This window comes from Ovis aries, chromosome 6 (genome assembly GCF_016772045.2).
Source record: "Ovis aries strain OAR_USU_Benz2616 breed Rambouillet chromosome 6, ARS-UI_Ramb_v3.0, whole genome shotgun sequence".
Taxonomy (NCBI): Eukaryota; Metazoa; Chordata; class Mammalia; order Artiodactyla; family Bovidae; genus Ovis; species Ovis aries.
This window is the reverse complement of record NC_056059.1, coordinates 68,509,687-68,653,865: the sequence shown is the minus strand read 5'-3', so window position 1 is coordinate 68,653,865 and position 144,179 is coordinate 68,509,687. Positions and strand designations below refer to the sequence as shown.

Below are 144,179 nucleotides of genomic sequence, written 5' to 3'. Positions count from 1 at the left end.
TGTTTCATGCCCGAATCCATATGAAAATGATTGGTTAACTATTGCTAATCTTATTAAATGAAAAAAGAAAGGATATTGAAAGCACCACACATAAAAACATAAATTATTAAATCTCATTCATAGTACAATGGAATCTACACAATTCAGCTGAAAAACATTTGCCAATGGATGGCTGCCTCATTGTGAGCAGATGTTGTTGCCTTCAAAGAATTTTTGACAACAATGGGTCAAGAGCTTTCCAAATATCATTTAAATGTATGTATCTATATTTATATATTACCCAACAGTCCAGTGGCATAGATCCATTTTTTATCTGAGATTCAATTTCTTTTTGATTGCCTTGACCTGTCTAATAAGTTTCAAGTAATTGTGACCTTCCTCATATCCCCAAACTGAAAGGATTTGGCAAGAAATAAATAAAACTGATTTTTCTCTTCATTCCCTCATCAGGGTTATTATGTGCTATTTGTTTGATTCTTTATTTCTTTGGCTCAAAATCTGTTTTATTGGAAAGACATGTGTGATGTAGAGAAACTTAGGCCAGGATTACTTCCTGGCAATCAACAACCAAAAATGAATACTAAACTTGTCGGTTGTTGAAGCCTTGAAGAGTATTTGGAGAAAAGAGTATTTCTTTCTCTGTCTTCATTTGCAATGGAAAATCAAAAGTGGATTCTAGAGGAATCATCTCCTATTGACATTTACGTTTTTATTTTCTCTGTACATTTCAGCAGAGATCGACAATACACTGAGTTTTATAAAGCGAAAATTTCTAGTTTATTTTCTTAAGTGGGTTTATACTTCATAAACAGCCCCCTCTTTTCTTTTAAGAAAACTAATATTGTTGGCTTTTCCAGATGTAAGATATCGTACAAGTTTATTTTGTACATGAGTTGTTTCTAAAACCTAGTTTCTCTAACTTGGTTCCAGAGCCAGCTTCATGGGTGTGTGATCTGTCCAATTACACAGGCCCCTCCCCTTGAAGGGCCCCATACTTGAAATAATGGTCTGCTATCGCCATCTTAGAACTCAATAATTAGGACAAGGGAACTACATTTTCATCTTGAACTGAATCCCTCCAAATTTCATAGCAGACCTGCTCAGTTCATGTAAGCAACCATCAAAGTCCTAGTGAAAGAGTCTCCTGGGCCTTATGGAATATAATAGAGGACATTTATTGAGCATTAGAGGCTGTTGTAAGAACTTTATGGGTATTAATTAATTGAAGCCTTAAAAAAACCTCTACAAGGTAAGTGTGATCATTAACCTCATTTTACAGATGCAGAAATTGAAGCACAGAGGTTAATGAAACGAATCACTCGCTCAGCAAATTGAGGGGCCAGAATTAGATCCCAGACAGCCTGACTCCAGAGCCTGCTATGTTAAAAGTAGCGAGGGCAGTTAAAGATCATTTCAGAATCACGTGGCTCACCCCCAGAAACCTGGAGATCCAATCTTGTTTTGTGCCTCTATGTCCCATTTCCCTTGTTTTAGACTTTGTCTGGGTAACTGGTATACTGTAGATATTTGGTTTAGCGGAATTTATAGGCTGCCCCCATTGCTTTGATCGGTGAAGTGTCTCACCTGCAAGCACCTCCACAGACCTAAGGATCACATTCTAACTCTTCTGGAAACATCCATATCATCTTCAATGCATCTGGGGTGTGTAAAGCTGACTTCCTAATTTATATATTTGCTAACCCAGAAGATATTCTTACTTTTTAACTTATTTAAGGCAGACTCAGTTCTTTGGCTGAACTAAAAATGCATTTGCCCCATAAAACTTGATTCAGCAGGCTTCTAATTAGTTTGCCTTCTGTCACAATGGGAAACCAGCTTCTGGATGCTAATATTTTTCAGTCAAGGAAGGTAATAAAATCTGGCAGTGAGCAACTATGAATAAAAACAAAGAAGGCAGAAATGAATTCCCATTTTGTGAGACATGGCAACTCAAGGCCAAAACATCTATGTAGTCAGTGATTTATTTAAAAACATTTGATGGTGAAGAACATGGAAGCCTGACGTGCTGCAATCCATGGGGTCACAAAGAGTCGCACATGACTGAGTGACTGAACTGAACTGATTTTTAAACAAAGAATAACATAAATACCGTACTGGAGGGAACATGACTGAAAGTGATTTTAAGGATTGCCAACATATGCCCAGAGAAGACAGTAAAAAGAATTTAGCTTGGTGGCTACGAGCTCTATAGCTTGAAGACCTGGCTTTAAATCCTGCCTCTAGCACTTAAATCCTACGCATCCCAGTGGCTCAGAAGATAAAGAATCTATTCGCAATACAAGAGACCCAGGTTCGATCCCTGGATCAGGAAGATCCTCTGGTGAAGGGAATGGCACCCACTCCAGTATTCTTACCTGGGGAATCCCATGGACAGAGGAGCCTGGTGGGCTGCAGTCCATGGGGTTGCAAAGAGTTGGACATGACTGAGCAAACTTCCACTCTACTTCTACTACTACTTAATAGAAAGTGAGATCTTGAGCAAGGTCTTCTTATATGTAAAACAAACACCTACTATGTGCCAAGTATTGTGCTAGATTCTGCATACATAGAACATAGAAATGTTGGGGGAAAACCAACAGCAACATGGAGCCTGCTTTTAAGCCACCTATATCTAGAGCGATACTTCTGATAATACAATGATACTACTGATAATAGTAGAATACTACTATTGCACCTTTATACAATGAGTGTAGAAGACAGTGCTTTCCAGCATCACTCAATTTTCCACCTCTCTGAGGACCTGGTTATAACCTTACCAAAGGCCAATAGAATGATTTACAGTAGGATATCCATTTCTAACTTCTGAGTCTTCACTTCCAATTACAGATAGAGTACACTCTTTCCATAAGCATTTCTCAGGAAAGGAGACTCTGCTTCTTTCCAATATGCTCTGCAAAATATTGACTGTAGCTCCCTGGTGCTGCAACTCAATGTTCCTCTAATCTGGCTGTTATTGTGTCTGGCTCCCTCTTCAGGGAGCAGCTCCGGCATCCTGCAAAGATGGGAAGGTGCATCCTTCACTGGCAAGAGTCACTTTCCACTGAGTCCAAGCTAAAGACAATGCTGCATTGTGAAAACATGCATCGCTCTTCATCAGTGCCTAAAACATCCCCCAATATATACACACCATCCCTTAGCAACTGTGTATTCTCATTGTTGTTTAGTTACTAAGTCGTGTCCAGCTCTTTTGCAACCCCATGGACTGTATCCCTCCATGGCTGCAGGGGATCTTCTCAACCTAAGGATCCAACTCATGTCTCCTGCATTGGCAGTAGTATTCTTTACCACTGAGCCAACGGGGAAGCCAGCAATTGCATATATGATACCTGATATGAGGTAGGTGCATACTCCCCAGAAATTTAAGACACAGCATGAACACATGAAATCTTGGAAAGGCATCTCCCTGAAACATCTATTCACTCAAAGATCTGGGAGGGAAACATACATTTGGTATTTTTATATTCTTATGTATATGAATTTGAGTTATCAAAATCTGACATAAAGAGAGTAGAGAAATTAACAGATGTCAGACTTCCCTAGTAGCTCAGCTGGTAAAGAACCTACCTGCAATGCAGGAGACACTCGACTCCTAGGTCAGGAAGACCCCCTGGAGATGGGATAGCTACTCACTCATGTATTCTTGGGCTTCCCTGGTGGCTCAGATGGTAAAGAATCCACCTGCAATGCAGGAGACCTGGGTTTGATTCCTGGGTTGGGAAGATCCCCTGGAGGAGGGAAAGTCTACCCACTCCCGTGTTCTTGCCTGGAGAATCCTCATGAACAGAGGAGCCTGAGGAGCTACAGTCCGTGAGGTCTCAAGACCTGGACATGACTGAGCAACCAAGCACGGCACAACACAGCAACCCGATGGGTGAGCTTCCCTGGCGGCTCAGCACCAGGGAGAAGGAAATGGCCATTCACTTTAGCATTGTTGCCCGGGAAATCCCATGGACGGAAGAGACTGGCAGGCTACAGTCCACGGGGTCACAGACGAGACAGACACAACTTCGCGACTAAACAACAACACCTTGATGTATAGTGTTGGTTCTCTTCTGTTCAATCCAGTTTTCCAAATTTATAGACTTAATATAAGACATCATCCACTGACCAGAAGGACAGGTAAGAATTGTTCTGTGGCCCCTAAGGTAAACCTGGAGCTCTCAAATTTTTCTACTTTCAGCTACCTTTCCAGACTAGGCAAGCTTGATAGGGTAGGATCTCATGTTAATTCTTTCTTGTTATTACATTTCCATGAAAAATGTGAGGAAAACACTGCTCCAGGTTATCCTATCCACTTTGAGTATTATTGATTCTCATAATACCAAATAAGTTAAAAACTAAATTTTAATCTAAAGGAAACTCCAGGAGCCATCCCATCTTGGGGTTTTCAAGCTCTACTTAGGGGTCACAGCAGAGGTTAAGGTGAGACCAAGAGGGAATAGCTTGGCCTCCCCACTCAGCTCCTCTGCCAAAAACCTTTTCCCCCATCAGTAGGATCCCTTTTGATCCTATTTTTATTTGCCTAGGATTTCCAAATAGGCTTTCAGGGACTTTCCTGGCAGTCCAGTACACGGGGTGTGGGTTTAAACCCTAGTTGGGAAACTAAGATCCCATATGCTGTGCATTGCAGCCAAAATATTTAAAAAAAATAAATGACTAAAATGTGAAACAGAGATTAAGGGGGAAAAAAAAAAAGAACAATCAGCTCCAAGTAGGATTTCATTTGAAGAAAATTTCCTAGAAAAAAAAGGAGCTGAAAGTAGTTAATGTGATTCAACGTTCTTATTTTTTTAATATTATCAAATTCATATTATACCCCAACTCAGTCCCACCTACTCTGGCCTGAAGCCATGCCTGCTAAGTCACTTCAGTCATGTCCGACTCTTTGTGACCCCATGTAGCCCGCCAGGCTCCTCTGTCCATAGGATTCTCCAGGCAAGAATACTGGAGTGGGTTGCCATGCCCTTCTCCAGGGGATCTTCCTGACCCGGGGATTGAACCCATGTCTCTTATATCTCCTGCATTGGCAAGCAGGTTCTTTACTATTAGTGCCACGTGGAAAGCCCCAACCTCAAGCCAGTGAGCCTCTAAGCACAGGAACCCAGAGCAAATCCTGATTCAGAGTGGTAGGCAAGAATTTCTAGTCTCATTTACAGAACTATCACCAGGATTCTTCAACCAAGCATTATGGCTTACTAGCAAATTGAGTGAATTTAAGAAAATACTGATTCCTATTTATTTGTTTCCATTCATGTGTGACTTTCCAGCATTAGGAAACAGTAGATGTGGGCCTTTTTCCCTATACGGAGCAGGCAACACCTTCTTACTCTTTCACTTAGACTCAGAGGAAATAAGATAAATGGATGTTTCCTGAAACTCCAGTCATTCATATACCATTTTTATGATTTTCATGATATCTGCATACAAATTGCTCTTTCATTTACATAATATTTTTCTTTACATCAGCTCACATGTTAATGTTCAGTTCAGTTCAGTTCATTTCAGTTCAGTTCAGTCGCTCAGTCGTGTCCGACTCTTTGTGACCCCATGAATCACAGCATGCCAGGCCTCCCTGTCCATCACCAACTCCCGGAGTTCACTCAGACTCACGTCCATCGAGTCAGTGATGCCATCCAGCCATCTCATCTGCTGCCGTCCCCTTCTCCTCCTGCCCCCAATCCCTCCCAGCATCAGAGTCTTTTCCAATAAGTCAACTCTTCACATGAGGTGGCCAGAGTACTGGAGTTTCAGCTTTAGCATCATTCCTTCCAAAGAAATCCCAGGGCTGATCTCCTTTAGGATGGACTGGTTGGATCTCCTTGCAGTCCAAGGGACTCTCAAGAGTCTTCTCCAACACAACAGTTCAAAAGCATCAATTCTTCAGCGCTCAGCCTTCTTCACAGTCCAACTGTCACATCCATACATGACCACAGGAAAAACCATAGCTTTGACTAGATGGACCTTAGTCGGCAAAGTAATGTCTCTGCTTTTGAATATACTATCTAGGTTGGTCATAACTTTTCTTCCAAGGAGTAAGCGTCTTTTAATTTCATGGCTGCAATCACCATCTGCAGTGATTTTGGAGCTCCAAAAAATAAAGTCTGACACTGTTTCCACTGTTTCCCCATCTATTTCCCATGGAGTGATGGGACCGGATGCCATGATCTTCGTTTTCTGAATATTGAGCTTTAAGCCAACTTTTTCACTCTCTTCTTTTACTTTCATCAAGAGGCTTTTTAGTTCTTCTTCACTTTCTGCCATAAGGGTGGTGTCATCTGCATATCTGAGGTTATTGATATTTCTCCTGGCAATCTTGATTCCAGCTTGTGTTTCTTCCAGTCCAGCGTTTCTCATGATGTACTCTGCATAGAAGTTAAATAAGCAGGGTGACAATATACAGCCTTGACGTACTCCTTTTCCTATTTGGAACCAGTCTGTTGTTCCATGTCCAGTTCTAATCGTTGCTTCCTGATCTGCACTCAGATTTCTCAAGAGGCAGGTCAGGTGGTCTGGTATTCCCATCTCTTTCAGAATTTTCCACAGTTTATTGTGATCCACACAGCCAAAGGCTTTGGCATAGTCAGTAAAGCAGAACTAGATGTTTTTCTGGAACTCTCTTGCTTTTCCATGATCCAGCGGATGTTAGCAATTTGATCTCTGGTTCCTTTGCCTTTTCTAATGTTAGCCATGCTTAATCAATGACATCCATTAAATCATGAAAAGTCTTTTTACTAATACGCGTTGAAATAAACACAAAATCATTAAAATAAAAAAATGCATCTGGGCCAAATCATCTTATGTTATGGGGGTTTTGTTGTTGTTTGGAAAGCACTGATCTAATTCAGCCATTCAGCGGATAGCTACTGAATCCCCCACTCTCTTCCATATACTGTGCTAGGTGTTAGGAAACATACATCTTTGAAGGGAATATGGTTTGTGTAATTTCTCAAAATTATCCAACCAGGGAACACTTTCTTGAGAATCAGTTCATCTAACTGTCCTATGGAATATGCTTTGGAAAACATTGTTCTACAAATACCCTGCAGTGTCATAGTAGTCAGGATTGAAACTCTTTGGAGGGGGTGGAGAGGCAGCAGCTTTGGCACTTCACCTTGGCCTCTGGCTGGCAGAAAACCTTCCTACAGTTGGCTCCTGAGCACTGGAGAAATAAGACTGCATTGAGAGTTATCACCTCTCGGGCAGAATTTAAGAAGTGAGGTAAGATAAACAGAAAAGTGCAGGAGTATTCAACACAACCAGAGCACCCTAAGAGATGGAAGGAGCTTCTGCTCACTCCAAGGAGTCTCCCACCAATGGGGGTCAAGAAAGGACAGATGGCACAGGGTTGCCAGCTACACAGTGGTGCAGTGGGAGACCCAACACTTAGGTTCAGCAGCTAATGTTAGGCTTCTTCTCTTGGAGCATTTGAAATACTGAGTCCATGAAGATGATGCTAAATATTTTCTTAGGGCTAAGGCTATAAATTTAATTGTAAAACTGGAACATTTTCAACCTTATTTCTCCATAATGTGGGTGTTTGGGGTTTTTTTTTTTTAAGTACTTTTCCAGTAAATTGCACACTGCTTGCCCACAGAAGTAAACAGCAGCCCAAGGGCAGATGATGAACACTATAGCTTTCGGTGCCTAAGTTGTAAGAACATTTCTCCCTCAAATATCACTGAATTTCCACAGCCAAGTTGAGCACCATATGTGTGCCATATTGATTCCCTGGGCTGCTGTTATTCTTATCCGTTCCCCCCGCCCCCCCAACAAATGTTATGAGTCATGTATGGGTGACTCGGGGATTCATAAATTATGGTAAATGAAATCAAATTTTCTTTTTTCCTATGTGATTGAGCAACAAAAGCCACTGCTCTTGATAACACCAGATGAGAGCTGTTAACATATGTTCACAGGGCCTGAGGTAGGCTTATAGGTCCCTTTCAGAACATCTCCCACATTTTAAGGTCCACATTTCTCCACTGCAAACTCGGGTACCAGACTTGAGAGATTTTTGTATTCCCTTGGTCTCTCTGAATTAAAATCTTAGGCTCTGGTCAAGCTTAATTTTCCAATCCAAACCTCTAGTTAGATAAAAGAAAAGACCAAGCTATATCTTTGACCAAGATATAGCCAACCAAATCTGGGGAAAGGGTCTTAGGATGGATGAAGGGTGATGTCATTGAGATGAGTGAGGAGAAAATTTCCATGATCATCAATTTGGTGGACTGAATGGAAACAAAACAGTTGTGGTTATTCTTCTTCAGGCATCCAGGCCCTTGGCAATGCAATGCTGAGGCTCCTACCATCAAGAGATGCAGCCTGTTTCTCCATCAGTGGATGTGGGTTGGCTTTGTAACTCGCTTTGGCCAACAGAAGTGGAGGAAGTAACAGCGTGCAAGGACTTGCACTCTCCCCGTCTCCTTGACCTTGGCTCCACCATGTGAACAAACGTGGAAAAGCTTGCTAGAGAATGAAAGACCACATGATGGTCCATGGTCAGTTGACTGGACTGTATCAGCTGTGATCCCTGCTGGCACCTATAATACACGTGGTAGCTGATCCAAGAGCCCCATGTTACAAAGTTTCACCAAGATGAGCTCTTAAAAAAAGAAAAAAAATTAGTAGTTACTTATTTGGCTTCATTGGGTCTTAGTTGCATCGCATAGGATCTTCACTGCAGCATGCAGGACCTTTTATTGTGGCACAAGGACTCTCTAGTTATGACATAAGAGCTCAGTTACCCCTCAGAATGTGGGATCTTAGATCACCAATCAAGGATTGAACCTGCATCCCTTGCATTGGAGAGCGAAATCTTAACCACTGGACCCAGGGAAGTCCCCAGGAAGAGTTTGTTGATTTGCCGCTGACTGTAAGGGCATGAGCCACCCTGGTCCAAATCATCAGAACCACAAACTGCCCCATTAACTTGTGAGCAATAATATATAGTTATTGCCTTAAACCATGAAATTGGGGGAGTGGCTTGATATACAGTAGCAACTACTAGTATAAACATACAGACCATATTATCTTCATCATCAATAATCATCATTCATTTTGACATTTTTTCCCCATATACCTTCTCATCTCATCCCCAGTTTCCCCTTATTATTAACATCTGACATTAGTGTGGTGCATTTGTTACAGCTGATGTGCTAATATTTAGTTCAGTTTAGTTCAGTCACTCAGTTGTGTCTGACTCTTTGTGACCCCATGAACCGCACACAGCACACCTGGCCTCCCTGTCCATCACCAACTCCCAGAGTTCACCCAAACCCATCTCCATTGAGTCGGTGATACCATCCAACCATCTCATTCTCTGTCATCCCCTTCTCCTCCTGCCCTCAATCTTTCCCAGCATCAGGGTCTTTTCAAATGAGTCAGCTTTTTGCATCAGGTGGCCAAAGTATTGGAGTTTCAGCTTCAGCATCAGTCCTTCCAATGAATATTCAGGACTGACTTCCTTTAAGAGCTAATATTAATACATTATCATTAATTAAAATCCATAGTTACATTAAGATTCACTGTATTATACCTTCTACTAGTTTTGACAACTGTATGATGACATGTATTTCCCATTATAGTATCAAACAGAATAGTTTCACTGCCCTAAAAAGTCCCTGTGCTCCAGTTCATTCCTCCTTTCCCCTCCTTGGTCTCTGGCAACCACTGACTTTCTACAGTCTCCATACTTTTGTCTTTTCCAGAATGTCATGTAGTTAGAATCATACAGTATGTAGCCTTTTCAGATGGACTCATTTTAGCATTTTCTATTTGTTTGCAATGTGCTACTTTTCCTAAATGATCTCATTTAACCCCATAGTGCTATCACTATGCTTAGTTTACAGAGGAGAGAACTGAATTCCTAAAAGATGTTAATTGGCCCAAAGACACACAGCTAATGAGTGCTAAGTCTTGAGAAACTCTGGCCTTTCTAATTTTAGAGTCCAAGCTCTTAATTATTACAGGAAAAGTTGCAAAGTGGTGATCCAGAGGTTGCATTCAGCCTGCAGTTTTGTTTCATTTGGCTCACCTGCTGTTTTAAATACCAGAAAATTTAAGCTTTTCTTTTAAAAATTGTAGGGTGTGGCAGTTTAAGTTCTCACATTGTGGTTGTCTTAGTCAACTTGGCTGTTATAACAAAATAGCAGGGACTGGGTGGTTTAAACAATGTTTATTTCTCACTGTTCTGGAGGCTAGAAGTCTGAGATCAAGGTGTTGATAAACTAAGAAGCAAGGGTTTGCCTTCTTGAAAGGAGGATGGACTGGCTGAAGGAGTGATACTCTTACTCAGTGAAAAACACCATGATGGATTCTGATCCTGAGAAAGTGGGTCTGGAGGCGCATTGAGAATAAGGGCTAAAGAGAACAAAGCTAGAGGAGTGTGGAGTCCTGATAGGCAACTCAGGCCTTATGGGAGTCAAGGAAGAGAGGGGAGATTAAGAGAGAAGAAGAGCTAGCAAAGTAGCATGAAGCCTGGACATTATACGGTGTGACAGGCTAGTGAGATATGCTGGTGGTGATAGGTGTCTTAAAACATCCAAGTGTTGGCAAGGATGGGGAGAAATTAAAACCTTTGCACACTTTAATGGGAACTCAGAATGCTGAAGTTACTATAGAAAGCAATATGGAAGTTCTCAAAAATATATAGAGACAACCCTAATGGCCAGATGAATATATAAAGAAAATGTGAGATACATATTTGTGTATATATATATATATATATATATATATATATATATGTGGGGGAGGGGTGGTGACTTCCCAGGCAGCACTAGTGGTAAAGAGCCCACCTGCCAAGACAGGAGACATAAGAGATGTGGGTTCAATCCCTGAGTCAGGAAGATCCCCTGGAAGAGGGCACGGCAACCCAGTCCAATATTCTTATCTGGAGAATCCCATGGACAGAGGAGCCTGGTGGGCTACAGTTCATAGGGTCGCAAAGAGTTGAACATGACTAAAGAGACAGAGAATACAAGATATTATTCAGCCTTTTAAAAAGGAGGAAATGCCATCATTTGTGACAACATGGATGAAACTAGAGGACATTCCATTAAGTAAAATAAGGCAATCATAGGAAAAATGTGCACACCACCTAAATGAAAAGTGTTAGTCGCTCAGTCGTGTCTGACTCTTTGTGACCCTGTGGACCGTAGCCCACCTGGCTCCTCCATTCATAGGATTCTCCAGACAAGAATACTTAGAGTGGGTAGCCTATTCCTTCTTCAGGAGATCTTCCCAAGCCAGGAACCAAACGGGTCTCCTGCATTGCAGGCAGATTCTTACCAGCTGAGCTACCAGGGAAGTCCCACCTTAGTGAGGTATTTAAGAATAGTCAGACTTGTAAGTCAACTATACTCCAAGAAAAAAGTTTTTAAAATAAGAATATAAAATGGTCAAACATCGAAATCAAGAATAAGATGGTTGTTGTCAGGGGCTAGGGAAGAGGAAAATGGGGAATTGTTTTTCAAAAGGCATAAAGTTTCTGTTACACAAGATGAATATGTTCTAGAGATCTGCTGTATAATACAGTACCTATAGCTAACAACACGGTACCATGTACTTCAAAATATGTTAATAGGATAGATCTCATGAAGTGTTCCTACTGGAAAAAAACAAAATGCAAAATGAACATAGGAAATTTTGGGAGGTAAGGTATATGTTTAGTACCTTGGAATGATATTACAGGTGTATGCATGTGTCGAAAGTCATCAAGATATAGATGTTAAATGTATATAATTTTTGTGTATCAATTTATCTCAATAAAAAAGAATAAAACTATTTGATATGCAGTTGTACACTGATTACTGTGTTGTGTGCTGTTGTGCATCTCTCACATACTAATTCATAGACCTTTAGTAAAAGTTCTACTACAGGACTTCCCTGAAGGGACAATGGATAAGAATCTGCCTGCCAGTTCAGGGGACATGGTTCAATCCCTGGTCCAGGAAGAGTTCACATGCCTCAGGAAACTAAAGCTTGTGTACCACAACTCCTGAGCCCCTAAACCTTTTATTATAGTTCACAGTTGTGTATTCACAAGCATTTGCGAGAGCGCAATCAAGAAGATTCTAAGTTTGGAGTAGTATGGGGCAGAGAAAATGGAAACACCACCAAGATTCAGAATGTAAAACAAGACCTCAGAGGACACAGGAAATGGCAATGAATTTCAGAATATTGAGTGGACACTGAACTTAACTTGAGGTCTTTATTTGTAGGTTAGGCCACTCCTGTCTAGATCATAAGGGCTCAGGAGACCTCAGATGATATCTGAGTTACACAACCATTGTGTTTAATCAAGAATTTTCCACTGAAACCTTCCAGCTGGTTCCATTTGCCCTGCCCCAGGCAAACGCAAACCACAGGTATTTGACGCTAGTTGGGGAACAGGGTGTCCAGACAGAATGAATGTGTGGGCCTTGAGAATGTATTTTCCCAACAACCTCTGCAATTAAAGGAATTTGTCATTCAAGATTTGAGTAAGTAGTTGTATGAGATAAGATGGAATCTGTTTGAGGTTTCTAGATGAAGTATAAATAACACAAATCCTTAAATTGCACTAAACTTTTTACGTTTAAAAAATTATGTCTTCAGAGAACAGGGTATTTTGCCATCTTGACCTGGTGGAAATTTTTATCTCAAGCTCTTGATATTAAGGACTATTTCTCTATATGATTTAATCAGGATGATATAAATATTGATAAATTTCCATAAACCATGTTTCAGAAAACATAATTGAGCCAACATAACAGAAATTATATTCAGCAGTGAGTAAACAGATACCTGGAAAAAAATAGTATATTGATCACACAATGAATTCTACTGTGTAAAAGAAATCTAGAGTCAGGCCCTTCAGGTGTCATACTGTGAGGCAGAGTTTATCACTTCCATATAAACACAGGAGCTTGCTTTGCATATCAGATTAGGAAGAGGCCCTTTGTGACTTCAGTGGAACTGCCGAACACTTGAATAATCTAAGGGTCCAAGTGTCCTGCTTCCTTCCATAGTTGCTGTCTCATGTGAGTCTCACTCAAGGTAGTTCTGGAGACATTATCACCTCCTTTGCACATATCTGGAAAGGTGGAAGATGTGGGTCATAAACCAGGAAGTGGCAGTTCTCTTTCCACTGAGCAAATAAATATGAAAAGCTCCAGATCCACCACCAAAGACTGAAAAAAAAAAGCTTTTCTGGGACAATGGTCTCTTTCCATGGGCACTGCTCTATAGACACACTTGAGGTTTCTCACTTCGACCAAAGAGTAAGTCTCTGGGCAGGAACCCTACCATCACCATCACCAAGCAAGGTCTGGGACAAACAACACAGCTGCCCTGTGTTTCAGGGATCTGTTTCCCCCTAAGCCTCCACAACTCTATTAAAACTCCAGACTCCACTTCTCATTTCATTGTGTGCCAAGAACAATTTATTTGCAGCCTTCTCAACTCCCACAAGGTCTCACTGGAGCTCTGTTCATCTGATTTAATTGAAAAGTCTTGAAAAAACTCATATACAGTACTTGATCTATAACAATATTCATTGTTCTCTCTAAGTTGCTGGAAAACCCTTCGTAAACCCGGTGAACTCAACAGACTGCAGATCTAACCATATGACCATCCAAAAATTCATTTCTCATTTCCTAAACTAGCTCTATAGCCAGGTTCAGGGTCACAGGAAACCCCTAAGATCTCATGCAACCCAGGGCCCAAAGATGTGAGCCGTGTCTCCTTTAAGATGGACTGGAAACCTAGCCTGGAAATGATGTTTCTAAATCAGATTCTCTCAGTCTGTGGGATGCAGCTGCTCGGATTTCAAGAGGATGACTTCTCGGGGCCTTCAGATCTTATTTCACATCAAGCGAAGTCTGGTCTTGATTAACTTTGCAGCGAGGAAAGCATATGGCAGTCAGAGAGGCAGAGGCTGGGTAATCAGCCCCTGCAGGTTCACACTGCAGAAAGTAAGAGGCATAAAAACTGTCTGCCGTTCGCTGAAGCTGGGCTCCAAATGAAACACGAGCTCGCACTTTCCCCATGTTTATATATTTGAGTTAATTGAGTTTTTAATTAGAAGAGTGAGTCGAGCCAGGAGAGGGATTTAGTGAGCTCAGTATTAAAATAACACATTGCTGAGGCCCATTTTCTCCAACTCTGACAGAATAACTGTGGGGACTCTTTGCTGTCATATATCTTAATAGAAAAGATGAGGGGTGGCGGGTGGAGGGGGTGGGTGCTGGAGCTGAGACCGTTCACAAGTTACTAAGCTTTTGCATCTGCAGAGTGGAAGGAATGATGCCTTCAGCTCTCAAATTCCGTTAGGACTAGACAAAACACTGCTTCTAGGGAGCACTGCAAGAACTAGCCATACCAAGAGGAAATGGAGCCTCTCTTCCTTTCATCAAAGCTCCAGACCAGACCAGAAATTACACTGGTTACTTCTACAGACATAGCATGGAGAGAGCCTTTGCACAGAGGTCTCATTACAGAAGGAATCAGTTCACAGGTCTTGTCCTAAATGCTCAGACTTCTTTACGCTGCAGGAGAAAACCTTGGTGGGTAAAGTTCCCCAGCGTCATAAATTCTTTGCTTTGTATTATAATGGTGTAGAATATGTCGATGTAGTACAATAGGATTGCAGCGGGGTGCTCCTGTTATTTAAGATGTCTTGTTTTCTCCTCCTAAAACAATGTGCTCTTCAGTCCCCTCTCTTATGCGCAATACTGAACTGCTATTTCTCAAAAATATTAAATCTTTCTAAAGAAACTGCAGTGATGTGTTTCCACCAAAGCTGGTAGGAGAACCAGGTCTGACCTGACCATCTATACACCCTACAGTGGGTTTTCCTTGGCTCCGTGTCCTGTCTTCACTGACAGCTTCTCACAAGTAAAGTCCCAGGATTCCTAGGAGTGCCCCTGCCTGGGACCTGAAAACTAGAAAACTCAGAACCTGGGAATCAGGGGAAAGGGCCACAGCACTGAGGAGGAAGGGACGGGGCTGGAGCAAGGTATGAGGAGACAGGAAGCTGAGCATCGTCAGCAAGAGACGGCTTAACTTTTCCAGCTGTTTCTTCAATGTTCTGTGGAGACTGGGGTTCTCAACACATTTCTCTAGTACCTGTTCTGCTTTGTTTCAAATTTAGTTCTTATAAACCTCCCATTTTATCCATCAAAGTGAGTCTCTGGGAAGTTAAATGAATTGCCCAAGTTCACAAAGGAAACCACAGGCAGAGTAGGAATTCTCAGCCCCAAAGACCTGAAGCCTGGGCAGTAGTTCCACAGATCAAACAGCCTGCTCAGAGGGTCAAGGGTTGGTTCAGGGCTCAGGCAGTTCTGGGGGACAAGGGGAAGGGGAGGAGACAAGAAGGAATGGACAGTTTGGCTGCCGCCTGAGAGAGACCAGCGAATGGTGAGACTTCCAGACCCACCCAGTAATCTGCCACTTCTCTCAGCCATGATTTTTACCCTACAGTTTCATCCCTGTCCTGTGCACCCCACCCCCCGCCCCCTTCAAATACATCTCTTTTATCCACTCAAAGCGCTCTCTCCCTCATCCTGGATCCCAAAGGGAACTCCCACCTGCTGGTTGGAAAGCCTTGTTGCAACAAAAGATTCTTCTTAGTTAGGCTGAAATCCCAGGAGAGAGAGAAGAGGGAAGAGGGGAGAGGAGAGAAGATAAGGAACTCAGACTGATGCCATATTTCTTCAAGATGGTGCCTCAACAGGGGCTACCATCTGGGGGTAACTTCTTGTCTTCCTTCTGTACCTTCTTGTTCCTGCTAGCTCTCCCTCCAAGGCCCTGCGTTCCTCAACAGAAACCCAGCCCTGCAGAGTCCTGGGTAGTGTCTGTCCTGCAGCCCCAACATAAATGGAGGAGCAGCCACCTTGAGGATGAGACCATTCCTCTAACCCAGGGACATGCCCTGTGGGCCAATGGTGGAAGCTCTCACCCACCCAGTGTCTCCAGGGTGGAGACTCACAGCCTTGGGGAAAAGTCTCCCACTTCCCTGAGACATGGGGTTGAAAGTTAGAATACTCTCAAGCTCTTCGCTTGACTTCAAGGGGGAAAACACCTAAGATTTTTTTTCCTGTCACAGGCATCTTTGTATCCCACTTCTGAAGTTCTGGACTGAGAATTATTTTAAAGCTGGCATCAGCTCAATTCTCATGCTACTCTACTTGAAAGCAAATATTTTCCTTCATGAGGCGTAAGTGATTGTTTTTTCAAAGACTCATCCTGGAAAGAGTCTCCCTGGACCCTTGCTCTCTGAGCAGGGTCCCAGCAGGCTGACTTTACATATTCAGAAGAAAGTTGCCCACAGCCAGGTCTCCAGCCTTCATCAGCATGTCTTTGCATGTGGTACAGAATGTGTGTCCGTGTGCTTGTGTGCAATACAGACTCTCTCACTTGGGCTGGTTCTGGAATGCCCATCTGTTGGTTATATACTCGCAGAGAAAGGAGGCTAGTGCAAAAAAAAAATCAGCGTCTACATGTCAGTCGCACCCCCCAACCCCCTCGGTAAACTCCAGCCCTGAATTTTGCGCAGAGCGTCAGGAGTCTGCCTTGCTCAAAGCTGAGCCAGAGGGAAAGTGAGGCAGGAGATAACCCAGCTCTTTTCTCTCGGTAAAACCCAGAGAAGTGTTCTGTTAATGGGAACAGTGCCACACCAGTCCCAGTTAGTGTCCACATCGGTGGGTGTGGCTTCTTTACACTCAAAGACGCCCTAAAGGAGCCACCTCTGTGGTTAAAATGCCCTCATCAGACAACTGCTGTGGAGTTGGGGCGGGCACTAAAGTTAGGGCTCTGCCGGGAGTCCTGTGAAAAGCGTTTCCACCGGTGGAGGGAATCATCACACCTGCAATAAGGAGCAGGAGCAAAGGGAATCCTCCAGACATGAAGGACCTCTTTTCTAGTCAGAGTTTCTGGTAATAAAAGCAACCCCCTCATCAGGCGAGCTGGCTGACCATCTTCTCTAAAACTCTCAGCTGACAGTCTGGCTTTGCGTTTTGCACCTGTATGTGAGTTACTTTGCCTTCAAAGACCTTAAACTTGAATAAATTATAATGCAACCCCCCTCACCCTCATATAATTCAATATTTTTCACAGTCTAAAAGCTTAAGGAACTCTAACAAAATTCTGATTTTTTTCCCCTAAAGCTAGTTATAGTATTTTTTGAGAATGACAGACACTAAATAGTTTTATTTGGGGGGTGACCTTGCTTTGCTGATACACCCTAGTTCATGTTCAGTGTGACTGGCAGCAGCCCAGGGTTGGTCCTGGTCCTCTGTGTCAAGTTTAAAAATCATAACAGAACATTGCCCCTGGGCCTCAGGGTTATAAGCATACATAGTTCTGCAGGTTCTTGGGAAGAAGGAAAAAATCAGCTTTCTTTTGTTTTCAATAACTCAATTGTCACAATTAAGAATATTTAGAAGTTAACGAGTTCAGTTAAGCATATTTCTGGCTCTTAGGAATGAGGTTTCCAAGAGAGAGGCTCAGTGGGGCGTCAGTATTACCTCCAAAGTGGACTTTCCAGTTGCTTTCTAAAGTTCTCATTGTTCTTCAAGGCAGAGATCACTCAAGTGCTGGTGTACACTGCCCCATCCTGCAAATGCTGGAGGGCCATCTCTTCTCAAGGCAGCTCTCCAGCACACAGAGACTAAAGTCAAATGAAATGCATTTATCAGAATGCCCCATCAAAGACCCAACAAGGGAATTGCATCCAGTAATCAACAAACACCCCCGGCTGTGACTTCCCCAAAGAAACGTCTCTCGTCTTGACACAAGACGGTGAATATCAGAGATTCTGTTTTGCTCAAATAAAACTGTTCCGCTGTTATTGAATCTCTTTGCATTTTTATTCACAGTACCCTTGATTAGAAATGTCTTTCAGGTCCACCAGTACAGAAGGCCACACATCAGATGGCGCTTCCATCCGATTGTCCGTGTTGGTCTGAAACAGTCCTAGAAATCAAAAGGAAGCTGATTGATCAGACCTGTGTAACACAGTTCACATGATCAGAAACCAAAGATGGGCAAATCCTTGTTATTTCTTAGATTTAGCATTTTTTTGTTTTTGTGGCTACAAAGGAAAGTTGCTGATAAATGGAGTTTCATATGATACAAGAAACTTGCTACTTTGGGTCTTGTTTTGTTCCCAATCTGATTCATTGTAAAGAAACAGATCACAATGAGATTTTCTCATCAAAGTCCAGAGATACTAGCCATGTTGAATTAATTTGCAGACACTTCAGACAATTCAAATCATAGATTCAGAACCCAAAAAAATGTATTATCAATATCATCCAGTCTTTATTTAAAAGGCAAACACTTTGTTCGTCGTGGATTTTTTCCCTTAACTTTGACTTTTTTTAAATATTGCATTAAAATATTTTATTACTGAATTTTTGGTATTTATTAATTATACAACTGCTATCACTTGCCTCACGCTAGTCCAGACCCTAGTTCATGCTTTTCCTAAGAATCTCAGAAGGAAGACAGAAACCTTGTTTGAAGAATATGGTTTATATAAGGTTTATATCCTCCTCAATAGGGAAATAGCAAAAATGGTTCTGAGAATCTCCCCTTAAATGAGACCTTCCAAGACTTCGCAGATGCCACTAAACCAATACTAAAGCCACCTTCTCTCATGCAAGTTTACTGTAAGTTTCACTTTTGAGCAATGCACAGTTCTAGGGGACACCGTTCGGTTTTTGTTTTGGCTACGCTGGGTCCTCGTTGCTACATTCCAGTTTCCCTAGTTGCGGTAAGCAGGGGCTTCTCATTGCGGTGGCTTCTTTTGCTGCAGAGAACAGCAGCTCTGCAGCGTGCAGGATCTTTCTGGACCAGAAATCAAACCCACGTGCCCTGCATTGACAGGTGGATTCCTAAGCACTGGACCACCAAGGAAGCCCAGGTGCCACAGCTCTCATCTAGTCTAATCAGTGCTGCTCAGGACTACTGTCAGTTCACAAACTACTGACTTCAGGTCCATCATTAAATAACGAGCTTGCATCAAAATTTAAATCAACTGTGTCCCTAACCATGCTGTTTAGTGCAGCTTTTCGGTTTGTTTTTTCCCTTAGCAAGACTTTCTCAGTGAAGCAAGCAGTGCATCGATTTATATTCTGATCCCAGCTCCTTGTCAGCTTGCACTTTGAATAGCAGTTATTCAAATGAGAGGGGCTCCCTGTGGATGCAAAAAGCAAAATCTCCGCAACTGAACATGGGCACTGTGTGTTCACCTCTCCTTGCCTTAATAGACATAGTTCTGGTAGCAAAACTAGGAACAAAGAGATGTCTTTGAAAACAGCCCCCCTTTCAACCCTTCTTTAATCCTCGCCCCTTTTCCTTACATCTTTAACATTCAAAATTTTCCCTTTCCCTTTCTAGGGCAAAGGTTCTATTACACTATTTTGGTTTAAGAGTGATAGGTACCTTTCCCACAATGACTTCTGCCCTCCTGGCACACAATGTCTATTTATTAAAAATTAAATACGGAGTAGACAGATGCTCTATTGTTAAAACTAAATACAGATAAGCTCTAGGCTTGCTGCTGCTGCTGCTGCTGCTGCTAAGTCGCTTCAGTCATGTCTGATTCTGTGCAACCCCACAGACGGCAGCCCACCAGGCTTCCCTGTCCCTGGGATTCTCCAGGCAATTAATAGCATCTTTGTTATTGATAAGAAACCCACAGCAAGGAAGAGTTTCTTTCCCCAGCCATCAGCGACAATATCCTAAAACCGCTATGTCTCTGAGGATACTGGAAAAACAGGGGATTGGCCACTCTGCCCAAAAGTCTGATCCAGGTGACACAGAGCCAAAAGAACCGGACTGAAGGCTCATAAAGGAAGAGGAAGTAGAAAATCTGTCATCAAATTTTGCTTGGAGACTAGAATTTTAATTTAAACTTAGATGTGTGGCCATTGACAGAAGGGACAGTTCCCATAGTGAGACTTTCATTGACTGTATTCACTGACTGTACAGATGTAAATTTTAAAATCAATGTTCTCTGAAAAATTGTTTAAAAATAAAGTAGAAAAAAAAAAAAAACAAAAAAAAACCAGAGTAGGTCTGCTGCTGCTGCTGCTGCTAAGTCGCTTCAGTCATGTCTGATTCTGTGCAACCCCATAGACGGGCAGCCCACCAGGCTTCCCTGTCCCTGGGATTCTCCAGGCAAGAACACTGGAGTGGGTTGCCATTTCCTTCTCCAATGCATGAAAGTGAAAAGTGAAAGTGAAGTCGCTCAGTCGTGTCCGATTCTTCGCGACCCCATGGACTGCAGCCCACCAGGCTGCTCCGTCCATGGGAATTTCCAGGCAAGAGTACTGGAGTGGAGTGCCATTGCCTTCTCCAAGAGTAGGTCTAGAGAAGCCAAAATGGAAGTCTACATTTTTTAAATTGAAATATAGTTAATTTACAATGTTGTGTTAGTTTCAAGCGTATAGCGTAGTGCTTCGGATATACATATATATATATATATATATATATATATATATATATACACACACCACACACACACGTATTTTCAGATTCTTCTCCATTATAAATTATTACAAGATAATGAATATAGTTCCCCATGCTGTAAGTAGGTCTTTGTTGTTTATCTATCTTATATATAGTAGTGTGTATATTTTAATCTGAAACTCCTAATTTATCTCCTTGCCCCTCAGCCTGGAACTATACATTTTTGACAGGAAATATTTCTGCTTCTGCAAAGATTTATTTTTTAATAAAGTTCTAATTAATGCTATAAAATTTTCTTCCTTTCATTGGGGACTTTTTCAAATGCTCACAATATTATCCTGGTGAGTTCCTGTAATTTTGTAGACAGTTTCTCAGCAATATTATTCTATCTTCCAGGTGAAAACTGAATTGTTTGGAATAATCCTAAGGGTTTCTGAAACTGACCTCCCTGCTCAGGATTGACCTAGGGAGTTTGGACCATGGGAAAAGCTAACAGTCTGAGAAACCTTAGAGATCTTAAAGGATTATTAAACCTTCAGTTTCTCCCACTCCATGTTTAAGGGCAAAGAGCTATATGCTACATATAGTATAGCAAAGAGCTGTATTATATAAATATAATGAAAATATTTATTAAGGAATTGAATTATGTTTTAGTAAGAGCTCCAAATTAACAAGATGATGGTGTTAGGTTGCATAAAGAAATTTTAAAGTCAACACAGAGAAAGCTTTGTTCTAGCACAGGAATTGCTTCTTGAGCCTTGGGGGATCAAACACATAAATCCTTCATTAGGTATAATGATAGCTATATAACACCTCACGTTTTCTATCACACTCTTTGTATTTTATGCCTGGCCACTCTCCATCAATTTAAGTTGTTCTCCAAATTTATGGAGAGCAGTAAAACTAGTAACTAAATTACAGATTTTACCTAAGGAAAAGATTTTACTATTCTCTAGCGAGTCTTTGTGACTTAGCAGCAGCAGCAGCAGCAGCAAGTCTTAGTACCAGGACTAATAGCCTCTCATTTCTTAAGCAATGTTGCCATCTGGTGGTTACCTCTATACATATCCCAAACCTAAGTGAGCCAAGGAGACCTTGAGGTTGGAATTGATTTATAGTGCAGAATTTCTTTTAATTGTGAATGAAATTGGTTAAGGAGGAGGAGATTATCTCTCCTCCCCACTTTTACATTGATTATTGTTTCCAATAATCAATGTTGTTTTGTCTTTTGGCCACTTTTGGCTATTCAGTGAAGAAAAGCTAAACCAAACAACGAAAACATTAAGATAGAAATTAATCATTATTTCCACCAAAGCACCATGTATTTCAAATATTGGCACATTCAATTTGTCTCCTCTATATCCATATTTTTTCCTGGAGCTTTTCAGAACTTTCTTTTCAACACTAAGACACTGTACTGATGAGAGATGATATTGGGGCGTGAAAACAGAAAAAGTGCTTTAGTCTTTATGAATATAAACTGAGACAGGTTCATTTCCAATTTTCTCTTTGGGACATTTGGTGAGTAAACAGAAAAGGCCAAATTTGTCTCCTCTATTTAACTTTGGGAAAATTCCAGTTGAGGTGGGCCACCTGTGAGGTCTAATGCTTGGATGTCAGTTTCACTCTATTTTAGATTTTCTCTAGAGACTCATATGAATAATCATAAAGCTGTTCCTAAGTCTGACTCATCCAGGTGACTAGCTCCATTTGGCAGACAACCACGACTAGGCGAACTGTGGCCGACAGAGACCCGTTATTCTGTGACTCTCTCATAATACACAGTGAACACGGGGTGGAAGGGAATGACTTATGAAATACACATTCTGACAGCTCAACAAAGAAGCTATCCAAACAAGAAATGCAAGAGAGGACATTTTTAACCTCTAGGAAGAAAAGTAAAATTTCTCTTCTCTTTTGTTCTCTTTTATTGAAAATCTAATTATACAGCAACATTTTTATATGTATGCACACAAATGAAGAGTGCATATACTAAATTGTCAGTAGGGCTTCCCTGGCGGCTCAGGGGTTAAAGCGTCTGCCTGCAATGCGGGAGACCTGGGTTCGATCCCTGGGTTGGGAAGATCCCCTGGAGAAGGAAGTGGCAACCCACTCTAGTATTCTTGCCTGGAGGATCCCATGGACAGAGGAGCCTGGTGGGCTACAGTCCACGGGGTCGCAAAGAGTCAGACACGACTGAGCATCTTCACTCACTCACTCACTACCTATTATTGGAGCACAGAAAATCATTTAATATTCTCAGAGGCTTTTAAATTAATTTATTATTTTCCATTTAGAAAGTAAAGGACAGCATAATACATGCAATAAATTATTTCTGTAATATTCTGCTTGTAAGTCATTAAAGCCAGACCTAGACCAGTTTTTCAAACTTGTCTGCTGATGTTAAAATACAGATGCCCCTGGAGATTCTGATTCAGTGAGTATGGAGTGGCATCCAAGAATCTCTCTTTGATAAGTTTACCAAGTGATTTTCATCATCAAACAAATTTGGGAAGTATTAGTCAACATTTTTACTGAAGTGACTAAAGATGTAAGTATAATCACTACTCAGACTTATTGGAAGTTAAGTATAATTTAAGAATCATCATTTTTAACAACCCAAATATTCAAAACTTTAGAAAATAATTATTTAAAAGTTTTTACAAAATGCATGCTTTATATGAATCAGGATGCAAATTCATCTTTATAAGGTATGCAATTTGGTGTGTTCTAATTTTGAATAATATCCATTTGTCTCTTTCACTGATTCATAATTACATTAAAGTTTAGGTGCCTGTTTATAAGAAGTGTAAATGGATTTTCGCTAGAGAGATTAACTTGGAAAACAAAACCCTGAAAACGAAAACAGAAGAGAATAAGAGAGAGAAAATAGAAGTGAAAGTCAAGGTATAACATGCAAGGGATTAAAGGAGAAATATGGAATGCTGGACAAGCAACATTGACATAAACGCTGAGTTCAAGGGCATCTTATTTTATGATACAATTGATAGAAGGGTGAAAAAAAACAAGAGGAAAAGCTAAGCAAAAGCATAAAGATATAGACATAAATAAGAGATTTCCATTCTGAGCCTTTTATTCCATAGTAAATTTATTGGGTGAAAAGTCTGTTTATCTGTGACAGAGTCAGAATTCTTCCCTCCCTCGTAAAAGCTGATAAAACCTAACTCCCAATGGTCATGGCATCTGTGATTCTAGAAAACAGTAGGTCTTAGGAAGCATTTCCTGAAATAGGTCTTCCAGAATAGCACCTCTTCAAGGATTCCATGAAGAAAAAGGCTTCCATAGAAAAATAAATTTGGAGAATCTACAGGACATTCTCCTTGAAGTTCCCCACAAAGAGTAGAACAGTCAAGGCTCTGAAGAATCCCAAAGAGACGATTTGTGTGAAGACCAGGGAACACGTTGTGGGGCTGGGTTCCCTGGTCTAAGAAGATGGAAGCAGCCCCAGCACTCCAACACCAGAAGTCAGCTGCCGAAGGGTCCACTTCATCCGGCGGCACGCAAGACCTGACAGTTAACCACCTTTTCCAAATACACTTCACATCACATTGCAAGACATTATTTTGGTTGTTTCACTAAAATTATGGCTTAAACTAGACTAAAATGAAGCTATAGCATACACATTTATCATATTTTCTGTTGCTCACCTAATAGGAGATGGAGTTAGCTGCCTGGCTGACATACTAATTGCCAGTGATATTATGGAAAGTATGATGTTCATTCTGGCAACCTTAGGAGAAAAATTTTGAGCATGAAATTACCCAATCACATTGCATTTGAAAGAAGAAAATTCATTCCTGCTTCATTTTCAAGGCCTCTATTCACTCACTGCATTAAGGCTTCACCGCTTTGGTATTTAAATGGCATATATTGAATGTCACTTATTCATATGGCCCCTGGACTCATATTTCAATGACCTAATGCAGTTTGGAATACTAGTTTCTTAGAATCTCCATAACGCATTACCCATAATTGTAGGTATGATATTATTTAAAGTCACACTACTAAGAAGTCTTTCATTTGACTCAAAATTTATAGAATGCTATTGGCAGCAATCTGCCTCATGAAGGATCCTCAGGGTGCCTAAAACTGAATTATAATGGTCTGCAACTTGCCTCGTTGTTTAGGATCATAGTAGGTGGAACACAAAGTAGGGTAACAAGAAGTGTTAGATGGATCTCTGAGCCCCTCCCCCCACACTCATTTTATTGTTCATGATGATCTTAGGATTATAGTTTCAATGGACACCTGTTAAAAGACTGACTAATTCATCTGTGGATGACATAACTGAGTTACATTCTCTCATGAAGTTCACCATACTTCTCCTATTGTCTGGCATAACTTTCTTATATATAGGTATTTGTCCTCAAATTAATTCAATTGATATATAGCTCTCTTTTAAATTTACTCTACTGATGTATTTTTCTCTTTCTTCCATTTGTGCTTTCACAACTGAACATGACATTAAGCTCAGAAGACCCAAGACCTTGTCTATCAGTGTATCCCTAGCAGTGTATACTGTATCTATCACCCAGGAGAAGCTCATTGAACTTGCGAGTGTATGAATGAAGGAACAAAAAAACAAAGCAATAAACAAAAGAAATGGTGCAGTAGGCCATCGAGGAGCAAGAGAAAACATGGTGGACTATTATTTTGAAATAGAAAGCCTTGAAGGAAGACTGTATGGTGTACTCAATGAACAGTTTCCTTACCTTTTTTACACTGTGTGGACCACAACAAACTGTGCACAATTCTGAAAGAGATGGGAATACCAGACCACCTGACCTGCCCCCTGAGAAATCTGTATACAGGTCAAGAAGCAACAGTTAGGACTGGACATGGGACAACAGACTGGTTCCAAATCGGGAAAGGAGTACATCAAGGCTGTATATTGTCACCCCGCTTATTTAACTTCTATGCAGAGTACATCATGAGAAATGCAAGGCTGGATAAAGCACAAGTTGGAATCAAGATTGCTGGGAGAAATATCAATAACCTCAGATATGCAGATGACAGAAAGCGAAGAGGAACTAAAGAGCCTTTCGATGAAAGTAAAAGAGGTGAGTGAAAAAGTAGGCTTAAAACTCAACTTTCAGAAAACTAAGATCATGGCATCCAGTCTCATCACTTCATGGCAAATAGATGGGGAAACAATGGAAGCCTTGTCAGATTTTATTTTGGGGGGCTCCAAAATCACTGCAGATGGTGACTGCAGCCATGAAATTAAAAGATGCTTGCTCCTTGGAAGGAAAGTTATGACCAACCTAGACAGCATATTAAACAGCAGAACAAAGACCCGTCAAATCTACGGTTTTTCCAGTAGTCATGTATGGATGTGAGTTGGACCATAAAGAAAGCTGAGCGCCGAAGAACTGATGCTTTTGAACTGTGGTGTTGGAGAAGACTCTTGAGAGTCCCTTCGGCTGCAAGGAGATCCAACCAGTCCATCCTAAAGGAAATTGGTGCTGAAAATTCATTGGAAGGACTGATGCTGAAGCTGAAACTCCAATACTTTGGCCACCGGATGCGAAGAACTGACTCGTTGGAAAAGACCCTGATGCTGGGGAAGATTGAAGGTGGGAGGAGAAGGGGTCAACAGGATGAGATGGTTGGATAGCATCACTGACTCAATGGACATGAGTTTAAGTAAGCCCCGGGAGTTGGTGATGGACAGGGAAGCCTGGCGTGCTGCAGTCCATGGGGTTGCAGAGACAGACACCACTGAGAGACTGAACTGAACTGAACTGAACTGACACCTGGATTCCTCGTGGGGAGCAACTGAAATCATGTGCGTGAAAACTATAAAACAGTATAGAACTACTCAGGAAGTGTGTCTTGAATATGAAGACAATGAATTGTGAATAAACTGAAGCTGGCAATTAAGCTACAGCAGGGAACATCACAGCATCACAGAGTCAACCCCAGAGCAGAGGTGCTGTTGATATTTTTTTAGGGCATTTGCAGCCATGGTTCAGGCCTCACAGAAGGGAGGTAGATGAAGGGAATCTGCAAGGAGAGCATATCATTGCAAAGAACTTATAGGTACAGAAGAATTTTTTTCTTGATTTTATTATTAGAGGTTAAACTGATAATACAATAACCAACATTTACCCAGGTTACAATAAAAGTTTATCACTTTTCAAAGTCACCAAGGTTAAGGTGCATGCCTTGAGGAAATGAATATAGGTCAGCCGCCTTCTGTTTTTGGACCCTTTCCACAAATTATTCTAGACTAACTGCCAGGCCCCGAGCAGTTACAGTTCAAATCAAAGACTTGGGAAATGGCAAGTGGCCTGACAGGATACAGAGCAAATAAACTGAGTACACACAGCATTTTTCCCAACCAGGTGCATTCCCACATTTCAGTCCTAAAAACAATTCTGATATGTAAGCATTCTTATTACTTAGTGAGATTTTAGAAAAGACCTTTTAGCCCATAACACAAAGTAATTGATTTATGGTTTTAATATACACCAGCTTTTCCAGGCATGCATTTACTATGCAAATCAAGGCACTGCTGTAAGTTATTATTCAAAACTTCACCAAGAGTTGTTCACCATTTCCGAAAACCCCTGGCATCAGTGTTTCTGACGTCACCAATACAATGCACACTGATCTGCATTTGTAGCTGGTAATTCTACATACAGGTGCAAGTGTCTGATGACTTCACTGTATCTTCTAGGATCATTATACCCAAGCCTTTTTGTTGAAATATATTCTTTTATTAAAAGACATTGTTTAAATGTATTAAATACATTTATTGAAATACATTGTTTTATTAAAAATTTCCTTTTTTTCTGTTTATAGTCCAGTTTGAGTACTGTATCCACTGTTTAAAAGCATATATGCCTATAATCACACTAATTTTGAACTTCATTTCAGAATAGCCAGAATACATATCATGAAAGGAGGCACTGAGTCTGGGAGGGTTGACAGAACTACTGATCCCATCCACCTGCCTCACTCTTCAGAAGACTGAAGCTCAGAGAGGTGCAGTAACTTGCTTCAGGCCATCAAGCAAGCTGAGGACCAAGTCAAAACTGAGCTCTTCTATCAGCACTCGGCCCTGCCTCAAAATGATGACTACACAAATGTAGAGGGGAGAACAATTAAGCTTGCACTTCAGAATAAGTTGGTGGCTCAGACTGTAAAGAATCTGCAGGCAACATGGGAGACCCAGGTTTGATCCCTGGGTCGGGAAGATCCCCTGGAGAAGGGCATGGCAACCCACTCCAGTGTTTTTGCCTGGAGAATCCATGGACAGAGGAGCCTGGTGAGCTACAGTCCATGGGGTCACAAAGAGTCGGACACAACTGAGTGACTAACACTTCCAGTTTCACTTTCATAATAAATTGGTGACCATTAAACCAAGGGTCTGTCTAGTCAAGGCTATTTCCAGTAGTCATGTATGGATGTGAGAGTTGGACTGTGAAGAAAGCTGAACACCAAAGAATTGAAGCTTTTGAACTGTGGTGTTGGAGAAGACTCCTAAGAGTCCCTTGGACTGCAAGGAGATCCAACCAGTCCATTCTAAAGGAGATCAGTCCTGGGATTTCTTTGGGAGGAATGATGCTGAAGCTGAAAGTCCAGTACTTTGGCCACCTCATGCGAAGAGTTGACTCATTGGAAGACTCTGATGCTGGGAGGGATTGGGGACAGGAGGAAACGGGGATGACAGAGGATAAGATGGCTGGATGGCATCACTGACTCGATGGACGTGAGTCTGAGTGAACTCTGGGAGTTGGTGATGGACAGGGAGGCCTGGCGTGCTGCAATTCATGGGGTCGCAAAGAATCAGACACGACTGAGCAACTGAACTGAACTGAACTGAGACCAAGGGGTGGAGGCTAGAGAGGTCTCCCGCTTGCCTGTGTCCCAGCACAAGAGACAGAGGCTTTAGAGAAGTTTTTCCTTTTTGTTACCTGAGGGGGTTTTGTTTTGTTTTTATTTGTTTTCACCTAAACAGCCCCAGCTGCTGGTTCTGGTGCTGAACTTATGCAAACTGAGCTGTGGCCAGTTCGGAGCTTCTCTCTAAAAGGCCCACGACAAAAGTTGTCATTTGTGAAGCTTGCCTTTAAAGACGGCATTAAAATGGACACAAAAAAAGCAAAAACAACACTACTTATTCCATCAAGAGCTTGAACTTTTTCAACAGTACTTCACAGTGAAGAAATCAAGGGACAGACATGCTATTTAAAATCTACAAATGGTTCCCTTAGCTTTTAGGCTTGAGTTTCAGAGTTTCAGTCAGAGGGAGATCGTTTTTTATTTTTAAGATTTAAAAAAAAAATTTCTTCTTTAGTAAATTTTTCTATTTTTTTTCTAAATTGAATTTTTCACAAAGCAAAAATCAAAAGCAATTAGTGCTATTTTATCTTTTAATTGTTTAGCATAGCTAAATGTCATTTATTGATCAGCTATTCAATGAGAACTCTTCTGCATTCCAGGCATGTCCCTTTTTTTTTTTTTTCATGGAAACACATTTCATTTAAAATACAGCAGTGTGTACAAGTCAATCCCAAACTCCTAATCTATCCCTTCCCCTCCCCACCCTTCTCCTAGTGTAACCATAAATCTGCTCTGTAAGTCTGGTGAGTCTGTTTCTGTTTTGTAAATAAGTTCATTTGTATAATTTTTTAGGTTCCATGTGTAAGCAATATCATACAATACTTCTCTTTCTGTCTGACTTACTTCACTTAGCATGGTGATCTCCAGGTCCACCCATGTTGCTACAAATGGCATTAGTTCATTCATTTAATGGCTGAGTAGTATTCCATTGAATATATGTACCAATCTTCTTTATCCATTCATCTGTTGATGTATACTAAGGTTGCTTCCATGTCTTGGCTGTTGTAAGTAGTGCTGCTATGAACACTGGGGTGCATGTGTCCTTTCAAATTCATGTTTTTCTCTGGATATATGCCTATTAGTGGGATTGCTGGGTTATATCGGTAGCTCTATTTTTACTTTCTTAAGGAACCTCCATACTGTTCTCCATAGTAACTACATCAGTCTACATTCCCACCATCAGTGTCAGATGGAGTTCTTAGGAGATCTGAGTTTATAACCAACTAAGCAGAATAGGTAAAAGATGTCAAGATATCAGGTAGCTTTTATATTTAACATGTACATTAAAACTTCATTCAGAAACATTCCCAGGAGATAAACACAAGGTACCTAACATATAGTCACCAAGTTAGCTTCTACCCAAATCACCACTCCACTTTTTTGAAGCAAGAGAACTCTCTCAAGTAGGTAGCTTCAACCAACCATGCTCAACTAAACCAAACTGGGCACTTCATAGCAGGAAAATAGGAGCCAACCAATGAACTCTATTTTCCTAAATCATCATCATGTATGTGTAGCCTGAAGTCCCTGTTATGCTATAAGTTCCCCAATTTGAGACTGGGGCTGTCTTCCAAGTCCCCAAAGAAAATTAAAACACCCCAGATTGTTTTCCAGCTAAATCTAAACCCAGCAATTATAATATTTATGATCAGTCTGCAAATTGAAATGACTCTTCTTGTCTTTTGGACATAGCACAGTAAAAGTTTTTCACTTTAGTTGTTATAAAAGAGCCTTATGTTTCAGGTTGAGAATCCTGAACCTGTATAATGGACTTAGCTTCAAATGAATATGATCCTAAACACCTAGGCAATAGTTTTTATCAAATTAATGGAATCTGTATCTATAAAAATAGAATAAAATGCAATATATCTGCAGTTACAAATGCGCTAAGCCAAAACATTTAACTCTCTGTGTGAAGTGATACACAGAATTGCCTTGTCACATTAGCTTAAGTGAGGTCTGAGGCAACACAGCAGGCAGGTGGAAGTGCTGGGTAAGCTGGCCATTGTAGGTGTCCTGAGCAGAGGAACATGGCTGGTGGTTTTAAAACCCTAGGGAGAAAAATAAAGGGCTCATTATTATGGTTGCTTTTTTAGACTTTCTTTTGAAAAGACCTAAACAAAAGATTGTCACCCTGCTTACTTAACTTATATGCAGAGTACATCATGAGAAATGCTGGGCTGGAAGAAGCACAAGCTGGAATCAAGATTGCCAGGAGAAATATCAATAACCTCAGATATGCAGATGACACCACCCTTATGGCAGAAAGTGAAGAGGAACTAAAAAGCCTCTTGAAGAGAGTGAAAGAAGAGAGTGAAAAAGTTGGCTTAAAGCTCAACATTCAGAAAATGAAGATCATGGCATCCGATCCCATCACTTCATGGGAAATAGATGGGGAAACAGTGGAAACAGTGTCAGACTTTATTTTGGGAGGCTCTGAAATCACTGCAGATGGTGATTGCAGCCATAAAATGAAAAGATGCTTACTCCTTGGAAGGAAAGTTATGACCAACCTAGATAGCATATTCAAAAGCAGAGACATTACTTTGCTGACTAAGGTCCGTCTAGTCAAGGCTTTGGTTTTTCCAGTGGTCAGGTATGGATGTGAGAGTTGGACTGTGAAGAAGGCTGAGCGCTGAAGAATTAATGCTTTTGAACTGTGATGTTGGAGAAGACTCCTAAGAGTCCCTTGGACTGCAAGGAGATCCAACCAGTCCATTCTGAAGGAGATCAGTCCTGGGTGTTCTTTGGAAGGAATGATGCTAAAGCTGAAACTCCAGTACTTTGGCCACCTCATGCGAAGAGTTGACTCACTGGAAAAGATTCTGATGTTGGGAGGGATTGGGGGCAGGAGGAGAAGGGAACAATGGACAATGAGATGGCTGATGGCATCACTGACTCGATGGACATTAGTTTGGGTGAACTCCGGGAGTTGGTGATAGACAGGGAGGCCTGGTGTGCTGCAGTTCATGGGGTCACAAAGAGTCAGACACGACTGAGCGACTGACCTGAACTGAACTGAAACAAAAGATGGGTGGTTAATCCAAGTTTGAAAGTGAAAATGTTAGTCGCTCAGTCGTGTCCAACTCATTGTTGCCCTATGGACCCTATGGACTGTAGCCTGCCATTCTCCAGGAAGCAAAACATTCATATTGCTGCTCCATGCTGAGTACTAAGAGAAGCATTAAAAAACAGAAACCTTGCTCCACCTAGACAATCCCACTTACTTGGCAATCCACATCTTATTGGAGAAGGACTCCGGCTTCGAGATATCTGGAAAATATAAAAGTGTAATGCAAATTACACAGTAGATGAAGCTCAAACAATGAATCCTTTTGATGTTTTTTCCCTAAATCCAGCTAAACAGTTGCTCTGAAGCAGTTTAGAGCAATGGTGGCTTTGCCCTGAAGTTTTTGCCCTATGATTCCTTTTATACTTCCCAAAGTGCATGTATACTCAACTTAGCTTAAATTATTTATTATTAATTAAAAGTTGGGCTCAGTGGCCTGGGTTTTGTTGGCTTTTGTGGTGGTGGTTGTTAACAGTTGCTAAACATTTTTTGAGGTTGGATGCTCACTGGCCATACTGAATTCCATGACTTCCAGAAGATATTATTATAATTATGAAGAGTAATTAAGGCTAAAATTATCAAATACTCTCTGGCACATCCTTTATATGAATTATCTCATGTGTTCAAAATGCTGCCTATTAAAGGGAGTCCCTGGGAAGCCAGAAAAGACCCACATGTCAAATCTCATCTTTGCTTTCACTGAGCAAAAGCCAGCTATCCCGGTTACCTACAAGCCTGACATGGCTCAGAAATAATTGACTGCAGGCATCATTCTTACTCTGAGCTTTCACTTTAAATAGACACTAGCAAAGATAGAGGCTGTTCTGCCTATGAAATCTCAAACAAGTCAACCAGATTAACCAAAAATATTTGTACCAGTCTTGTTATAAGAAGATGATCGTAGAAAGGGACAGAATTTTGGCAATAGTTCCACCTTTAAGAATACATTTTATTCTTATCAAATGTTTTAAGTTTGTTTACCCAGGGGACAAAAGAAAGAGAGAGGAGGGGCTCAAACATGTATAGGTACTTATCACAGAGGGACGCTGCCCATTGATAAATCTTCCAGTGAGTGTCCAGAGTTAAAATGTGTTGTGGCTGTAACAAGTGGCTAATATTGTTCTTGCTTCTGATATAACACTTCCTCTTAGGAAAAGGAGAATTTTTATTCTTCCAGTATAAATGTCATAAGATGTCTCTTTATCAGCCCATTAAGTGTACAATCCTTTAGCTTTTACCTATGGTGAATACTTATTTGGCAATAAGGACAATTAAGTTATATTAAAATCTGCAAGTGCAAAAGAGCCATGTCTGACACACGCCTTTGCATTCCCAGGCCATTTTGCTCCTATGGTTAGTCTTCCCCAACCCATAAAAACTCGGTAAGATCACATACCACCTCCCCCATGAACCAAATCCAGAGGAATCACTGCCTCCTCTGACAGCTTTAGTACATGGTGCCTCTTTTATGGACTCTATCATATACCACATTCAGTTACTTTGTTTAAATCATACTGATCTTCCTATATTGAAACCCATTCAGGAAAGAGAACATATTTTAATCATTTGTGTGTTGCCCCTCTCCTCCTAGTCTAGCATCCACACGGTACAGAAGAAATGTTTGATTGGAACTTTATTAAACATGTTTTGCTGAGAGAGGTTTAGAAGTGTAGAAGTTGCATCACTAGAGATAATTTCAGAGAAATGGAGCCTTGACAAATGCGATCCTCCTTCTTCACCACTCTCCCCAAAACTAGGTTGAACAAATATTTAAAGAATTTTTATTTGAAGGAAAAGCAAATTGTTAGCCTATCTGGTATCCACATGTCTTGGTCCAGACATGTATTCAAAAGGCATTAACTAAATATTATGATTGAATCAATGAACAGTGGTGATTCATAATAATGTCAGGTTTTAGGGATTTTATCGCCACAGTCTTCAGAGGTGTTTTGCTTTTTTTTTTTTTCTTTGACAGACTTATTAGTAATCCTAAGAACAAATATGCAGAGACTAATCTTAATTCTTCCTACTTTGAAATTTGGAGGAAAATCAATACCTGCAGTGCCCTTTATACAGTATTGAAATCCAGATCATTTGAGCAACTTCTCCAAGCTCATGCTCATACAAGAAGTTCTAGAGGAACCAGGGACTGGTGTGTACAGAGATCAGTTGACTAAGATGTCCCATTCTCTGTTCAGAAAACTAATTAATAACTAATAGCCCATTTTCATTTAAAGATAAAAATAAAGCAATGAAATACTTAATAAAGAAAAAAAACTACCTCTATTTCCTTCTGTCTAGAATGATAAATTCCTTAGCCCAAGGTCAGATAGAAATTAATCTAAGGTGACTACAGCAGGTTCTCTTTCTACCTCCAGACTTGCCATCACCTTTGTTATAGGTAACTGTGGATGAAAAAATACATAAGATGATTTTGTGTAAAAACAATGAGACAGATACGTACCATGCCTAAACCAATACGGGTACGAGGGCAGATGGGGCTTAAACTCCTGCTTCGACATCGACTTACAGATCGCACTGAATTCCACTGGAAAAAAAAAAAGAAAGAGAAAAATAGTCAATGGTTTGTAAGAGCCCAGTGGCTTAAAACAATACTTATATCCCATAGAATGAACAAGAAATTTTCTGACATGATTACACTTGCCTCTTACTGGTCATCAGCATGAGGTACACTAATTTCTTATAGCTGCCCAATATTTGACAATAATTCTAGCATATTTCTCAATAAAATCTCCTTACAATGAACTTTGGGATATTCAAATTCTTGGTGCTAATGGGACTGTTGCAGGAAGGGGGACCCCTTCCAGGGCCTGAAACTGGGCTTTCGTCTAACACTCAGAAATGAATTGTCCGAGGAGACCCGTGTGTTGACAAAGCAAGAGATTTTATTGGGAAAGGGCACCCGGGTGGAGAGCAGTAGGGTAAGGGAACCCAGGAGAACAGCTTTGCCACGTGGCTCACAGTCTCGGGTTTTATGGTGATAGGATTAGTTTACGGGTTGTCTTTAGCCAATCATTCTGACTCAGAGTCCTTCCTGGTGGTGCAAGCCTTGTTCAGCCAAGATGGATGCCAGAAAGAAGGATTCTGGGAGGTGGTTGGACATGTGATGTCTCCTTTTGACCTTTCCCGAACTCTTCCATTTGGTGGTGGCTTATTAGTTCCATGTTCCTTATGAGGACCTCCTATCATAAAACAACTCATGCAAATGGTTACTATGGTGCCTGGCCAGGGTGGGTGGTTTCATTCAGTGTGCTTCCCCTAACAGCTCTCCCCTGAGAGACTTCATACTCAAGGCACTTCTTGAGAATTGGGGCGGAGGTCTCTTTCTTCTATAACTTCTTCCTGCTGTGCATGGGCATAGGCCTGCCTAGCAGACCAGGAGTATCTCTCCACCTGATCTAAGTCAAGATATTTTTTGGCTAAAACCAGCATTCACCCTTGTAATAAGAGCAATTTAGTTCGAAACTGTTGGCTCCTCTCAGAAATGAAATAGACAGGGGCCAAACAGAAGACCTAACTGGATGGTCATTACCGGTCCCCAGAAATATTTGGGGTGAAGGCTGCAGGGTTTGTGACTTTTTTTTTTGATTGGTTGGTGGTGAGGCAACAGAGCTATGCTCCAGGAATCTTGTGTTTAGTCTGAAGTTACCATCCTCCACCTGGGTCAGGGCTCCAGTTCGCACCTTAAAATGATGCTCAAACAGAGGAGAAACTACACGACGACATCAGAGGTAGACAGTCTGCCCAAGATGCTGGACTGGATTCTTATGATCATTTATAAAGTTTTCTTGACTTCTTAGACCTTTGCATATAAATCAAATGCTTTTCTATTATAGGCCTGATCCTATGCTAGTTTTATAAATCAATCCAATTGTTGGGTTTGTGGCCAATTACCTGTGTTTAGTTCTGGGTTACCTTGGTAAATTTCTCTACTACAAGGCTCTAACTGGTTGGCCCTGAGAAAATTTACTTTAAAAAAATTATAGTCATATTCGGGTCACTGTGATATTACTAGATGGGATCCCCTCACTGGGCCAATTAATAATGCCTGCTCTGACTCTCACCATAAATTTGAGTTTTCTTCTATTACTCAGGCTCAATAAAAGCAACAAGCACATCAACCAATCAAAAAGAAAAAAAAAAGTCACAAACCCTGCAATCCTCAACCCAAATGTTTCTGGGGACCAGTAATGACCATCCTGTTAGGTCTCCTGTTTGGCCCCTGTCTATTTCATCTCTGAGAGGAGCCAACAGTTTCGAACTAAATTGTTCTTATTACAAGGGTGAATGCTGGTTTTAGCCAAAAAATACCTTGACTTAGATCAGGTGGAGAGAGACTTCTGCTCTGCTAGGCAGGCCTATGCCCATGCACAGCAGGAAAAAGTTATAGAAGAAAGAGACCTCCGCCCCAATTCTCAAGAAGTGCCTTGAGTATGAAGTCTCTCAGGGGAGAGCTGTTAGGGGAAGCACACTGAATGAAACCACCCACCCTGGCCAGGCACCATAGTAACCATTTGCATGAGTTGTTTTATGATAGGAGGTCCTCATAAGGAACATGGAACTAATAAGCCACCACCAAATGGAAGAGTTCGGGAAAGGTCAAAAGGAGACATCACATGTCCAACCACCTCCCAGAATCCTTCTTTCTGGCATCCATCTTGGCTGAACAAGGCTTGCACCACCAGGAAGGACTCTGAGTCAGAATGATTGGCTAAAGACAACCCGTAAACTAATCCTATCACCATAAAACCCGAGACTGTGAGCCACGTGGCAGAGCTGTTCTCCTGGGTTCCCTTACCCTACTGCTCTCCACCCGGGTGCCCTTTCCCAATAAAATCTCTTGCTTTGTCAACACACGGGTCTCCTCGGACAATTCATTTCTGAGTGTTAGACGAAAGCCCGGTTTCAGGCCCTGGAAGGGGTCCCCCTTCCTGCAACAGAACTTTGTGTTGATGCAGAAGCTGTTAGAAATTACATTCAAGTTTCCAAGTGATGGAGAATGAAAGCTCCATGTAGGCACTCCACAGAGTGCTTGGGTCATAAATAACTACCAAATAAAATGAATTAATGAATGAGAGCATGAGTGAATCACCACTGTGGACCTTCTACTCTCTAACTAAATAAATCAAGGCTCAGAAAAGAAAACTCTATTTCCTATAATGAGATTTTACTAGCCAAAGTCTTCTTATCAGATCCTTTCATTCAACCTTTTCCTTTTCTGCTTTTGATTTTAGGGTATTTTCTTTAAGTTTGGGAGTTTCAACTTGGGTAAATACTGATGGTGCACTTAAGAAGAGAGACAAAGGAAGTTAAAAGGCAATTGCTATTTGATGTAGAACATAGAAATAGTGACTATTTCCTTTCCTCCCCTTCCAAACTATACTGCAGACAGTCTACATTAAGAGTTTCTTAACAGAGGGTGATTGTTTAAAGGGCTAAAGCACATTTTACGATCTCACTTCATGTGAGCATGTGCAGTTCTCAAGTCAATACAACCAACTTCTACAGCCTCAGCTTTCATAGCACAGAAGAGTTCACTGAGATACTATTTGTTCTAGCGAGATGTTTAAGCTGCAAAAACCCTTAAGTTCTTTTAAAATATACTACTATGCTTCTCACACTCTGCATGTGACAAGCTGCCATGAAACACTTCCTGTCTTCTCCAAGTCAAAGAGAACAGGAACTGAGACCACTCAGATGGTGGCTTTGCTCTGGACCCAGGAGCTTCTCTCCAGAATTCACTTACCTCCTTCTAGGAAGGGCAGGGTAAAACTCCATAATGGGAAACGTGCAGAATATCCAAGCATCCACCGCAACCAGTTCCAACACCCAATCCCCACCTTAACACACACATGTTCACACACTTGCATACCTAAGATTCCACTTTGAAGGCTTTCCAATTATTTGACATGTCCAAAGCATTCTACAACTGATGTGTATAGGAAACTGATTGACTACTCTCTCCCCACCTCCTCTGCCCTCTTTTTCTCCATCCCTCCCCTCCTTACACATCATACGAAGGAGAGAAAAACAGGATACATTCCAAACAGGACATAGTTCCAAACAGAGAGCTATCAATAAAAATTTGACCATGTTCTGAAAGTTAATCAATCACTTTTAAATGCTTAGAATTATAGAAAGCCTCCAACAGGTGAGCTCAAAGGCTTTGCCTTTATAATAGCATAGTATTTATAAGATGAAGAAGGCAACTAGGACCAATTCTATATTATAAAGAGGCTTCCCAGGTGGCTCAGTGGTAAAGAATGACTTGCCAAGGCAGGAAACGTGGGTTCAGTCCCTGGGTCGGGAAGATCCCCTGGAGGAGGAAATGGCAACCACTCCAGTATTCTTGCCTGGGATGTCCCAGAGGAGCCTGGTGGGCCATGGGGTGGTAAAGAGTCAGACACAACTTAGCAACTAAACCACCTCCATCTTACAAATAAAGCAATAGACAAAGAAATGACTGCCAGGAAATTCTGAAGACTCATGAGTTAAAGAAAAGAATCTGTTTTCACAACCAGTCCCATTCCTCTCCTTTGTATGAAATCTTCTCAAACAACCCTTATGAACTTCTTTTATACAATCTTTGGGTTTATAAATGTTCTCGAACTTGTGAATCAAACACTTGGGATGAATTGTCACTATACAAGGCCACCGTACAAAAGCCCCTCTCCTGGTGACAGCTTCTCCTTTCATGATGACACAGTCATTCTCCATGAGAGCAGGCCACACATGATAGAAGACCAAGGGAGCCGTGAAGTCAGAGTCATAGCTTCGACGGTACCTGTTATGAAGACATAAAAGAACAAGAAAGAGAGGTTAAGCAGTTACGTAACCTAACGGGAGGGACGGATCATCAGTGCAAAATTTTCATCTTTTATTCTGCTCAAACCTGGATAAATATAGATCCTAATTCTATTATTAAAGAGACAGTTGTGGGCTCCTAGAATAGGAACCAGTTATAATAAGGACCCAACACGAGCTCACCAAGAAAAAGTCATGTCATAGAGAACAGACTGGGGTTGCCATGAGGGAGGAGGTTGGGGGAGGGGTGGACCGGGAGGCTGCTGTTAGCAGATGCAAACTCGTATATTTAGATGGATAAACAAGGTGTCCTACTGTATAGCACAAGGAACTATATTCAACACCCTATGATAAACCATCTGGAAAAGAATATTTTTTTAAAATGTATATATATGTATAACTGAATCACTGTGCTGTACAGCAGAAATTAACACAACATTGTGGAAGTCCAATGTGCCATCCATTGAACAATGGAGCAACCCTAACACAACATTGCAAATCAACTATATTTCAATTTTTAAAAATTAACAATAACAACAAAAAGCTCAAGTCATGTCAGACTAATCTTGTTCCTTCTCAGGATTACAAGAATTGTAATTCAGGGAAATGCTAGAGATGGAGAGTGTCTGAAGTCCCATACGTCACCTACAAGATTTCTCGTGTTATCTTTGTGGACAAAACAAGAAAAATATAGGTGGATGATTAACTTAAGTAGGTGGATTAGACACTGGTTCAATAATCATATCCAAAATGGGTAGTTAATGAGTCAATGAGAATGAAGGTGCCCAGGGCTCGCTCGCTCTCTCTCTCTCTCTTTCAATCCTGGGGTAAGTCAATATGTTCATCAATGACTCCCATGAAATACAGGAAAAATGTTCAAAGGTGGGGAGTGGGTAGGGAAAAAGAAACAGATGACTGTATCAAAAAAAAACAGTTCAAGAGGTTGGAACTATAATAAGTTAAATCTACTAAGATAACAACATAATGTGGACACATATGAGGTCCTGCAGTTGAGTCTAAAAAGCATGTAACTGGATTCAGGAGGGGAGGGGACATATGTATACCTACGACTGAATCATGTTGATGTATGGCAGAAACCAACACAATATTGTAAAGCAATTATCCTCCAATTAAAAATAAATAAATTTTTAACAAATAAAAAGCATGTAACTGCACAGATGATTGGCTCAATCACAGTAAAAGTAAAAAAAAAAAAAAATAATAATAATGTTTTAGTTGAACTCAAAATGAGCCAACAGTGTTCTATGGCTGGAAAAAAAGAAAAGAAAAGCTACTATAAATTAGAGGACTTAATAGAGGATAAAAATGGTGCTAGCCCCTCTAGTCTGATCAGTTCAAACTTGGGGTTTACATTCAATGTGGACACTTTTTAAAATTTGCATTTACTTTTAATTGAAGGATAATTGCTTTACTATATTGGTTTGATTTCTGCCATCAACATGAATTAGCCATGGGTGTACATATGTCCCCTCTCTCTTGAGTCTCCCTCCTACCTCCCACCCCTTCCCACCCCTCTAGGTTGTTACAGAGCCCCAGTTTGAGCCTTATTTTCCTTGAGTCATACGGCAAATTTCCACTGGCTCTCTATTTTCCATATGGTAGTACATATGCTTCCATGCTACTCTCTCCACCCATCTCATCCGCTCCTTCCTCCCCCCGCTCTTGTCCGTAAGTCTGTCCTTTATGTCTGCATCTCCACTGCTGCCCTGCAAATAGTTTCATCAGCGCCACCTTTCTAGATTCCATATACATGCCTTAGTGTATGGTGCTTGCTTTTCTTTTTCTGACTTACTTCACTGTATAACAGGCTCTAGATTCATCCACCTCTTTAGAACTGACTCAAATGCGTTCCTTTTTATGACTGAGCAATATTCCATTGTATATATGTAAGCGTGGACACTTTTTTTTTTTAAGGAATACTCAGACAAGTATTGACAAGTATGGAGCACAGACCAAGAGAACCAGTCTAAATGTGAGGTCTCAAAAATCCCTTCAAATGAAAAAAATCTAAAACCATGAGGCTGGAGAAGGATGAGTAATTAATTTCAAATGTGTGAAAGGCTATCAAGGTAAGAATAAAAAGAAATAAACAAGAAAAGGTTTAGTCTTGTTCTGTAAAACCCTAGGGTACAACCAAATAAATTCAGTCATTATTAGGAACTCCAATTTGAGCTCACAGCCATCCAGGAGAACAGGCCAGAGTGCCCCAAGAGACAGCATGTTACAGCAGGTATGTACGTAAGCAGCAGGCCTACCAGAAGTCTGTGAAATGAGCAGATTCCATAGACTGAAATGGGTGAATACTCTCAGTAGTTAGTTAGGCAGAGGATCTGAATGGACAGTTTTCTGAAGAAGATACACAGATGGCCAACAGATATATGGGAAGATGTTCAACACCATTAATCACAGAGAAATCAAAATCACAATGAGCTATCACCTCACACCTGTTAGAAGAGTTGTTATCAAAAAGATAAGAAGTGCTGGCAAGGATGTGGGAAAAAAGGGAACCCTTGTGCCCTATTGATGGGAATGTAAATTGGTATAGCCATTACGAAAAACTGGATGGAGGTTTCTCAAAAAATTAAAAACAATTACCATATGATCCAGGAATTCCACTTCTAGATATTTATCCAAAGAAAACTAAACTCTAACTTGAAAAGATACATGCATCCCCATGTTCACTGCAGCATTATTTACAAAAGCCAAGATGGACACTTAAGTGTTCATTGATGGATTAATGGTTAAAGAAGTTGGCGTATATATACAATGGTATACTATTTAGCTATAAAAAAAATAATGAAATCTCGCCAATTGAGACAACATGGATGGACCTAGAAGGCACTATGAAATAAGTCAGACAGAGAAAGACAAATATCATGCAATCTTACTTATATGTGGAATCTAAAACAAACAAATAAAAACCAAGCTCACAGATACAAAGAACAGATTAGTGGTTGTCAGAGGTGGGGGGTGTACAAAATGGGTTAGAGACGTCAAAAGGTACAAACTTTCAGTTACAAAATGAGTCATGCAGATGTATAATTGTTAACAATATAATCATACTGTACTGCAAATTTGAAAGTTGCTTAGAGAATAGATCTTAAACAAACTTTTGTAACTATGTATGGTGACAGATGTTAAGTAGACTTTTCATGGTAATCATTTCACAACATATACAAATATAGAATCATGTTGTAGACATGAAACTAATATAACATTAAATGTCAATTATACCCAAAATTTTTAGACAATAAAAAGTAATTCATGTTTGTATTTATATAGCACTTTTCTTTTAAAGTGTTCCAGAGTCCAGTCCTTAGTTCTCCCCAAAACCAATATACTCAATGGAAATCATAAGGTCTCCTCTGAATCACATTTGACTGAGAAGGAAAATGACCCCAGGAGAGGGGCCCACTCTGTAGTACAGAGAAGTATATGGCAGGGCTTGGAAATCAGGCAATGTCTGTTGATTTCCCCACCCAGAGTTCTTTTCCCTAAATTGTTCCCAGGAAATAAAGACAATATCATTTATTTATAGAGAATCCCTTAGCTTCTGCTTCTATGTCTCTTACTTGCAATCATTAAAAATTTCTCCATCGGCCCCAAATGCAATATCTAGGGGTGGTTCTAAAGTCTGCATTGCAAAGGCGATGCAACATATCTCCTGGATGAAGTTACTGAGGAGGCAAAAGTCAACTTCAGGAGGGAATGAAATCTTGGGATTGACGTTCATGGCTCGGATCACATCCTGAAAAACAAAAAGGTGGCATCATCTTGTTACCAGCCTGTGAACGATGCACTGACAGTCCCTAAGGGCGTTATGACTGATGGGAGGTGGGAAAGGGGCACATGAGTGAGAACAAGGAAAACTAGAAAAGGAGTGCAGGTGCTGAAAGGAGGAAGACTCCTTAGAGGAGGAGGAGAGATGACAGAGGACAAATGGCATACTAAAGGCCAAGGAAGTCTTCCCAGAAAACTAAAGTAAAAACTCTTAATAGCTTTTGTTTATTATTTCCTATTATTTTTCTATTCTGGGCAAGTTATATGACTACCAGCACAAAACTCTGCCTTGTTCATAATCTGTAATAATACCAAGTATAATCATTCAGGCTCAGTCGTGTCCGACTCTTTGTGACCCCGTGGACTGTAGCCTACCAGGCTCCTCTGTCCATGAGACTCTCCAGGCAAGAATACTGGAGTGGGTTGCCGTTTCCTTCTCCAGGGGATCTTCCCGACCCAGGGATCGAACCCAGGTCTCCTGTATTGGAGTCAGACACTTTAACCTCTGAGCCACCAGGGAAGCCCCTTGTTCATAATCTATAATAATACCAATTATAATCATTCAGGCTCAGTCACTCAGTCATGTCTGACTCTTTGAGACCCATGGATTGTGGCCTGCCATGGGATTTTTCAGGCAAGAATACTGGAGTGGGTTCCCATTTCCTCCTCCAGGGGAACTTCCTGACCCAGGGATAAAACCCACAACTCCCGCATTGGCAGGCAGAGTCTGCCGCTGAGCCACCTGGGAAGCCCAACACTTATAATCTTGCTCTTACTGAGAGTTTTTTTTTTTTTTTGCTAAGAAAATTACCTGCTTCCTTTTATTTAATCCTCTCACAAACTCTGTGGGGTCATGACCATTGTTGTCCCCATTTAAGGATTAGAAAATCTAAGTACAGAAAAGTTAAGTAAATGTGCAAGGTCACACAGCTAGTAAGTGGCAGAGCCAAGATGCAAATCCATAACTATCTTTCCCAAAATCATTGTTCTTAAGTACTACGATATTCTGTCTCCCAACCTTAAGGGCTTGTCTGAAGAACAGAACTACAAAGCTCAAAACAGTTTCCCCATAAAATGTCCAAGAAAGAAACAGCCAATAATGACTGGTTCTATAAAGTACATTGGATGCTGCTCATTCCTGCTCTTTCATTACGTAGAAGTGAGAGAGTCAATCCTTAGGCAGGTTGATAAAAAGTCTGGGGCTCCCGAGGAAGGAACAAAGGTTCTAAGGCTCTCAAGGAGGAGAAAAGGACAAACAATTTTTTCTACATTGCTTTGTCTTAGTCAATATAACAATGTGTCTTGCTCAAGGATATGTTTCTTCTTAACAAGAACCTTCTGACTAATCTTGTTATAAAACTTGTATACTGTGGGAGTGGGTCTGGTTCAGTTCAGTTCAGTTCAATCGCTCAGTCGTGTCCGACTCCTTGCGACTCAATGGACTGCAGCACGCCAGGCTTCCCTGTCCATCAACAACTCCTGGAGCTTACTCAAACTCATGTCCATTGAGTCAGTGATGCCATCCAACCATCTCATCCTCTATCATCCCCTTCTTCTCCTGCCCTCAATCTTTCCCAGCATCAGGGTCTTTTCAAATGAGTCAGTTTTTCTCATCAGGTGGCCAAAGTATTGGAGTTTCAGCTTCAGAATTAGTCCTTCCAATGAATATTCAGGACTGATTTCCTTTAGGATGGACTGGTTGGTCTCTGTAGTCCAAGGGACTCTCAAGAGTCTTTCTTCTCCAACACCACAGTTCAAAAGCATCAATTCTTCGGCACTCAGCTTTCTTTATAGTCCAACTCTCACATCCATACATAACAACTGGAAAACCCAATTTAAGATGTATGTTGTGGGAGTGGGTCTGATAAAAGTATATAAGGCCTCTCTAAGACTAGGGAGGAGGGCACTCTCCATCCCCCTCTGACGTCTATGTCAGAAGCTTTCTCTGTCCATTTTCATACCTTAATAAAACTCTGCTACACAAAAGTTCTTGAGTGATCAAGCCTGGTCCCTGGTCCTGAAGTTAAATCTTCTTCAGAGATCACAAATCGGACATTATTCACCATAAGCTATCAGACGTGATAGTAGGCACTGGATGGATTTCTGAGTTATTAGTATTCAATGCAGCAGCTGTAGCAAACCAGTCCCAAAAAAAGACCCAACACTTACATTAACACTGCTTTGGGAATCATATAGATCAAGATGACAGATGATATAATCCGAGACAGCATCCTCAAAGTCATTTGACCCTGCACAAGATGGTGTCAGTGATTTCCTCACACGGATCTTGAAGTGTCTGAATGCCATTTTGGCCACATGGAACGCCTCCTGCACATAAAATACAGCCAATGTATTTGGTGGGAGGAGAGGAGTAAAGAGGTCCAAAGCAAGGAACAAGGAAAGAATACCCCCCAAAAAATTCAGCATCATATTGGACTTCTGAAAACTAAACCCAGCAGTCAAAAGTATTTTTAATCTGGGGAAAAATACACAACTAAATTTTGGAAAGTGTATAAATACAGGTTCTATCCATCATCTATTAGATTACCTATATTCACTAATTTTAGGACAGTTGACCATTGTTCTGATAACCCTGATTTCAAGAAGCAGGACAAGGCAAGCATTCAAGGAAATAAAATCACCTGTGGTTACATAAATACTTGAAGTATGCCAGTTGATGCTTTGTCCCCACAGCATGATCATATTACTTGTCAAGAAATAAGAGAAAATTATCAACCTAGTGGTCATGTCATACATAGATACATATTGAGCATCTGGCATGTTTCCTGGCAGATATTAATTCAAAAAATATTTATTTAATATCTGTTATATAGCAGGCATAGGAAAACCTCAATCATGCATGAAAGATATGGCCTCTACAATTATAGAACTTTAACAAATCAGTATGTGATTTTTAACTATCTAACCCAGGGGTTGGCAAACTTTTTTCTGTAAGAAGCCAGATGGTAGGCATTTTAGGCTTTGTGAGTCCAAATGTTTTTGTCACTACTTTTTTTTAAACAATCCTTTAAAATGTAAGAGTATTCTTGTATAAGAGCTCCTGGGTGGTATTTCTCTTAAAATTACAGGCCAGAACCAGATACGGCCCAGGGGTCATAGTTTGCTGACTCCTAATATATAATAAACATAGGATAAAATTCAAAAGATTCTGATAATTCTTCCCTTACATCAATATTTTGTTTTGTAATATTTAATTGTTCTCATAACAGGCTCTTAGTATCTCAATATGGTACCCATAGAACTGAAGATTATATAAGCACTCCTTAATTTTCCATATTCAAATAGCTGTTATATTAGCAATTTCAGTAACTGCTCTTCATTAAATAAACAAGAGTTAACATATTCAGAGCCTTTTGATTTTTCTAAGAATGGAAGATAACCAATCAAATGTTTGTTCTTGTTTAGCCACGAAGTTGTGTCCAACTCTTTTGCGACCCCATGGGCTGTAGCCCTCCAGGCTCCTCTGTGCATGGGATTTCCCAGGCGAGAATACTGGAGCGGGCTGCCATTCCCTTCTCCAGGGGATCCTCCCCTACCCAGAGACTGAACCTGCATTGGCAGGTTTACCAGTGAACCACCAGGGAAGCCCATAAGAAAAGGTTCTTAGTGTGAAAAATAATCCATTGCAAATGTTTGTAATAGGTGCATGGAAGGAAAGTAAGTAGGAAGGAGAGAAAAAGAAAGAACAGGAGAAGAGAGGAAAGAGGAAAGAAGGGAGGGAGGAAACAGAAGCCCACTCTCCTTCAGTGACCTCAGGCCCTACGAGTCTTCGTGCGTGTCCTGTTGAGGTTACCCAGGTTTTCCCGCCCCCTTTGCCCAGGAACCACGGAAGCGCAGCGACCGGTCGCGAGCCTCACGTACCACAGTCGCGATGTAGATGATCCGCTGCACCGTCTCGGCTTTGTCGATGCAGCGCCGCAGCAGGCACTGCGCATCCAGGCGGCCCTGGGAATAAGCATCACTGAACCGGGACAGCAGGGCGGCTTTGCGCGCCACGCTGGACAGTTTGGCGCGATTCGGAGACGGGGTCCTAGCCTTGGCAGAGGAGGGGCTGGCGGATCTGCTTCGGCTGTGACTGTGGCTGCGGCTGTGGCTGCGGCTGTGGCTGCGGCTGTGGCTGTGGCTGCGGCTGTGGCTGTGGCTGCGGCTGCAAGGGGCAGGACTAGGAGATCGGCTCCTGGCGGACCTGTGGGTGAGCAAGAATCAGGCAGGGAAGTGCTCCGATTTCCTCCTCCCTTCTGTTCCTACACTCCAGCTGCTTCTCTCCCCATAAACCAGAAGCCACCAGCGGCAGAGGCAAGGAGAGCAGCTCCCTGTGAGAGGCACTGTGTCTCCTCAAAGGAAAAACAGTACTCTATATTTACCTGATGCATTAGAATTTATAACTCACTTTCACTCACTCAGCACATCAGTTTACCCTCCAAACAGCCAGGTAAGGTCAGCATTGATTGCTGGCCATTTTACAGATGAGGAGGTTTGAGGCTCATAAATGCTAGGAGGGCTGTCCTAGAGAAACACAGCTAGCAAAAGCCAGAGTTAAAGAAGTCAAATTTCTTACCCCGACCTTGGGCGACTGACACATCACGGATCTTTCTGGTATAAAATGAGATAAACAGACTGAACAATGGGAAAGAAAATGTGCTCTCCTTCTATAACAATGAAACCATTTGCAGTCATGTCTCCTCTCCAGATCCTCCATTTTCACCTACATAATCTGTGCCCTATTTTAGGTTGGTGGTGGGGGTTGGAAGAATATGGGGAGGTACTTGGGGAATCGAAAAGCATTGTGTCAGTGAAAGGTATTATATATTGCTACCAAGTACATAATAAATGATCAGACTAGCTAATCCTAAGGGAAAGTTTTATAGAAGCAACTATGGGGCAAAAGGTAGTGCAAAGCAGCCTCTCTGAAGGTGGAAGGTGGAGGTGGGGGGGGGGAACCCTCATTTATAGTGTTTGCCAATTTCCATAGTGCAACAAGCACTCTCACCATAGGCAATTTCAAACTATTCATGTGATGTCACTGAACCTGGAGTTAGGTAGAAATGCACAGAATCGGTCCCCAGGAGCTAGTACAAGCTGGTACCTGCACCACACTGATGGAGCGATTCCCAAAAATGAAAGATTAAGGTGACATTTAAGGAAATGGAGGGCTGGAGTAGGCGTGGCTTTGATGTTAGCCTGAATCTGGGCACACTGTGGGGCTGGCAGGGAAGAGGGAAGTGTTAGAGAGCACAAGAAAAGGCAGAGAAACATGCTGCTTTGACCTCACTTAACGCTGAATGTCCTGTCTTAACACTTTATCCATCAGTAGAAGGCAATTTCACATTCCCTTACCTACACACTCCATCTGACAAAGTGAGATGTAAAAAGGAAATGCCTGGCAGTAAAGCGACAGTGGGTCATCTCTGGAGAGAGGACTCCTAGGACTCAGAGATCCTCCTGATCATGAACAGTGTTTCAACACAGGTATCAAGTGTTTCAACATGAGTACTGCCTTTTGCATTATAGGCACTCAAATCTGGTTTCAAGCCACAAACGTTCCTTTGCACATCTCAGTTCCATTCCATAAGCTTCGGTGTCAGTCCGAAATTAATTAGTGCCCAAGTATTGTAAATCCAGGAGGTATTATCTCTCTGGAAAGGAGCAGTTAGAGAAACCAGCCCTCTACAGTTCAAAATTTTCCATACTGTTGGGGTTTGGGTTCAGGATATCATTTTACTTTTGTGTTTTGTTTTTTTTTTTTTTTTTCCTTTACCGAGCCAGGCTTTGATCACTAACTTGGCAAAAAGGGGCTTAAATGAAAAGATCTGTGAGAGTTTGTCAGACCTTCCTTGGAGTACAGATTTTTCAGCAGACAGAACAGCTATCTCATCCTTCAGTGTTCGGAGCTGTTTCTCATAATCACACACGGCTTCTGCGTTCCGCTGGTTTGCGCATCGCCTGTCCAGGTCAGAGACCCGCTGCTCTGAGCCCCGCAGCTCCACTCTCCTACGCTCGGAGCCCCGCTTCTCTGATCTCCTACGATCTGAGTTTCTGTGGCGAGATTCTTCCTGGGCTTGAAGAGATTTAAGCCTGAACAGAAACAAAGGTTTGAAAGAAAAGAGAGAGAGGTAGAGATGGAGGAAAGGTGATAAACTGCAATTGGCATACTTAATGAGGCTACTCTATTTAGTGCGTCGTTATTGCCTTGGAAACTCATGGAAATAGGAACAAGAACAAATTAACAGAATTGCCAGGGTCAGGGAACCACACTGTGTCTACAGCTTGCATGGGAAAGCTCCTGAAGAAAGGATAGATGTGCAAATTTTCTAGCCAAAGCTGTGGGCAGAGTCATGAAATCCTTGCAGAGGTTTCACTGCACAAAACTCTGGAAGCAAGTGACCTCCAAAACCTACTCCAGAAGCTGGTCAAGACATGATCTATTCTCACTAGTGCTTCAGAATGTGGGGGGCTGGGGGTGGAGAAACTTCACTGGAAATTGAATAACATCCACAACAGTAAGCAGATGTGTGGACCTATAAAAATAATGTACTACGGAAAGGAGAAAAGCTTTAGAAATAAAATGGGCATCCTCATTACATACAAAGAGGTGTTTCTCCCCAGTATGATGGGTTTCTCCCCATCATACCGGGGAGAAAACGTCATAAGAAGAGAACATGGTGTGATGAAAATGACAATGGTGTTAGAAGAAAAGGGAAGGGATAAGATTAAGAAGGATACAGAGGAGCTGAAAATGCGGTAGCAGAATTAAACGCTGCCCTAGAAACAGTGAAGAACAGAGGAGGTGCTACAAGAATTGCTGAGTAATAGGAGATAAAGAATTTGAGAAGCTTTATCAGCTAGAAAAATAAGAGATTGAAATGACGATGAGAGGGGAGTTAGAAGTGGAAAACAGAGCAGTGCTCCAAGCTAAAATTTATGGATGTTCCTTAAGAAATCAGAACAATTGGAACATGTATGAAGACAGTAGAAATGTGTATATATGTATTTTACTACAACTGCTCTTTTGGGGGAAAAAAATCAAAGTTAAGATTTTTAAAAGTATAACCTTAAAGGATCAGTGTTTATTTTGCCCTAGAAAAATTTCTTTATCTTTAAAGACTAACAATCTGAAATTTAAACTAAGATTTGCCACAAAAAATTATTTCTAATGTTGAAAATTGGCATCAAAGTAAATATTTAATATTAGGGAAATACTCAAATGAGGAAATATGATGGATCTATTTAAAACTAAGCTCCGCTTTATTTTTTCTTGGTAATAGAGAAAAATATTAAATGATAAAATGGGGTCCACAACTGTATACTCATATTTTATTGTCTTTATTTTTAATGAACTAATTGGAAGAAATATCCAATGGTGACAGTGAACTGGCTCTGGAATTATGAGAGCTTCTTGGTTCCTTTCTACTATGTTTTGAAGATTTTCTATAGTAGATAGGCAAATAGATAGGGAAACAATGGAAAACAGTGACAGATTTTACTTTCCTGGGCTCCAAAATCACTGCAGATGGTGACTGCAGCCATGAAATTAAAAGACACTTGCTCCTTGGAAGAAAAGCTATGACCAACCTAGACAGCATACTAAAGAGCAGAGACACTGCCAACAAAGGTCCATCTAGTCAAAGCTACAGTTTTTCCAGTAGTCATGTATGGATGTGAGAGTTGGACTATAAAGAAAGCTGAGCACCAAAGAATTGATGCTTCTGAACTATGGTGTTGGAGAAAACTCTTGAGAGTCCCTTGGACTGCAAAGAGATCAAACCAGTCAATCCTAAAGGAAATCAGTCCTGAATATTCACTGGAAGGACTGATGCTGAAGCTGAAACTTCCCTTGGCCATCTGATGCAAAGAACTGACTCATTTGAAAAGACACTGATGCTGGGAAAGACTGAAGGCAGGAGGAAAAGGGGACAACAGAGGATGAGATAGTTGGATGGCATCACCGACTTAATGGACATGAGTTTGAGTAAGCTCCAGGAGTTGGCGATGGACAGGGAGGCCTGGCATGCTGTGGTTCACAGGATCACAAAGAGCTGGACACTACTGAGCGACTGAACTGAACTGAACCAAACTGACTGCTTTTGTAATAAGAAAAGTATATAAAATATTAATAAAAACATTGCTGCCTCTCCTCTTTGTAGACAGATTCTTTTGTATTGTCATGGAACACCAAGAAAGCTAAATTCAAAGATTAATTAGCAGCCTGCAATAATCCTGTCATTTTTTTTTTCTTACTGCTTTTTTAGCTGATTTATTTCCTCCTCTGCAGCCAAAAGGGATATGGCAGATCTGTTCTTGGGTTCTTCAAGAGTCTTTTCAGTCTCAGCCATACTGTAAGAGAAATCAGTAACTAAAGACAGACTTTCCAAATCTGGCAGACTTTTTAAATTGAGGCATAGTTTCTCTTGGGAACTTTTGCCATATGCTATAAATTCAACATAAACAAGAACAAATTATAAGACATCTGCATTCAATCAGATGATCTTAAAAATATTATGGCACACTGCTATGCAAAAACATGCTAGCATCTTTCCTCAATGTCAAACTCAAAGAAATTTCAGTGCTACTACCCCTACAAGACTACATAATAGTTACTGATATTAGAATGGAAAGTACAAAGAAACTTGTTCAATCTCTTCATCTCACCCTCCTAATTCATCTTCTCTAATTATACCAAATCCCCAGTTTGCTTCTCTCTATAAAATCTCCATTTTTCTGTAATATATTAATACCTATTCTTATTACTTTGCACTGTAGCATTGTATTTGACTTAATTTTCCTGGGCTTACTAAATATAAAAAAATTATTTGCCGACCTATAAAGAGAGTCTTCCACAATTACACTCAACTACCAATTATCTCACGTGTTCCTGCCTCTGACTTCCACCACTATATTGAGGACAATTTTCCTGCATTTTCAACCTAGTTTGGTCATTGTTAGTTTCAAAGACTCCTCTCATTGTAGGCAAATCACAATAAATCATACTATTTCGTTAGGTCTAAATTAAATGACATGAGAATGCGATGGATGCCACTGGACAAGGACCAGTGGTTCTCAGTGAAGCTGTCCTAGTACAGAAAGAGATCATATCAGAGGTTTCCGGACATCTCTGACCCTACATCCCTGGAACACCCTGTCTCTTGCATCACAGTAGTTCTGAGAATAAGAGATTGCAACTGCTATCCAAACTTACATCAGTATTCCCCCTTACACTCCGACGGAAGAATGGAAGGTTAAACTCTGGCCTCCCCTCTACAGTGAGGCAGGCTGAGAAATAATGGGCTAGCTAGATTCCTATCAAGTCCCCACTGGTCCCAGGCAATGAGGAAACAGAAAAAGTGGTGTGAGTTTCCCCAAATCCCATCTTATATCCGTCTCCTCCAACAAACACCCACTCATCCATAAATACTTATTCAAAGGCCATGTCTAACTCGGGCAAAGTTTGTCTCCCCTTCTGAGCTCCTCCCATAGTTGTTCAAGTCTATAATCTCATTACAAACAAACTGTGAACTATTGAGAGGGAAAGAGTCTATTGTATTGATCTCTTAATCCCTAGCATGTAAAACAGTGCCTGTCATATAGTAGATTAAAAAAACAAAAAAAACTGAAGGAGTGAAACAATGAAATGCCTAAAGTCTAAACTAAAACCAAAGTGGCAATAACTTCATAATAGAGATGTCGGCAGTTGAAAGGAAATTACTATGATTTAATTTAAATGTGAACATGTTATAGATTTTTTTAAGTATATATGGGAAAATGAACACTTTTACCAAGAGAAAATTGTGGAATATTAAAAGAAGAAAATAGACCAAGAAAGGGGGAAGAGTATGAACAGTAATCATTTTTCGTTTGTTTTGTTTTGCTTTTTGTCTCAAGACAAGGCATAGGGAGAGAGGGTGGGGGAGAAAGGATTAGAAGCTTAGGGTTAGCAGATGCAAACTATTGTATATAGAACTGATAAACAACAAGGTCTTACTGTGTAGCACAGGGATTTATAGTCAATATTCTGTGATTAACCATAATGGAAAAGAGTATGTTATCGAATGTGTATATATATATATGAATGTATAGCTGACTCACGTTGCTATACAGCAGAAACTAACACAACACTGTAGATCAACTATACTTCAATTTTTAAAAAAAGACCTGGCACACGTGTATGAGCTAATATACATATGAACAAAAGGGGCAAGAGGGCTAACTTGGCCCCCTTGGGTGATATACAGAAAGAATAAAGAGGGTGCATTCATGTGACAAGCATTGTTTTAAACAGGCTAACATATTTACTTTTCATTATAGATTTATTCACTCATTGAGCAAATTATTGAGAATTTATTATGTGCCAGCACGATGGCGGGTGTTGGATATACAAGTGTGAGACTAGTGATACAGGATGGTAACCCTCTGGAGCTTCCAATGTACTGAATCATAAATATGCAAGCAAATTTTTCAAAGTTTCAACTTGTGGTAAAGATAATCGTTGAAAGTGAAAAGTGAGAGAGAAAGGAAAGACTGTTCAGTGTAGAGTGGTCACAGACACTGAGAAAGTCACATTTAAGCTGAGACCTGGAAGACAATAAAAAGCTAGTCTTGCAAAGAACCAGCAGAAGACTTCTGCTTTTCTGAAGAGACACAGGCAAGGCCTCGAGGTGAGGAAGCAGAGGGAAGACTGGATGAGGGGAGCCTGGCATGAGATGAGGGTGGAGAAAGAGGTAGGGTCAGATCACACAGGGCTGGGAGAGCTCTGAGGAGGAATTTAGAATTTTTTTTCTAAGTACAAAAAGGGGTGACTAAGAGGCTTTAAAGCTCAACATTCAGAAAACTAAGATCATGGCATCTGGTCCCATCACTCCATGGGAAATAGATGGGGAAACAGTGGAAACAGTGTCAGACTTTATTTTGGGGGGCTCCAAAAGCACTGCAAATGGTGATTGCAGCCATGAAATTAAAAGACGCTTACTCCTTGGAAGGAAAGTTATGACCAACCTAGATAGCATATTCAAAAGCAGAGACATTACTTTGCCAACAAAGGCCCGTCTAGTCAAGGCTATGGTTTTTCAGTGGTCATGTATGGATGTGAGAGTTGGACTGTGAAGAAAGCTGAGCACCAAAGAATTGATGCTTTTGAACTGTGGTGTTGGAGAAGACTCTTGAGAGTCCCTTGGACTGCAAGGAGATCCAACCAGTCCATTCTGAAGGAGATCAGTCCTGGGTGTTCTTTGGAGGGAATGATGCTGAAGCTGAAACTCCAGTACTTCGGCCACCTCATGCAAAGAGTTGACTCATTGGAAAAGACTCTGATGCTGGGAGGGATTGAGGGCAGGAGGAGAAGGGGACGACAGAGGATGAGATGGCTGGATGGCATCACTGACTCGATGGACGTGAGTCTGACTGAATTCCGGGAGTTCATGATGGACAGGGAGGCCTGGTGTGCTGTGATTCATGGGGTCACAAAGAGTCGGACACGACTGAGCGACTGAACTGAACTGAACTGAAGAGGCTTTAAGCTGGACGTGGGGGAGTTACTTGCTATAATAAAAATATATTTCTATTTCCTGTGTGGAAACTGGATGGTAGTAGAGCAAGAACAGACCCAGGGAAGCCGGGTGGAAGGCAGCTGAGGTGAGAGCTTACAGAGGTTTGACTGAGAGCAGCAGTAGTAGTATAGAAAGGACAATGTGCAGGAGGTGTTTAGGAGGTAGATTCCACTGGATCCTCTAATAGATTGGACACAGGAAATGAGAACAGGTGAGGTTTCTAACCAGAGTCCCAGCATAAAATCTAGCGGTCTTCCCTTGTCTAGGGCTCATCAAACCTGGACAGACCTGTCCCCATTCTATTGGAATTGGCTCCTTTGGAACTGAGTCACACCCAAACTGGACTCCGCAAGGTTAGACCTGGGAACCTCCTTGGATGGGCCTTTCATTCCACAGTAGATAGCATCCTGGATTTAGAGACAAGGAAGCCGAGTAGTGGAGGAGAGAGCTGGCTAACATTAAACCTGGGTGAACAGTCTCCATCATTTCTGATGCCTTAAGAAATAGAATATGAACCACAAATGGGTTAAACCAAAACAAAAATAGGAAATTTAGGGGAAAAAACAAGCACTTTACTGTGTGCAGCTTTCAAATGGGGGAGGGGAGTGTACACACAGATAGAGTATAAGTACAAATGATAAAGTAAACAGGGCAAAAAAGGCCTATGAAAGGGTACATGGGTGTTTTTAGTACTATTCTTGTAAATTTTCTGTATTTGACATTATTTCCAGATAAACGCTTTAAAAAAAAAATCCACGCAGTCATAGCTTTTGGTCCATGATACCTCTTATGAGTAACTACACAGCTATGGTGACAAGAGAGGGAGGTAGGAATTCCTGGCTCCTGTGGGTGCTGCCTGAAGTCGAGAACCGGAAAGGTCACAAAGATTTGCCTCGTAACCAGAGGCAGCAGCAGAAGCCATCGAATGCCCCAGGAAACCTAACCAACAAGCCACAACTCAGCATCCATCAGCACAAGACTCTAGTGTCCAGGCAGAACCAAGGCAGCAAGAAGCCAGAGGGAAGTACAAGACCCAAAGCCCCTCTCCTCCAGCACCAAGAGAGTGCAAAAGCATCCCTCCACCCCTAGACAGCCATCTAAGGAAGGAGGAGGACAGTGAGACCCCTTGAAAGGGCAAACACAGCCCCTAACAGAAGTCCGATCTTGGAATTAACTGAAGATTTACACAAAAAGAAGTACGATAAACCAGAAAAGAAGTGGCAGGGTTAAGGCTCCTCCTTACCCCTCTCCAAATCAGTTCTGACATTAGTTGAATTAAGTCATAGAGATTCAGAGGAATTTACCCATTGTGCACATTACGTTTGTAAATTTTGACTGCTGCAGCTATAAAACTGCTGACAATGGCTCCAATTGGAAAAATAAGTGAGTGTGTGGGGAGGTAACTCTGTGTGTGTGTGTGTGTGTGTGTGTGTGTGTGTGTGTGTGTGTGAAAGCAAAAATATCTAGAGTAAAATATGCAAAAATGTTAATGCTGCTAAGTCGCTTCAGTCGTGTCCAACTCTGTGCGACCCCATAGACGGCAGCCCACTAGGCTCCTCTGTCCCTGGGATTCTCCAGGCAAGAATACTGGAGTGGGTTGCCATTTCCTTCTCCAATGCATGAAAGTGAAAAGTGAAAGTGAAAGTCGCTCAGTCGAGCCTGACTCTTAGCAAGCCCATGGACTGCAGCCTACCAGGCTCCTCTGTCCATGGGATTTTCCAGGCAGGAGTACTGGAGTGGGTTGCCATTGCCTTCTCCGAAAAATGTTAATAGGCATAAACTAATAGGTGAATATCACCTTTGTACTTTTATTATATGCATCTTGAGAAGGAAATGTGTATAACTTTTATAATTGGGCAAAACTAAATCAATCGATCAATAGAGATGTTTTCCTTAGAAGGAAATCTCAGCAGAGAACAAGGCAGAATGCCACATGGTATTTCATCATAAGTCCTGTGTAGCGTGTTAGTCGCTCAGTAGTGTCCGACTCTTTGCAACCCCATGAACTGTAGCCCGCCAGCCTCCTCTTGTCCATGGGATTCTCCAGGCAAGAATACTGGAGTGGATTGCCATTCCCTTCTCCAGAGTATCTTCCAGACCAGGGATCGAACCCAGGTCTTCTGCATTGTAGGCAGATTCTTTATTCTTCCTTAAGCCCTAACTAGTGACAAAAGAATCCTTTGCTGCCCTCTGCAGGTCAGCCATGGAGCAATGCTGCGGTGGGAGAAACACCTTATTGATGGATTTTTTCAGATAAGTTGAAAGCAGTTGCATCACATTTGTCTATCTCCCTCAAGTACAAACCCAAAGTTTGCAATTTTCATTGCAGTGATTCCTTGAGCTTACTACCCTGGCTTTGCACATAGCATACATCTGACGTCCATTATTGCCTGACATTACTTAACTTTTTCAAATTACAACTTTTGTATCTCAAAATTATTCCAAAATTTTGAATGCTTCTTAGTCAGGAATACATAGACCTTACATGACAGATAGATGCAGACTGCTTCATTTTACTTTTTCTCTTTCTCTTATCTTTTCTCTTTGCCTGATCTTTCACGCTTTTCCTGTCTGCATCTTTTCTTATTTTCCTTCCCAAAGGTAGATTTGCATGTTACAATCTTTCTTTTTTATAAATATGGACTGATAGTGGGCCTATGAAGAAGGAGGAACCTCGGGAATGGAGCCAAGGGAACCAGAGTCTTAGGGATCATAACATAGAAATCCTATCTCCATATTCAAAGACACTGACTCCCCACTCAAACACATAAACACATCATGTTACATATTTGCAAATATCTACATTTTACATGAGCTAATATTTTCCTTTTAAACTTAAATATTAAGAATAAGCAATTCTTTTTGAAAGAAGATAACTTGCATTCCTCTTACTCGTCTTGAACCTGGTTGAGTTGATTACGAGTTGCACTCAAATCAGCATCTAATTGTTGTATGTCCCGAGTACCAGACTCCTTATGTCTGTCCTTATCGAAGGTGTCCTGGAATGATTAAAAAAAAAAAAAATCAAAACAGAGTCTGAAAACATGAAGCCACATGGACAGCAAAAACATTACTCTGGACAAAAGAAGTCAAGCAAGCCCAAAGGGCATGTAATGTATTGTTTCATTTTCGTGAAGTTTCCGTGCAGGCATAATTAACCTAGAGTGATAAAAATCCAAAGTGTGATTGCCCTAAGGGCAGAGGGAGGGGACTGGGAAGTGGCACAAGGGAATGAGCTGAAGGAATGGAAATGTTTTGCATCTCAATAGGGATGTGAGTTACAAGGATATATCCATTTGTCAAAATTCATCAACCTACGGTTTTCACTGCAGGTAAGTGATACCTCAGATTTTTAAAAAAGACACCGAAATACCATTCTACATCTTTACACCCAGAATAACATCTACAGGGGGTAAAAATCTAACAGACATTTTTTCCCCGTGTACAAACTTTCTTTAATGAAAACTGACATCTTACAGAGCACTTCCTACATGTAAGTTGTTTCCCATGCTTATCACGTTTAACTCTAACAATGACCCTGTTACATAAGCAAAAGCATTGTTCCCATTTAGCAACTGAGGAAACCGAGACCTAATAGGTTGGATAATCTACCTAGGGGCTTAGAAGGTGGACAAGGATTCTGTCAAGTGGTCTCTAAGCAGGAATCCTTCAGCCACTACCTCATAAGGCCCTCTTGCTTAGAACACAGCTATGGTGGTCTTAGAATACAGCTTGGTCTTAGAACAGGTCTTAGAACACAGCTATGGTCTTAGAACACAGCCTGATCTAAGTGGTTCATCTTATGAAAGAAATTTATATGAATCCAAAAAACATTGAAAATCAAGGTTACCAATGTTTTGCTTATCCAGACATAGTGATAACCGTGCCTTACCAGCGGTCCCCACCCTTTTTGGCTCCAGCGACCAGTTTCATGGAAGACAATTTTCCCATGGACCCTGGGGTGGGGGATGGTTTCAGGATGATTCAAGTGCATTACATTTATCGTGCATTTTATTTCTACTATTATTATATCAATTCCACCTCAGATCATCAGGCATTAGATCCTGGAGGTTGGGGGCCCCTGCTTTGAGCAAAGTTATGTGTTCTCTTTTCAGTTTGGTCCTCAACTATTAAAACACTACCACTGCTGCGTGGAAACCACCGATATATCAGCCACAAATGATGACACTCTCTTGATCAGTCTACCAGGATTGAGTTTTCTTATCTGGGAAGTTTCCAATTAGGTAATTCATTTTATTTTGCTTTTTCAGAATACTGAGCTGCCCCCCCCCTTTTAATGATCCCTTTCTCTAATGACTCACCTCCTCTTCCCCATGATACCCTGTCAGGGTGACTAACTTGTCTTTTTCTTTTAATTTATTTATTTTAATTGGAGGCTACTTACTTTACAATATTGTAGTGGTTTTGCCATACATTGACATGAATCAGCCATGGGTGTACATGTGTTCCTCATCCTGAGCCCCCCCTCCCACCTCCCTTTCCATCCCATCCCTCTGGGTCATCCCAGTGCACCAGCCCTGAATCATGCATCGAACCTGGACTGGTGGTCTGTTTCACATATGATAATATCCACGTTTCAATGCTATTCTCTCAAATCATCCCACCCTCTCCCTCTCCCACAGAGTCCAAAGGACTGTTCTATACATCTGTGTCTCTTTTGCTGTCTTGCATATAGGGTTATCATTACCATCTTTCCAAATTCCATATATATGCATTAGTATACTGTATTGGTGTTTTTCTTTCTGGCTTACTTCACTCTGTATAATAGGCTCCAGTTTCATCCACCTCATTAGAACTAATTCAAATGTATTCTTTTTTAATGGCTGAGTAATAATTCCATTGTGTATATGTACCACAGCTTTCTTATCCATTCATCTGCTGATGGACATCTAGGTTGCTTCTATGTCCTGGCTATTGTAAACAGTGCTGCAATGAACATTGGGGTACATGTGTCTCTTTCAATTCTGGTTTCCTCAGTGTGTATGCCCAGCACTGGGATTGCTGGGTCATAAGGCAGTTCTATTTCCAGTTTTTAAGGAACCTCCAACACTGTTCTCCATAGTGGCTATACTAGTTTGCATTCCCACCAACAGTGTAAGAGAGTTCCCTTTTCCCCACACCCTCTCCAGCATTTATTGCTTGTAGACTTTTGGATAGCAGCCATTCTGACCAGCATGAAATGGTACCTCATTGTGGTTTTGATTTGCATTTCTCTGATAATGAGTGATGTTGAGCATCTTTTTATGTATTTGTTAGCCATCTGTATGTCTTCTTTGGAGAAATGTCTGTTTAGTTCTTTGGCTCATTTTTTGATTGGGTCGTTTATTTTTCTGGAATTGAGCTGCAGAAGTTGCTTGTTTATTTTTGAGATAACTTGTCATTTAAAAGTTACTATTTAATGCCTAGAGTGGGTACATCAATGTCCCAAATACAAACCATCACCAGGCCCTTTTCATCCTGAGGAAGCAGAGGCTCCTTGAGTTGCTTGAAGCCATACCACCAGGAAGTAGGCAAGGCTGAGATTTTAATGCTGATCTGTCTTAAGAGAAAACTCAATCCATTATGCCACATACTATGATAAATAGAAACTCACCTTTCCAACCCATGTCTCAGTTCCCTAACTAGAACCGAGCCCCTCACTAGGTAAAAAGCCTTATCTTATGTATGTTTGAGTTCCCAGAGCCTGATCAGGTGCTGAATACCGAGGATGATCCTTTAGTATCCCTACCTGTAAAGAAGGGACCTTGCTGTCCACAGGTTTCCCCAGGGAAGCAGCTGTAAAGGAGGCCTCCAGCCAAGGCAAAAGGCGTGATTTGATTGTTTCCACACCATCATAATGTCCTCCTGGAAGAATCCACAGACCAGGTGAGCGAGAGAAAGCCAAACACATCCACCCAGGCAGAGAGCAAAGGGAAGGGAAAAGGAAAAGAAGGCAGAGAGGGGAGAACTGGAGGGAGACGCACGGGCCGTTCTCACCTTCTTGGGCTGCTACAGTGAGGATCCCAAAGAGTTGTCCCTGCACTTTGGCAACTTGTTCAATGAGTTCGAGGCAGTGATTTAGATTTTGATCACATGAGTTGGCCTGCAAAGCCAGAATGGCAGACATCAGTGCAATTTCATCCTTCTGGGACCCACTGCACGGTGGACACGCATGTCACTTTATGGACACACATATCACTTTATAGACACACGTATCACTTTACACAAGGGCCAGCTGACACTGGTATGCTCCCAGGGCAGAGACTGCTGTGTGCTCACAAAACACACTTGCCTCTCCTCCTGGACGCCCAGCTAGACAGCCTTCCCCAGTCTCCCTAGCAACCGATGTGGCCATGCAACCCAGTTCTGATCTGGGATAGAAAGTGATGAGTGACTGTCCTGAATGATTGTCTTCTTTCTCTCTCTCTCTCTCTCTCTCTCTCCATCTACCAACCAAATGCAGAAGACCTAACAGAGGATCCCAGAAGCATAAGGGATAGTGAAGCCACAGATTTAGAAGGCTGTTAACTGAACACTTGACCTGTTACATCATTGAGAAAGTTGTGGGTGTGTCTGTGGGCATTAAGCTGCTGAAATATGGGAGTTGTTTTCTATAGCAATAACCCTGACTCCCTACTCAGTGTGCTGTGCCCAGACACTAAGCCGTGTCCAGCTGTTTGCAACTCCTTGGACTGTGGCCCACCAGTCCTCTGTCCATGGGATCCTCTCAGCAAGAATACTGGAATGGGTTGGCACTTCTTCCTTTAGGGGATCTTCCAGACCCAGGCATCAAATCAAGACTCTCATCGCAGATTCTTTACTACTAGCAACACCTGGGAAGTCCTACTCAATGGAACCCTACAAACACTTCTTTCATAAATTGACGTTTTGTAACAAAAGATAAATCATTGCCTCCTAATTTACCCACATTATTGGTTCTTATCCTCTACCTAAGTTCAACATGTGCATAAAGGGCACTATTTTTCAACAATAAGAAGGTATTGCTGGGTGAAGGATACAATGGGGAAGAAGACCAAAAAGATGGCCTAGGCTTCATGGTGATGCAGACTAGCTGGGGAGATGGGAGAGTAGACAGTTACCCTGCACTGGAACAAAGTCTTACTCTAGGGATGAGCACAAGGTCTATTTAAGAGCCATTGTCTGAGAAAGTCAGGAAAGGCTTCCAACAAGCAAACTCTAGGAGTGAAGAAGTTGGGCTCGGGGAAAGTCTGCCCCAGAACAGAAGCTAGCAGGTAGAACTTCCAACTCTTCCGCTGCTTTTGTTGTCTCCTTGGTGAGCTTTAACCAAAGCCTCGCTAGCCAAACCGCTAATTGATTCTGACTCCAGAAGGAAAGAATGCAATTGCAAGGAACAAACCATGTGGGTGTAAAAATGCATAGACCTACGTGTCACCTCAAGCCATCATAAGGCAGGGGTGCCTTCTGGGTATGACGAATCCCAAGATAGGAAGTGGGAGATAGAAACTAGGATGAAGAGGAAAGGTTTAGATGACCTCCAGGCAAAAGTTTACAAGTGAAATGCAGACCTGTGTCAACAGGGAAATGGTTCAGACAGGCAGTAAGCTCCTGAGGACAGAGGCTGTGCCTGGCCGGGTCACTGTGGCATTTCCAACCCTTCATCCTACTGTCTCTATGTATTAGAACTCAATATGTATTGTGTGGATGAATGAAAATGAGACGATTCACTCACTTTGGCTTTATTACATACCTGCTAAGTGCCAGCCACTGTCCATGCTTTATGTAGGTAAACTCAGAAAATCCACACCATAGGTACTGTAGGAGATTAGGAGGACTGTTGTCATCATTGCCATATCGAGATGAGAAAATTGAGACCCAGAGAGGTTAAGTAATATGCCCAAGGGTACTTAGCTAGTATGATGTCAAAACTGAGACCTGCTTCCAGAGTCCATGCTCTTGACTACTAAACTATACTGACTTTTGGATCATGATTAGTGCCAGGAGGAGGAGGGGGAGGATTGGAATATGTGACAAAAAGTGAGTTAGGAGGGCAGTCAGGGAAGCCTCTCTGAGGAGGAGTCACTGGAGCTAAGTCTCGGATTCAGAGCACCAGAGAAAGAGCAGGCCAGGCTGTGGGAACACCAAGGCCAAAGGCCCAATGGCAGGAAGGAATCTGGCAACCTTGAACCAGAAGTAGGTGCATGTAACAGAGGATAGGTGGTCAGAGAGGTTGGCAGGACAGATTCTGTGGGCATCCTGCAGGCCAGGTAAGCAGTCAGGATGGAAGGGACTCATTGTAACTGAGAGGGAGATGCTGCTTTAGTTTCCATGCCTGGTTAACGGTACCTGGGATTAGCTCTATCGTAACACTTATAAGAAGAAATGGACACAATCGAAATATCTCATTCTTCTATCCCCTTCTCCTAAAAAGTCTATGAGCTGACTATGAGTTTTCTTTTTTAAAGACTTTGTCTTTCTCATCAGTCACTGCTAGTATCCACGGCAAATCAAAGACCCCAAAGATTTGATGAATGAGTGAGTGAGTGACTATCATAATATGGGCATGATCAGGACATACGGGACCCACAGCCTGATCAGCTCTCTCCATTCCTTCCTTGTTGAACCAGCAACTCCTTGCCCTTGCTATTTCATTCCTGCACTTACCACAGTGAACTTCAATTCCCCAGTTATAGCCTTTTGCCCTCTGGTTGGATCGCGCCACGTGCTAAGTGGTCAGAGAATAGGCTTGGGAGTCAAGCAGCCCTGAGTATCTCAGCTCTGCTACCTACCACTCTTCTGTGTAATTCTGCACAGGTTGCTTAACCTCTATGAGCCCATTTCCCAACCAGGAAAATGAAGATTATGGCGTGCAGAGTGTTAAGAGAATTAAATCAAAATAATGCACATTCTGCACCTTCAAGACAAAAGATATAGCACCTGTAAGATGCTGCACAGAACTGAAGGGAGCAATGAACCGAGTCATAGGGCAGACCCTAGTTCAGATCTGGTTCTCCACTTACTAGCTTATTTCCTTAGAGAAGACATTTTAAAAATGCTCTTCCATTCATTGGAATTTAGAAGGTGGACGATCTCACCAGCTAGCATAGGTGCAGAGTAGAGAAGGTATATAATAATTAGGATTATTGTAGTATTATTACTATAGGTTTCTGTGCCTTGACCAGTGCCTGGCACAAAGTAGGGGTCCAATGTTTATCAAATGAGTTTGCACACACCACTAGCATAAGAGAATATACTATGTCAGACTGTTTCTGATCCCAAGACGTGTCACAACACGTTGCCCGTTTCTAACACAAAGCATTGCACAAGACACTCAACTTGCCATTGTCACAGTACTCTACCAAACGATTACTCCCCACAAGATAAACAGAGCAAAGATATGAACTAACTATGTGCTTGAGTGCATGCTCATTCACTTCAGTCGTGTCTGACTCTTTGCGACCCTATGGACTATAGCCCACCAGGCTCCTCTGTCCATGGGATTCTTAAGGCAAGAACGCTGGAGTGGGTTGCCAAGCCCTCCTCCAGGGGATCTTCCCAACCCAGGAATCAAACTCTAGTCTCTTTCATCCCTTGCATTAGCAGGTAGGTTCTTTACCACTAGGGCCATCTGAGAAGTCCATGAACTAAATGTACTGTCTCCTAATTCCAAATCTCATTCACTCATAAATCCTTGAATTCCTTTACTTCCTAAGCCTTGGGCTGGCCAGCTCAGGGAACAAAACTACATTAAAAAATAAAAAGTTGCCTGCTGTCAATGAGCTCACCAGCTGGAGAAGCAGGATAGAGAGTAGGAAACACACAGGGGATAAATAATTCCCTTAGAATTTACGAAGTGCTCTAAGAAGACAGTGAGCTGTAGAAGAAGTAAAATATACTCTGGTACGGGGAGATGGGTGGGAGGTTAAGACACTTTGAGCGGAGGAAGAGCAAGTATTATTATCAAAGCAAGAAGCGGCAAGGCCTACCGTATGGGAGAGGAGAACACAGGGTCCAGAGAGTAAGTAATAAGGACTTTATTTGTCACATGAAGAGCTCTGGGCTCTATCCAATCACTGAAAAGTTTAATAGGGCAAGTGGAGGATTTGCTTTGATTTCACAAAAATGACTCTGGCAGGAGCAGACCAGATAATTGGATTAGAGAGTGCATCTGGGAAGGAGGTAGGCAGTTGTAACCATCTAGCTGAGAGATTCTGAGAGCTGTGGAGGCAACAAAACTCCGTCCCAGCTCTGGAATCACATCTGTGTTGGCCAAGGTCCCACTGATCCTAGCATTACCTGAGGAGGAAGTCAGGTAGTTTGGGAAGGGGTAAGAGGCATGTGAGGGAGAATGCTCTTTCCAGACGGTTTAAGGAGTTTGGGCTTTCCTGGTGGCTCAGATGGTCAAGAAACTGCCTGCAATGCAGGAGACCTGGGTTCAATCCCTGGGTCAGGAAGATCTACTGGGGAAGGGAATGGCCACCCACTCCAGTATTCTTGCCTGGAGAATTCCATGGACAGAGGAGTCTGGTGTGCTGCAGTCCATGCAAAGAGTTGGACATGACTTAGTGACTGATCAACAACAAAAATAGCTCCTTCTAAAAAAATTTAATGAAAGAGAAAACAGTTACATCACAATTACGAATAAGAATTATTTATGAAAATTTTACTTCATTTATATAAGGGGTTATATGGTGTTGGGGGTGTGGTGTTGGAGAAGACTTGAGAGCCCTTGGACTGCAAGGACATCAAACCAGTCCATCCTAAAGGAAATCAACCCTGAATATTCACTGGAAGGACTGATGCTGAAGCTGAAGCTCCAGTACTTTAGCCACCTGACTCGAAGAGCCAACTCATTAGAAAAGACACTGATGCTGGGAAAGACTGAAGGCAGGAGGAGAAGGGGACAACAGAGAATGAGATGGTTGGGTGGCATCACTGACTTAATGGGCGAGAGTTTAAGCAAGTTTGGGAGATGGTGAAGGACAGGGAAGCCTGGCGTGCTGCAGCCCATGGGGATGCAAAGAGTCAGACATGACTGAGCGACTGAACAACAGCAACAAAGGGGGTATGCGTGCTGTGTTGTGAAGTAAAATGCATTAACTTTGTGGGTAAGTTTTAACAATACTATCCCAAGGAATAGGGTTTTGGCTGTGTTGAAAGTCACTGATTTGGGCAATAAGGAGCCCCAAAACAATCCCATGAAGAGTTGTATAAAAATTGGATTGCAGGGAGGCATGGAGAAAGGTAGGAAATCAATAGGAATATGCCATGTTGCTAGTGCGGAACTTAAACAAGGAAACTTCAAATTTATTCTAGTGGCTTCATGAAGATAGGAAAGCTAGAAGTAACAGAAAGGAGTGTCATATTCCAGAATATAACCACCAGCATTATTAACATTTTTTTTTGGAAAAATGTTCTTTTGAAGGAAAAAAAACACCCTTTGTGATGGAGATGGGCTACTAGCCTCCTTTTGTAAGCATGATGGCTGCAAAAATACTGTGAGTTGTGAGGGAAAGAATTCTCTGCCCAGCAAGCAGCTGCTTTGTCAGTATGTCTCCTCCCTTACTCTCCTACAGCTGCAGGCATTATTGCTACAAAGTTCATGTGAGGTCTGCCTTAGCCATAGACCAGAAGTTGGTTTCCCCACATATGTAAGAAATGATTGGAGTCTGAATAAGAGCTGCTGCTGTTGCTGCTAAGTCGCTTCAGTCGTGTCCGACTCTGTGCGACCTCATAGACGGCAGCCTGAGCAACTGCAGCTAAAGGGGAAAGGTGGGAGATATTTGAGACCTTTTAAAGGTAGACTCCTCAGGGCTTGATGAACCCATTTACAAGGTGTGACGGAGAGAGAGGAGACCGGGTTTCTGACTTGGGCCACAGGGGAGATTGTGATGGTGTTGCCTAACCAGAGGCCACAAGTAGAGAGGCAACAAGACAGGAGGGAGGGCAACTCATCCTGTTGGGTTCATGTTGACTCAGAGGATCTGGCCATCCACATGGAGCTGTCTGGAAGGCAGGTGGCCAGCCATTCAGATCGGGAGCTCTGGAGAAAGGCCCAGGCTGGAGATAAATCTTGGCGTTACCAACATCTGGGAAGTAGCTAACGCCATAAAATTGGATGAAAGTGGCAGTCATGTCCGACTCTTTGCAACCCCATGGACTATAACCCACCAGTCTCCTCACCCATGAAATGCTCCAGGCAAAAATACTACTGGAGTGGGTTGCCATTCCCTTCTCCAGGGAATCTTCCTGACCCAGGGATCAAATCCAGGTCTCCAGCATTGCAGGTAGATTCTTTACGATCTGAGCCACAGGAGAAGTCCAGTAAAATTGGATAAGATATGTCAATTGTTGCAGAGAAATCAAGGAGATAAGGACTATGGAAAAAAATAAGAGATTAGACTTGACCTGACCATCAAGTGGAGCAGTTACAGCAGATGTTTTGGGGAAAGGATACTTGATGTTGTTCCAGATCATTCCAGGTTGAGGAACAAATGGGAGTTAAAGAAGCAAAGACAGTGAAGACAGATTAGTCTTTCAAGAAGTTTTGCAGTGTGGGGAAGGAGAGCAAGAGAACAGAACAGAGGCTTTGTTCCCACCCCTTTAGTGTTATCACTCTCTAGCCCAGACCAAACCTCCTGACCAACTGAGCTTAAATGTTGCCTTATTTCCAAGGTTTTTCACAACGTGCCTCTCCACGACTTCTGCTGCCTCACTTCCTCCGGCAGCAATCTCCACTCCCACGCAAGCCTGTTTCGCTAGTGTCCGTGTGCCATGGGTACCAGATCAACAATCCTTTGATCCCTTTCAATTCCTATACTTCTGAGCAGCCTTGACCTTATTAACATTTCTCCTCATGAGACCCCAATCATCACAGCCTGTGTTGAAATGGCTGTCTCATCATACTATTCTAAACTTGAATCACCTGCACAATATTAGAAAGAGAGAAAAATTTCACCCGAGTTCAGTTCAGTTCACTCGCTCAGTCGTGTCCGACTCTTTGCGACCCCATAAACCACAGCACGCCAGGCCTCCCTGTCCATCACCAACTCCCAGAGTCCACCCAAACCCATGTCCATTGAATCGGTGATGCCATCCAATCATCTCATTCTCTGCAAATACTAATAATAAAATGTATCACTAATACATTAATATTTTTAATCAACTTGAAATTTTCAATTTGAAAAGCTTTGCAAATTTCAATTTGAAAAGCTATTCAAATCTATCAATTTTAGTACAAAATATACTTTCATATACAGAAAATATGCTTCATCTATATTAGATAAGAAACTGTGCAAAAGGATTTATCATAGTATCGTTTAAAATATGAAAGTTACAATCATTTAATAATGATTTGCCTGATATTTTTATTTTTTAATACTCTTCTTTTAAAAAAAGTCATTTTACATAGAACAAGAATGCCATTTCCAAACACGCCAATTAGCAAATATGTACAGGAGCAAGGAAAAGAGATGATCAGTAGGAAGGATGTGGAGTCTAGTCTGAGGGGTGGCATTTCTCAGGTCTTTGCAGCTGACCCTGGAAATTCACATATAGAAAGCAAAGCCCTAATTTCTATCTTCCTTCCCCGTTCCAATCTCCCCACTGCCACCGCTGACTGGGGTGTGTATTTTTAGAGGGTGGATGGGGGAAGGCTGGCAGGAAATAGACACTGCAAGTCAGTGGAATGTCCTTCCCTCCTCTGTAGGAGATAACAGAATGGACTTGACAAGCAAAAGAGCTAGGTTCAAAACCAAGTTATAAAGTGGAGTGGCCTTGGGCAAGCAAGCTGCCTTCCTGGGATTTGGTTTTCTCATGTGTAAAATACAGAAAATAAAGCCTGCTATTTCATAGGTTCTTCTAAAGCTTAAAGGCAATAACGCATGAAGAGTGCTTTAAGGGCTTTCAAGAACTCTTTAAACACTCGTTTTAAGGGATTAAGAGTTCCCCGGTGGCTCAGACGGTAAAGTGTCTGCCTACAACACGGGAGACCTGGGTTCGATCCCTGGGTTGGGAAGATCTCCTGGAGAAGGAAATGGCAACCCACTGCAGTATTCTTGCCTGGAAAATCCCATGGACGGAGGAACCTGGTAGGCTACAGTCCATGGGGTCGCTAAGAGTCGGACACGACTGAGCAAAATTTACTTTACTTTACTATTTTACTTTACTATGAATAAACTACTAACAAAATAGACATTGTACTGCGACAAACATTGGGGTACATGCATCTGTTTAAATTATGGTTTTCTCAGGGTATATGCCCAGTAGTGGGATTGTTGGGTCATATGGCAGTTCTATTCCTAATTTTTTAAGGAATTTCCATATTGTTCTCCATGGTGGCTGTATCAATTTACATTCCCACCAACAGTGCCAGATGGGGACAGAGATGGGAGAGGGGACATATGTATACCTGTGACTGACTCATGTTGATGTATGGCAGAAACCAACACAATACTGTAAAGCAATTATCCTTCAATTAAAAAAATCAAAAATAAATAAGCTACAAGGATATTATGTACAGCATGGGGAATATAGCCAATATTCAATAATTATAAATAGAGAACAGCCTTCAAAAATTGGGAATCACTATGTTATACACCTGAAACTTATATAACACTATACATCAACTATACCTTAAAAAATTCTTTTAAATGAAGTCCTCTACGAAGTAAAAGTAAAAATGCTGGTTATAACAGGCTATAATTGCTTCTAGAAAGGTGCCCATCTGTGGGCAGCCTTTCAAGTGGTTGTTTCAAAATCAACCCTCTGTTCTACATCGTTGAGGCTGACCCTGCCACACACTCACTGCCTCCACAACAAAGTTTTTAAACTGAAATCCTAAATTTTATTTTATTTTTTCTTAATATATATATTTTATTGAAGTATAGTCGGCTTACAGTGTTTCAGGTGCACAGCAAGTTAATTCAGTTATACAAATACATTGTTTATATTATTTTTCAGATTATTTTCCATTATAGGTTATTACAAAATATTGACTATAGTTTCCGGTGCTATACAGTTAACCTCTGTTGCTTGTTGCATATCTATTTTTTTCTGAATTTTAGATATAAGAAAGAGGAGGATTATACCTCAACAATTTAGGAAGAGCTTCTATTTAGGCTTTCCCACTGGATTTTGGAGGCAGGCATGGCAACCGATTCCAGTATTCTTGCCAGGAGAATACCATGGACAGTCCATGGGGTTGCAAAGAGTCAGACATGACTGAAGCAACTGAGCATGCACACACTGGATTTTAGTGTCTTGATCCATAATTAATATTCCTACTGGACTTATTTTGTTACTTCTTCTCCTTTAACATTAAACAATGGTGATGTTTACATTAACCAGTTTGTCCAAGATGAAAATACGGAGAATCAAATTTAAAAGTTGGTAGACTCTGTTAAAAAGAAAATAGTCTTCCTTAACTATTTGTCAATTATTTTGTAGCCATGAATTTATCATTAGTAACTGTGGCAGAAGGGGTGGTACCCATTAAATATTCTGCTTGCTTTTCCACATTTATCAGGCTCCCTTACAGTTGGACAGCAGCCAACAACTAAGTCTGCCCAAGGGACAATGAGTGCAAGGGCTGTGTATGATGTAGGAGCAGGGCAAGTTCTCCACTCTCTCTATTCCCCTTGCAGAACCTTCAAGGTCCAGTAATGAGATGGCTGCTCCATCTGATGGAGGGCACCTGAAACTGAGCCAGTGACAGACAAGAGCTACCATCAGACTTTGCATGAATGGGAAAGAAATCTCTGTTCTGTCAAGACACTAAGGTTTGGCATTTATTCATTACTGGCCAGTAAATCACTGCAGATGGTGGCTGCAGCCATGAAATGAAAAGACACTTGCTCCTTGGAAGAAAAGCTATGACCAACCTAGACAGCATACTAAAAAGCAGAGACATTACTTTGCCAACAAAGGTCTGTCTAGTCAGGGCTATGGTTTTTCCAATAGTCATGCATGGATGTGAGAGTTGGACTATAAAGCTGAGCACCAAAGAATTAATGCTTTTGAACTGTGGTGTTGAAGAAAACTCTTGAGAGTCCCTTGGCCTGCAAGGAGATCCAACCAGTCCATTCTAAAGGAAATCAGCCCTGAATATTCCCTGAAAGGACTGATGCTGAAGCTGAAACTCCAATACTTTGGCCACCTGATGCAAAGAAGTGACTCATTTGAAAAGACCCTGATGCTGAGAAAGACTGAAGGCGGGAGGAGAAGGGGACGATAGAGAATGAGATGGTTGGATGGCATCACTGACTCCATGGACATGAGTTTGAGCAAGCTCTGGGAGTCGGTGATGGACAGGGAAGCCTGACGTGCTGCAGTCCACGGGGTCACAAAGAGTCGGACACAACTGAGCGACTGAACTGAACTGAAGGAGATAAAGGTCCTGAAGGGAAGAAAAGCATCCTCTGTAAATGTAATAACTAGTTGAACCTTCAAGAATGTAGAAGGGAAGGAGTGCAGGGGGGTCAGGGAATCTGTCTCAAGACACCATAGCAATGACAACAACCTTTCGAGAGGGTAACAGGTAGGGAGGGTAGAGGTCCCCAGGCGGCAGGAGGAAATAAACTGCAAGAGGCAGACTTTTCCTTTTTTTCCTTCTGTGTTGAGGAAACCGGTTCTGCCTAAGACCAGCCTCTTTTTTCTTTTCTCAAACCTTGGGCTGATAACGGCTCAGCAAACCAGTACTCATATTAATTGTTTTATGGCTGGGGATGACACACCTTGGCCATCCTCTCAAAAATGCATATTGTGGGAGAGGAGCCTGGTGAAACTCCCTCAGCCTTGAGGTGTTTCTTTATCTGATTAGAAGCTAGCTAACAGACATAAAATGCCTTGGCACTCTTTATGTTCCCTTCTGATGTCTATGTTAGAAGCTTTCCCTATTTCTGCTATACTTTATGAAAACTTTGCTACACAAAAGGCTCCAAGTAATCAAGTATCCTTTCTGACCCGGGATCAAAATCCTTTCTTCCAGAGGTCACGAATCCTGGCGTAACACACAGCTTGCAGCAGCAAGCTTTTACTTTTATGCTTAGAATCAGGCATGTTTTGGCCTAAAAGCAGGTTCTATTTCAATCACAGAGATTATTCTAAAACAAACAGAGGACACCTCTTTAAGAGCTCATTTTTATGTGCTGATATTTAATATGTTGTTTACACTTGTTAGTACAGAATTCTATAGCACAAGGGGAGAGTAATGCAAGAGAAGCATTACCTCCCTATATAATACTTTGTTTCTCCCCATTGCCTTCAGGATAAAGTCCGAACTCCATAACAAACCACCCAAGGCACCCGTCCCTGGCCCCCACCACCTCATCTCCTTGGCCTTATCTCATGCCCACTCCCTGCCTGGAATTATTCCCAGTCCCCCAAGACATGCTAGCTTTTTCATGCTTCCCAGCTTCTTGCCCACATCCTTTCCTCTCTCCCTTGTCCTCTTCTCCAGCTAGAATTTCATCAGTAAGATTCAGCTGACATTTTTATTCCCAGCACCTAGCATAGACAGACATACTATAAAAAAAAATTTGTCTGAGGAATAAGTGTACACTGCAGAAAAAGTGTGAATATAGAGCATCTCACCCAAACCTTTATACACACCAGGAGCTAAGTAACCATTTTTTCAATTAATTCTTAAACTCTTAATACCTGGCTCAGTTATTGGTTGAGTAAGAAGGAATTCTCTTTGGCTGTTCCACTAACATTCTCAATAACCACAAAGGAGGAAAACTAACTCTGCAATTCATGTGTTTACCACAACCCATCCCTGAGTCTCCAATGGAGTCCAAGTTTTAAAGACAAAGTAATGCAATAATTCAGCATCTCTTTAATAACTAAAAGAAAATGAGGTGGTGCTCTTTGCTGTTGTTTTTAGGACTTGCTTCTCTGGGAGGGGAGTGGGTTGGAAAATATTTTTTCCTGAAGATAAGATAAATGTAACTTACAAAAATAAAATCAAGCAAGAAGCAGTTTTGCCAAAGGCCCAGAAGATTGGTAGATGTTGTAAGATTAAAAACAAGCCAAAAGATAAAAAACAAAGGCTTCAGGGCAGAAAACTATATTTTAAAAGAACTTACTATTTCTGACAACATAGGAATCAAGGAAACAGGCTGTGTATGAGATGGTGGTGATGGCCAGATAAAGGCAGAGGGGATAGGAATGGATAAAGAAGGAAATTATATTAGAGAAATTAAGAAGAAAAACTAAATAGGATCTAATTGTTAATCTAAATGATGGCTGGTTTGGAAAACAATCATAATTCTGCATTGTGTTTTAGAATTAATCTGTTCAAGTTATTTATCTATTTCACTTGAAAATAACTTTTCCCAAAGGAATAACTTTAACCATGTTCCTAATTCTAGAGGAATATATACGGTCTTTTCTTTTGCTTGAGTTTATCAGAACTCAATTAATGTAGTCACAGTCAGAAAAACCAACCTTCCATAGCAAACATAATTTGAAGCTTTTAAGGAAAAAACATAATTCTCTACAACCAATATTTTAATAAATATAATTTGCTACAATGAATACTCTTCATCTTAAGGATTCAAGGCCAAAGTCTTTGGAACTAATAAAATAACATTGCAGTATTACAGGAAAACTCTTAGCAATTGACTGAAACTCAAACTGTAGATGACAAGATGTTGAATAAGTCTCAATGTAACCTAAATGTTGGTAGGTGCTGTAAAGAGATTTTCTCATTGTCTTTCTTAAGCACCACGCCTGCGCCACCCGCCACACACACACACACACACACACACACACACACACTGTTCATAATGCTTGCACCCTTTCACTTGTGCTCCTGATTGTTAATTCTGGCTTCTGGTTTCAATTTTAAGAAAAGTTGAATTAAAAATATTTGGGGATCATTTCTGGGCTTCCCTGCTGGCTCAGGGGTAAAGAATCTGCCAGCAATGCAGGAGATGCAGGAGACTCCAGTTCAATCCCTGGGTCAGGAAGATCCCCTGGAGGAGGGCATGGCAACCCACTTCAATATTCTTGCCTGGAGAACCCCATGGACAGAGGAGCCTAGTGGGCTATGGTCCATAGAGCTACAGAGAGTTGAACACGACTGAAGCGACTGAACACACAAGGCACGCACAGGGATCATTTCTAATTTTACACTGAATATGAGGTTCATCAGAAATGAGTCCAAGGAACTGGGTGTCTGGGAGAAAGGTGGTGGCATTCAGCCAGTCATGATTTATTGAGCAACCACTAGGGGCCAAAAGTGGAATGAAATGGAAATCTCTGCTATCTGGAGCTTACCTTTTAGGGTGTGTTGGGGGAGGGGAAGAAAACTAATCAACAAAATAAAAGAGTAAATCAGTAAAAATTAGAAGGGGTAGATATTATGGATGGAGAAGGATATTATGGAAGAAATAAAGCAGAGAAGGGGCACAGTTGTTCCAGGGGCGAGGGTGGCTGCTCAGTCCAATACAGTTGCCACTGGTAACTAGTGGAATTCAAACCAGACTTCAATGAAGTTAAAACTTCAGTTCCTCAGTTTGCACTCATTGAATTTCAAATGCTTATTGGCCACCATGTTGGACAGTGCTGATATAAAGATATATATAGAATGTGTCCATCATCATGGAAAGTTCTGTCGGACAGTTCTGCTCTACCATGAGCAAGCAGTCTAGTATTGCTGGAGTGGTTGAGCAAGGGAGAGGGTAAGAGATAACATCACAGAGTTTAAAGGAGCACAGCTGTACAGGAGTTTGATGGCCATTGCAGGAAATTTTTTTCTGAGATATAAAGTTTGGAGAGTTTTGCCATAGGAGTAACTTGATCTGACTTGGTATTTAGAAGAATTACTTTGGGTTATTTTTTTTTTAAGTAACACAAATAAAAGATGACCAAAGGTGTACAAGTGTGGCAGTGGAGGCAGGGACGGTGTGGAACATGCTCAGGTTCTGCACAAGCTCAGAAACTAGTACCAACAGATTCTGCTGGTGAGAAAGTAGTGGAGTATGTCATGATAAAGTCTGTAACTAAAGGAAAGAAGTCAGTGTTTGTGGCATGGGAGAAGCTAGGGTCAGTCTTACACTGATTTGACTTTGCAATGACAACAGCACAACTGAAAATGTCCAATGGACATTTGGAGAAGTGAGAGCTCAGATGAGAAAAGGACCTGAGTTTAGATATGATATTCATCAGCATAGGGGTAAGAGATGAAATAGGAATGTAAGTGGAAGAGAAGGTTTCTAAAGTCTGCCCTTGAAGAACAACTATGAGAGGAGTATGGGTAAGACAAGGAGACAAATAGAGTGTCGACAGTCAAATTCAGTAGAGATGCCAGAACGTTGAAGAGAAATGATGATGCCCAAGGAATGGCCACAATATCTGGGAAGGCACTGATCTCTAAGAGTGCAGTCTCTACGAATTACATGTGTGTACTGGAGATGGGGAGGGCCACAAGTGAGGAATCTAAGTAGAAATGGTTTCAGCGAGAACAGAAGAATGGAGTGCACCACTGTTAGTGAGGAGAGAAAGTACAATAAACTTTGGCCTTTCTCAGAACTTACAGGTTGTTTCTAAAACAATCATTTAAGTGGGTCCAGCCACTATCAGTGTCATTTGTGTTCAACATTGTCTAGTGACAAACTGAATACACTTTTTAATGGTTCAAGTTAATTTAGGCCACAGGGCAAGAAAAAAAAATTTTATAAGAAGTAGTTTTAAGAAGAGAAAATACATTCATTAAGATTTGTTATTCTCATCCTTCTGAGATTAGGTAACAAGTAGCCACTTTTAAAGGTAGGTGGTGGGGGGAACCCAAGTCTTTGTGCTAATGGTGAATTTCAATTTTCCTGCAATTCTGATGGAGAAGGAATAATCAATATTGGTTTAAATGTGGGCAAATGGGGTAAACACTAGAAAAGCAGGCTAAGGAGAAAGCCATATTGCTTTGAGCTCCCCTCCTCCCAGGTGCCTGGTTACAAGGTGGATAGGAAAGCCCAGGGACTCATGATGGCAGGCAGTTGCATTTTCCTGGTAGGATTTCAGAAACAAGCTAATTTAGACTAAAAAAATTGAGATCCAAAAAGGAACTTCATCCACATCAATTCCAGTCTCCCAGTTAGCTGAGGAGGTACTGAGACCCAGAGGTTAAATAATTTGCCCCAAATGATTCAGCTTTTGTTGTTGTTGCTTGTTGTTGTTTAGTCACTAAGCCACCAGGCTTCTCTGTCCATGAGATTTTCCGGGCAAGAAAGAATACTGGTGTGGGTTGCCATTTCCTTCTCCAGGGGATCTTGCAGACCCAGGGAATGAACCAGCATCTCCTACACTGGCAGGTGGATTCTTTACCGCTGAGCCACCAGGGAAGCCCCAGTGATTCAGCCAGCCAGTTCTCTGCAAAGTCAGACCTAAAAGCTGGCGGGATGGAGCTGATCCTGGGTCCCCAGCTCTTTTTCCTGCATTGTTCTACTGGCTGTGTGAGAATAGGACTCTCCTTTTTTGTTGTTATTGTTCAGTCACTAAGTCATGTCTGACTCTTTGTCTGACTCAGTGTAGCCCGCCAGGCTCCTCTGTCCATGGGGATTCTCCAGGCAAGAATACTAGAGTGGGTTGCCATGCCCTTCTCCAGGGGATCTTCCTGATCCAGGAATCAAACCGGAGTCTCTTGCATTGCAGATGGATTTTTTTTTACCAGCTGAGCTACAGTATAGAACTCCCCTTTTTAAGACAGACCAACCGAAGCAAATTCTGCACTGGAGTTCTACTATCTGGATGGAGAGATGAATGGGAGCTGGAGTGGGGTAGGGGGGGTGGTGGCCCCCACCCCCACCCCCACTCCAGCTCCCATTCATCTTAAAAAGGGGAGTTCTATACTGTAGCTCAGCTGGTAAAAAAAATCCATCTGCAATGCAAGAGCCTCCGGTTTGACTGCAGATGGTGATTGCAGCCATGAAATTAAAAGACGCGTACTCCTTGAAAGAAAAGTTATGACCAACCTAGATAGTCAAGGCTATGGTTTTTCCTGTGGTCATGTATGGATGTGAGAGTTGGACTGTGAAGAAGGCTGAGCGCCGAGGAATTGATGCTTTTGAACTGTGGTGTTGGAGAAGACTCCTGAGAGCCCCTTGGACTGAAAGGAGATCCAACCAGTCCATTCTGAAGGAGATCAGTCCTGGGATTTCTTTGGAAGGAATGATGCTAAAGCTGAAACTCCAGTACTTTGGCCACCTCATGTGAAGAGGTGACTCATTGGAAAAGACTCTGATGCTGGAAGGGATTGGGGGCAGGAGGAGAAGGGGACGACAGAGGATGAGATGGCTGGATGGCATCACTGACTCGATGGACGTGAGTCTGAGTGAACTCTGGGAGTTGGTGATGGACGGGGAGGCCTGGCGTGCTGCTATTCATGGGGTCGCAAAGAGTCGGACACAACTGAGACTGAACTGAATTGAACTGAACTGGGTTTGATGACAGAATATTGGCTTACAAATGCCTTGACAACAGGCTTTCTGAAATCTGCCCTAGTGTTGAAACTACCTTACTTGCCATGCTCATCAGCACACAAGTGAAACTCGCAAGGTTGACTAGTGTTCGTTTCATTGACTTCTGGGTACTAACTCCTGGGTATATTTCTATAAAAATCTTATCCCAGAGTGGGAGACTTGCGGAAAGGCAGGAGGTGGGATGTAATAAATAATAATAATTCGAGTTGGCGTATGGGGGTGGGCTGCAGGCAGAGGGAACTGGAGGAAGAGTGACAAGCTAGACCGGACCTGCGTTGCTCGCAGGGCTTCCCGTTGCTAGGACCGCCAGCGTCCTTAGCTACCGCTCGCTAAACTAGCAGCTCTCCTCTGCTACCACCAGTCCAGCGCTTCGCGGACCGCGCCACCTCGCGCCAGAAGGAGAAAAAGGAATCGCATTTCCCTGCTTCCCTCGGTGCGGGTCCCAGTGAGGAATCAAAACTGCGGGACTTGGCAAAGCAGTCACCCGGAGGCCAGTCCTAAGAACCTCCCGCTGAGGGTTGTACAAGGAACTAGAGAGAGGGCGAACCCCGGGGGTCTTCCCCTCTGACTCACGTTGTACTCCCTCAGCCAGGACTCTAGCTTGTCCTGCAACGATCGTAAAGCTTCGTTGGAGACCAGTCTCCTCAGGTTATCTGCCATCGCTCGCTCTTCCGCTCGGCCCGCTCTGGGAGATGGACTCGTGGACCGAGGGGTGGTGTGGCGGGAAAGGTGTTCTCTTCCTGAGGAGCTCAGAGCGCGGCTGGTGTTTCCATCCTCCCCCCTCGGGTCGGATGGGGCAGGGTTCGAGAAGCCGGGGGGAGGTGCCCTGGGCCACAGCCGCCGCGCCTCATTCGCTGCCCCGCGCGCGGTCTCCCGGCTCCCGCGCGGCCGCCGGGAGCCAGGACAATAAATACCCGGGCGATTATTAAACAAACCTTGACGTGAGCGCGCGGCAGCTGGGGACGCGCGCGGCCCGTTTCCAGGCAACGCCGGCGCCGCCGCCCAGCCCCAGCCGAGCGCACTACCCGCCTGCAGCCCCGCCGCTCCTCATCCCTGCTGCCCCCCAACCCCAACTCGCCCGCGGGTCCGGGGCACCGCCGGGACGCGCCATGCCGCTCTTCCTCATGCTAGTGATGCTCAGCCTCATGCTGCTGCTACTGGTGCTGCTGGTGGCCGAAAGCGAGAGCCCCCAAAGTCTGTGAGACTCTGGGTTGGGCCGGCGGCTGGAAGACGCTAAGACTTCAGATGGCAGCCGCCCGACCCTGATGGAGAGAGAGGCGCCCGCAGTGTGGCGATGCTGGGCAGCCGGAGGCCTCTTGTCTAGGAAAGCAAAGATTCTTTCTTTCTAGACGTTTTTAGGTTAGGCGGTGAAGAAAGCAGTTGTTTGGCTCCTTCCTATATTCTTTCACTTCTCAAGACTTTATTTCTTCGTTTGTAACGTCTAGGATTTGGTGGGTGCCCAGCTAAATAGATTTTAGCTCCAGGATGTTCACGAATTAGTCAATCAGGTTTAAATAAGATTTGGTCTGTTTTTAGAATCATTCAGCACTCTTAAGTTGTTTAATTATGAATTCTCTAATTGAGACTTTGTGTAAGTTTAGAGCCGGTTTGGCACTATTTCAAAAGGTGTATTAAGCCACAGTGGTAGTTTGGACTACTTAAGAAATGAAACCATTGCAACCATCATTAAGCGCTTTAGTACCCTTATTTTCAATGTCGTCAAATGATGTGCAGATTGCAAATCATCCTAATCTATCCTTTTTAAAACAGAGCCGGTGGAAGCAGGACCTCAGCTAGCTAGTCGGTTAGCTAGTTTAATTCAGTTTCTTCTTTTTTTTTTTTTCAGGTATTTAAGAATTATGAACATTGAACATGTCCACTGACGGTAAACTTAAGAATTTTTGCCCCCACCCCACTTTTTTCCTCTTAATTAGTGGTTTTACTGTCCTCTGATAAAAATGAAAGGCTCATTCTGGAGTCTGTGTTCTTACTATCTTCTGTAGACCACAAAACAAGATCTATAAAAGTTCTCACCACAAGAAAAACTTGTAACTATGAATGGTGATAGATATTAATTAGACTGATTGTGGTGATTATTTCACATTATATACAAATATTGAATCACTATGTTGTACATAATGTATTATTTTAATTATATGTCAACAAAAAGAAAAAAGAAAATATAAAGAGAACACACATTTTATCATAGTGCAATAACAATTGCTAAAGTACAAAAAATAAATACTCATTACTGACTTTTTTCTTTAAAAAATGTAAAGAATGAGGAAGGCAATGAAGAAGAATCTTATAGATTTCTTAACTTAATGCACATTTTTATAGGTATTTGGAATCTTTGAACAGTCTGATTTACTTATTAATAAAAACCAAGTTGTGATATTTGCTTAAGTCAGACTAAGGGTTAAATCCTCCTCCTTGCTGTTACACTTTAATTAACCTCTCAGTTCAGTTCAGTTCAGTCACTCAGGTCCGACTCTTTGCGACCCCATGAATCACAGCACACCAGGCCTCCCTGTCCATCAACTCCCGGAGTTCACTCAAACTCATGTCCCTCTAGTCGGTGATGCCGTCCAGCCATCTCATCCTCTGTCGTCCCCTTCTCCTCCTGCCCCCAATCTCTCCCAGCATCAGAGTCTTGTTTATATCATCTTGCATGCCTGTGTGCTCAGTTGCTTCAGGCATTTGGGACTCTTTTATGACTATAGCCTGCCAGGCTTCTCTGTCCATGGGATTGTCCTGGCAAGAATACTGAATAGGTTACCATTTCCTCCTCCAGGGGATCTTCTCAACCTAGGGATCAAACAGCATCTCCTGAGATGGATTGTGAGCCATCGAGGAAGCCTTATATCATCTTACTATAGTTCCTACTTCACAGTGTTATTAGAGACTAAATAAGACCATTCATGTGAAGTGCAACACAGTGCTTGACATGTTATAACAAATGTTATCAATTTGCTTCCTAAATGCTATGATCACTATTACTACAAATGTACAATAGGTCACAGTACTAATATTAAACAGAGAAGAGTAGGTTGGAAACATATAAAGCAACAACAGCGCTGCTGATAGAGTAAATTATTCAATGGAATGTTTCACAATAGAAATCTCATCATTGAACAGCTAGTATCTAGGAATTATTACTATATAATGTTAAGTGAAAAAAGCAGGTCTCTAAATTATATATATTGTGTTACATTACACAACATGAACCCAAGGCATGATTGTGGATGATTTTAATTAGTTCCTTTATACTTTTCCAATTTTTCAAATTTCCACCATGAACACAAGCTGCTTTTATGAAAACTTACTCAGAAACAGCTATCCAAAAACTTGACCACCTTCAGAAAAATGTTACTCAAAATATCAATATTTAAGCCAACTCAAAATAGAATATGCTTTGACCAAATGTTCATATTACTCATTTAATAGACGTATAGAGTCTTAGGATAGAATGAGTCTGAAATCGCTTTAGAATGTGCTACCTGACCTTGTCTCTACAATACTTGACCACCACAACTAGATTCAAGACCCTTCAGGTTTCCCAGTCATTTCATGCACCTCTTAGTTTCCATAGCGCTCTGGAGCATGGTTGTCCATAGCAAGAACTTGATGCTTACTAATAACAAGCATAACTCTCAAGTACTCAAAACAAAGGAAATATTTTACATACTTATTCATTATTTATCCCCCTAAAACTTTCAAAAGAGGATCTCATATCACTTACAGTAGAAGGTTTGTAGAAAACATCTTTGTTAGATTTAGAAAAAAATTAATGAAAAAAACAAATATGCCCCCAGTTTAAGCCTGTGTACTAATATTGAGCCTTATTTTACATTTATTTTGGGGCTTTGTGGCAGTCAAGAAAAAAAGGAAACTGGGTGGTATGATTACCATTTGATTTTTAAAGTACACATACCAATTCTTTGAATGAAAGCACATTTTTTGGTACCAGTTCTTAAATATGTTTATTCCTTTCCAAAGAGTATAGAATAACAGATGAATGTATCCTTAATAACCTCCCCTTTGTAAAGAAAATACAGAAACAGTCTTCATGCAACTTTCTTGCAGTCACCTTTGATCAATGCCAGTGGGGGTAAGACTAGAACACATGTCATCAAAGAGAGAGCCAAGCAATTGACACCCCACTTCTTAGCCCTCTGGTGATGTTACTTGGTACAAGCTTAGAACTTCTGTATCTGTAGGGATAAGCAGATATCCTCATAAGTGCCCTTAATGATGATCCCTTCCTTAGCACTTTTGATGGGCGCAGGATGGCAATCAATTTAAGAGAGAGTGAGAGCCTGGAATGCAAACAGTAGACGTTGCTGATTAAAGAAGAATCCACATGCTTCAAACTATAAGCATGCGCTCAACAAGGTTGAGATTCTGCTTTTAAAGTCTCTCTCTCTCTCTCTCTCTCTCTCTCTCTCTCTATATATATATATATATATATATACACACACATACATACATAAGATAAAGAAAGTGTTAGAGTCCCTCAGTCGTGTCCGACTCTTTGAGACCCCAATGAACTGTAGCTTGCCAGGCTCCTCTGTCTATGGGATTCTCCAGGCAAGAATACTGGAGTGGGTAGCCATTTCCTTCTCCAGGGAAACTTCCCAACCCAGGGATCAAACCTGAGTCTTCCACACTGCAGGCAGATTCTTTACCGTCTGAGCCACCAGGGGAAAGTGAAAGTGAAAGTCGCTCAGTTGTGTCCGTCTCTGCGACCCCATGAACTATACAGTCCATGGAGTTCTCCAGGCCAGACTATTGGAGTGGGTAGCTGTTCCCTTCTCCAGGGGATCTTCCCAACCCAGGGATCAAACCCAGGTCTCCCGCATTGCAGGCAGTTTCTTTACCAGCTGAGCCACAAGGGAAGCCTGAGCTACCAGGTAAGCCTGAGCTACCAGGTAAGCCATAAATATATATACTTCCTTTCATTAAAGGAAATATATAAGTAAAGGTTCTATTTGCAGAATCTTTTGATGCTCTAATTTTGTTCCTGTTTATTTCAGGATATTATCAAGTAGGCATTTATTTGGGAATAAAAGAAAAATCAAATCTTTCTTTCTGGTACACTATCAGATTATCTTAGAGAAGTTGAAAGAACAATAAATTTGAAACATGGATACTCTTGTTTTATCTGACACTCTTCCAGTTAGTGGTTTCTCATGACTTTACATGTCTTTAATCATTCTGAGCCTCACTTTTCTTCCATCTACATAATGAAAAACATGGACTTGATGAGCTCTAAGATTTCTTGCAGTTCTGACATTCTTTAACGTTGTTTTCCCTTTTTTTTTTTTTTTTAACATATTGGTTATGGTTGAGATTGAGCAAATCTTGCTTGTTGTCCCAATTTCTGGTTCACAGTTCAGTTGAGGTCAGGCCTTGATTCTGAGAGCGTTAGCCAGTCATTAAAAGTTGAACCTCTTTTTGGCATACAATTTATTCTGCAGGCTTTCTGAAATAACTACTAAAGCTAATCTCCAGGAAATAAACATGGGGTTTCTCCAAAGTTGCACTTTTAATAAATTTAAACTCAGCTCAAACTGACAAAATCTTCCTAACTCCCCCACCCCCACAAAGCTCATTACTCTCTTCTTTATGCTTTGTCTCTCTAACTTTAGAAATGTTGATATTGTTATCCTACTATATTAAATTTATTTGTCTGCATCCTATATAACCTTGTGAGTTTCTTAAAGAAAAAGGCAAAGGTCTATTTAGTTTAATATCCTTAGCACAGCAAGTGGCACACTCTAAGCCCTCTATAAATGTTTGTTAAACTATTAACAAAAAGAGAAAGAAGTAAAAGAAAGAAGAAAAGAAAGCAAAGAAGGAAAGAAGGCAGGAAGGAGATGACTGGCTGCTTTATATCTGAGGTCATAACCCCATAGAGGTAGAAGAGCAAATTTAATAGCCAGTTGGTTGTTCTTAAAGCATTATAATTCTACCACACAGCCACAAGCCTTTTTTTCTAGAGAAGTGTAATGAGTCAAACGTCTGGATGGAATAGTCTTTCTGAAAGTTCTTACTTTTGTCCACTTTGAATTTTACCTGTATCAGTTAGCTGGAGATTTTTAATTAGGGATTTTATGAAGCCAACAAAAGAGCAATCAAAGCCCTCAGTATAGCAAGAGTTGTGTGTGTTTTCTGATGCTTATATGTAAGAAGCTTGTATGCAAGGAGTTCCAAGGATATACAGTGGGATCCGCATCATAATTTCCACTGGGGACAGTTGCAAACCCTCAGCGAATGTGGCTAAAGGCATAATCTGTTCTGCTCTAGTCAGGCTTCTCTTTAGGCACCCCAGTCCTCCCTGGGTGTGCCATGCTATTCCTCTCCTACAGCTGTCCATGTTAGTCCTTTGGGTCAGGGCCTATATTACTATTTGAAGAAAATCTTTTAGCTTTTGCTGACCCAATTGTATGTGATTTCCTTTAAATTTAGTGGTGGTATTAAATTTTTACTGGTGGTATTGCCAAGGCACTTTGTCTCTATGTATGAGACAGGTTGGCAAAACCAAGGCAGGGCTGCTAGTCTTAGAAACTGGGGTATTACAGATTTTTAAGATACTTATCTGGGGAGGCCTTACAAATAGCTGCGAAAAGAAAAGAAGTGAAAAGCAAAGGAGAAAAGGAAAGATATAAGCATCTGAATGCAGAGTTCCAGAGAATAGCAAGGAGAAATAAGAAAGCCTTCTTCAGCAATCAATGCAAAGAAATAGAGGAAAACCACAGAATAGAAAAGACTAGAGATCTCAAGAAAATTAGAGATACCAAGGGAACATTTCATGCAAAGATGGGCTTGATAAAGGACAGAAATGGTATGAACCGAACAGAAGCAGAAGACATTAAGAAAAGGCGGCAAGAATACACAGAAGAACTGTACAAAAAGATCTTCACGACCCAGATAATCATGATGGTGTGATCACTCACCTAGAGCCAGACATCCTGGAATGTGAAGTCAAGTGGGCCTTAGAAAGCATCACTACGAACAAAGCTAGTGGAGGTGACGGAATTCCAGTTGAGCTATTTCAAATCCTGAAAGATGATGCTGTGAAAGTGCTGCACTCAATATGCCAGCAAATTTGGAAAACTCAGCAGTGGCCACAGGACTGGAAAAGGTCAGTTTTCATTCCAATCCCAAAGAAAGGCAATGCCAAAGCATGCTCAAACTACCTCACAATTGCACTCATCTCACACGCTAGTAAAGTAATGCTCAAAATTTTCCAAGCCAGGCTTCAGCAATACACGAACTGTGAACTTGCAGATGTTCAAGCTGGATTTAGAAAAGGCAGAGGAACCAGAGATCAAATTGCAAACATCCGCTGGATCATGGAAAAACCAAGAGAGTTCCAGAAAAACATCTATTTCTGCTTTATTGACTATGCCAAAGCCATGACTGTGTGGCTCACAATAAACTGTGGAAAATTTCAGAAAGAGATGGGAATACCAGACCACCTGACCTGCCTCTTGAGAAACCTATATGCAGGTCAGGAAGCAATAGTTAGAACTAGACATGGAACAATAGACTGGTGCCAAATAGGGAAAGGAGTAAGTCAAGGCTGTATATTTTCACCCTGCTTATTTAACTTATATGCAGAGTACATCATGAGAAACGCTGGGCTGGAAGAAGCACAAGCTGGAATGGAGATTGCCGGGAGAAATATCAATAACCTCAGATATGCAGATGACACCACCCTTATGGCAGAAAATGAAGAAGAACTAAAAAGCCTCTTGATGAAAGTGAAAGATGAGCGTGAAAAGATTGACTTAAAACTCAACATTCAGAAAAATGGCATCTGGTCCCATCACTTCAGCTCAAATAGATGGGGAAACAGTGGAAACAGTGTCAGACTTTATTTGGGGAGCTCCAAAATCACTGCAGATGGTGATTGCAGCCATGAAATTAAAAGACACTTGCTCCTTGGAAGGAAAGTTATGACCAACCTAGATAGCATATTCAAAAGCAGAGACATTACTTTGCCAACAAAGGTCCATCTAGTCAAGGCTATGGTTTTTCCAGTGGTCATGTATGGATGTGAGAGTTGGACTGTTAAGAAGGCTGAGCACCGAAAAACTGATGCTTTTGAAGTGTGGTGTTGGAGAAGACTCTTGAGAGTCCCTTGGACTGCAAGGAGATCCAACCAGTCCATTCTGAAGGAGATCAACCCTGGGTGTTCTTTGGAAGGAATGATGCTGAAGCTGAAACTCCAATACTTCGGCCAACCTCATGCAAAGAGTTGACTCATTGGAAAAGACTCTGATGCTGGGAGGGATTGGGGCAAGAGGAGAAGGGGACGACAGAGGATGAGATGGCTGGATGGCATTTACCGACTCAATGGACATGAGTTTGAGTGAATTCCGGGAGTTGGTGATGGACAGGGAGGCCTGGTGTGCTGCGATTCATGGGGTCTCAAAGAGTCGGACACAACTGAGCGACTGAACTGAACTGAACTGAAGATGCTTATTAAGTTTCATTACTGTCTTAAGCATTGGAGATAAAAGGATGAGTAAGACACAGATCTTCCAGATAGAGCTCCCCATTTTTTAGATGAACTTAAAGACAGGTAAACAAAATAGAATACAATGCACTCTGAAATACATGTAGAAGACTAGGAGCAGAATTAAGGGACAGACCAGCTAAAACTGCCCAGGCATGTAGGAAGGCTCAAAGAGAACATGACATTTGAATGGATATTTGAAGGATGAATAAGAATGTGCTTGACAGAGAAAAAGAGAAAGACTCTTCAAGCAGAAGGAAAAGAAGCAAAGCATAGGAAGTAAGGACTAGAGGACTAGAATTAGAGATAGGAATTAAGGATCAGTAAAAAGCCCAGTTGTCTGAGTGGATTATTGGGACCACAGACAGACTATTATCAAAGGCTTACTGCTGACTCCCCAAAGCATTGAGCTGTAAGCCTTTCTGCTTCAGATGAAGCTTGTCCTAGAGATCCAGACAGGAGTCAGCCTAGAGATGCAAGTCAATCGGTTCCAGCGTTTGGAAAGGATTTGCAGAACTTGATGACCAGCTAGGTACTGATCTTAGCCAAAACCAGAGGAGAGACGGGCAAGATTATAAAGGATTTACAGGTGAGAGAGCTGAATCTTCTAACTACAATTTCTTGGCAATCCTCTGATGTAACGTACGCAGAGAGAGAGAAACATCAGCTCCAGTCATCAAAAAGCAAAACTGATTTAGTTTCTAGAGAAAGAAAAATTTGGCCAGCAGGTCTCTTTGGTGTTCCTGTTGAGTTAGGCAGGCCTGGGTCCCCAAGATGCTTAGGAGAAGTTTCAGCTACCTGAGGAATAGTTATCGCACCTTGGTTACCACTGCCCTCTCTCTCTCTTTTTTTTTTTTAAACTAAAAGGATTATTGGATTATATTGACTCGACAGGGAACAAGGAATGTGTACTCGAGTTACTTGTATATCTGAGTGCCTTCCTGGTGTGCAGTAAACACCTGTTAAATTGGATTCCCCAGTAGATACATCCACACTATCTTCAACCCACCTGCAAAACCACAGAAAAAAAGCATCAGCCTTCACAGGCCCGCCAAAACTAAGAAGCATCCCTGAAGTGCCTGTACTTTTTAAGGACATTCGGTTTTCAAGATTTTAGCTGCCTGTCAGCAACTTAACTTCTGTCCGCGTTGTCACCGCCTCCTCCCTCGTCCACATGTACTCTGCAAATGCGCCCTTCCCACCCAGCCAAGGAGACCCCGACTCGTGAAGCAAGGAGCCCTCCTGATGGCACCAGCACCGCCCCCCACCCCTTGCTGGGGAATGGAGGGGAAGGGAGAGGGTTCCTCTGTATTTTGAGGGCGGCCTTTTCGAAGAATCCAGAGGCGGCCCGAGGTCGAACGGAATCCCGGTGTGCAAGAAAACGCTCCCAGAGGCCACTGCCTGGGCGCCGGGGGCAGCGGAGCTGGCACCCGCGGCCCGGGCGGGGCGGGGTTGGAGATGGGGGGCGGGGGCGAGGAGCAGCGGGGCCCCCCTCCCGCCCCTCCAGCGCGCAAGCGCAGGCGCGCGAGGTGCGGAGGCGGCCGGGAGGGCGGCAGAGCCGGCGGGCGCGGGAAGATGGCGGCGGCGGCGGCGGCGGCCGCGGAGCAGGTCTGTGAGCCCCGCCGCAGCTCGGGGCTGGAGGGCCGGGGGAGGCCGGGGTCCTGCCGGTGAGGTCCTCCTTAGGACCGGCCGGCGGGGGCTGGGGTGCGAGGGCGGGCTCCGCGGGGCGGGGCGGGGCGGGAGCTGTCCGCAGCCCGGGATGCTGGCGAAGGCCGGGCGGGACCCCGGGCAAGGGGCTCCGGGGCGGATAAGGGGGAGCCCTCCGCGGGCTCCCGGCCTGGCCTGGCTGTCCCTCGGCGGGGTCTGGAAGGGCGCTGTCCTGCAGGCCCGGGATGGGGTCGAGGCAGCCGGGAGCCTCCTCCGCCAGGACGTACTGGGGACATGCCTGCTCCGTGGCCAGCGAAGATGCGGGTAAAAATAACCCCAGCCGACGAGCCGCCAGCCTCCCCTGATACCAGCCAAGAAACAGTCAGCTGTTGTTGGGTATCAGCTTGCGGCCACTTCTTGTGTGCCATCCCCCTGGGCTGACAGCCACGTTTCTCCTCCCGCTTTGGTTCTGGAGACTAAGTCACAATCAGTATAAGACTGTCTCCTATCCAGTTGGTTTAAAATCATTTTTTAAAAATCCTTTATCAAGTATTTCCTAATCTGCATTGTGAACTTGTAACTTAGAATAGCTTAAAAGGCTATTTTCTTCCCCCAAAGCAGGCTATACATTATGTACACATTTACACACACACAAACACACACACATACACACACTCCTGTAGTTACTAGGGTGATTTGTTATAATAAAAATAATTTTGATAGTCTCTCCCCCCGCTTAACTATTATTTCCCTTTAAAAATAAACTGTGGTAGGATAGTTGCTTTGGAAAAGTCTCATTCTTCAGCATTGTTGAAAAAAATAAATGAGCCAAGTAGCCAACATTCTGTTTCCAGAAAAATCTTGTCTGAAAGTAATTAACTGCTTTTAGAGACATAGTAGGTAGATATCACTGGAACAGTCATGCTGAGCACCATGAAAAATAAAAGACATGACATCTGCCTTCAAAGTTAAAGTCAAACTGCCAGATAAATGCAGAAAAATCAGCTAAAGATGGTAGGCAAGCTACAGGACCTAACAACAAAATGTAAAGGAATGAGTGAAATTGAAAGGAGACAAAGCTTCTTGCAGTTGTTGAGACTGAAATTGTCCTTTGCTTCTGTGATTTCCCTCCTGAATTATCAGCGCCTGTTTTTAGATGGTTCTTTTTTCATGTGCATCACCTGTTGATACTCTTGGAAGTTCCAACTAGTTTCTGTCTTGCTTTACACAAAGACTGGGTAATCTGATCCATCCCTTATTCTCCACTTCAGAGTTAGGTATTTATGTCTCCAGTCTGAATTTAACTGAATTTTCCATGGGCACCCCAAACTCAGAAATTTTTAATGGTGAATGGTGCATTACACTTACCATTAAAAGGGCTCCATTCACTTGGTTTACCTTGCCACAAGCAGGACTGGCTCAAGGGAGCTCAGAATGGACCCACCTTTGGGTTAATGCTCTGCTCTCCCAGGCTTGGTACTTGAGCAGAGAACCTCACATTTTCTTTTTGCTCTAGACCCCACAAATTATGTATCAGGCCCTATTTGGGGGTCATCTTAGATCCCCCTAAGTAACACTCACATCCAGTCAATCACCAGGTCCTTTCAGTTCTGCCTCTTAAGGACTCTCCCAAATCTTGATGTGCAGTGTCAAAATTCAGTCAAGCCCTCATTTGAACTGTTAGGGAAACCTGCTGTTGATATCTCCATCTCTAAGTTCATCTATTCCAGTTCAACTCTTCTTGGTTTAATTTTGCTATAATGCAAATCTGTATCACTAACCTATTTTAAATCCCCATTGCCTTCAGAATAGGGTCTGTCATTCTTGATGTGGTACTTATATCTACTCATTTATTGATCCCTAACCACATCTTGGGGCTTCCCAATGGTTCAGTGGTCAGGAATCTGCCTGCAAAGCAGGAGACCCAAGTTTAATCCCTGGGTGGGGAAGATCCCCTGGAGGAGGGCATGGCAACCCACTCCAGTATTCTTGCCTAGAGAATCCCATGAACAGAAGAGCCTGGCGGGGTTCAGTCCATAGGGTTGCAAAGAGTCGGACATGACTAAAGAGACTTAGCATGCAAGCACAACCACATTGCACTTCTTATTTTGTCCTATTTGTATCCTCATCTCCTTCACCATCCATATAAAATTACCAACATTAGTTTGCACAAGATGACCTCTACTCAGTTTCGTGATGTTTCCTCTGCCTGGAATGCCTTTCTCTGTACTTTACTTGGCTAACTTCTGTTTGTCCTTCAATGTTCAACTGAAGCCCCAGCTTTTTTGAAGAATCTTCAACTGATGACCTTACTTGATAAGTCAAAGGGTATTATTCCTCTTATGCACTCTTTTCAGTTTCATTGCTTTACGACTGTACTTGCCATGTTGAACTGTAATTGCTAGTGACTCCATCTATCTACTCTGCTGGCTCATAAGTAAGTTTGTTGAGAGTAGGTGCTATGCCTTGCACGTCTTGGTAGTCTGGAATATCTGGCATATAGCAACTCATCAGTAAATGGTAAGTGCAAAGAATGAAATATACTGATGTACATGAATTGACAGAGAAAAGTAACGAATTCATCCCAGGAAGGTAAGATTTGCCCTGTCTTTCTCTTATGTAGTCCCGTATTCAGATTCTGGCTAAGAGTGCTAAATTGCCCATCTGACATCACTGTCATAATCCTATACTGGATCTGTGAAAATTAGAAGCAAATTCACTTTCCCTAAGATATTCTACTTCCTCTGGCCAAAAATCTACCAAAATACAAATTCAACTCTAAAATGTTTGCAGTGTCGACAAGCCCTCATAGTTTCTGCACCTCGCGTGGATACACAACCTACATGACTGTATTCAGCAACTTGTTTTGTGTTAAACCTGTTGAGTAGATTGAATGATCTTCTACAAAGCCTTTCTTACCGCTTCAGTTCAGTTCAGTTCAGTCGCTCAGTTGTGTCCCGACTCTTTGTGACTCCGTGAACCACAGGACGCCAGGCCTCCCTATCCATCACCAACTCCCAGAGTCCACCCAAACCCATTTCCATTGAGTCAGTGATGCCATCCAACCATCTCATCTTCTGTTGTCCCCTCCTCCTTCTGCCCTCAATTTTTCCCAGCATCAGGGTCTGTTCAGATGAGTCAGTTCTTCACATCAGGTGGCCAAAGTATTGGAGTTTCAGCTTCAGCATCAGTCCTACCAATGAACACCCAGGACTGATCTCCTTTAGGATGGACTGTTGGATCTCCTTGCTGTCCAAGGGACTCTCAAGAGTTTTCTCCAACACCACAGTTCAAAAGCATCAATTCTTCAGCGCCCAGCTTTCTTCACAGTCCAACTCTCAAATCCATACATGACCACTGGAAAACCATAGCCTCTACTAGACAGACCTTTGTTGACAGAATAATGTCTCTGCTTTTTAATATACTGTCTAGGTTGGTCATAACTTTCCTTCCAAGGAGTAAGTGTCTTTTAATTTCATGGCTGCAGTCACCATCTGCAATGATTTTGGAGCATCTATTTCTGGTTTATTGACTCTGCCAAAGCCTTTGACTGTGTGGCTCACAATAAGCTGTGGAAAATTCAGAAAGAGATGGGAATACCAGACCACCTGACCTGCCTCTTGAGAAACCCGTATGCAGGTCACGAAGCAACAGTTAGAACTGGACATGGAACAACAGACTGATTCCAAATAGGAAAAGGAGTACGTTAAGGCTGTATATTGTCATCCTGCTTATTTAACTTATGTGCAGAGTACATCATGAGAAACACTGGGCTGGAGGAAGCACAAGCTGGAATCAAGATAGCCAGGAGAAATATCAATAACCTCAGATATGCAGATGACACCACCTTTATGGCAGAAAGTGAAGAAGAACTAAAGAGCCTCTTGATGAAAATGAAAGAGGAGAATGAAAAAGTTGGCTTAAAGCTCAACATTCAGAAAACTAAGATCATGGCATCCGGTCCCATCACTTCATGGCAAATAGATGGGGAAACAGTGGCTGACTTTATTTTTCTGGGCTCCAAAATCACTGCAGATGGTGATTACAGCCATGAAATTAAAAGATGCTTACTCTTACTGCTTGGTGAAGTTTAAAAAATTTTGTCTGCCACATTACCCACAGTGATTATTCTTGTCTTTTTCTGTTTTCCATAAGCCCTCAACCAGCCTGCTATCCCTGCAACCACAGTAAGATTCCAGCTGCCCTCTCCACTCTTTATTGAGAGATGACCTTGCCTTTAATATCCCGAGGAAAAATAGAAATGGTTTCTCTTCCTGGTGTGAACTATTTGAATGAAGTGGGAGCCCACCTTTTAAGACTCTTCTGTACATTCACTTTCTTTCCTGTCTCCTGGAGGATCTTATTTCCCTCATTACTCTGCCCTACTCTGAGGTATCTGGTCTTTGTCCTTCTTGGCATGTTTCCCTCTGCCATCAAACATGTGAGTCTTCCTACAAATTGTTGGAGGGAAGGGACAGAAAGATCCTAACAACAAGAACAAGCACAGTTTTCCTCTGACAGTACATAATTCTTTAGTTACAGTCTTCTCTCTTAAAATAAATGTACACTTGCTGGCATCTTTTCAGGACTATTTCTGCTAACAGTTTGCTACTCAGAGTTTGAAAGTCACAGAGGCGATTGTTACCATATTAAGTTCAGCAGTGCTGCACATCCTTAGTTTTCTTGTATCTCTTATTTTCCATTGTTCCTGCACAAAGTTTTGCAAGAGTACTTCCTTGGCTCTTTGTTCTTTTGCTCTATACAAGGGGTCCCTGACTTCCAGGACCCAATGCCTGACACTCCGAGGTGTAGCTGATGGGCTAATAATGGAAATACAGTGCGCAATAAATGTAATGCCCTTGAGTCATCCCCAAACCATCCCCCTACACCCCAGTCTGGAAAAATTGTCTCCCATGATACCGATCCCTGGTGCCACAAAAAGGGTTGGGGACCCCTGCTTCACGTTGGTTTTTTTACAGTAGACCAATATTAGTCTCACAGATTTAATTTACTTTGAAGCTGAAGATTCTCAAATTTGTCGAGTCCTGACTGACCTAATATCTCATGCCGTCTTTCTCATTGCCTTTGAGGCATGCGGTCATTTCTCGTTCAGTTCAAATGCAGCATATGTAAAATCTCCCTGCTTCTTTCCCCATGTTTAACTAGTCACCATTCAGTAAACGTGAGGGCCTTTTTTTTTTTTTAAACCTGGCTACAAATTCACTCAATTCGTCTCTTGACGTCTGTTTTTAATTTCTCCTTTTTCATCCCACCTGTTTTAGGCCCTCAGTACCTCGGGTTTCCCTTACGACAACATCCCAGCAGCCTGCTGCTGCTGCTAACTTACTTCAGTCGTGTCCAACTCTGTGCGACCCCATAGACGGCAGCCCACCAGGCTCCCCTGTCCCTGGGATTCTCCAGGCAAGAGTACTAGAGTGGGTTGCCATTTCCTTCTCCAATGCATGAAAGTGAAAAGTGAAAGTAAAGTCGCTCAGTCGTGTCTGACCCTCAGCGACCCCATGGACTGCAGCCTTCCAGGTTCCTCCGTCCAGGGGTTTTCCAGGCAAGAGTACTGGAGTGGGGTGCCATTGCCTTCTCCGATCCCAGCAGCCTACTTGCTAATATTCTCCTCTTTCCTGTGTCTCCTGCAAATACTCACATATTTAGCATCAAACATATATCGTTCATATTCAGAGACCTCTAGTGACTCGCCAATAAACAGATGTAAAGACTAGAATTTGTTCACAGGTGTCCCAAAACTTCCACAAGTTCCTGTCCTCCTCTTCCACCTTGATCCTTCCTGCATTGCCAGATCTGACCCACCTGCTCCTTCTGGTTTCCCTGACAACTCCAAGCCATGCTGTCTCTTCTCCTATGAACTCTACAGCATGTATTGTCTGTACTATTGATTTTGGCATCGGAGCATACAGAATACGTTACTGCGTTGCTAACTATTCTGTGTACCCAAATCACATTTGTAATATCTGGAGGATAAGGATCTTGTCCTGTGTTTCTTTTGTATTCCTATGTATGGGATTAATGTTAAAGCGTAAAGGGCTTAAAAAATGCTTATTCAATAAATTAATTATCCCAAAGCTCTCAAAAATATGAAAGTTGGGCAGTAAGCGTTTCTACTCCTTCCTTTTATGTTCATGATATACCAAATAATCACCTACAATGTCATTCAGCCGTAGTCAGAGGTTCTCAAATTTTTTGGTCTCCAGTTCTCTTTATATTCTTCAAAATGAAAATCCCAAAGAGAACAAGCTGTGGGTTTGTAGGGGAAATCAAGAGAAATTAAGTCTGAAGGAATCTCTGGTATCTAAAATTATTAGATGTACTCATTTCAGTAAAATATCATTGAGTGCCTTGTTGTTGTTGTTCAGTCGCCAAGTTGTGTCTGACTCTTTGGGACCCCATGGACCACAGCATGCCCGGCCTCCTGTCCTTCACGAACTCCCGGAGCTTACTCAAACTCATGTCCATCGAGTCCGTGATGCCATCCAACCATCTCATCCTCTGTTGCCCCCTTCTGCTGCCTTCAATCTTTCCCAGCATCAGGGTCTTTTCCAGTGAGTCAGCTCTTCACATCAGGTGGCCAAAGTACTGGAGTTTCAGCTTCAACATCAGTCCTTCCAGTGAACACCCAGGACTGATCTCCTTTAGGACGGACTGGTTGGATCTCCTTGCAGTCCAAGGGACTCTCAAGTCTTCTCCAACACCACAGTTCAAAAGCATCAATTCTTCGGCGCTCAGCTTTCTTCACAGTCCAACTGTCACATCCATACATGACCACCGGAAAAACCATAGCCTTGACTAGACGGACCCTTGTTGACAAAGTAACATCTCTGCTTTTTAACATGCTGTCTAGGTTGGACATAACTTTCCTTCCAAGGAGCAAGCGTCTTTTCATTTCATGGCTGCAATCACCATCTGCAGTGATTTTGGAGCCCCCCAAAATAAAGTCTGTCACTGTTTCCACTGTTTCCCCATCTATTTGAGCTGAAGTGATGGGATCAGATGCCATGATCTTAGTTTTCTGAATGTTGAGCTTTAAGCCAACTTTTTCACTCTCTTCTTTCACTTTCATCAAGAGGCTCTTTAGCTCTTTGTTTTCTGCCATAAGGATTGTGTCATCTGTATATCTGAGGTTATTGATATTTCTGCCAGCAATCTTGATTCCAGCTTGTGCTTCATCCAGCCCAGCATTTCGCATGATGTACTCTGCATATAAGTTAAATAAGCAGAGTGACAGTATACAGCCTTGACATACTCCTTTCCCTACTTGGAACCAGCCTGTTGTCTTATGTCCATTTCTAACTAGGCCAGAACGCTGGAGTGGGTAGCCTGTCCCTTCTCCAGGGGATCTTCCCAACCCAGGAATTGAACCCAGGTCTCCTGCATTGCAGGCGGATTCTTTACCAGCTGAGCCAGATGGGAAGACAGAAAAATCATAACTTTGACTATGTGGACCTTTGTTGGTGAAGTGATGTCTCTGCTTTTTAATATGCTGTCTAGGTTTGTCATAGCTTTTCTTCCAAGGAGCAAGCGTCTTTTAATTTCCTGGCTACTGTCACCGCAGTGACTTTGGAGCCCAGGAAAATAAAATCTGTCACTGTTTCCACTTTTTCCACATCTATTTGCCATGAAGTGATGGGAGCAGATCCCTTGATCTTAGTTTTTGAATGCTGAATTTTAAGCCAGCTTTTTCACTCTTGTCTTTAACCCTCATCACGAGACTCTATTTCCTCTTTGCTTTCTGCCATTAGAATGGCATCATCTGCATTTCTGAGGTGGTTGATATTTCCCTGGCAATGTCCACAGCACAGTGGTTGCTGTACGGAAACTTAATGTAGCCAGTGGGCTTCCCTGGTGGCTCCGCCTGTCAGTGCGAGAGACTCAGGCTTGACCCCTGGGTCAGGAAGATCCCCTGGAGAAATGGCAGTTTTCTGGAAATGGCAATCCACTCTAGTATTCTTGCCTGGGCAGTCTCATGAACTGGGCAGCCTTGTGGGCTATAGTTCACAGGACCTCAAAAGAGGTGGACATGACTCAGTGACTAAACAGCAAATGTTAATCAGTACAGTTCCTTCATGGTAGCTTAACCTATACACTAGTGAATGAGTTGTAAAAATAAAAACTTTTCATGGCATAAAGTATCACAGTCATATATCCTTTTTAAAAAGCCAGTGATATGGGATGATCGGCTGATAACCAGTTTCTCCAGTTAAGAGACAGAGAGACTGTACATAATATAATTCTTTAAAAACAGTAAGGAAATTGTTATTAATTTTATATTAACTCTTACCTTATGTATCTACATGTTTTATATATTCATAGCAAATCTTTTTCTTACTTTTTCAGTATTTCATCTGCAAGTTTTTTTAAATTGTTGAAAATCTCCGAAATTTTTTCCAATACGTTTGTTGAAAAAAATCTGCATATAAGTGGATCCAAGCCATTCAAACCCATTTTGTTCTAGGGTCATGTGCACATTCATGAGAGAAGAGTAAAAAAAAGAAAACAACATCATAGTGGGTTTCTTTTGAAAATGATTTTCACCCTCCAGACACTTGAAGGATTTCAAGGGACCTCTCCATGGTTTCCTAACCCATACTTTGAAAACTGCTGGTCTAGGAGAATACTAACTTTAGCCAACTGGAGTGATAAGTAAAGTGTATTAGCCTTTTAAAATTATTTTCATGTAAATGAAATACATATATATATGGTTAAGCAGATCTTTATAAATCATTAATAAAAACAGTTCCACTGTAGAGTGTGTCTGTCAGCTCTCCCCCAAAATGAGCTGGCTGTTCACTCTAATGATGGTAGGACTATTCAAAGCAGATAGTGGAAGTCTGTTATCAGACTGTTATCTACAACCCTTCTCAGTACAGTTGTGTCCCTGCTTGGAGCCTGCAACTCAGCATGTGCGTGCATGCATGCTAAGTCACTTCAGTTGTGTCCAACTCTTTGCAACCCTTTGAGCTGTAGCCCACCAGGCTCTGTCAGTGGGGATTCTCCAGACAAGAATACTAGATAGAGTGGGTTGCCATGCCCTCTTCCAGAGGATCTTTCCAACCCAGGGATCAAACCATGTCTCCTGCATTGGCAGATGGGTTCTTTACCACTAGCGTCACCTAGGAAGCCCCAGTGCAACATGACTTGAGGTTTATTAGTAGAAAATGTATCACTAACCAATTTAGCTTTCTTTCCTTATGAATTTGCACCTAACAAATAATGCATCCAAAATAGAGAGTATAGCTGCTCCACTGTGTTGTATTTTGTTTTTAGCAAAGTTCCAATGGTCCTGTGAAGAAGTCCATGCGTGAGAAGGCTGTTGAGAGAAGGAATGTCAATAAAGAGCACAACAGTAACTTTAAAGCTGGCTATATTCCAATTGATGAAGATCGCCTCCATAAAACGGGACTGAGAGGGAGAAAGGGCAATTTAGCCATCTGTGTGATTATCCTCCTGTTTATCCTGGCTGTCATCAATTTAATTGTGAGTATTTAGCACAGAGTATTTTCTTAACTGTTTTTAGTGAAATCATGGGAAAGAATCTGCCTGCAATGTGGGAGACCCAGATTCAGTCAGTGCCTCAGTTGGGACGATCCCCTGGAGAAGGAAATGGCAACCCACTCCAGTATTCTTGCCTGGAGAGTTCCATGGACAGAGGAGCCAGTCTACAGTCCATGGGGTTGCCAAGAGTCAGACACAACTGAGCGACTAACACTCTCCGACCTCACTTTTTTGGCATTCAGCTTCACTGTGCTCTGCCTCTACTGCATTGTTCACAGGTTGAAGGTTTCTGGAAGCCTTGTCCCAGGCATGCCTGATAGTGCCAGGCATGGCAGCATGCTCACTCTTTCCAGCAGCATCTGCTCAGCTCAGTCTCCTTGTCACAGTTCAGGAACTTTCACTGTATCTCAGAGTTTTCCTCATTATTATATTTCTTATGATGATCTCTGACCAGTGATCTTTAATATTACCATTGTAATTTTGTGGGGTTCCCACTATCCCCATCCGTAAAAGATGGTGAATTTAATTGATAAATGTTGTATACATTCTGGTCGCTCCATCCACTAGCCCTTCCCCCCTTTCACTCTTTCTCTCCCTCTACTTGAAGTAAAGTGAGGTGAAGTCACTTGGTCATGTCCGACTCCTGTCACGCTTGTCTGTGCATGGGATTTTCCAGGCAAGAATACTGGAGTGGGTTGCCATTTCCTTCTCCAGGGGATCTTCCCAACCCAGGGATGTAACCTGGGTCTCCTGCATTGCAGGCAGACTCCTTACTGGCTGAGCCATTCTCTAAGTGGCCATTCCCATGGCCTCTTAAGTGTTCAAGTGAAAGGAGGAGTTGCAAGTATCTCTCAGTTTAAATCAAAAGTTAGATATGATTAAGCTTAGTGAAGAAGGTACATGACAAGCTGAGATCAGCTGAAAGCTAGGTCTCATGCCAAACACTTAGACAAGTTGTGAATGCAAAGAAAAGCTTCTTAAAGGAAATTGAAGGTCCTACTCTAGGGAATTCCTTGGTGGTTCAGTGGTTAGGATTTGACGCTTTGACTGTCAAAGTGCCAAGTTCAATCCCTGGTCGAGAAATTAAGATCTCACAAGCTTTGCAGCACAACAACAACAAAAAACTTAATTCCTATTCTAGAGAACACATGAATGGTAAGAAAACAAAATAGTTTTATTGCTGATACAGAAAAAAGTTTTACTTGTCTGGATGGAAGATCAAACCAGCCACAAAATTCTCTTACGTCAAAGCCAAATCCAGAGTAACCAACACCTTTCAATTCTATGAAGGCTGAGAGAGGTAAGGAAGCTGCAGAAGTTTGAAGCTAATGGAGGTTGGTTGATGGCGTTTAAGAAAAAAGGCTCTCTATAACATAAAAGTACAAGGTGAAATAACCTGTGCTGATATAGAAGCTGCAACAAGTTATCTAGAAGACCTACCTAAGATCATTACTGAAGGTGACTTCACTAAATGACAGATTATCAATGCAGACGGAACAGCCTTATATTGGAAGAAGATGCCATCTAAGACTTTCTTAGCTAGAGAGGAGAAGCCAGTGCCTGGCTTCAGAGCTTCAGAGGACAGGCTGATTCTCTTGTTAGGGGCTGAGACAGCCAGTGACTTTAAGTTGCAACCAGCGCTTATTTGCCATTTGGAAGATCCTAGGGCCCTAAGAATTATGCTAAATCTTCTGTGTCTGGGCTCTGTAAGTGGAACAACCAAGTCTGGATAACTGCACACTTGTTTACAACATAGTTTACTGAATATTTTAAGCCCACTGTTGAGATTTGCTGCTCAGGAAAAAAAAGAAGTTTCTTTCAAAATGTTACTGCTCATTGATGATGCATCAGTCACCTAAGAGCTCTGATAGAGATGTACAGTGTTGTTTGTACTGTAGATATAGTGTTGTTTTCATGCCTGGTAACACAACATCCAGTCTGCAGCCCATCGATCAAGCAATAATTTTGACTTCCAGGTCTTATTAAGAAATACATTTATTTATTAAGAAAAAAGAAATACATTTTTCAAGGATAATAGCTACCATAGATAGTGACTCCTCTGATGGATCTGGGCAAAGTAAGTTGAAAAGCCTTTGGAAAGAATTCATTATTCCAGATGCCATCAAGACGCAATGGGGGTTTATGGGAAGAGGTCAAAATATCAATGTACACAGGAGTTTGAAAGAAGTTGATTGCAGTCCTTATGCTTGACTTTGAGGGGTCCAAGACTTCAGTGGATCAGGTAACTATAGATGTGGTAGAAATATCAAGATAATTAGAAGTAGAGCCTGAAGATGTGATAAATTGCTACCATCCCCCGATAAAGGATAAAGAGTTGCTTCTTATGGATGAGCAAAGAAAGTGGTTTCATGAGATGAAATCTCCTACTGAGGGAGATGCTATGAAGATTATGGACATGACAAAAGATTTAGAAGTGAAGTGAAGTGAAGTTGCTCAGTCGTGTCCAACTCTTTGTGACCCCATGGACTGTAGCCTACCAGGCTCCTCTATCCATGGGATTTTCCAGGCAGTAGTCCTGGAGTGGATTGCCATTTCCTTCTCCAGGGGATCTTCCCAACACAGGGATCGAACCCAGGTCTCCCGCATTGTAGACAGACGCTTTACCGTCTGAGCCACCAGGGAAGTCAAAGGATTTAGATTGTTACATAAAGTTAGTTGATAAAGCAGTGGCAGGTCCTGCACAGAGATGCTTCAAAGCCTTGTTAAGAATGTTTGGATCTCCATGAAGCCCTACTGTACCCACGTTTACCTGGAGATTTGGGTAGGCATGGCTTCATCATTTATAAAATCAGGAGTGCTGATAAAAGAGGTAAAGCCTTGAAAGCTTCCAGTCCTGCACCTGCTCGTGGTCATCATTAACCAGCTTTACTTGAGTGGGACGTAGGTCTGACTGTGTTGTGGGAACACAGGATGTTGTGTATGCTTGTAGCAGTGCTGCTGCTCTCGGGCATGAATAAATGTGCCTGTGAGGACCTCTCCCCCGCCACACACACACACCAGGATTTGAGAGGATTGGCTCCAATTTTGGAAGAAGTCCTACTGTAGGTAAAATGCTATCAGCTATGTGTACTACAGAAAAGTCATGAAAGGAAGAGTCAGTGCAGCAACTTCATTATCACCTTATTTTTAAAAATTGCCACAGCCACCCCAGCCCTTCAGCAGCCACCACCCCGATCTGTCAGCAGCCATGAAGTCAAGGCAAGACCCTCCACCGGTGAAGAGTTTATACTCACTAAGGGCCCAGGTGATAGCATTTTTTAGCAAAAAGGTATTTTTTAATTAAGGTATGTACATTTTTTTGGCCTCACCTCATGGCTTGCATGGAGAAGGCAATGGCACCCCACTCCACTACTCTTGCGTGGAAAATCCCATGGATGGAGGAGCCTGGTGGGCTGCAGTCCATGGGGTCGCTAAGGGTTGGACACGACTGAGTGACTTCACTTTCACTTTTCACTTTCATGCACTGGAGAAGGAAATGGCAACCCACTCCAGTGTTCTTGCCTGGAGAATCCCAGGGACAGGGGAGCCTGATGGGCTGCCATCTCTGGGGTCGCACAGAGTCGGACACAACTGAAGTGACTTGGCAGCAGCAGCAGCATGGCTTGCAGGATCTTAGTTCCCCGACTAGAGCTCAAACTCAGATCCTCAGCAGTGAGAGTGCTGGGTCCTAACCACTGGACCACCAGGTGTACCAACAGGATTCCCTGAAAGTTGTTTTTTGTTGCACACTTAATAGACTACAGTATAGTGTAACCTTAAGTTTTATATGCACTTGGAAGCCAAAAAAGTTTGTGTGACTTGCTTTATTACAATATTCACTTTATTGCTATTATCTGGAATCAAACCCACAATATCTATGAAGTATGCCTGTATATGTTTTATCTCATACTGAATTTTAATGAATATTTTCTCTATGAAAATCTAGTGTGCTAATATTGCCATCATCAACTTAAAAAATAGCCACAACCTAAAAGTTGTGAATTATGTTTTATTCTGTGGGTATTTTTAGAATTTCAAACCTTTAGGACTTCAGACCCGGTAGACAGCATATCAGTTGACCCTGAGAGAACTGCTCTGAGGAGGTTAGGGGACGAGCCAGGTTATATAGAAGTTTTGCAACAAAGGGCTGGTAGTCTGAACATCAAAAGAGTATAGTTAATTAAAGGAAGCCAGATATCCCAGGTTAAAGAATTTATCAATTTTCTGTGCATGGAAGATGCAAGAATCTGAGTTTGCTGGAATCATTGCTTTCGTATGCATCTCAGCTATCTGGGGCCAGTGTCCTGTGTTTTTCACATCCTGAGCATCCCTGGGGCTCACAATAAGGATTGGTTGCAGTCTGATGGCTGGTATTCTCCATCCTAAGTGTCCTTGCTGTTGCTTCAGTTGTGTCTGACTCTGTGCGACCCCATAGATGGCAGCCCACCAGGCTCCCCCATCCCTGGGATTCTCCAGGCAAGAACACTGGGGTGGGTTGCCATTTCCTTCTCCAATGCATGAAAGTGAAAAGTGAAAGTGAAGTTGCTCAGTCGTGTCTGACTCTTCGTGACCCCATGGACTGCAGCCTATCAGGCTCCTCCATCCATGGGATTTTCCAGGCAAGAGTACTCAAGTGGGGTGCCATCGCCTTCTCCTAAGTGTCCTTAGGGCTCATCAACTCACATTGAAGGGCTGCAGTTGCTGATAACTGTGACATCCTTGTATACTGATACGGCAGGAAATACTTCATTTCTCACCATGTACTAATTTTACTTAGAAAAAAATGTTTATAGACTCTCTTCTTTAAACAGCTTAACTTTTAAAAGATTAGCATCAACTCAACAGAAGAGACCTTTCCCGAGATGATTTTATTGCCTTCATCTCTCGTAAAAATACACTCCTTCATGTTTTCTTTCAACTTTTCCCAAATTTACTTTTGCCTCCTCAGCTTAAAAATAGTGAACCTTGGATGCAGTAGACTAGTTTACACCAAGGTATGAGGAGTTGGTGTATTACCTTTTCCAAAGAAAATTGCTTTCTTAAAGAAGGAGACTTTTTAATAAATATTAATTTATTCATTTATTTGGCTGTGTCAGGTCTCAGTTGTAGCACATGGGTTTAGTTGCCCCGCAACACGCGGGATCTTAGTTCCTTGACCAGGGATTGAACTCATGTCCCCTGCATTGCAAGGCACATTCTTAACCACTGGACCACCAGGAAAGTCCCTTAAAGAAGACTCTTAACTCAAGGTTGAAACTATCTGAGAGTTAAATGTGAAACCCTCTGGCATGTGTGTGGACAGACGTTTTCAGAGAATGATTATTGGTATCCCTAACACCGATCATGAACATGGATGCCGCAGTTCTAAAGGGATTCCGTTTACTGTATTCTTTACTTCTAATACTCTTAAGTCAGTCCTTGTATTTTATATACATCCAAAACATTTGTGTCTAATTCTTCACTTAAATTAAAAGAGCTGAAACTGTAAGTAGCTTTACTAGGAGCACATGTTCTGAATTTATTTTATTGAAAAGTTATGGTTAAGATGGCAAAAAAAAAAAAAAAAGACATTTTTCATCCCCTTCTGCTCTAAAAAGTTCAACCTAAGGTTACAATGTCAAGAAGCAGAAATATCTTGGAAGAAAGCGGGAGGCAATCAGAATTCTAAATCATAATATTCGAAGACAAAAAGGAGGATGAGGAGTGGCAACTTACCAGAGAAGAGAAACTGCATGTTGGGGAGGGTGTTGCAGAGGGCATTGATGGAAGTGCCTTGCAGAATCCTAAAAAACCTCAGGAAGTGGAAGTACAGGTTCCTTGAAAAGCAGGAGTGAGAGGGAAACCAAAAACAGAGAGCATCTTTGAAAAATCCGTAGAAGGAGCCATGCGATCCCCAGCTCCGCTCCCCTTCCAGCCAGCAGTCACGGAGCTGCCTCTCCTCACCCTGTGCTGAACCAGACAGGATTCTTTCTGTCTGAGGGTAGGCATGGGTTTCCCTAGGAAAGCAGGGGAGTCCTGCACCCTGAGCCTTGAGGCTCCCTTATCCTCATCCCCCACCTCCAGCTCCCTGCACCAGGCTTACATTCTCTGGGCAAGATCTGAAGATGCTGACACTTGGCAGGTTCCCGTGAAAAAGCTACCTAAATCCCCTACTGTGAAGCCTGTCAGTTACTAGCCCCACCCCACACAGAGACCTCTCCATGAACTTTTTATAACCACTGTGTTAACTATGAACACAGAGCCACAGGGATCAGTAAATTTTTATGGAACGCTCCCAGAATTGAGAAATGATTGAGAACAAAAGCACCCAAACCACAGAGAAAATAGGAATTCAGGGAAATAGAGAAAATGTAGCAAATGACAGTAAAGTTAGATGTCTGGATAGGAAGCGGTGTACATATACACAATATCAGGGCTTCCTTGATAGCTCAATTGGCAAAGAATCTACCTGTAATGCAGGAGATCCAGTTTGATTCCTGGGTTGGGAAGATCCACCGGAGAAGGGATAGGCTGCCCACTCCAGTATTCTTGGGCTTCCCCTGTGGCTCAGCTGGTAATCTACCTGCAATGTGGGAGACCTGGGTCTGATCCCAGGGTTGGGAAGATCCCCTGGAGAAAGGAAGAATGTTATCAGATAAATCAAGAAAATTTGAAAACTGCTATTCTGGGTCCACGTGTGTGTGTTAAGTCGCTTCAGTCGTATCTGACTCTTCAACCCTAAGGACCGTAACCTGCCAGGCTCCTCTGTCCATGGGATTCTCCAGACAACAGTACTGAATGGGTTGCTATTTCCTACTCCAGGGATTTTCCCCACCCAGAGATTGAACTGGCATCTCTTAAGTCTCCTGCATTAGTAGGCAGGTACTTTATCACTAACACCACCTGGGAAGCCCATTCTGGGTCCAGCAAATGCCTAAAAAAGACTCACACCAAAGCTATCACTGTAAAATTTAAGAAGACCAGGAATAAAGCGAAGATCTTGAAATCTTCCAGATAATTTTTTTTTAAAGATTATATATAAAGAACACAAAATCAGATTGGCATCAGATCTTTCAAAAGCAGTGCTGGAAACTAGCAGGCAGGAAAGCAAGGGCTTTCAAAATTCAGACAGAAAATAATTTCAAATCTAGGAATGTGTGTCAAGCTAAACTATCAATCAAATGTGAAAGGTTATAGAGACATTTTCTTAGCCATGCTCAAAAAACATTTACTTTCCATACATTCTTCCTAAGGAAGCCATGGGTGACTGCTTTACTGAAAGGTACTAAACCAAGAAGGTTGAAGACAAGGATACAGCAAACTGGGTACCCTACCCTGGAGAAAGAAAAAGGAAGCTGTAGCGTGAAAGGGAAGGGAAAGCTCAGGATAACAGCTGTGAGGCAGACCCAGAACAGACTAGAGGCAGAAGATGAGGGTTCCAGAAAGAGTTCCTGGGAGAGGAAAAGAGAATACATTTTCTGAGAGGTTTGGACTTTGAGAACATTTTATTGAGAAACATTTTACAGAAATGTTGGAGAGTTTGAAAAGACTTAGTCTGGTATTCAGAGAAATTAAGCAAATGAGGGAAAGACAAGTGTTAAACTCTGAAAGACACAAAGCCCGAGAAAAGAACTGCCATCATAGTACAGTGTTTGGCTTGGTGTGAATAATATTTATATTGTCATAATGGCTGAGAATACTGAACATGGATGTAATGTGGGCTGGAGTTAGGGGAGAAGAAATAGAAGTGAGCTAAAATTCTCATCTGCTAAAACAGATTAATAGATAACAATCTAAAATTGATCAGTAAAGACATAACACACACATTATGTAGAAATATGGAGAGAAGTTCTAGACAAAAATAGCTAAAATTGCTTAAAGTGGACAAGATACAGAGGGGGGTGAAAGAAATAAACTCCTTCCTTTTTTTTTTAACTTTTAGTTACTTGTATATAATACCTTGATTAAAATAAAATTGGTTTTGTTTGTAAGTGGAAACCCAGTTTATGTGTTTATGTCGCTGATGAAACCATTTAGGAAGTTTAATCCTTTGGCAGCTGCCTTTTCTGTTTGCTTTCAAGTTGTGTTAAGAATGTATGCTACCTATCAACAGTGGGTTTGATTCCTATTTTAGATAACACTTGTTATCTGGGCTGTGATTCGCATTGGACCAAATGGCTGTGACAGCATGGAGTTTCATGAAAGTGGTCTGCTTCGATTTAAACAAGTATCTGACATGGGAGTTATACATCCTCTTTATAAGAGCACAGTAGGAGGAAGGCGAAATGAAAATTTAGTTATCACTGGCAACAACCAGCCTGTAAGTAACCATATTATTTGAGAAACATTAGAGAAAAACTCTTCGTAAAAACCTCAAGTTGATTGTTTGAAATGGATATTTTCCTTTAGAGAAAATTCATAATTATATTTGATAATACTGGCCTTGTAATCTATTAATATTCAGTACTTTCTTAATATTCTAGTTTTGTTTATGGTAACATTTTCTGGGATAGATATAATTACTGTAAGAATGCTTAGTTACTTGTTTTCTCCTCCATATGAAGAAACCATTTTATAAAGCACCTTCATCCCACCCTCGCCTTCCCCTACTGTGTCCAATATGACATTGTAAAGCAGTTATCCTCCAGTTAAAAATAAATTTTAAAAATCATCACCTTCCCAGGTTAGAATAACCTCTACTCTCTGGGTGTCTGGTAAGGAAATATGTCCATCTAGTCAGTGGCAACCCCTGCCGAGTGGCTAATATAACTGACCAGAACCTGAAGGAAGCATCCTTACTGGCCCTGCCCATCTTAGCTCTGGGTCCTTGTGCTCAGCAACCATCTGTTTTCTGCCAAGCATTACAGCACATAAGCATGTGAGCCCTCATTTGAAAGAACTCTTCTCCCAAGTGGGTGGAGGGAGTCAGAGAGGCAGTGAAGATTACTTGAAGTTAAAAGTCTGTTATTGTAGAGTTTTTGATAATGCTCTTGATGAATTTTGGATGCAGCCTTTTTCAAAAACGTATTCATGATGAAGTGTTTTTTCTGAAGATTGTTTTTCAGCAAGGGACAACAAAGCTCAGTGTAGAAAAGAACAAAACTTCTATTACAAGTGACATTGGCATGCAGTTTTTCGACCCAAGGACTCAAAATATCTTATTCAGCACAGACTATGAAACTCATGAGTTTCATTTGCCAAGTGGAGTGAAAAGTCTGAATGTTCAAAAAGCATCTACTGAAAGGGTATGGTTTATTTTATTTGCTTTATTAATGGAAGAGAATTACTGTCTAGAGTTACAAAGTGTGTATGGGGGGAGGCAGTTTTACTGATACAGTGCTGGGAAAGAATTAACTCCAAAATAGTGGAAAAGATTAGTTCTACATTTGTCATCAACTGGTTTGTGTGATCATTATCAAATCATCTCTTTACATCTATAAAATATGAATGAAAACACTTGCCTTTCATATTTTTTCATTGAAACTTCTACTCTTCTATCTCTAATAATAATTCTCACTTTAATTTAGAAATTCTTCATCACTATTTTTTTTTTAATTTTCAGATTACTAGCAACGCTACCAGTGACTTAAATATAAAAGTTGATGGGCGTGCTATTGTCCGTGGAAATGAAGGCGTATTCATTATGGGCAAAACCATTGAATTCCACATGGGTGGTAATATGGAGTTAAAGGCTGTGAGTATTTTTTGAATTTAAGTGAATTGCTAGATTCTTGGGTACATAAACTCATATTTGGAAAGTATAGTTATGAAAAATGATAGTGTATTTGTATTTTTTTGACATGGAAAGATGTTCACAATAGATTATGAAGTGGAAGTAAGTTGTAAAACAATGTGTGAAATACTTCATTTTTATTTTTCAGATTATATGTATGTTTATAAAAACCTGGAAGGTTATGCCAAAATGTCAACAATGGTTAGTTATGGCCAGCAGGGTAACAGATGCTTTTTATTTTATTTCTGCTTGCCTGTTACTTTCTAAAAAAATTTTTTTTGCATAATGATGCCTGTATTATTTCAAAAAGCAAGCAAACAAAAAAAAAACCTTCTTAAAGAATGTCAAAATAACTATCCATGCCCTGAAGTTTTTTTGGGTTTTTTCAGTTAAAGATATTTCATATCTCTTCCTGGGTTTTGTATCTAGTGATGTAAAAATCAATTAGTCAATATATAAAATGTTTTTATTTATACATCTATTTAATTGTAAAGGAAAAAGATTTTGTCTTTATTATACCTGTTGAAAAGCACAGTTTTCTTTGTGCCTCACAGACTATATCTGAACTTTAATAGGTATCATATTTCATGTAAGGGAGCCGTAAGTCCAAAAACATTTTACCTGTTTCATAATTCCGGTCAAAGTATATTTATTCAGAATGTCTTTCGGGCACCTGCTCTATGCTATCTAACTAAAGCTAATTAAATTTATCAAGCATTAAATAACAAAGATGAACTTAAACCTAAGGACTTACAAAGTAATTCTTTCCTTTAAAAAAATGGTTTTTTCACTTTCATAAATATGTTTTTCCTCTGAAGAACATGTACCAGTCTATAAATAGTAAATATGAACATAAAATGTGATTCTTATCAGAAGCTCAGTATCAGTGCTGAGTACTCTTTGTGTACCCTGTAGAAAGAAGCCATCCTTCTGAGAGAGTAATAGTGTCACAGAGGGGCTGCTGTTCTCCACATCAGAAACTCAGAAGCAAGAGCTGTGACTGATTTGTTTATACCCATTAGCAAATTACCTAAATCTTTTAATTTTTTCTACTCAAAAATTCTACCTGTTGTTAATGTGACATACTTTGAAATACACACACACACACACACACACACACACACACACACCCCAATATCTCCACAGTTAAAGAAAAAGAAGCCAGTGTTAAAAAGGTAATTAGCTTTATCTTTCAGCTAATATCAGAGGTTGGTTTTTAAGTGTGTGGCTAATCATTAGGAAGAATCTTATCAATTAAACTGCTTTTTTAAAAAAATGTGCTAAGACAGATATGCGATCACTTATATATGTAATCTAAGAAATAATACAAATGAATCTATATACAAAATAGAAACTGATTCATGGACATTGAAAACAAACATGGCTACTAAAGGGTAAAGAAAGGCAGGCAGGGAGAGAGAAATTAGTGTGGGATTAATAGATACAAATTACTATACATAAACTAGACAATAAGGATTTACTGTATGGCACAGAGAACTATATTCAAAATCTTGTCATAACTTATAATGGAAGATAACCCAAAAAAACAGATGTGTGACTGAATCACCTTGCTGTACACCTAAAACTAATACAACATTGTAAATTAACTGTTCAGTTCAGTCGCTCACTCGTGTCCGACTCTTTGCGACCCCATGAATCGCAGCACACCAGGCCTCCCTGTCCATCACCAACTCCCAGAGTTTACCCAAACTCATGTCCATCGAGTCGGTGATGCCATCCAGCCATCTCATCCTCTGTCGTCCCCTTCTCCTCCTGCCCCCAATCCCTCCCAGCATCAGAGTCTTTTCCAATGAGTCAACTCTTCACATGAGGTGGCCAAAGTATTGGAGTTTCAGCTTTAGCATCAGTCCTTCCAAAGAAATCCCAGGGCTGATCTCCTTTAGGATGGACTGGTTGGATCTCCTTGCAGTCCAAGGGACTCTCAAGAGTCTTCTCCAATACCACAGTCCAAAGGCATCAATTCTTCAGCACTCAGCTTTCTTCACAGTCCAACTCTCACACCCATACATGACCACTGGAAAAACCATAGCCTTGACTAGATGGACCTTAGTCGGCAAAGTAATGTCTCTGCTTTTGAAAAGAGTAAGCGTCTTTTAATTTCATGGCTGCAGTCACCATCTGCAGTGATTTTGGAGCCCAAAAAAGTAAAGTCTGACACTGTTTCCACTGTTTCCCCATCTATTTCCCAGGAAGTGATGGGACCAGATGCCATGATCTTCGTTTTCTGAATGCTGAGCTTTAAGCCAACTTTTTCACTCTCCTCTTTCACTTTCATCAAGAGGCTTTTGAGTTCCTCTTCACTTTCTGCCATAAGGGTGGTGTCATCTGCATATCTGAGGTTATTGATACTTCTCCCAGCAATCTTGATTCCAGCTTGTGCTATACTTCCATTAAAAAAAAAAACAAAAAACCTGCTTTACAAATTTAAAGAAAGTAAAATTACATGACCACAAGATGGCAGCATTGGAACAAAATTTGAAAATTCCATATACTATCTCAATTCCATGTACTATCTCTGAAAGAGATTGGAATACCAGGCCACCTGACCTGCCTCCTGAGAAATCTGTATACAGGTCAGGAAGCAACAGTTAGAACTGGACATGGAACAACAGACTGGTTCCAAATAGGAAAAGGAGTATGTCAAGGCTGTATATTGTCACCCTGCTTATTTAACTTATATGCAGAGTACATCATGAGAAATGCTGGGCTGGAAGAAGCACAAGCTGAAATCAAGATTGCCGGAAGAAATATCAATAACCTCAGATATGCAGATGACACCACCCTTATGGAACAAAGTGAAGAAGAACTAAAGAGCCTCTTGAAAGTGAAAGAAGAAAGTGGAAAAGTTGGCTTAAAACTCAACATTCAGAAAACTAAGATCATGGCATCTGGTCCTATCACTTCATGGCAAATAGATGGGGAAATAAAATTTAAAAATAAAGCATTCTTTATTTTGGGGGGCTTCAAAATCACTGCAGATGGTGATTGCAGCCATGAAATTAAAAGATGCTTGCTCCTTGGAAGGAAAGTTATGACCAGCCTAGACAGCATATTAAAAAGCAGAGACATTACTTTGTCAACAAACGTCCATCTAGTCAAGGCTACGGTTTTTCCAGTAATCATGTATGTATGTGAGAGTTGGACTGTAAAAAAGCTGAGTGCCAAAGAATTGATGCTTTTGAACTGTGGTGTTGGAGAAAACTCTTGATAGTCCCTTGGACAGCAAAGAGATCCAACCAGTCCATCCTAAAGGAAATCAGTCCTGAATATTCATTGGAAGGACTGATGTTGCAGCTGAAACTAATACTTGCCCACCTGATGCGAAGAGCTGACTCATTTGAAAAGACCCTGATGCTGGGAAAGACTGAGTGCAGGGGGAAGAGGGGACGACAGGATGAGATGGTTGGAGGACATCACCGACTCGATGGACATGAATTTGAGTAAGCTCCGGGAGTTGGTGATGGACAGGGAGGCCTGGCGTGCTGCAGTCCATGGGGTCGCAAAGAGTCGGACACGATTGAGCAACTGAACAACAACAACAACAACGTCACTAACATAATCAATTAACTGTTTCCATCACTTCATAATCAACTTTCTCTCATTGCTTTAAACACCCTCTATAAGCTGATGACTCTCAACTTTGGAACTTCTTTCTCCCCTGAACTAAGATTCATATATCCAACTGCCTTCCCACGTTTCCATTTCAGTGTCTAATAGGCATCTCAAACGCAGGACGTCTAAAAGTCTGCATATCCTCCCTCCCTCCCCAAACATGTATTTCTCTTAGTGTTCCCATCTTGGTAAATGGTGCCCATTGGTTCATCGGGCTCTACCTTCAGAAGGTGTACAGAGCCTGGCTGATGATCGCCACCTCCTCCACCATGGTGCAGACCACCGTCATTTCCTGCCTGCACTGCTGAAACAGCCTCCTCTTTCATCCCTGTACGCAATTCTCTATAAAAACAGCAGAGAAATCCTTTTTAAAAGATCATGTCACTTCTCTATTCAGAACCCTCCAAATGTCTTCCCATCTGATTGGGAATAAAATCCAAAGTCCATTCCCTGGCCCCATGTGTCTGGCCCCTGGTTCTTTTGGTGACTCACCTCCTTCAGCCACACTGGCCTCCTGTCTGTTCCTGGAACACAAGTCCTGAGTGCATATTGTTCTTTCCTTTGCCTTGTCACCCACATGCCCTTCTCCCTCATGTGACCCAGTTTCCATCAGACTGTGACCTTATCAGAGAGGCCTTCCTTGACCTTCCTCGGTAAAGTAGAACCACACCTGGTCACTCTTTCTCTACTTATCCTGACTTGCTCTTCTCAGATGATGATTGTTTTACCTCTTAAGATGTTTATTGTCTGCCCCTCCCCAGTAAAACATCAGTGTATGAGGGCTTGAACTTTGCCTGTTTACTGCTATGTACTCAACACCAAGAATAGTGTCTGACACACAGGAGACATTTAAAAATTAATCACTGAATGAAGGAAAAGAAAAGGGAAGAAGGGAGAGAGAGGAGTTCCAAAAGAGAAAAAGAGTCTGCAATACAATAGTGCTCCTGGGACAGTGGGCTTGAAGAGGAGAACTTCCAGGCAGTCTTCTTTGAGTATCTGGTCTTCAGAATTATATGGCTTGAATCTTCATTTATGGTGTTACCAAAAATCATTGGAAATTAAAATTACTTTTCTCTAAGAGAGAAACGTTTTCTAGTTTTTCTTTTTCTGTTCATTGTCAGAAACATCTCAATCAGACACTTGGTTAAAACTCTCTTAAGCAGTAGCAAATGAAAAAGATCTGAGACTCGATCAGTGTCAGTCTTATGTGCACTTAGGAATTTTGATATAATTTTTAGCTAACAGAAATAAATTGTGTTAAGTGTATAAATACACCTTATGAACAGTTACTAAGTGGTCACTTGTCGAATTTTGATCGGTTTGGGGATTTTTTTTGTTGTAATTTTGGTCATGAGTTTACTCTATCTTACCACCTTCTATTCTTGCTCATATTTCAGTGAGTTTTGTTTATTATTTTTGTTCTGTCCCTTCTTGTGGGTGTAAATAAACTGTAATGATTTTTCTCCTGATAGGAAAACAGCATCATCCTGAACGGAACTGTGATGGTCAGCACGGCTCGCCTGCCAAGTTCCTCTAGCGGAGACCAGTTTGGTAGTGATGACTGGGTGCGTTACAAACTCTGTATGTGCGCTGACGGAATGCTCTTCAGAGTGCAGGTGACAGGTCAGAACATGGGCTGCCAGACCTCAGACAACCCCTGTGGAGACCCGTACTAGAAGAACCCAAGAGGACATCAGTAGATTCATAGTGTGACTTGACTTTTAATCTTTTTAAGAGGAGGCACGCATATCATGTTTTTACGGAGTTTGTGATAACTCATAATTATTTTCTCTGCAGTGCACTGCGGCATCTATTATGTAGTCTCCATGTTTAAGATAGTCTCAGAGAGCCTAAATTCTAATACGTTTCATTGAGTTGCACTGATCTTCAATTTACGGTTCTCTAAAATTATTGAGAGAAGTGAATATAATCAAAAGTAATCTTTAAAGAAGTATTTTTTTAATGCCACTGTTCCTGTCTAAAGGATAAAGGGATGAAGCAACTGTTTAGACTCACTGTAAGTAACTTTTGGTAACTAATGGGGATAGACCCACTTAAGATATTTAAAGGTACACCATCAATAAATGTTACATGTTCTGTCTCTTGGTTTCTAAGAGGAAAGAGAGATTTTTAGTGTATTACTTTCAACTATATTCCCACATACAAGTGAGGTCACTAAAGAGCTTCACATGTGGGAGATAGTAAGGAACTAAAGGTCCATCTCGTCACAGCGTTTTTCCAGTAGTCATGTATGGATGTGAGAGTTGGGCTGTAAAGCTGAGTGCTGAAGAATTGATGCTTTTGAACTGTGGTGTTGGAGAAGACTCTTGAGAGTCCCTTGGACTGCAAGGAGATCCAACCAGTCCATCCTAAAGGAAATCAGTCTGAATATTCATTGGAAGGACTGATGTTGAAGCTGAAACTCCAATACTTTGGCCACCTAATGCGAAGAGCTGACTCATTTGAAAAGACCCTGATGCTGAGAAAGATTGAAGGCAGGAGGAGAAGGGGACGACAGAGGATGAGATGGTTGGATGGCATCACCAACTCAACGGACATGAGTTTGAGTAAACTCTGGGAGTTGGTGATGGACAGGGAGGCCTGGAGTGCTGCAGTCCATGGGGTCACAAAGAGTTGGACACGACTGAGTGACTGAACTAAACTGATGGTTCCTTAGTTTTGCACTAGGAAGAAAATACTCAAGAGAATGTTCACTCATTAAATATTGATTTACTTGTTAAATACTGTGTTCGCAATGTGGTTGAAATGAAAGCACCATCTCAGCTTTAACTAGTAAATGATGATAGCTGTCACTTATTGAGCATCTTACACTGCTAGGCATTGTCCTAAGCATTGCACATGTAATGTCTAGTTCTCACTACAGACTCAAAAGCAGATGGTATCCCAGTTGACCCATTTAGGAAACTGAGGATTAGAGAAGTTAAGAAACTTGCCTGAGGAAAGAACAGAGTTGAGATTGGAATTCAGATGTGATTCAAACCTAGATGGACCTGTTTCTAAATACCACATTCTTTTTATCACTATTGTACTGGATTTTTAGGTATTTAAAACTCAAGAAAGATGAACAGAGGCTAATTCAGACTTACCTATGCAGATAAGAATCAAAACAGTTGTGCTACTCTAGATAAAATCAATCTCATGTCAAATAACTGACCAGTCAATGTCAGATTTTAAAGCTTCTTAAGCCAATTCCCAAATATTATACTATAGAGAGGTCATAGTTGTGGGTTACCCCCATTCCCCAACTGGGGTGCCTGAATGGGTAAAGGGGTTGCCAAGATATGTATACCTCAGCCTTTGGGGTGGCATAGTGGGAGACCGGGAGGTCATGTCCCAGGTGAGCCCCGCTGGCCAGAGATGGCTGGTGAGTTTACCCCAGCGAGCCAGACAGATATTAACCTTTTTAATATGTGCCAAATCTTGAGAAGAGTCAGGAAGCACTGGACTAAAGGGCACTAATGCAGGAAGTAATACAAGTAATTTTTATGTAAGATGAGAATTGATCTTTGCTTCTAATGTCAGCACCCATTGTAATGATTTACAACCCTCAAGCCTGTTGATTTTTAATGTGTTTCATATTTGACTTAAAAGGAATTCTGGTATTAACACACATGCAACATCAGGAAGAGAGACTTCAAAGTAGTGTACCATAAAGTAGGCAGCAGAGATAAACCATAATCCCCATTTTGCATTTAATTATAACAGTATTCTGTCCTTGACACTTTGAACTATATAGATGAGAAAATCAGTATTGTCACAGTCTCTATGATAGAAAAACCAAACCAGAATACAGTAGAGAGCCTATTACTGAATACAGTTTTTAAGTGAAGAACAAAAGAGAGGAAGTGAAATTTATGCCCTCTGGGTATTGTTAGTTGTTGTGATATTCAAAACCCATATGAATATATTCAGTTTCATTTAATATCTGAATGATATTCAGAAAAAATCCATTGGAATTTTCATTCAGCAGCTCAGTATGTTTGTAAATTTTACATTCATTACATGTCTGCTTTATTTAGATTTGCTTTGCAGTTTTGTTTAGATAAATATTTTTACAAAAACCACAAAACACTGTGTTACAAAGTATTACTTATTGAATGTAATTCATGAAACAATCTATTTTTACTTCTCTGAGAAATAACTTGTTTTTGATACATTTCCATAAAGTGCTTTGGACATGAGAGAATATTTTGATATTTTTAAAGAACTGATTGTTAAGGTAACAGGTATAGTATTTTAGGACACTTTACAGGTAGCTTTTGCTTCTTCATCGAAACAGGCCTGGAAAATTCCCTGAGAAGCAGAACAAGAACAAACCATCCATTTTGTGTAACAGGAAAGCCTCAGCTACTCTTTCTTCCCATCAGATGGTATTTTTCTATAAACTGAATTCTTAACTCTGCCTCTTCTGATTCCTCCCCTGCATCAAGCACTGATACGACAGGCAACAGACGTAGGGTGAGCAGAGGACGAGTCAGACAAGATCCCAGGAAAATGGGGCATCCCACGCTTGTTTAAATAACTGTGCTCCTTTAGAGGTAGATGACGATGACGAGGGGGACAAATGAAGTGAAAGCAAGGTATTTAGAGGCTGTCTAATGGGCAGGTAGGAAGAATGCAAAACGGCACACAGTAGGGACTGTCTATGTGTTGTCTGTAACATTTAAAAATATACTTGTGTTCTTTTTGCATTATGAAAAAAACAAATGGTGTATGATAGTTTTGAAAGAACAATGAAAGTTCTACCTACTTTTGAGTGAGTTCTTTAAAAGAATGAGGATGTTACGGTGCTAAACTTGACAAAAGAGAGACCATTGGAATGCTAATAATTTTAGTAACCTCTTTTCAAAGCATTGAGGGGGCAAAGATTACAAATTATGCCATACAAAAATAAACATATAAATCTGTTTTGAGTTACTAATTTGACTTTCAGTTGATTTAGTTTGTAATAACTATTAATGACCTCTGTTTACAATAAAGATTCTATAAAATTGTTTGCTGTTGAGCTTTTAATTGTTAGAATATTGGCAGGTTTCTACTTACTCCTATAAACATGTTGAATAGCTTGAGAATTGGGCACCCCCAGTATTTATGTCATCTCTCTGGAATCCTAGAGCTCAGAGTGAGAAGTTGTACAGTCCCAGTCTGGAAGGTCCTGCCCTCTGCACTGCAGAAGGCCTCTCTCTCTGGTGGCTTTTCCCCAGCATCCCAGGGAAATATGCACTACAGGGTCTGTCCTCTCTGCAAGAGGCCAGAGCTTAGATAAGAAAGGGTTAAAGGTTTGCCAGAGGGCGGGCTCCAGGGCCGATGGGTGGAGCCTCAGAGGTTCAGGTCTAAAATCCTCACCTGCCATGATTTGGAGAGAGCCCACTGGAAAGAATCCCTGAGGACCAGAGGTATGCCCAAGAAACAGTGTTCCTGTTGTGTGCTTTCTACATTTTGGCAAAACTATCCTCTTGCGCTTTTTTCTTCTAATTGTGGTAACTTTCATATAGGAATGGACTCATTTCCGTTCTACTTTCTGATTTTTCTACTGCTTTCTCCCTGCCTCTCACTGACACACCCAGTATTTCTAACTGCTTCCTCATAACTTCAGCTTGAATGTGTCCATTTATAGATTTATATTTTACCTAATTGTCTCCAATAGTCTCGGAAAATATTTCCAGAGTTCTCAGATGTTCCTTACCTAACATAGAAGTTTATTTTATATATATATAAAATCTTTTGAATTTATTTTTAATTGGAGGATAATTGCTTTGTGATGTGTTGGTTTCTGCCATACAACAATGCAGAGGGGACGTATGTATATTATGGCTGGTTTGCATTGTTGTATAATATTTTTTAATTTATGAATTAATACCTTTCATTTTAAGATATAAAGTTATCCTTATCAGCTGTTCTGAAGTCAAATCTACTAGCTACAGATAAATCTCTTCAACTTAGAATCAGGTAAGTGGGGAAAAGTGATTTTTTTTTAAGTCCCCTTAAAAAATTTTTCAACCACATGTTTCTCTTTAATATTAATTATAGTATGCCTATGAATGATGACTTTTTTCTGTTATTGCTGATACTGTGACATTAGCTTGCTATATAATTGTATACTGATGATTTAAGCTTTGAATGTAGTAACAAATACCTTTCTGACTATACAAATTAATTCAATTGCTGGTATTACATAAGAGGTACACTTTAAAAATCAATCACTCCTCCATGCTGTAGGGCACCTTTGCAGTTCATGGCCATGTGTACCTGAATTTAGATGCCCTTCAAAATATGGGAGATTTGACCTTATATGACACCAAAGTTTAAAAAGTTAAATGGTAAGTTTCATTCATTCCATCTATTCATTTATCCAAGCAGAGTATAACCCTCTGATAGACTGCAGACATAAAAATATAGAACATGAGGGAAAATATAGAAATTTATAGATGATAAATAGGTTGATGATACAGATATATCCCTATTTATAGATAGCATAGTCCTATGACAGACTGAAGACTATTAAAAATATTTTTAAAGTAGGGGAACTTTTTCTGTATGTATGTATACATTTTAGATGATAAATAGGTTGATGATATAGATACAGCCCTATTTATATACAGCATAACCCTATGACTGAAGAGTATTAAAAATATTAAAAAGTGGGGGAACTTTTATCTTTATGTGTATATATATAAAAACATGGCCCTTACCATCTGGGAGCTGTTGTCTTTTGGGGTGTTTAAAACAGATGCAAAGCAATGCAGGATAGTATTGATATTCTGTCAAATTGAATGTTACTAACATATATTCATTCATTCAATAGATATTTATTGAAAGGTTTCTGGATAAAATAGAGGCCAAAGCAGGAAAAAGGGTCTTCAGGCCATAGGATCTGTGATAGATCTAGAAGGACATACGTAGGTTTTGAACTGAGAAGAGGAAACGGCTTTGGGCTTGGAATTAGAGTGAACCAAAAGCTGATTTTTGCATGAGCTCTGCATATATATTGAGGTGCACGAGCCTCATCTCATAGGTACTCCACATGTGCTTTCAAAACTAGTTCGTAAAGTTATGTAAATAATACAAAGCCTAGGATGCTGACCCGAGGGATTTGGACTATAGGCACTGAGGATCCCTTTAAGGATTTTGAATGAGGGAATGAAATGAGGAAAACAGTACTGTGGGGAAGTAACCCTTCGGAAGTTCATTGGATAAACCAAGAAGGAAAATCAAGAGGCAGTAAAAAGGGCAGGAAAACTAGCTAGCCCATTCTAGCACTCAGATGAATGATGAGAATGAGAGTGGTGCCATTAGAGCAGAAAGGGTGATTTGTCGTAAACCTACCTGCTGAATCATGTGGTTATCTGCACACACACTGATTTTTTTAATGGAATTTAGTAATTAAATCACAAAAGTATTCACTTACTTTTCTTTTAAAATTATTTTTGTGTATACCTTCAGGCATTGTGATTTGTATATACTTGTTTTAAAGCTTTTGATTGCTTTCAAGAATCTCTGGTGAAGAAGATACTTGAGTTTCTGTATCTTACATCTTCTTGGGTCCTAGGCAAAGCATCCTTTTTATAACTCCCCCCGCCCCCCACTTTTTTTAGTGTTGTGTATGTCTCATTTCAGGAGGATTTGAAAGGTCACCAAAGCCACAAAGACAAAGCTTGTAGTTCCTCCAGTCATTTAAAATAATCATGAGTCTCTTTCACGAGCTGAACTTTTCACCAACACAGTTCTGTGGTTTAGTGTAACTAGATGACTTGTCACTCACATGGTAAAGCGCACGGCTGATTACAGTGCTGTAAGATAAGCATAATAGACTTTACTCACTGCTAATGACCAGCAAGGAACACGGAAGTGTTTAATCTTGGTAGGTTTCCCTCAGTCTAAAGCAGACTGTAGGGTGAATGGTCCTGGAAAAGCAGACAGAGGTGAGACCCAAGCGAATATGTATTTTTTGACAGATCGGGGTGGAGGGCAGTTGGGGGTGAGGGTCTTTCTTTTAAAATGTGACACAAATATAATTTTACACCGTAGTGTATACCATTTTGGCAGTTACTTTTACCTCGATTTGTAAGAAATCAAACATCCACTTAAATTGACAATCAAGGCAAGATAACTTTGCTAAGTCTTAAATTGAAAATTAAATTTTCTGCTTATTTGCTGTTTGTACATAAGTCATTCAATTTTTCTTTCTCTAGGCATTATGAAAAACCTGTGTTTCAGAGTGATTACCATGGTTATAGGTCTTTATTTTACTGACACAATGACAAACCCATCAAGAAAAAGCAGTATTTTATTCAATTCCAATTGCCAATGGAATGGATATCTTACAACAAATTGCTCTTTTGCTCGAAAGCATGAAATACCCATGGACATATCACAGGTAGCACCCACGGTGGATGAAAGTTCCAATTTCTTTAGGGTTCTCTTACAAACTCACATGAAGAAAGAAGAATGGAACATAAAACACCTGGACCTTAGTAACAATCTCATATCAAAAATAACCTTAAGCTCTCTTGAACATTTTCATGCTTTGGAAATATTAAACCTCAGCAACAATGCCATTCACTCAGTATTATTGGATCTACCCAGTTTTAAGTCCTCATGGGTGAAACGCCACAGAGGCAGCTTGAGAAATCGGCTTCCATTTCTAAAGTTGCTTATTCTTCAACGAAATAAACTCAGCAACATTCCCAAGGGTAAGTACAATTTTAAGACGGACCAAGAAACCACGAGTATTTGGAGAGCTAATAGGCATGCTTAGTTGCTCAGTCACATCCAACCCTAGTGACCCTTTTGACTATACCCGACCAGGCTCCTCTGTCCATGGGATTTTTCAGGCAAGAATACTGGAGTGGATTACCATTTACTTCTCCAGAGAATCTTCCTGACCCAGGGATCAAACCCATGTCTCCTATGTCTCCTGCATTACAGGCAGATTCTTTACCCACTGAGTCATAATGTTTTGTGTCAATAAGAATTCCAGGTTTGTTTTCAGTTTGAGGAAAACAGCTGAAAGTATAGCAATCTGATCAGAGCAAATATAATAAAAGGACTTCCCTAGTGGCTCATATGATGGGCTCTGCCTGCAATGCAGGAGACCCTGCTTCGATCCCTGAGTCAGGAAGATGCCCTGGAGAAGGAAATGGCAACCCACTACAGTATTTTTGCCTGGAAAATCCCATGGATGGAGAAGTCTGGAGGGCTACAGTCCATGGAGTCACAAAGAGTCAGACACGACTGAGTGACTAACTCTTTAACTTTTCAAATATAATAAAAGGAGTTTCTTATGAGAATTTTAAGTTTATAATATGTGAAATTTAAAATCAGTGTAATTTAATCTCCTGTTGCCATAACTTATATTGATATTATATGAATTTGTCATATTGATACTGAAATACTTTCTAATAATAGGAAGTATTTAAGTGCTAAATAATAATGCATTATTTTAAATTACCTAATTTGATTTATGTATATTTGTTACTAATTATAGAAAAGCATTGAGAAATAACTAGTTCAGATACTTTTAATATGTAACAATTCAAATTAAATGTTGCCATATTTATAATTTTTGTTTCTACAGAATACATTTTACATTTACTTATCTAGTTCTCCTCCAAATGTAGACTATATATATGCTAATATTATATATAAACTCATTATTAAATCAAAATTAGAACTCATCAGAACATATATCATCTTATTTAATAATAAATACTCATCCATTCTGATACTTAGTAATCTACATGTTGGAGTTCCTTAACTCCAATGTTTTTATTTAGAAAATATGTATAATACTACTACTAATAATGTTTTATATTTTTATATTTTATAATAATAATGATGTTTAGAAAATAAATCAGATTTGTAAGCCACAGCTTCCTTTTTATATTCAGGAAAACTACAGAGTTTCCTTTCCCTATTTGTTTTCAGTCTCAACCACTATTGCTAAGTACTTACTTTACATTAGACCCTATGGTGGAGCTAGTTGCAAAGAACCTGCCTGCCGATGTAGGAGACATGGGTTCAATCCCTGGGTCAGGAAGATCCCTGGAGGAGGGCAGGGCAATCCACTCCAGTATTCTTGCCTGGAGAATCCCATAAACAGAGGAGCCTGGCGGGCTACAGTTCATAGGGCTGCACAGAGTCAGACACGCCTGAGGCAGCTTAGCACACATGCATGCACAGGCTAAAAGAGAAAATGCAAGAGCATTTTCATTTTTCTCCATCTCAAATTATATTTAGTTTTTCTCATTTTCAGTTCTTTAATTTCATGTTTTTATTTTTTTATTTATTCATTTATTTCTTGCTCTTTCACCAGTTTCTGTAAGCATAATTGTGACAATAATAGCCTGGCAGGTGAAGGGACAACTGTTCCAGTCACCATATTAGCAGAATTGTGTGAGGACAGGAGCCTTCTCTCTCTGACCTTTTCCATAAAAGCAGGGTGTAGTATTTTCAGTGCAAAGTGTAAATGAATTGCATTTTATGATTTTTATTATATTATTATAAGAGAAATACCTGTTATTTGTAGAATATTAGGAATTAAATAAAAATTTAAAGGGAAACATTAAAGCCCCTCATGTAACATATATTCTCCAAGTTTATCCTTTATGTCTACCTATATATTTTTCTTTCAAAATTGTATCCTACTGCCCGTATGTCATAACATAATTTTATATCACAGAGTATTTGGAACATCATTACATAATTAAACAATCTCATAAATATTTTAAATAAATAATTTTCATATATGTTAGTCGCTCAGTTGTGTCCAATTCTTTGCAACCCCATGGACTGTAGCCCACCAGGCTCCTCTGTCCATGAGATTCTCCAGGCAAGAATATTGGAATTGGTAGCCATTCCCCTCTCCAGGAGATCTTCCCAATTCAGGGATAGAACCTGTGTCTCCTGCATTGGAAGGCAGATTCTTTACATCTGAGCCACCAGGGAAGCCCCAATTTTCACATAAATGTATATTATAATCAATATAGTTAAATAGCATTTAGATTATTTCCATTTTGTTTGCTATAACTCTTTGATGAACATCATTAAAGCTACACATACTCACATGATATAGCAGTGTTTCCTAACTAGTGTGTTAAACGTGAATCTCAACCCACAAATTCAGGTGAGCTGGATATGTAATTATCGTTTATAATTCAGCAGAATTTCTAATTCTGAGCCCCCATTCTGCTAGCATCAGTTAGGGTGGGATGGAGAGATAGTGACAGTTAACATCAGTCTTTCGTGGACTTTCATTTGTCTTTTCCTAGGTTTGTACCACAGCTCTAGAATCTTATACTCCAACAAGGCATCCAAGTGTATGTGTGTGTGCACACATGCTCATATATGTATCCCTTGCCCCTTCTAGCCAGAGAACATTTCTTTTCAGTCCTTCACTTTGGAGGAAATTCTTACCTGCTTTTGTTTCTTCAAAATCCTCTATCTAGATCTAGAAATTCCTTCCCTCTAAAGATTTAGGCCTTTAGTAAACAAAAGCCAAAAAGACATGTATTCACCTCTGCTTTCTGCCTCATGACATGCCGTCGGGGGCTACTGTCTCATTGCTGCATGCGGGCTTCTCATCGCGGTGACTTCTCTTGCTGCGGAGCACAGGCCCTAGGCATGTGGGCTTCAGCAGTTGCAGCACACAGGCTCAATAGTTAGGACTTGCAGGCCTTAGCGCTGGGGCTCGGTAATTGTGGCTCATGGGCTTAGTTGCTCCACGGCATGTGGAATCTTCTCCAACCAGGGATCCAACCTGTGTCCCCTGCATTAGCAGGTGGGTTCTTTCCACTGTGCCACCAGGGAGGGTCTCCCCTGGAACAATTAACACAGATCTTTCACTTTCTGCTGGAACAGAGAGAAAGGAAATAAGGAAAAGAGATAGGCAATTAATATGTCAAAATATTAGCCCACCACAACAGTACATAGAGAAATGCTGACTCTGTCTCCTTAAGGCAGATGAATTAACCAGAGCTCACTGGAGGTTAGGATGAATACATTTCATTTAAGGACCAAATATCCCTATAAAATGCAGATACAGTCCCATCTTCTTTTCTCAAGTTAAACTTTTGCTTCCCAAAATATCAGGAAATATGTTAAACTTCCAAAGGAGGTGGGGGGGGGAATATATGAAATGAGCAAATCCTGTATCTAAAATTCTATTCAATAATAGAATTCTAGCATATAGAACTATGGAGAGATGAGTAAAACAAATCAATGATGAAAGTCCAATGTAAGCCCTAAATCTAATTGGATATTCTTGAGCTCTTTTATCCATAGCATTTTGTGACTTGAAGTATTTTTCTGTAATCATCATATACTTCCAGTTTTTACTAGGTTGAGTAGCATACCTTCCCATTCATTATTCGGTGACTATGGCTAGGTAACAATAAATTTGTTTTTGGCTAAATCTGAAGTTATCTTTTAAAATGTTAAATAGTTATTGCAGTAGACTTGATCCTAGCCCACTCTAATTCATAATTATAATCCATAAGCAGAGGATCATTTGTATCTAACTATTTATATAGGTAAATAGATTTACAATGATCAATGCAAAGAAACAGAGGAAAACAATAAAATGGGAAATACTAGAGATCTCTTCAAGAAAATTAGTGATACCAAGGGAACATTTCATGCAAAGATGGGCACAATAAAGGACAAAAATGGTATGGACTAACAAAAGCAGAAAATATTAAGAAGTGACAAGAATACACAGAACTATACAAAAAAGATCTTCATGACCAAGATACCCACAATGGTGTGATCGCTCACCTAGAGCCAGACATCCTGGAATGCGAAGTCAAGTGGGCCTTAGGAGGCATCACTATGAATAAAGCTAGTGGAGGTGATGGAATTCCAGCTGAGCTACTTCAAATTCTAAAGTGCTGCACTCAATATGCCAGCAAATTTGGAAAACTCAGTAGTGGCCACAGGACTGGAAAAGGTCAGTTTTCATTCCAATCCCAAAGAAAGGCAATGCCAAAGAATATTCGAACTATAGCACAATTGCACTCATCTCACACTTTAGCAAAGTAATACTCAAAATTCTCCAAGCCAGGCTTCAACAGTATGTGAACCATGAACTTCCAGATGTTCAAGCTGGTTTTAGAAAAGGCAGGGGAACCAGAGATCAAATTGCTAACATCTGTTGTATCATAAAAAAAGCAAAAGAGTTCCAGAAAAACATCAACTTCTGCTTTATTGACTATACCAAAGCCTTTGACTATGTGGATCACAACAAACTGTGGAAGATTCTGAAAGAGATGGAAATACCAGACCACCTGACTTGCCTCCTGAGAAATCTGTATGCAAGTCAAGAAGCAACAGTTACAACTGGACATGGACTAATAGACTGGTTTCAAATCAGGAAAGAAGAACATCAAGGCTGTATACTGTCACCCTGCTTATTTAACTTCTATGCAGAGTACATCATGAGAAATGCCAGGCTGGATGAAGCACAAGCTGAAATCAAGATTGTTGGGAGAAGTATCAATAACCTCAGATACACAGATGACATAACCCTTGTGGCAGAAAGCAAAGAAGAACTAAAGAGCCTCTTAATGAAAGTGAAAGAAGAGAGTAAAAAAGTTAGCGTAAAACTCAACATTCAGAAAACTAAGATCATGGTATCTGATCCTACCACTTCATGGCGAATAGATGGGGAAACAGTGGAAACAGTGAGAAACTGTATGTTTTGGGGCTCCAAAATCACTGCAGATGGCACCTGCAGCCATGAAATTAAAAGATGCTTGCTCTTTGGAAGAAAAGCTATGACCAACCCAGACAGCATATTAGAAAGCAGAGACATTACTTTGCTAACAAAGCTCCATCTAATGAAAGCTATGGTTTTTCCAGTAGTCATGTACAGATGTGAGAGTTGGACCATAAAGAAAGCTGAGCACCGAAGAATTGATGCTTTTGAACTGTGGTGTTGGAGAAGGCCCTTGAGAGTCCCTTGGACTTCAAAGAGATCCAACCAGTCCATCCTAAAGGCAATCAGTCCTGAATATTCATTAGAAGGACTGATGTTGAAGCTGAAACTTCAATACTTTGGCCACCTGATGCAAAGAAATGACTCATTTGAAAGGACCCTGATGCTGGGAAAGATTGAAGGCAGGAGAAGAAGGGGATGACACAGGATGAGATGGTTGGATAGCATCACCATCAAAATGGACATGAGTTTGAGCAAGCTTCAGGAGTTGGTGATGGACAGGGAAGCCTGGCATGCAGCAGTCCACGGGGTCACAAAGAGTTGGACTCGACTGAACGACTGAACTGAACTGATTTACATAGGTGTTCACTCTCATCTCAATTAACAATTAATTAATCTCAACACCAATCAAACAATTGGCCTGTGGCACATGTGCACCTTTATAAATCATGTTTGACATGTCTTAAAATAGTGACAGTTCATAGAGCCAGTGAAATGTTGTTTTGACTCCAGAAAGCCCGCTTTTGGAAGGGTAAAAGATCATATTGACTAACCCAATGTCAGCTGACTTCCTGTCTTGATACTGACCAGCTGTGATGTTACCAAAAAGCTTCATGTTGGAAAAACACCCAGAGGAGATATAAAACAGAAACCAACCGTGAATTTAACCTCAATGATCACTTCACCTTCTTCCCATATTTTGGGAGTATAGTATTAATGATGGAAAAATCAGTTTTAAAAAAATAGAAATCCTAGGGACTGGTCTCCAGTTACACTATCCCACTTATATCAAGCAGTATTTTGGGAGTGCCCAAAAGTGCCTGAAAGTATATCAGCACAAACATCTTACTGGGTTTCCAGTTAGGCTGAAAGACCAGATGTGACAACCTCACATTAACACATTAAATTCCAGAATCCAAGAAATAAGTATGTTATCAATGAGGCGAAATAGTAACTGATTTTTGAAACTGGTGGAGAAGGAAAAAAATGTAACCAGTGTGTTGTTGAAAAAAAGAAGCATGTTGTATTCTTTTCATTTGTAGGATATTAAACCTTTCATCCTGATTGTTCCTTGGATTATGGAAATACCAATAACCAATGGTCTCAAAACCAATATAGGTTCTAAAGTAACAAAATGAATGTATGTCATTAAGCTAAGAGGGCAAGGTCTATGGCTCACCTATGTAAATTTGACCGTATTAAGGGCTGATTTTATGAATCAAATATGTTATCCAGGACCATTCCAGACTCTATTCCAATTCTTAATACTTTTGAACTTGAAGCCATAAACTTTATGTTATCAGATTATCACATTTGGAAGAGCATTTAGGAAGTTCAGAGTCCCAAGGAATGTTTCTAAGATAGTGTAATGTCTGGGCATACCCTCTGTAGCATTTTTTTCCTAATAGACACTGAGATAATTTCTTGGAAATAATAAAACTGTCTGGCCATTTAAATGCAAAGGCTAATCAAATTCCTGCCCCTTGTGGCCTAAGTGATCATCAGAAGACAGTTTAATAAATAATCCCTTCTCCACAAAATTGCCTCCATATTTTTCTCCCAACATTTAACTCTCTTTAAACATGAAATGTGCTCTCTGATAACCAAGCCCCACCAGTAATGCACCTCACAACCTCTTTCACTCACCTGAATGTCCCTCAACATTGATTCACCATGCAGTTTGTGAAAGAACATACTTCCCCTTATTGAGAAACACAGTCACGGGTCTTGGAAGAGTTTACCCAAATTCCCCAACTCCATCTTGAGAGACCCCCAGACGAAAAGATCATTTGTAGAATTTCGCCAGTTCTCTTAGTAGCATTAAAGCTTGATTCTCTAAAAGTGGAAGTAAAGAGAAAATCGTCATGTGGAAGGAATAACTGAACATGTGCAAAAGTTTTCTTCTTCTTACGGATCTTAGCCGGATATTATGAAGGAATTCAAATAAAAAAGGTGTTTTTATAACTGTCCATGTTCAAAAGCCACCCGACCCCCCATCCCCAAACATGCTTGGGCATGTTCTGGTTCTACTCTTCCCGTTTGTATTTATCAACCCCAAACTCCCAGTCCATCCCTCTCCTTTGCCCCTCTCCCTTGCCAACCACAAGTCTGCTCTCTTTATCTATGAGCCTGTTTTGGTTTTGTAGGTAAGTTCATATGTGCCTATCATATGTGCATTTATTCTCTGCTTTATCTTTTGTATTCCTTGCTGGTGGTTTTTGTCACTATAGTGTCCAGCTCTTGCAACCCCATGGACTGTAGCCTGCTAGGTTCCTCTGTCCATGAGATTTCCCAGGCAAGAATACTGGAGTGGGTTGCCATTTCCTTCTCCAGGGAATTTTCCTGACCCAGGGGTCAAAACCCAGAGTCCTGCATTGCAGGCAGATTCTTTACCAACTGGCCTACCAGTTGTAGGCCAGTTGTATTACTCTACTTGTTTATTGACCTTAAGCAAGTCACTTAACCTAGAAAAGCCTCCTGGTTCTTATCTTTACCTAGAGATAGCGATATATATAAAGGTTGATGTGAGGCTTAGAGAGAACATTTGTAAAAACTGTAACAGAGTGATATATGTAAAACATCTCTCCTTCAACCTCATACAAAACAGGTGTGCAAAAATGTTAGTTCTCTCTTAGGGCCATTTGATCATCCTGAGTATCTAATTTTCTTTCCCACCCCAGTTCTTGCTACGGTACCTTACAAGGTACGTTAGTGGTAGCAGCTAAAATGACCCTCAGTTGCTAACTGCCCCACCCCCCAATTTTATTTCAAAATTCAAACAGCTGAGGGTTTGTTTGGTCTGGAGTTATTCCTGCTACAGACAGCTTCCACAGAGCTGGCAGAGGATGTTTGCTGAGAGCAGCCTCCCTGCCTTCTGCCAGCCTCATATGTCAGCTGCACCCGTATGGCCTTGCTCTGCAGTGGGACACACTGGGCATGCCATAGGACACCTTGATACCAAGACCAAAGCATCTCTGGTTTACAGAGGGGGCACATCAGCCTGCAGAGCTGGCTGAGATGAGACTGTGATTTTTTTTTTCAGCCTTTTTTTTTAATGAAGTGTAGTTGACTTCAGTTCCATTCAGTTCAGTCGCTCAGTCGTGTCCGACTCTTTGCGACCCCATGAATCGCAGCACCCCAGGCCTCCCTGTCCATCACCAACTCCCGGAGTTCACTCAGACTCACGTCCATCGAGTCAGTGATGCCATCCAGCCATCTCATCCTCTGTCGTCCCCTTCTCCTCCTACCCTCAATCCCTCCCAGCATCAGAGTCTTTTCCAATGAGTCAACTCTTCACATGAGGTGGCCAAAGTACTGGAGTTTCAGCTTCAGCATCATTCCTTCCAAAGAAATCCCAGGGCTGATCTCCTTTAGGATGGACTGGTTGGATCTCCTTGCAGTCCAAGGGACTCTCAAGAGTCTTCTCCAACACCACAGTTCAAAAGCATCAATTCTTCGGCACTCAGCTTTTTTCACAGTCCAAGTCTCATATCCATACATGACCACAGGAAAAGCCATAGCCTTGACTAGACGGACCTTTGTTGGCAAAGTAATGTCTCTGCTTTTGAATATGCTATCTAGGTTGCTCATAACTTTTCTTTCAAGGAGTAAGCGTCTTTTAATTTCATAGCTGCAGTCACCATCTGCAGTGATTTTGGAGCCCCCCCAAAAATAAAGTCTGACACTGTTTCCACTGTTTCCCCATCTATTTGCCATGAAGTGATGGGACCAGATGCCATGATCTTCATTTTCTGAATGTTGAGTATTAAGCCAACTTTATCACTCTCCACTTTCACTTTCATCAAGAGGCTTTTAGTTCCTCTTCACTTTCTGCCATAAGGGTGGTGTCATCTGCATATCTGAGGTTATTGATATTTCTCCCGGCAATCTTGATTCCAGCTTGTGACTTACAATGTACTAATTTCTGCAAAGTGATTCAGTTATACACACACACACATATATATGTATATTATGTATATATGTATATACATATATATGTATATTTTTATATTATTTTCCAATATGGTTTGTCGTAGGATATTGAATATAGTTCCCTGTGCTATATACAGTACGACCTTGTTGTCTATCCATCCTAAAGCTAATAGTTTGCACCTACCAACCCCAAACTCCCAGTCTATCCCTCTCCTCTCCTCACTCTCAACTTAGCAACCACAAGTCTGTTCTCTCTGTCCATGAGTCTGTTTCTGTTTTGTAGATAGGTTCATTTGTGCCATATTTTAGATTCCACATGGAGGTGATATCATATGGTATTTGTCTTCTTCTGTCTGACTTACCTCACTTATGATGCTGTCTAGATCCATCCATGTTGCTGCAGATGGCATTATCTCGTTCTTTTTTATGGTTGTGTAGTACTCCGCTGTGTACACATGCCACGTCTTCTCTATCTTCATCTGTTGATGGATCATTTAGTCTGTTTCTGTGCTTTTGCTCTCTCTTTGACAGTGCTGCTAGGAGCAGAACTGTGCGTGTATTTTTTGAATTATAGTTCTGTCTGAGTATATTCCCAGAAGTAGGATTGCTGGATCCTATGATCATTCTGTTTTTACAAACTATTATTATTTTGTCTTACTTGACTGTTTTCCTTGGTTTCTACATTCTCTCACTTCTGTGATTAAATTTGCTCTTCGGAACTTGGGGAAGGCCTAGGAGGCTAAAGCTTTTCTACAGACGAGAGGGAGGGAACACAGGGTCCTGTCTCTGAGAAGGCCCCACAAGGTCCAGCTTCATTTCAAATCCACGGTTAGAGGTGGAGGTTTCAACACTCCCTGTCAATTGATGGATGTGGTCTCCCTCATCCCTGAACTCCTGGGGTACTTATTCAATTCAATTAAGCACTAGATATAGTAGCAACCATGAGCTTACATCCCTATACAGGCCAGGAAATCTCATAAAAATGTTAAGAAACTCCTTCATCTCAGTTTCTGTGTGGCATTTTTGTCTCAAGACCCATATGTGTGCATATTAAAACACATAGGGATATTCTTCATTCCACAAAGAAAGAGATTTTCTCCAGAGGTTATGTTCAAAACATTTAACAAGCGACCTTTAGCCTGGGTTCCCAAGCGGGAAGGCTCCTGGCTGTATTGATGGAGTGGAATCTTTCTGGGGGAGGGAGGGGGGAAGGGAGGACGCAGCACACGAGGGCTCAGCGATGGCTGCTCACGAGCCAATATGGAAGTATTTCTCATACTGTATTCATAAGTATTCAGCATATGCCAGCTGAATATTAACCTTGGCGGTCTCTCCTTGTTCTAAACGTGAGGGCTTCTTGGCCTATTCTTTGTCTTCCTATTTTTGATAGAGACATCATATTCATCTATAAGTACATGTCCCATCCAAAGCAGGCAGCCTTCATTCAGCTCCAGCCAAATGTTTTGTGCCATTTGAGACTTTCAATTTTTCAGGAAAAGTTAGAAATGTACATATTTGTATTGAATCTTTAATGTTGGCTCCACGTCTTGTAAATTTCTGTGCAGGTCAACCACTGTGACCTCTAGCCTACAGAATGTGTATCATACAACAGGCCTTACAAGTGTTCACAAAGATGTGAATTCTGCCCTGAAGGGACCAATCACCTGATGGAAAGACTGACAACCAAAGACTGTTTTATTGGTGGGGGTATAACTGCTTTGTGTAACTAACAGCTTTTTCTTGTGCGTGTGCTTTATCACGTAACCCGACACAAGGTTTCTCTATTGTCTTCATCCCCAGCACCAAGTGCCTTGCTCATAATATTTTGACTGAGTTGTCATCCTTGTGATCTCTTGCTTAGTCTATACAGCTGAAATGAACATATGAAGGCATAGATGTGAAGCCATTTCAATTAAGTCATCATCTCTCAGCATAAACAGTTATAGTAAGTACTCTGCAGATAGTAGACAAGAAATAAACCCTTCTGGAATTGAACCAACATGATCTGTATGTAGTAGATTGTTAAAGGCACAGACTACATGTGCGAACAGAGCAGAAGGAAATGTAAAAACGCAGGGCTTCCTTGTGAGACTCGTATGGGAAATCAAATTTGGAAGACTGCTATGGCTAGCACCTCATTCTCAACGTTTATCTTCAGTGCCAAATGGTTACTTCTGGAATCAAGTGAAATACGAAGGCAGAGGCCAACACTCAATTAGATGATTTTGCCAGAAAGTAAAATATCTAGCTGTAACACATTACCTAATTCAAGAATTTCTAGAAAACACTTATCAACAATAAGTAGTTAAAAGATATAACTACAAAATAGAATAATAATCTCTGTAAAGAGGAAGAATTCATCCATGTAAGTGAAACACAAAACAATTTTTTTCTCTATAACCATAGCAAGATCATCCAGTTTTACCCACAGATCAATCAAATAAGCAACTATTATAATTATCTCATTCAATCCAGGTTAGATTTTTTTTACTAGCGCTCTTATAAAATTAGCATGCGCATGCGTGCTAAGTAGTTTCAATGGTGTTCGACTCTTTGTGACCCTGAAGACAATAGCCTGCCAGGCTCCTGTGTCTGTGGGATTCTCCAGGCAAGAATATTGGAGTGGGTTGCCATCCCCTCTTCCAGGGGATCTTCCCCACCCAGGGACTGAACCCACATCTCTTATGTCTCCTGCATTGGCAAACAGGTTCTTTACCACTAACGCCACCTGGGAAGACCCCAAATTAGCACATGTTCATATGAAGAAAGAATTCAAAGTGTATAAAATAATAGCATAGTTTCACCTTTCTTCACCATCCTGCTCCAAAGTGTAAATACCACTGGTACCTTACCTAGTTCATCTCCTTCCAGGCCTTCTTCTCTGCTCTCTCAAACAAAATGTATCTGGTTCTTCTTTTGCAAAAACAATAGAATTATACTCTATACTTTTCTGAAAACTAACACTTACCTTCCTGTTCAGTCAGTTCATGTTGGTCTACCCCATTCTCTTTTAAGGCTACACAGTATTTATAGTATTGATAGACTACCCTTTGTTTGCCTATTTCTCTGTTGTGAACCATTTAAGTTGTATCCAGTTTTCTACCATTATAAACAATGCTGCAGTAAATATCAGATTTATATTTCAATCTGCTTTCTAATTTTAACAGGACTATGGAAACTAAAGTCATTACAGAGTTTGGATCTGTCATTCAACAGGATATCACAAATTGGTTTGTCTGATTTTCATAACTGCCTGCAACTGGAAACCCTCTATTTAAAGAGCAACAGGATATTCAGAATTCATCCAGAAGCCTTCAAGGACCTAAAAAATTTACAGGTTAGAAAATAAAGTTTATAACATCTCAAATATGTGGACCTACAGGCAATTACATTAGAACTCTTCATTAAACAGTTTGTACATGCCCAGTAGTACTGGCTACTAATCAAAAAATATAAGTCTATTTTAAGACTCCCCTGAAAAAGTTGAAGTCTCTCTCTTGCCTCAAAACTCCAAGGCCTCAGTAGTGGACATGAATTTTATTTGAACATTAATATTCAGCAGCAAGAATAGGCACATTATTTTTCCTAAGTCAAATTAAACTCAGCTCTGAGCTTTCTCTTACCAACTGGCAAGAAAATGAATCTCAGTTATTAGGAAGGCTCCTTCTCTAAACTACAAGGTCAGTCAAATATCCCTGGTATTTGATGCAGTTTGGGACACTATGGGCCTATATGGGCTGTTACACCCATAGGGCCCAGGACGACATGAATCTCAGAAGGCTAGTGACGCTGGTGCCTCACACCAAAATTGTACACAGAATAATACAAATAATAATGGTATCAACATATACTTGCATCACACATACCACATGCCACATACTGTTTCAAACATTAGACCAATATAGGGGGGGACCCATGTCACATTTTAGAGCCCTGCTGCCTGGCTCTCGGGCACCCTGCAGCGAATCTCACCAAGGTCCTGACATCCTGACAGCTGTGAGTGTGAGGAACTCCCAGAGCCCTGCTCTAGTTCTTACAGCTCTAGCCCCTTCTCCTCCAAGCCCCTTTCTCCCACCTCCCCCTCTTTGAGGAGCTATTGTAAAATCTCTCCTCAGTGCTCCTTTAGAAATACCAAAGTGGCCAGCAGTGTGGCACCTAGAGATGCCTTGTGCTGTGCTTAGTTGCTCAGTCATGTCCGACTCTTTGTGACCTCATGCGCTGTAGCTTGCCAGGCCCCTTTGTCCACCGGGATTCTCCAGGCAAGAATACTGGAGTGGGTTGTCATCCCCTCCTCCAGGGGATCTTCCCCACCCAGGGATCAAACCCAGGTCTCCCACATTGCAGGCAGATTCTTTACTGTCTGAGCCACCAGGGAAGAGCAGAGATGGCTTAGGAGCAGCCTAAGCCCCCATCCCTGTAACCTGTACCACATACCCACGTTCTTTACATAGGCCACTATCATCCAATAAAAACAACGTGAGCCACAGAGGCAATTTTAGATGTTCTTGGTAACTTACTTTTAAGAGGTAAAAATAAGCAGGTAAATTTAATTTTAGTAATATGTTTTATAACCTAGTATACTCAAATACTATCTCAGCATGGAGTCAATATAAAAATCATTAATGTATTTGGAATACAGTCAGCCCTTTATAAACAGAGACTACACATAGACATTCTCAAGTGGCCAGGGTGCCCTTCTCCTTTAACATACAAATCTGATTGGCCCCTGCCTGCGCCTCCAGGTTCATTTCAAGCCACACTCCTCTTGCTAACTGCTTTCCTGCCTAGTTTTCATCCCAAGCCCTCCCATCTTGCTAATCCTTTTGCCTGAAAGAGTGAACTCTTACTAATCCTTCCAGCATCTCTTCCTCAAGGAAGCCTTCCCTGGGCCTCTAGATTGAATTCATTCCCTTTACACGTATTTAATAGGCTATGATTTTTCCTTATTGTACATATGGAATCTGAAATTATTTCATTTTAGGTATGGTTAACTGTTAATGCTTGTATCCCTATAATCCTCCTACTAGGTGCAGAGCTCTTTGAGAATATATGGGTGTGTGTGTTCAGTCGCTAAGTCACGTCCGACTCTTTTGTGACCCCATGCCAGGCTCCTCTGTCTCTGGGATTTCCCAGGCAAGAATACTGGAATAGGTTGCCATTTCCTTCTCCAGGGGATCTTCCTGACCCAAGGGTTCAAACCTGTGTCTCCTGCATTGCAGGCAGATTCTTTACCACTGAGCCACCAGGGAAGCCCCTTTGAGGACATACATTATGTCTATTTTGTTTTCTAGTGCTTAACGTCTGTCCAGTACATACCATGTATTTACAAACTTTTGGTGAATAAACAAAGGAATGAATGAATAGATGATGTTCATGCATAGGTATATAAATTATCTATTGCTGTGTAACAAATTACTGCAAACTTAGCAGTCTAAAACTACACACATGTATTTATCTGATGCCTTCTGTGGATCAGCAATCCAGGCAAGGCTTGGCTGGGGCCTATGCTGAAAGTGTCTCAAGAGACTGCAGTCAAGATGTTGGCCAGGGCTGGAGTCTCACGTGAAGGCCCAACTGAGAAAGGATTCATTTCCAAGGCCACGTGGTTATCGGCAGGATTCAGTTCCACATGGGCTTTTGGGCTGAAGGCTCAGTTCCTTGCTGGCTGTCAGCATAAGCCTACACTTGTTTCTGTGCCATGTGGGCTTCCACACAGCAGTACACAGCATGGCAGCTGGCTTCAGAGCCCAAACGAGAAAGCCTGCCAGCAAGAACATTACAGGCTCATGGAATGTAATCATGGGAGACGTGTCTCATTGCTTTCAGCATAGTCCATTTGTTAGAAGCAAAGCAGAGGTCTCACCTCTCCCCCTCCAAGGAGAGGCGATGACTCAAAGGATGTGAATGTGGGGAAGGTTTTCTGGGGACCTGTCTGCCATAGTAGTTATCAGAGCAGATAAGAAAGTCTACTTCACTTGGCAGCACTCCACAATTCGCCACAGAAATGTTGTCAGATTGCCTGGAACCCCATTTAGTATGTTGTATACTGATTATGTGTGTGTGTGTGAGTGCTCAGTCGTTTCAGTCATGTGTGACTCTTTGTGATCCCATGAACTATAGCCCACCAGGCTCCCCTGTCCATGGAGATTCTCCAGGCAAGAATACTGGAGTCAGTTGCCATGCCCTCCTCCAGGGGATTTTCCCAACCCAGGGACTAAACTCACATCTCTTGCATCTCCTGCATTGGAGGCAGATTCTTTTACTGCTGACCCACCAAGGAAGTCCATACTGATTATATTTATATACATAATTTCCCTATGCCTGTTTTATTTCCTATGCATTTTTATTGTACTTATAAATAAAAGTCTTCTGCAGCTCACAGGTAATAGATGCTACAGTCGGACTAAAAAATAAGCCCAAGAATGTTTAAATCGTCTGTAATTCTAAATTACCCAAGTTGCCCAGAATCATACAATTTATCCTTCTCTCTTATCCCTTCTGCATGTTCAGCAATAACTCTAAAAACTGGTTTGGGGACATGATGAGAATCTTTGGTACCAGAAAGCTGAATATTAAAATGGATGCTGTTTTTTTCCCCAGATGATATATTTAATACTTGTGCTATATTATGTATCTTCTCATGTGGGAATCTTTTCAGAAGCCAGATAGATTTTTTAAAGCATAAATCCATTCTCATGTTTGGATAGAATGAAAATGTTTCATTGGCATTTCAAATTAGCCTTCCTTTTTGCATGCCATTCTTCCTAGCATAGTGATTTGTTACCAGCATTACATGTTTCTCCCAATCTCTTTACAATATAATGTACATTCCTTTCAAATGATGGTGAATGGTCACTTCTTTAGCAAAATTGGTCTGTTTTCATCTTTTCTCAGAAATTACCCCTCCTGAATCATTTTATTAGCTTTCTGTCCTCTATTCTGTTTTGATTTCAGTTTCATGATTTGTAACATAACAGCTACTAGGATGAAAAAGCAGATGTACACGAAGAAGAAAATGCCAACTAAGGAATATTTCACCTGTTGATGAGAATGGTGTATGTCAGGGGACGTTCAACTTTCAGTTCAGTTCAGTCGCTCAGTCATGTCCGACTCTTTGCGACCCCATGAATCGCAGCATGCCAGGCCTCCCTGTCCATCACCAACTCCCAGAGTTCACTCAGACTCACGTCCATCGAGTCCGTGATGCCATCCAGCCATCTCATCCTCTGTCGTCCCCTTCTCCTCCTGCCCCCAATCCCTCCCAGCATCAGAGTCTTTTCCAATGAGTCAACTCTTCACATGAGGCGGCCAAAGTACTGGAGTTTCAGCTTTAGCATCAGTCCTTCCAAAGAAATCCCAGGACTGATCTCCTTCAGAATGGACTGGTTGGATCTCCTTGCAGTCCAAGGGACTCTCAAGAGTCTTCTCTAACACCACACTTCAAAAGCATCAATTCTTCGGTGCTCGGCCTTCTTCACAGTCCAACTCTCACATCCATACATGACCACAGGAAAAGCCATAGCCTTGACTAGATGGACCTTTGTTGGCAAAGTAATGTCTCTGCTTTTGAATATGCTATCTAGGTGGGTCATAACTTTTCTTCCAAGGAGTAAGCGTCTTTTAATTTCATGGCTGCAATCACCATCTGCAGTGATTTTGGAGCCCGAAAAAATAAAGTCTGACACTGTTTCCACTGTTTCCCCATCTATTTCCCATGAAGTGATGGGACTGGATGCCATGATCTTTGTTTTCTGAATGTTGAGCTTTAAGCCAACTTTTTCATTCTCCTCTTTCACTTTCATCAAGAGGCTTTTTAGTTCCTCTTCACTTTCTGCCATAAGGGTGGTGTCATCTGCAAGGGATCCAATATGTTGCATTTTCCTTTGTGTACCGTTTCTCAAGGACTCTCTGTTCCTTATCAGTTCCTGGAATACAGGAACAAGTAGAGCTGCACACAGTTCTCAGGACTGAGATAATGGGAAAGGGCACCTGCTTGGATTCCTTTCAGTGACTCCCTTCAGTGACTCACTTCAGCGACCTTGTATGTATTAGACTATCCATTTAGTTGCAACTGGTGGAATTTCATTCTTTGTAATGGCTGCGTAATCATTTTACTGAAGATATATAAGCATGCAGTTCTGCTAATAAAATACCCTTGCTCCACTAGAGACCTGGGTCCCCCGCACCCTTCTTTCTGTCTTCATTCTCGTCAGAGTGTGGAAGCCTGCCAAGCTCACTTTCTCATCCAGGCTTTCAAGACCTCCTTGAGAGGACGCCCTGTGCCTTCATGAGCAGTACAAGTCCTGTGCATGGGCTTTCTTGGTTTTCCATGTAACCCGAGAGATACTGCTCTCTTTTTTCTCTCTTTCTTTTCGTCCCCAGGTCCCGGTCTGTAAAAGACCATAACAGGTGTATACAGAAAGCTATTGATCCTAGACAAGGCCAGGCCAAAGCAAAGTTGTTTTGTGTATGCCTTCCAAATCTCATTTCCTATTTTTGACCCCCTTCCTTTAAGAGTTAAGAGTGCTTGGTTACTCAACAATGCAAAGGTCCCCTTCACTACTGAGTATTGGTGGTTATGGTGTTGTTTGAGTATCTGAATCAGCTTTTCTTAAGAATTTATATGACCTAAGATGCCAATGCTGCTTTTTCCCCTGAGTTTATTAAACAATTGACCTGAATTACATTCAGACTTTCTGGTTTTTATCCATGGCTCTCTTTTTACTTTTCAGCAAAGTTTGCATTTATGATTTGCTTTCAAACCCCATGATCCCACTCTGGTGCCTCACACTCCAGGCCTCCTCTGCCCAGCCCTTCACCAGGGCAGTGAGCACTCAGGCTCCAAGAGGCTGCATCCTGGAATAGAAGGCACCCAGCTGCAGAGGCAGATCAGACTTTAACTCTGCCATTCATTCATTCATTTGTTCATGCCTCCATTATTTTTTGAGCATGTGGTTACCAAGTTCTAGGACAAGGGCCTATGTGGCATATACTGTGACCCCATCCAGTTTCCTCCTTTGTAAAAAGGGGAAAATGACAAAGCTGTTGGGAGGATCAGAGATAAGGCATGTAAAGCACCCAGTAGAATGTCTGGTACACAGCAGCAATGCTCTGTAGACAGCAGCAAGAGCTACACCTAACTCTGCTTCCCCTACCCCATAACACCCCTGCCAGATCCAACTTCAGCAGATCCTGCTCTGTGTTTCTAGAGTCACTGAGTCCTTTTTGTTCCCCACATTCCCTTTTTTCATATGAGACTAGGAAAAGTAGTCATTTTGTGTATAGTGAGTAGCCATGGATGCAGAAAGATCCATGATAAGGTAAGGTAGTATCTTATCTTCACACGTGATGTGAAGAGCAGACTCATTGGAAAAGACCCTGATGCTGGGAAAGATAGAAGGCAAAAGGAGGAGTGGGCAGCAGAGGATAAGATAGTTAGATAGCATCATCAACTCAGGGCATGAATTTGAGCAAACTCTAGGAGATAGTGGAAGACAGAGGAACCTGGAGTGCTGCAGTTCATGGGGTCACATAGAATCAGACATGACTAAGCGACTGAACAACAACATTTAAAATAATATTGTCAAAAGAATCCTCTTGGATCCTGTTCAATCACAGTTGTTCTTCTGGACTCTATCCTCATCATCCAATGTTTTCTGCCACTTTCAAGATTACAGGGCTTCTAGACATTCTAAACCTGGTACCTAATTCCAAATCTTGATAAGAATTGGGAGTCTAGGTTATATCTAGCAGTAGAAAGCACAACTCTTAGGAAAAAAGGAAGGTAAAGTGGCTGGGCTTTTAATAAACACTCCGGACTTAAAGATTTTCCATACATTTAATCTTCAGAACAACCCTGGGAGGTAGGCTCATTGAGAGTCAACAATTTGCTGAGTCTCACAGAGTTCTTAGGGGCAGAGCAGAGATTTAAACCCAGTAGTCTCTGACTCTGAAATCAGTGGGAAATTCATATTGCTTCCCTAGAGATATAGACCGTATCTGTACCTCATTTGTCTCCAAACGCCTTTATTCACAGACTGTCCTGATTTTTTTTTCTTGAGCAGATGGTAGACCTCAGCAACAATGCGCTGACAGCCATCCTGCCAGTGGTAATCATGGCCCTAGAGCTTCCCCACCTGGAGGCTGACCTGGCTGATAACCCATGGCAGTGTGACTACAGCCTGGCAGTCTTCCAAAATGTTATTTCTGAGTCCTGGAGGAAAAGGTGGAATGCTATTTGCAATGAGTCCACAGGTAAGTCAGTAGTACCTCTCCTCTCAAAAGTGGTTCCATTTAAACAGAAAAAAATGCACACAAAACATGTAGTGTCATTTGAAACAATGACAGCTGCCTCAGGAGCAAGAGTGCATTAGTAATTCTTGGGCTGTATCACAGAACAATTGTTGGTATCTGTTTTCCTCAATTCATGAACAATTTTCTTCACGTGGTCAGGAACCACTGGATTTGGTCAAAACCAGAAATTTCACAAAGAATGTTTCTCTACAACCCTCAAATATCATATTTTTACCCAAAAGAGTAACAAAATAATCAAAGAACTTCTAAAACTTGAACCATAATTATTTAAGATACTTGCTACCCCTCTGAAAATGTAACATATACAAAACACACAAATTTAAAAAGTATATTTTTCTTTGATTTTTTTTTTATCTGTCACTCTCCCAAACTGCTAAAATATGTGACTAGAATTGAATATTCTGGAAAGTTTTTTTTTTTTTTTTCACTATTAACTATCAGGCTTCTCTAGTGGCTCAGTGGTAAAGAATCCACCTGCCAATGCTGGAGATGTGGGTTTGATCCCTGGGTTGGGAAGATCCCTTGGAGAAGGAAATGGCGGCCTGCTTCAGTATTCTTGCCTGAGAAATCCCAAGGACAGAGGAGCCTGGCAACTACAGTCCATGAGGTTGCAAAGAGTCAGACACAACTGAGCAGTGAGCACTGTTGTTAGTAACTATCTTGGCTAAATCTAAAATCAAACTCCTAACTGGGACAAAAGAGAGAAATGGACTTTTCTTTTTTTTTTTAATGAGTTCTGGCCTCTGCTCTACTCAGGACTGTTATTGAGTAGAGACATAGCCATGTTTAACAGGTTTAGGAGAAATCCATAATGATGAGAGAAGTCTTTAGTATCAGCCATACTTGTTTCATCACTCTGTAAAAGCCACACCAGCCTTCTGAGTGTGGAGGGCAGAATGTCAGGAACCAGTAGAAAAACCTGAATATTTTTGCTGTTTACCAGCACTGAGGAATGGTGAGGAGATGATATAACAAACACAGGTGGGGCCAAGGCAGATTTTGCAGGGGGCTGATAGAATGTCCTCACAGATGTGCAGTAAGTAGGTAAGGATGTGGAGAGAGGAGGGGCAATGTGACTATACCCACAGCCTTGCTTCCTTCCTCCTGTGGGCAGGAGTCAGTCAGGAAGCCTAAGAAACACAGCCTCTGGGCCTTGGAGCCTCAGACCCAAGCCTGGGAGCCTTGTGTAAATGTGCACAGAGCCTTACACACACTGTTGGCATCAGACAACCAACCAATCAATCAGCCAGTAAAATTGCTGATCATGTAAAACAGACTTTACGTCTAGCTAGATAAGGACTGAGGCTTCCCTGGTGGCTCAGTGGTAAAGAATCTGCCTGCAAGTTAGGAGATGTGGGTTTGATCCCCTGCGTCAGGAAGATCCTCTGGAGGAGGGCATGGCAACCCACTCCAGTATTCTTGCTTGGTGAATTCCATGGACAGAGGAGCCTAGCAGGCTATAGTCCATGGGGTTGCAAAGAGTAAGACACGACTGAAGCGACTGAGGACTCACAGATGCTTTTAAATCACTGGAATCTCATTCCCATTCTTAGGGAAGGAGGATGCACACTGGTGGACCCCCACAAGCAGAATGGCCAGAGAGACTCACCTTCCTCAAGCAGATTTGAAACATATGAAAACCCTCATACGGAGCAAAGCTGAGAGGGCCCAGGAAGTGCGCTTTTCTATGCTGGAGAAGGACACTGCAGGCTCTGATGTCGGTGACAGGCCGAGACAGCTGCCAAAACGGGTTAGGAGGGCCGAGGATGTGCACGCTGCTGGCAGGCAGGCAGACTCTTCCCAGGACCTGGTCCTGGCTGTCTGTCTGTCGGTGTTCATCACGTTCTTCGTGGCTTTCTGCCTGGGGGCTTTCACGAGGCCTTATATGGACAGACTGTGGCAGCAGAGATGCCGGAAAAAAAGTCCAGGTTCAGCGCTGGGGAACGAGTATTCAAACCAGGCCTTCTACGATGAAATCGAAGGTGCGGTAAACCTACAGCAGCCGAGGATGGATCTGCCCCAAACTTTCCACCATCTAAACCTCTATGAGAACCAAGCCCCACGCGCCGCTGTGCTTCCACCAAGAACGGTGGCACCGAGCAGAAGGGAGGCTGGCGGCCGGCAGGACCGGGAACAACGCGGGGTCCCCACTGGGGCGGGAAGTGGGAAGGATACGGTGCCTCCAAATCACAGTGCAGCCCGGCGCGTTCTCTACGGACCGCCAAATGCCCATGACACCCAACTCACATCGGCGGGATGGGACCACGTCTACAGGAATGATGTTCCGGGAGAAGGCAACTATGACACTGTGGCCAGGCAAGTTTCCCTCGGTGAGCGTTCAGTGGGCATCCCTGCAGTGGCTGCCAGAATACAGACCAGCCCTGGCTCAGTCCGTAAGGATTCCGATGAACTAGGCCCACCCTGCCCCAGAGAAACGACAGCGCCTCTCTCCCAAAGACCAGCGCGCGCGCACGAGCCCAGCACCGGGGAGGAGAGAGGAGGGGTCCCTCCACACTGCCGTTCAGAGTGTTCTAAGGAGAATGGGCAGAGCGCACAGCAGCAGAGGCTCCAGGGCGCCGGCGCTGAGGGACAGCCTCCCGCCCACTACGAAGCGGCCACGCTCAGTGACCCGGGAGACCCGTCCCCACTCGGCGGCCCTCCAGGATGCCGCGGGGACCTGCCAGTGACTCCAGCTTACCAGGAGCCCGCGCAGAAGCACACTCCTGACGCTCAGTATGAGGTGGACTCTGACTCCGAGTCTGAGGAAGGGTCTTTATTTACTCTGAGTTCAACAAGTTCAGAAGACTGGAGAAATGTGGCCGAAGAAGAGGCAGGTGGGGAGCAGAGCTGGAGAGCCGAGGAGCCCCCTGGGGACCAGGTCTCCTATGAGAGGAGGGATAGTGTCAGGCCATTAGAGAGTCCTGAGGAAAACATCACCTTCCAGAAGACTCTGAGGAAATGCGAAAATCAGGAAGATCATTTTGGAAAAACTGTCATTTCTGACCCAGACTCTCATTTGTGCCAGACTCATCTGGAAAGTGCCTCTAACACCAATAATTATGAGGATCCCTTGCCCGGGTTATCAGGCAGCAGTTCTAGCAGTGAGGAGGTCCCAAGCATGTCCATTTACAACTACATCTCTGCTCTTCAACCCAGCACAGTGGAGTGGCAGTACTCACTTAGAGACTTGGAATTTGCAAATGTGGATGCTTTACCACAAACACCACCATGTTCTGCCAAAGTTCCCTCAGATCCTGACAAGTGTCTGTCGTGAAGGAGACACAGATGTTTGTAAAGAACTTTATGTTCAAGGAATAGACACAGCTCAAAACAGTATTCCTTCCAAGGTCACTGCAGGGCAGAACTTGAGAACCTCACAACAAGATTCTGAACAGGACAACAAGAATGGACACTGATGCAAATGAGGGGTGTGTCTGTCCTCTTGGGGACAATGATTCCAGAAAGGTTATAAGTAAAACACCATTTATGAAGGGGTAGGGGGGCAAGAAGGGTATTTGGAAGATGGTTTCAAGAGCCCGGTACCACTATTACAAGTGCTTTCAGATAAAGCCAGCTCACTGAGCACATAGGAGCACTTCAGTGATAAAGACTGGGGTCAGCATTCAAAGCTGAGTCAATGAACTGGAGTCTCTAACTTCTAATATAATTAGAATATAATTAGTTAATTCTAATATAAAACTGCCATTCATAAGACATGGGTCATTTAGGTAGGGAAGCATTGAGATACCTAAACATCGAAGGTTCCAATTAATAAATTTTACACTAAAATTTAACACTGATGGTATTGCAGTTAGAAAAAAGGTGATTCCAATTTTTATACTCAAATGCAGACCCAGAGAAACCTGATGGGAGTTAGCTGTCCATGTGAGGACCAGATCTGCTATGACAAACATAAGGATGTTCAACCTGAAAATCAAAGGGGATTCAAGTAACATCTTTAGTGCATAGTGAAGCACTTGGATGGAGCTGCTGAGGAGAGTTTACTGAATTTTGCACAAAGAACAGCACAGCTTTTTGGAGTGTGATTAGAAAACTACAAAACTGGAGGGATTCAGAGCAATTCTAAATATTTGTTTAAAAATGTTAATGGAGACTCCATTTTGTAGAACAAAGTGTAAATTAAAAATTATTTTTCAGGATGAGCACTTATGTTTCTTGTAAAAGAAAAAGGTACTCCACCGTTCTATGTTGTTCTAAATGTCTATGTTGTTGTCATTTTTAGCTATGTCTGGCTTGGTCCCAGACCCTCTTGTCCTCTGACTCAGTTTCCTTTCCCCGAGTGAGCTGTTACTTGTCATGGCTTTTAATTGTTATTTTCTGCTTCTGTAACTTCAGCTCTGAAATCTTTCTGGAACTGTAAACTCACATCCAGCTACCTGTTGGATATCCCCATAGGCAGTTCAGTCTAAGCATGTCCAAAGTGAAACGCAGTAGCAGCGCCTAATTCTTTCCACCACCACCCCAGCCTGATCCTGCATTTCACTATCTGCCCTGTTGCTCCATCCGGGAACCTGGGGGTCCTCCTCTCCTTGCTGCCCACATCTAATTATTTTCATTGAGTACAATCACTTCTAGCCCCTCAGTATCTGTCAAGTCTGTTCTATCCTCTCTGTCCACACAGCTCCAGCTTCAGTTCTCACTTGGACACTCCCACTAGATCTGGGAAGACAGCACACTAGCTGGGTTCCTCAGCACTGGCCCTATATGCCTGTATCATTCCCACACTACAGCCAGGGAGCGGTTCCTAAAACCCAAGTATGGTCACAGGGCTCCCATTTTTTGTGGATGCAGTCTTTTCTGTTATTTTTTTTTTCTTTTTTAATAGCACCACGTAACTCCCTGTCTCCAGACCTTTGTCCACATTGCATCTGCCTGCAATGTTCTTTCCAACCCCACCCAACAACCTCACCACCAAAGCCCCCCTTTAAGCTCAATAGACCCTACCTGAATCTCACCCTTAACACTTCCTCACGGAAGCCTTCCTGGACCCCTAGACTCCGTTGGATTTTCCTGTTGCAAACTCTCATTATACAAGCATTGTCCTTCACAAGGAGAGCTTATTGCAAGTAAAGTTGAATAGTTATTGGGTGATGGTTGGTTTACTGTCTGTCTGCCTCTTCTATACTCTTATCTCCACAAGAACAACAACAATGTGTCTTGTCTCCTAAAGGTCTAGCATTTAATAGGTTCTTGATATATGGATTTATTAAATGAATGAAAACAAACTCTTTAGTACTGATCTGGCCCCACTTTCCATCCAACTTTTCATGTAGTATTTATCTCACTGTGCAGTACCTCACTCTGAAATCCACACTTACAGACACACCAGACTATGTCACCCTTGCCCACTCTGCTCCCCACATTTAGGGGCACATCTGGCCTTTCCACTAAGTCCAGTCCCTGCCTGGAAGATGTCTCTGCTGTTTTTGAGACACTGTTTAAGGTCACCTCCCCCAAGAGCCTTTCTCGGCTCATTCCACCCAAGTAGAATGGACCACTTCCTTCCTCCCTCCAGTCCCTGCTATACTGCTCTGGGCTGTGGTGAAAACAAGGCTTCACATGGTTTGACTGAGATCTGCTGGAGACTCTTCTGTGGGCTGGATGAAGTTCATTACCAGCATAGGGTCTATAAAGCTGAAAATCATCTCAGAGTTTGCAGTTACTTTATAAAGTGAAAAATTACTTTCTATTTCAGCAGCACTGAAGAAAAAAAGTATATATGGCTTTGACTATTTTTGTTTGTTTTTGTTCACACCTCTAAAAAAAAAGGCTTCTGGTAATGTGGCATAAACATCACAGGTATTGCAGTTAAGTAGGTCTGTATCTCAGCAAGCGCTCATAAAAAAATTTTTTTAAACCCTTCTCAGTAGGCCTGTTTGGACAGAGGAGCCTGGAAGGCTACAGTCCCATGGGGTCACAAAGAGTCAAACACGAATGAGCTACTAACACACACACACAAGCTTGGCTAACACTGCTTGATGTGAGTGAGATTTGAGGCCCACTACTTCCAGATTTCCAAAATGTCTCACCTTTGGGGTCTGCCCCCAAACTGACTCAAACTTTAAAATTCCTAAGTTCCTTAGATAGCCTTTATCCCAGTTTCACTTATTCCAATTAAGCCTCTAGTTCTATTATGACACAAATGACCTTTCAAACATCTCACTTTTCATTAAGATAACACTTTTTAATTTCTTTAGCAGAGTAACTCAAATTTTTATCAGCCTAACAATTCCATAATAGAGTATTTTCATCTAAGAAAACATTGGGAAAACCCCTGGCATAATTAACCTTTACATGTTTCTAAGACTATTAAACACATCGTGTACACATGGCTGTACAAACAACATATGAAACATTAAAATACTTTTCTTAAAAAAGCAACTAGTGCCACATTTACTTGTCTTTTTGATGTTATTTCAGGTTTAGTAAAGTCATTTTGGTTCAGGTTGACAAAAATTTCCCCTACCCCTCTAGAATGGTTCAAGATGTAAGTCGTCAGGCCTCTCTCCCCTTCTCTCCTCGGGAAAGATTCATCTTGCTCTTTCAGTGGCCATGCAGGGTGAAGGAGAAAAACAAAGGAATAACCGCTGGAACCATCAAACAGCAAATAGATATAAGCTAAGAGACACTGCCATATTTCCAGTTCATTTGAAAGACAAAAGCCATTTGACTCAAGGCTATATGTTTTTCAGACCCAAGGGAGATGGAAGTGAGAGGGGGAGAAGGAGTTCCTTTTGCCTATGAATTTCACTAGAACTAGATTACTATGTCATCAAATAAAAAGTGGCCGGCCCCAGACTTACAACAGGAGGTCTTACTAGCAAGTAGGAGGAAAGAGTGCTGTCTTTCTGTTGCCTG

The 144,179-nt window shown here is 41.6% G+C and overlaps 3 protein-coding genes, 1 long non-coding RNA gene and 1 pseudogene across 10 annotated transcripts; 3 read left to right on the top strand and 2 right to left on the bottom strand.

The window, feature by feature from the left end:
- Positions 1-26,547: 26,547 nt before the first annotated feature.
- Positions 26,548-76,800, bottom strand: SPATA18 (spermatogenesis associated 18). 3 transcript variants are annotated; one of them, XM_015096498.4, is made up of 13 exons: positions 76,632-76,800; positions 59,599-59,704; positions 59,351-59,466; positions 56,494-56,600; positions 50,300-50,395; positions 47,891-48,136; positions 45,923-46,247; positions 44,210-44,368; positions 41,833-42,008; positions 38,096-38,219; positions 33,879-33,962; positions 31,572-31,617; positions 26,548-30,395 (listed from the first exon to the last, which is right to left on the bottom strand). In XM_015096498.4, exons 1-13 carry the CDS (start codon positions 76,716-76,718, stop codon positions 30,388-30,390), a joined length of 1,680 nt encoding a protein of 559 aa, XP_014951984.2. In that variant the 5' UTR covers positions 76,719-76,800; the 3' UTR covers positions 26,548-30,387. The 3 variants fall into 3 exon arrangements, with proteins under 3 accessions (XP_014951984.2, XP_042107349.1, XP_014951985.2); XM_042251415.2 differs by lacking the exon at positions 47,891-48,136; XM_015096499.4 differs by lacking the exon at positions 50,300-50,395.
- Positions 76,801-86,139: 9,339 nt separating this feature from the next.
- SGCB (sarcoglycan beta) lies at positions 86,140-114,114 on the top strand. The gene is made up of 6 exons (XM_012179963.4): positions 86,140-86,193; positions 95,527-95,736; positions 103,868-104,053; positions 104,787-104,978; positions 105,296-105,427; positions 110,572-114,114. The coding sequence occupies exons 1-6, from the start codon at positions 86,161-86,163 to the stop codon at positions 110,773-110,775; spliced, it is 957 nt and encodes a 318-aa protein (XP_012035353.2). The 5' UTR covers positions 86,140-86,160; the 3' UTR covers positions 110,776-114,114.
- LOC132659951 (ATP synthase subunit ATP5MJ, mitochondrial-like) lies at positions 95,670-100,186 on the top strand (annotated as a pseudogene).
- LOC132659952 (uncharacterized) lies at positions 97,740-102,359 on the bottom strand. Its single transcript, XR_009601041.1, has 3 exons — positions 102,203-102,359; positions 101,470-101,570; positions 97,740-98,000 (listed from the first exon to the last, which is right to left on the bottom strand). It is a non-coding gene; the product is annotated as an uncharacterized LOC132659952 (long non-coding RNA).
- Positions 114,115-114,455: 341 nt separating the features above from the next.
- On the top strand, positions 114,456-143,702 carry LRRC66 (leucine rich repeat containing 66). 5 transcript variants are annotated; one of them, XM_042251411.1, is made up of 7 exons: positions 114,456-114,516; positions 114,994-115,069; positions 115,340-115,440; positions 117,313-117,813; positions 130,154-130,323; positions 137,051-137,240; positions 138,854-143,702. In XM_042251411.1, the coding sequence occupies exons 3-7, from the start codon at positions 115,413-115,415 to the stop codon at positions 140,572-140,574; spliced, it is 2,610 nt and encodes an 869-aa protein (XP_042107345.1). In that variant the 5' UTR covers positions 114,456-114,516; positions 114,994-115,069; positions 115,340-115,412; the 3' UTR covers positions 140,575-143,702. The 5 variants fall into 5 exon arrangements, with proteins under 5 accessions (XP_042107345.1, XP_042107346.1, XP_042107347.1 ...); XM_042251412.1 differs by lacking the exon at positions 114,994-115,069; XM_042251413.1 differs by lacking the exon at positions 115,340-115,440.
- The last annotated feature ends 477 nt before the right edge of the window (positions 143,703-144,179 follow it).

What these genes read in the sequence shown, in the direction of transcription:
- SGCB (XM_012179963.4), top strand. Translation starts at nt 86,161, where the DNA reads ATGGCGGCGGCGGCGGCGGCGGCCGCGGAGCAG. An exon ending in AAAAAGCATCTACTGAAAGG is followed by an intron (nt 104,979 to 105,295) that starts GTATGGTTTATT and finishes TTTAATTTTCAG; the next exon opens with ATTACTAGCAACGCTACCAG. An exon ending in GTAATATGGAGTTAAAGGCT is followed by an intron (nt 105,428 to 110,571) that starts GTGAGTATTTTT and finishes TTCTCCTGATAG; the next exon opens with GAAAACAGCATCATCCTGAA.
- LRRC66 (XM_042251412.1), top strand. Translation starts at nt 115,413, where the DNA reads ATGACACCAAAGTTTAAAAAGTTAAATG. An exon ending in ACTCAGCAACATTCCCAAGG is followed by an intron (nt 117,814 to 130,153) that starts GTAAGTACAATT and finishes TAATTTTAACAG; the next exon opens with GACTATGGAAACTAAAGTCA. An exon ending in TATTTGCAATGAGTCCACAG is followed by an intron (nt 137,241 to 138,853) that starts GTAAGTCAGTAG and finishes TCCCATTCTTAG; the next exon opens with GGAAGGAGGATGCACACTGG.
- SPATA18 (XM_015096498.4), bottom strand. Translation starts at nt 76,718, where the DNA reads ATGGCAGATAACCTGAGGAGACTGGTCTCCAACGAAGCTTTACGATCG. An exon ending in AAATCTGTACTCCAAGGAAG is followed by an intron (nt 46,248 to 47,890) that starts GTCTGACAAACT and finishes GCTCACCCACAG; the next exon opens with GTCCGCCAGGAGCCGATCTC. An exon ending in GAAATTTTTAATGATTGCAA is followed by an intron (nt 38,220 to 41,832) that starts GTAAGAGACATA and finishes TCTTCATAACAG; the next exon opens with GTACCGTCGAAGCTATGACT.